The sequence below is a fragment of the Manis javanica genome, chromosome 3 (genome assembly GCF_040802235.1).
Source record: "Manis javanica isolate MJ-LG chromosome 3, MJ_LKY, whole genome shotgun sequence".
NCBI classification, from domain to species: domain Eukaryota; kingdom Metazoa; phylum Chordata; class Mammalia; order Pholidota; family Manidae; genus Manis; species Manis javanica.
In genome coordinates this window covers 99,871,564-100,015,742 of record NC_133158.1, presented here as the reverse complement: position 1 = coordinate 100,015,742, position 144,179 = coordinate 99,871,564, and the positions used below count along the sequence as shown (strand labels likewise).

General features: G+C 35.0%; 1 pseudogene; it reads left to right on the top strand.

Moving 5' to 3' along the window:
• The first annotated feature begins 64,350 nt into the window (after positions 1 to 64,350).
• LOC118971408 (U6 spliceosomal RNA) lies at positions 64,351 to 64,449 on the top strand (annotated as a pseudogene).
• Positions 64,450 to 144,179: the final 79,730 nt, after the last annotated feature.

Below are 144,179 nucleotides of genomic sequence, written 5' to 3'. Positions count from 1 at the left end.
AAGATCAGAGCAGAAATAAATGAAATTGAGAAGAATAAAATAATAGTAAGAATCAATGAAATCAGGATCTGCTTGTTTGTGAAAATAAAATTGATAACCCCCTAGCCAGACTTATCAAGAAAAAAAGAGAGTCTACACACATAAACAGAATCAGAAATGAGAATGGAAAAATCACTATGGACACCACCAAAATACAAAGAATTATTAGAGATTACTATGAAAAATTATATGCTAACAAACTGGATAACCTAGAAGAAATGGACAACTTTCTTAAAAAAAAAAACCTTCCAAGACTAACCCAGAAAGAAACAGGAACTCTGAATAGACCAATGCCAGCAATGAAATGTAATTGGTAATCAAAAAACTACCTAAGAACAAAACCCCTGGACCTCACCACTGAATTTTATCAAACATTTAGAGAAGACTTAATACCCATCCTCCTTAACGTTTTCCAAAATGTAGAAGAGGAGGGAATACTTCCAAACTCATTCTATGAGGCCAACATCACTCTAATAAGAAAACCAGGCAAAGACACCACAAAAAGAGGAAATTATAGACCAATATCCATGATAAACATAGATGCAGAAACACTCAGCAAATAATTAGCAAACTGAATTAAAAAATACATAAAAAAGTCATCCATCATGATCAAGTAGGATTTATTCCAGGAATGCAAGGATGGTACAATATTCAAAAATCCATCAACATCATCCACTTCATTAACAAAAAGGACAAAAATCATATGATCACCTCAATAGATGCTGAAATAATATTTGACAAAATTCAACATCCATTCATGATAAAAAGTCTCAACAAAATGGGTATAGAGGGCAAGTACCTCAACATAACAAAGGCCATATATGACAAAACACAGCCAAAATCATACTTAACAGTGAAAAAATGAAAGCTTTTCCTGTAAGATCAGAAACAAGACAAGGATATACACTCTTCCCACTTTTATTCAACATAGTTCTAGAGGTATTAACTACAGCAAACACACAACACAAAGAAATAAAAGGCATTCAGATTGGCAAGGAAAAAGTTAAACAGTCACTGTTTGCAGATGACCTGATGTTGTACATAAAAAACCCTAAAGAATCCACCTCAAAACTTCTAAAACTAATAACTGAATTCAGCAAAGTTGCAGGACACAAAATTAATACACAGAAATTTGTGGCATTCCTATATATTAATGATGAACTAGGAGAAAGAGAAATCAGAAAAACAACTACATTTATAATTGCAGCAAAGAATAAAGTACCTAGGAACAAATCTAACTAAGGAGGTGAAAAACCCATATTCTGAAAACTACAAGACACACATGAGATAAATTAAAGAAGACACCAATAAATACATCCCCTGCTCACGGATAGAAACAATTAATATTGTCAAAAATGGCCATCCTGCCTAAAGCAATCTACAGATTCAATGCAATCCCTACCAAAATACTGACAGCATTCTTTAAAAAACTAGAGCAAATAGTTTAAAATTTATATGGGACCAAAAAAGACCCTAAAGAGCCAAAATAGTCCTGAGAAGGAAAAATAAAGATGGGAGGATTACACTTCCCAACCTCAAGCTCTACAACAAAGCCACAGAAATCAAGACAATTTGGTACTGGCACAAGAACAGACCCATAGATCAATGGAACAGAATAGAGAGTCCAGATTTAAACCCAAACATATACAGCCAATGAATATCAGATAAAGGAGCCATGGATATACAATGGGGAAATGACAGACTCTTGAACAGCTGGTGTTGGCAAAACTGGAGAGCTGCATGCAATAGAATGAAACTGGATTATTGTCTAACTCCATACCCAAAAGTAAACTCGAAATGGATCAAAAACCTGAATGTGAGTCATGAAACCATAAAACTCATAGTAGAAAACATAGGCAAAAATATCTTCAATGTAAGCATCAGCAACTTTTTCCTGAATACATCTTAGGCAAGGGAAACAAAAGCAAAAATGAACAATTGGGACTATGAAACTAAAAAGCTTCTGTACAGCAAAGGACACCATCAGCAGAACAAAAACTCATCCTATAGTATGGGAGAATATATTCAAAAATGACATATCCAACAAGGGGTTAACATCCAAAATATATAAAGAACTCATATGCCTCAACACCCAAAAAGCAAATAGCCCAATTAAAAAACGGGTGGATGATCTGAACAGACACTTCTACAAAGAAGATATTCAGATGGCCAACAGGCACATGAAAAGATGTTCTACATCGCTAATTATCAGGGAATTGCAGATTAAAACCACAATGAGATATCATCTCACACCAGTTAGGATGGCCAATATCCAAAAGACAAGGAACAACAAATGCTGGCGAGGATGCAGAGAAAGGAGAACCCTCCTACACTGTTGGTGGGAATGTAAATTAGTTCAACTATTGTGGAAAGCAACATGGAGGTTCCTCAAAAAAGTAAAAATAGAAATACCATTTGACCCTGGTATTTCTGTGTCACCAGAAAGAAAGCAAAAAAACAAGATCCCAGATTCAAGAAGACATATGCACCCCATGTTTATCACAGCACTACTTACAATAGCCAAGATATGGAAGCAACTTTAGTGTCCATCAATCAGTAAAGAAGAGGTGGTACATATCCACAAAGGAATATTATTAGATGAAAGAAGAAAACAAATCCTACAATTTGCAATAATTTGGGTGGAGCTAGAGGATTTTATACTCAGTGAAATAAGCCAGGTACCAAATGATTTCACTCATCTGTGGAGTATAACAATGAAGCAAAACTGAGGAAACAAAACAACAGCAGAGTCACAGACTGCAGGAAGAGTGTATGGGTTACCAAAGGGAAGGAGGTGGGAAGGGTGCATGGGGAGGGAGAATGGGATTAAAGGTGCATTATGATTAGTACACATAATGTAAGGGAGTCAGGGGAAGGCAGTATAGCACAGAGAAAACAAGTAGTGACTCTAGAGCATCTTACTACGCTGATGGACAGTGACTACCATGTGGTGTGCAGGGGGGACTCGATAATATGGATGAACGTAATAACCACAATGTTGCTCATGTGAAACCTTTATAAGATTGTATATCGATCACACCTTAATAAAAAAAAAGAAAGAAACAGACCCATTTGTAGACATAAATCGTTCTTCCTTCTGCAGTTCTCCCCAAGCTTTGTTGGTCTTTTTCTCACCATCAGTAAATAAGAATTGTTTGTTACATATGAAAAAAAAAAACATTGATGTTCAGTCTGAACAAGAAGTGGTGATTTAACATGAGGATATTTGAATGTGTACTTAAGTCCAGGTATTGAATCTTACGGAAATTAATATTTTGGCAAAGAGAAGAAGAGGTTGAGGAGGACTAAGGGCATTCCCAAAAGAAGCAGAAGTACTCTTGGGGCAGGAAGAAGACGTCAGAAGAGATGAACACAGATGGTACCAACTTCCTCCATTACACAATAATAGCAACATCTACGATTTATGGGCCACTTACCATATGTCAGGCCATATTCTATATTAACTCTTCTCATCCTCAAGACAACCCTGGAAGACAAGGTGATATCATTCCCCCAAAATCTAGCTGCGGAGAGTTTAAATAATTGGTCAGGGCCTCAATTGGTCAGTGACGAAACCAAGATCTGAATCCGGGCTTTCTGGATCCAGAACTCACACCATTAACATTCCCTGCCCCTCAGTGTTATTACTATTTTTATTTTTGTTTGTAAAATTGGTTATAATTCTGTGTCTTTAGGGTTTGTGATAGTATCTGATGAACACCTGGGTCCACATAGCATATTTACAAGTCTAAAATAATAGGGGTTGGGAGAGACAGAAGACGTATTAGAATTTCCAGAAAATTGAAGGGGAATGTATCATCTGAAAGTTCTGCTCAGTGCATTCAAGGCTATCATTTAAACACCATACATTACTTACAGAAATTCATTACTTTAGAAAGTAAAAACTGACTTCATTTAGTTGCTGGAGTATGGGTGAAAAATTGAAATGTTTAATCCAGACTCTCTGGGCACACTTAAAGGATCAGAAGTCATTAAAAAATTTGATCATCTCACTCCTTTCCTTATAAAAAAATACTTCCCTTTATTTACAGTATGAAGTTTTAACTACCCATAACATAAAGTTTAAACTACTTAGCCTGTGTTTTGAAAAAATCTTATCGATTTTGCAGCAGCCACCTTTCCATCCTCACTTCCTATAACCTGTAACCACTCCCCGGAGTACATACATCCCACAACCCTATAACCTCTATAAACTGGGATGCCACCTTTATTTAAAATGTGGTTTTGAAATCTCATTTATTGTGGAATGCCCACTCAGCCCAAATGTCAACTACTTTCTAAATATTTTCATGAATCCTCCAAGCAAAGCTTTTTCCTACTCTTCTGCATAGCTATACATGTGTTATATATAAACACATGCATTTCTCTATATGTATTTATACTATTATACTCTAATTGCCTCATTCAGTATATTCATGCAGTCATTGAATAAATATTTGCTGAATAACTATTGCATACCTGATACACTCTAGGCCACCTAAACCAAAGACTCTTTGTCATTTTGCCATGTTTTTGGGCGAGGGGTGGTGGCCTTACTCACAGCCCAACACACAGTAGCCATTAATTAAATATTTGTTGAAATACCCGTGAGAATCTCAATGCACAACATAGTCAACAAATAATCAAGAAATAACCGATCTTATATTTTCTTAGGGATAAATAATTGGATGTAGAAGAATATATAAAATAGCAGACCTTTAAATTTGGCAGGGTCTCAGATACATAGTGTCTCTAATTACATAGTGTTAATTAGAAAGGGAGTTAAGAGGAAAGGCACCATTTTGCTGCTTTTAATTTCTTCCTTCAAAGTTTCAAATGGATTTTCATCTCCTCTGGACCACAGAGTTAGACTCAGAGATCTCTAAAACTTCAAAGGCAATTTGAAGTTACCCAGTCCAAACTGCCATGTTACAGATGAGGAGACTGTCCAGAGAGATCACCCAAGCTGGGACAAGAATCTAGGCCTCTTCTCCCACTGTCTTCCTCTCAGAATCCTGTCACCATATATATTTTTTTCAACCTGGAATGTTCAACGGAATACTGGTAGCAAGTGTTGGCCAGTTGGGAGAATTGAAAGATTTGATGGTGGAGAAAATATTTCCTTCTTTTTACATCTCAATATCTCTTTTAAAGTTGGAATCTCTTGTAAGAACATGAAACTGTGCTGAGAAATCTGTCTTTGCCTAACCAGAAGGAAGATAGTTCAGATTAAACCTTTATCTTCCTTTTGATTCCATTATTCTCCAAATTTATGGAAACTCAAGTCTGTTACATAGGATGTCATATATAAAGTATATGTGTATATATATATATATAACCAAGTGTATGTATGTGAACATATATAGTATATATACATGTATACAGACCCATTTTTTTTTCATTATGAGAAACACATATTTCCACTCCTCTTATCTGGAAAATTCCCTGAAACTTCCTTGTTTTATGGCTGGCTGTGATTAATAGAGCAAATTCGCTTTTGATGTAATGCGGAGTGATCATGACTAATGTGTTTATCTGCTAAATGTACAAAAGAAAGTTTAGGCAAGCAAATTACTGTGCCCTACTTATTAATAAATCATTTGTTCTACAAGTTTTTGCCTCCTGGGTTGTTTACATTCTGAAGTGAATTAGACATTCTTGTGTCTAGAAAAAAAATATTTTAGCTACTGCCAATTTATTTTTAGTCATTAAAAAAGAAGTTAATGAGAAGTTCTAACTCTGAAAGATCATTACAAGGGTAGAGCGTGGGGAAAGAAGATAACCTCACTTGACTGCTACTGAGTCTCTGAAGCCCACAGCAGAGACAGAAGGATTGCAGAGGCCTTGGTCTCAGGGAGCTCTGGTTCTAAGTAGCTGCATCTGAACTCAGAACTAAATACCAGCTGAACAAAGGGCAAGGGCATAGAAGAGCAGAAGCAGGATGCAAAACCCTATGTGTGCATTGCTGGCTGTATGTTTACCATCCAGTGGTAATGCCCCAACTCACTGCTTTCACTGTAGGAAACACTCTTGTTCTCATTACTGCGACCACTGCCCTTTTACAATCATCTTTCCTCTGTCATCTTACAATACTTTTTAGTACCAATATTTACAGCATTTTTAGTACTTGCTGAAAATAGACACAGTTTCCTCCTTGAAAGCAGCCCACTGCCTGGCCCTGTTTCTTGAAACAAATCGCTATGTCATTCCAGTCTAATAGGTAACTTGCAATTTTAAAAACAAATTTAGCTGCAACTGCTTTTAAAACATCTTACTCAGTTACTTTTCTATCTTACGTCACCCAGGTTTCCAAAAATCTACTCAAAATGCCTAATGAGGCAATAAATTTCTTTATTGACTGTTCAGAATGTGGAAACAAATTGGAGTGACTCACTCAGGCCTTTTCTTAGGCCTCTTATTCAGCAAAACAGTTCATTTTACTGAAAGAATGGAAAAAAAAAAGAGCTGACAATTTAGAAATAAACTAAGTAGGTCCACCCTCTTTTGTGCCTCTGGGCCATTCAGGACTCTCTTTTTGCATGAGTATATGTTACAGCTTAATTGAGATTGTAAAAGAACAAAATCTTGGCTTACATATATCATCCTTGTGAAAATAATTCTCATGTTTGCCTTTTCACTTATTATGAATTATTACTCCAACTTGTTTTTTATAATGAGTTGTCCTGTTTTATTTTATTGGTTTTATGGGTTTTTTGGTTTTGTTTTGTTTTAAGGTCAATTGTTCCTCTGTTAGCAATTAACCACAGGTAGAAAAGCGAGTCTTGCTTATAATGCTTTATAAAGGACAGAAAATGTCACGACAGAGAGGAAGTACCTAAAAGTTTACATTTCTTTCTGTAGTCACTTAAATAAATAATTGGATTATTTGCATTGAAATATTTGCTCTAAAAATATTCAAACTATTTGTATTCCCTGAGAATTTTCCAGATAATAATAGGTAAAGTTGTTGAAAGACTACTTTGGAAATTAAAAATTTACAAACAACATGCAGAAAAAAAATCTGTTTATATGTATATAGTGGATTTACAACGTGAAAGCAATGTTTGCAGTTACACATGAGCGTAGAAGTAAACTTAGCTCAGACTCTTTAATTTACAGATATTGAAAAAAAAGATAAGGAAATAAAGAGATTTCATGAACATCACTGGAAACTTGGGATACAGCACTGCATCTGGAACTCCCATCTCCTAAGCCCTGGGTGTTCATTCCAATAGTGCATTCTTGCCTTACTTTTCATTACTGAACCTGAAAATGCCATATAGAGTTACTTTCTTTTTCATGCATTCATTCATAGAAAACAGATCTTAAGGGCGGGAGTGGGGGAACAGTAGAAGATCATCTCTTCCCTAAAAATTTGGAGTCAGCTCTTTATTTTCTCTTTAAAAATAGTGGACTTCCCCATAGTTAAAAATAGCGTTTGATGTTCCCCTTTTTGTTCTTTGAAATTTCAAAACTTCTAAACTGCTTGCTTGAAAGTTAGAATATTAGCATGAATGTGAGTATGGGAAGGAAGTGAAAATAATATTTACCAAGCTGCTGTTACAGAATAATTTTTAGGATACTAAATATCAGTACTAATCTTGGGTTTGTGAAATCTTTTCTTGAGATCTTGGTATTCCACAAGAGGGAGGATCTTAAGGAGAGAATAGATATAGTTTACAATAGGAGGCAATGGAATACATAATTATTTATTTTGAATTTTCAGAAAAAAATGGAACTTTAGTTTTCACCTTTATCTAAAAAACTGGGATTTATGTTTATATATGCAATTAACATTTATCATAGAAACATAAACTGTTAGAGCTAGAAGAGACCTTTGATATATTTACCCACAACCTCTACATTTTATAGATAAATACATAAAATAAAGTAGCTTATTAAGTGGCACATAGAAATGTCATAGGAGAGAAAGAGAAAGATATTACCTAATCTTACATCATTTCTTCAACATGCAGCCTCTTACCTGTAGGTAGCTTAAATGTTCTCATGCAGATAATTTGAGTTGTTAAAAATAAATGTACAAATGAACTACTTTTGCCCAAGGCCTTTATTGACAAAATGACTTTTCTAAGCAGCACTGAAATCACAGGAAAAAGTTCACCGATCACCACAATGTGTTAATACCACCTATTATGTGCCAATGGGTTATTGGAAACCATCGCCACCATCACAGATTATGTATGCTCAAAATAAAGACCATGAACGGGAGAACAGTTTTTACTAATGAGCAAAAACATTGCAGTCTTCATTCTCTTTTAACTCCTATAGTGGAAGGCTTCAAAATCCAAGTTAAAGTCAACTACAAATAAGTAAATCATATCAAAAATATAATTACACCTGAAAAGAAATGGGCTCATCTTTTAATAATTCAACTGAAAAAGAAGTTTTAAGTATATTCCTTAGTACATCAGTTTTCCATAAAAAATAGTCATTGGGGTAAGCTTTATTCACAAAGCTACTTTGGGCACTCTGACCTCATTTCTGCTTACTCACTATTTTCTTAAGTAATATAGAGCTATGAATGAGTTGAAAATGTGGACTCCATGAGAAGCCTACCCAAAATTCTGATAGGTATGTACTAAATACACCTCCATATATATTTCTCAATTTCAGTACTTAGGAGTGATTTCTTGAGTCATTATCATAGATGACTGTTTAAATTTAATATGAGGATAAACATTGCACTGGTAATTCTTAGAGCTCCCAAGATTCTCTTCCCTCAAAGGTACATCTCATTGATGACAACATGACAGATTTCTTAATTTGTTTTCAATATATAGGGCAGGCAGCTAACCCAGGGCTGAGAATCAGAAGATGTGGCTCCTTGTTACAAGTTTCCACTAAGTGGTTTTTGTGGCTTTAAAAATAAAATACTTCACTCTTCTCAGTATCACTTTACTTATTTATCCATATTAAGGTGTTTAGACTTCATAATCTCTAACTTGTCTTTTAAATACTCATATTCTGAACATTTTACCTTAAAAAATGGCATTGATGTACTATATACAATACAGTTTACTTAATGCCATTTTTAAATTTCTTTATTGATATTGGAACTGCAATAAATGTTACCTCTTAATCAAAATCCAATATTGACTTTTCCACTTCTCTAACAGACCCTAAGCTTACATAAGAAAATAAATATATAAACAAACAAACGAATAGCAATTGATCAAGTTACAGAATCTCAGTGAAAGAATTTAAGGATTTTTTGACATAGTGAAGTAGTTAATATAGCACAACAATGTTTTTCAATGAACTAATACTATCTTAATTTATATTTTAAAACCTATCGTAGTCTTTCATATTTAATCTAATTGACATGGTCAAAAATATAAATTAAATTTAGACTTTTTACTTGTCTAACAGAATTGCAATGAACATTTTGTGGGACGTTCTATCAGTTCCTCTTCTCTTGAACTGTCTTTGCCGCCCACAGGGGCGGGTCCCTGGGAGCTCAGTGACAGTATCTTTCCTAATCATAGCTGACTTGTCATAGCCAGACTTTTGACCCCATCTGGCTCAACCAAACTCTTTCTCCCAAAGGATTTTAGAATTGGGGTTGAGAATTTTTTTTTTTTTTTAGTTTAGTCCAGGTCTTTGGAAGTAGGTGTAAACTTGGGACTCCAGAGTGGCCCTCTTCCAACTTCTCTGAGGATTAGAATCAGCAGTCAGGCACAGGAAAAAAAATGAGATAGGTACACAGGGAGAGGCAGATTTGGAAGGCAGAGAAAATATTTTAGCAGGCATTGAAGATCCAGTGCCAGTGTCCCCTAAAGAGCAAGCCATGTGCTGCTACTAAATTGCATGAGACAACCCAGCAGACATTTAATTAATATAGTTCTGGTTTAAGCTAGCTTATGCTGATTTTTGTTACTTGTGAACAAAGAGCCTTAATTAAGTTTGGGATATTTTACTGGTTTTGTTAAAATCAGTTATAGAGACTTCAAAAATAAAGAACTCTCAATATTACCAATGTGAAATGACTTGGCATTTAAAGCATTACCTCTACTGATTAGAAGACTGTGCTCGTGAAGATATAAAACCCGTCTCTGTTAAACAGAAATATTGGTAGTACCATAAGTAATGGTTAAAGTAAATTCTAAAACTATTTTATTGTATTTGTTTTTTATCTCTAGACAATATTTATAGTCTTACTTTAAACACCGTTCAATTTTAATATTTATTTTGTTAAAAAGGAGATTAATTTACATGTTACATTTTGCCTCAGAATGTCTTCGAGAATAAAGGACTCTACTCTCAGCCCTGTGGTAAATATAATCAGTGTTTCACTGCCGACTTTTTAAAGCAATGCTTAAATTAGCTTACCTACCCTTTACATCACATCTTGTGTTTTAAGAGCTCTGTGAAGCAATGAAAAGAGTATAATGGAGCCATAGATCAAGGCACCTCATTCATTAACTTTTAAAATATCACCTCATTTATTTAGTCTTCCTCTGGAGTTTCTCTTTTGATAAGTAGCAATTTTATTACACATTCACTTAAATGAAATGAGGAAGAATGACATACTTTGCTCCAATATATACAAAGGCCATATTCTTACATCTAAATTTACTACAGCCAAGAACATTACATGTAATCGCTACATCTGTTTTTTGTATATATAAGGAGTGGGAGGAATACCACTGGCTTCTAAATTTACAGCACACCAAATAGCTAATACAGATTTTGGCCATGTGGGAAAACTGATGAAATTACCCTGTCTACAGGAACAAAAAGGGTGAAATCATGAGATTAATGGCAGGCCAAAATATTTCAAAGGTGAAAGCATGCTTCAAGAAGTCTTCAAGAAGAGACCCAGTTACCAAATGTAACTCACTAAAAGTAACAGTACATGTTGTCCTGTAATTGGTATCAGTTTGAGGCTTCAGCCAAAAGTGTGAAACAGTACATCCTTTCAAAGAAAGAATAACCTTTCATAGCAGGAAATAACACTGCCTTGCAAATATAGGTTCTGTTATAATGAAAATTCAAACTAACTCTGAGAGAGTGTTTAAGGAAGTATTAGCTTAGGAAAAGTAGTTTACAAACCTTTAAACTTTTAGACATGAACTTTCTGGCAAAATATCCAATTCACAAAGATAGGAAAATCAACGGTCTGTAAGATTTATGAGAAGAATCTTAGGAAAAAAAATCTTTCTATTATAACATATATAAAACATCATAGACAGTAATCCAATGACTATTTCATATCTACTCACTTGGTAGCAGGAAAAGCATGGCAAAGTGAAATCTAGAATCAGAAATCTAGCCGTTTTTTTCTCCCAGATGTTCTTATATAATTATCTTTCCTTTCCCCTTAGCCTTTGGGTCATGTCTTTTCAAATTAAACTACTGCAAAGTTTCTAGTACACAACTTCTCAGAAGTATACATGTGAAAAATGATACCTAGGGACAAATTAGCCCCAAATTCTCAACATAATCACCTTTTCTCTTTGCTGGAAAGTCCCCATTTCTTCTTTCCAGGATAGAGGAGAGTTTTTGCTTATCAAAACACCTTTCACAGGTAGCAAAAACTTTTCCAAACTATTTACATTTTCTTTTTCAGTTCATGCAAGAATAATATTGAGCTCTTCAACTAGAAGGAAGAAAACCCGTGAGCTTTATTTACATTCTGAGATTGTATTTTGAATCACAACTAACTTGCCCACTTTTGCATGTGGCTAGTTGGCTTCATAAAAATGTGGCACAGAATTTTTATAGTTTGATATGTGTTTGAGTGGAGAATTTATGCACAACTTGGCCTTATGTGAGAAATATCTCAGAAAGTCATATTTTTCCTTTGCATGGGATAAAGGTCAGGTGCAAACCAATATTTAAACATGTCTCTTTCCATGGGCACTTCCTTCTCTACTCCAGAAGGACCACCCTGAGAACCTGAAGAAAGTTAATGAACTTCTTTCCTCAACATTTCAAGATCTAGAAAAAATTTGTATACAATATAATTTATTAAGAATTCACCTTTTCTGCAACAAAATAGATACCTTTTGTAAGCCATATTGAAATAAATTCTAATTGGGGAAAAAATTGATAAAAAAATCTATAATTATTTCTTCCCCTAGAGCAGTGATTCTCAAACTTCTCTGCACATTAAAATTACCTAGGGAGATTTAAAAAATACTATGACCTGGATCCTAACATCAAATGTTTATATTTGATTAGTCTGTGTCCTTGTTATTGGGGAGGAAAGGTGGCTTTTTACTTGTCTAACAAAATTGCAATGAACATTTTGTGGGACGTTCTATCAGTTCCTCTTCTCTTGAACTGTCTTTGCCGTCCACAGGGGCGGGTCCCTGGGAGCTCAGTGACAGTATCTTTCCTAATCATAGCTGATTAGCATCCCTCTTCCTCCAGTGACCAGAACATTCCCTCACTTTCCCCCCACCTCACCTGGATTCTGGGAGATGCCTCAGATTATAAGAGTATTAGAAGGTAAACTTCAGGAAACAGAAGTCAGAGGAAAACCTAGATCATTTCTCCACAGTGTACTATTCCTTTTGCAAAAATGAGGTTCAACCTGTACATTTTATCGCAAGAGCTAGTTAGAGACTCTGGGACTAACACAAATTGGCAGTTAAACACTCAGCACAGAATGCTGGTGATGCACGAAACAGTAGATACGAGTGGGACTGACCACTGTGCTTTACATTAACCAATGTCTTGTTCCATTTCTCATCTTGGCCAGCTTGGCCACCATAATTGCCCCAAGACAAGAGGAGACTTGTGAACCATGTTTGAATTAGGCTTTTGGAAAAGGATTTCATAGCAGCAGAGATACCAGTAGCCACATAAGCTGTGGTGATGAGGTGGGTGCATTAGGTTTTGGCTTTGAGTCCTCCCAGCCAAGAAAGGTTTCTCTCAGGCAATCACTTGACCGCCAGTCTCCACCCAAGGCTAACTCTGACTCGGGAGGTAGGAAAGTCAAATACATGAAGTCCTTACCAGGTTAATTTTTCTGGCCAAAGGCCAACTAGGGAGAGTGAGAGGCTAAATAATACTACAATGGACAATGACCTACAAGTTCCAAAAGTAGTCTATCTCAAGCTCTTTAATACATATCAGGCTTTCAGTAAAACTTTGTGATTACATCTCCTTGAAGACTAATCACTCCAAATGTTAAAAACCTTCAAATTTTTGTCTGCACTGAGAAGTCACAGATGAGACTCATATAGATATTCTGAACAATTGTTTAATGAGATTTGACTATAAAATAACAAACCTGAATTTCTGCTTGGTTACTGACTGGCTCTGAGACAAATTCTTTAAAATAAGTTGGAAAAGGAACAGCCTCACTCAGATGAGGTTATTGTGTCCCAGAGTAAATGAAGGGGAGTACTCATTTAGTGTATAAGGATTTGGTGTGTAAGGATTGGAAAAGTAGTTGGCCTCATTAATCATGGTTCTCTTGATGCACACCATATGACCTGAAGTTCTGACTAAAACACAATGACTGAGTCCCATCCCCAGATCTTCTGTTTCAGCAAATCTGAGGTGGGTCCCAAGAATTTGCTTTTCTATTATTTTCAAGATTATGCTGATCTGCTGTCCTGGGATCCACATTTTGAGAAACATTGCTTTAGAATGGTATTTCCAGTATTTCCTATAGTTTACGAAGTTACGTTCTTATAAAATTTCACATCTCTATAAGAATTATTTGCCATTTTCATTTTGATCATCTCCTAAAGCCATGTTATATTTGTGTTTTTTTATTCCAATGGCCATGTTACAATAAAATTTTTCTGTATATTTTCAGTTGCAAGAATTTTTATTGTGTTTGCAATCATTAATGAGCACTAAACTATCTGATAGTGTTAATTTTCAAAAAGTGTTTCTCAAACTGGGGCATTAGATGTATTCTATTTCCATTATAATTAGTGATGTGTAGCATCTTTTCATGTGCCTGTTGGCCATCTGTACGTCTTCCTTGCAAAAATGTCTGTTCTGGTCCTCCACCCATTTTTAATTGGGTTATTTGTTAATTTGGTACTGAGTCATATGAGTCCTTTATATATTTGGGATGATAATCCCTTACTGGATAAATCATTTATGAATATATTCTCCTATAATGTAGGTTGCCTTTTTGTTTTGTTGATGTTGTCCTTTGCTATATAGAAGCTTTATAGTTTGAGTAGTTTTGAGTAGTCCCAGTTGTTCATTTTTTGTCTTCCCTCGCCAGGGAGACAAATCCAGAAAAAAAATTAATTTTTAGAAAATCTGGTTTATATGCTAGAAAACTGTGCTATGGTATAGTGAGAGTGCAAACTAATCTAATAAGGAAACTTCACATGAATGTCCTTCTTCATATGTCTACATCTATAGCTTATGCTTTAGCAAGCAGAGTCAGTAGAAAGTAGCACTTAAAAGTATGCTTTCTATTTCATGTCCAGGAATATAGAGAATTTTTAATTCATTTAGGAATCCCCGGGGCAAGTAGAGGTAGCTGCATATGACCTGGCTGAAGGGCTTTCGTTGCCCTGACCTGCCTGGACTGATGATAGTGGGCAGAGGAAGTTGGTCAATGTCAGAGTACTAGGCCTTAACAGGTTGTGAAGCTCTTATTAAGGTAATATTTGTCCCAAAATTACCTAATAAGGATGCCATACCTAGCCATTTAAGGAGGGACAGGTATTGCAGAAATAACATATCACAACACCTGAGGGAGGATAATTCTTAAGAATCTCTTCAAATTTTACCGTTTCCTCAGATTCTGTCCTTAAAATGGGGGGATAACTTCCTGTCCTCAGAGCCCTACCCCTGGACCATTCAACATGGTGTAGAAAGCCTGAGTCATTGACAAAGGTGTCCCCTATTCCTAAAATATGCTAAGAAAGAAAATGAAAGTTGCAAAATATTAATCTAATCTCTAGTGTCCAGTAGTGATTGTTTCCAACATGGTTTGAGAATTGGAATGTGTAGGATAATATGTATTTTCACATATACACATCCCAAAATACATATATACATTGCTGTAAAATGTTGCAAAGCTTGCAAATAAAATTTACCAAATCCAAAGGAAAAACATAATTTTTCTTTAATGGTTTGAGAGAAACTCCAGGATTTTACAGGGCCTCAAACTAATACTTATCAAGTAGTAGCCATATACCAAAAACCAGTCCCGAAAGCTTTACCTGTGTTAACTAACTTACTCTGCTCCACATACTTGTAAGGCAGATACTCTTATTATCACCATTTTAGAAATGGAAAAAAAATACTTGAGATAAAACAGTAAGGATATATAACTTCCCAAGGTCCCACAGCCAGTAGATGGCAGAGCTGGGGTCCAGATCTAAGCACTAAGTAGGTTTCAGTCATTCTTAACAGACAGTCAAATAGGCAGAGGAAGTTAACGAAAGTGTGCTTATTAAAAGCATTCCTTATCAACTACATCCACAAAGAGTATTTAAGATGCCAGGGGCAGTTGCTTAAAATTATGGATTATAATGAAGTGTGATGCAGATGCAAAAGATTAAGTGATACATCTGTACTTATTGATGGCAAGATGTCAATGAACGGACAATGAAAAACAGGTTCAGAACCATTATATTAAATAATATTTCAGTTTAATAAAGGCTATGATAGTTATATTAATAGTGGACACATCTGGATAGTATTACACCAGATTCTTATTCTCTGTTCTAACTTTTGTAATTTTGGGTAACAGGTATATGAATTATTTCATAATTAGAATATAAATATATTGTTTTAAAAACCAAAAGGTACTCTAGTCATAGGTATACAATAATATCTAACATTTATTGAGCACTTATTATGTGCCAAACAATGATCTTAGAGTTATACATAGGGAATCTCAATCTATATTTTAGAAAATAAAAAAAGTATTGTTAGCATTCCCATTTTACAGAGGAGGAAACAGGCTTTAAGAGATTCCTAATCTCTCAATGGAGTTCAAATGTCAGCAGTCTGAATCCTGAGTAAATATTCCTAGGCACCACAATACAAGAATCTCCATGCCTCTTCAGATATAATCCAGAAAATCCCACTGTTTTGCAGCATTTCTTCCTAGGATCCTCAGTATTACCACTCAATGTATCAGGCAGAACCTTGAAAGAGTAAAATAATTCATTTAAACCACAAGACACCAAATACATTCATTTTGATGAAACTAAGCTACATATACATTTGAAGTCTTGATGACTGGTAAGAGTTAACCAAAAATAAAAAAATAATAGTGCAGACAAAAGTGCTCAAGTCTGGCCAAAAAACAGACAACTGTTTACAAGCACTTAGAAAACCTAATTTGGCTGTGTTATTAGCATTTGAACAAAGAATGTGTTCATTACAAATGCTTCGTATTAACTTTTTTAGCTCCTAGAAGTTCAGGAAATACACCCAATCCAATTTCTCTGATTTCCTTCCTTGGTTGTTTGCATTTTCTTATGTAATAGAAATAAATATAACTTGGTTTATATAAGGGATTCATTAATTCAGATTTGTCACTGACAGGCTGATACACAAAATCTCTCCCTCTTTCTCTCCCTCTGAATTTTCTCCCTTCCTTTGCCCATTAAGGCTCAGTGGGAGGCGTTACTATAAATTGTAGGATAACTGTAATACCTAAACACATTCTAGCACTAAGGTTCTGATAATAAGCAAATACTGAATCTCTTCTCACTATTCTCCTACAATAACAAAACCCTTCTAAAAGAAATGTATACTCCAAAGCCATCTTCTTAATTATTTTCTCTTCATTATGATTTGGCTGGCCTTGCTGAGGTTTATCCCTCTCTTTCTCATCACTCCTGGCGGCTTCACACCCGATGCTCTCTAGGAAACAGAGCACAGAGACAGTAGAATGACCCAGACTAGTCTCAGAAGGTATGTGAGGTCAGATGGGTCCACACTCATGAGCATCCCAGGTTTCCCCCAGACTTTACTGAATCTCTCATTTAGATGTAAATATGTGAAAATGATACCCTGTATCTTTAGTAGCACTTCAGGTAGCAGCACTTAAAAGTACAGATTTTGCATAATGTTTTCCAATGATTTTCTTTTCTTTAATGTATGTATGTACTGTAGATGCTGGGAAGGTGCTCATAAATCTGGGTTTGGTGGGATACAATTGTTTCAAATGCTTGCCTCTTACTTCATTCTTTAATGAACATCTCTGGAATAAGTAATTACTGTGGGAACACATCTTTAGAGCTATTCTCAAAGAGCAAAATTGGCAGAGGTTGGTTCTATAAAGTTCACAAAATGAATGGTGCCTTATTGCTATAAACAAAGAGATTTTTAACAACCAGCTTTAAAATACCCAGGGAATTACTGATAAGTGAATCAGTGAATAAAGATAAGTCTTTAATTGACAAGAAAATGAAGGATTAGGCTAATAGCGTATTATAGCAATATGCCATGAATTCAAACTTAGGCCTTCTTCCCCATTTGGACTAAGGAATTATAAAAGCTTTTTTTTTTTAAACAGAAAGACTATTCTGCAAGATTTCTGCTTATCATCTCCTAAAATGCATGCTACTGGTATTAAGTCCTAGCATGAATCCTCCAAGTGACTATCCTATCTTCTCAACTGTGTATGTAAAGTGACATATGGTGATTTTCTAGTTGCCTTTTGAAACCTGTGGTATCTTTACAAAATAGAGTTGTCTACTAAATAGATCTGAGTGAAAAAAATTGTACTATTAACAAAGAAAATATTTGGTATATGTGCTTCAAATTTTTGATGTCAAGATTAAAATATTTTAAAAGAACAATTCTATTTTAAGCCAAGATAAAGAAAACCCAGGTACCAATATTAAAATTATGAATAAATAATAAGAACATTAGAGAATCAGTGGAAGACCTACATTAAACTTCAGCAGGGAGTATATAAATATTCTTCCCTAGATAATAAACCAACCGAATTAATCCATAAACTCTGCTTAAGATTTAAGAATTGATAATTCATTCTTGTTTACAGAGTACTATTTCTTGTTATCACAGAAAAACACTCTTCCTTAGGTAGTGCTTTCTTGTTCTGGTAGTACTTTCTTGTACTAGCAGAAAAACAATATTCTTCAGAACCTTGAGTGTTCATACGCACCTTGTAATCCCTGGTCTGCCAAACGTTACCGAAATATTTTTCATCGGACTTCTCATTTTGAAATGCATTTCTCTGGTAAAGAGATCTCTAATATGGTCCCAGAAAGTAAATGGGATGATGCTTTTCTTAAGGAGGAAAGACCACAGAATATACACATCCAAAGTAAGGGCCAGCAAACAGACGTGTGTGGGGAACTAGGAGTGGCAGGAGGAGAATGACAGGAGCAAAGAGGCATTGGTAGAATCTCTTTGCTTCCTGAAAGGGAAAGGATGATAAAAAAACAAAACATCTCAGAGATTTTGCCTTTAGAACCTGTAGTAAAACTCACTATTTTGATTCTGCATTCCATATTTTAGCAATCTAGAAACATCACAATCAGGAATATTTTGTTTATGTTACACCACATCTCTTATTTTAATTTAATTTATAGTGTCTCTATCATCTCTGAATGGAAAAAAAGTAATTTATAAATCTAGGTAATTTTAATATTCAGGTTTTTTATTGAGTATTCTCTACTTTCTTTTTTCCATGTTGAATGAATTAGTTAAAGGCATTGGTATATTATTTAGTCTTTGCACACCAATTTCCAGGTTGGAGGTGGGGTAGTATTTCCCCATACCACCAAGCAATTTTCCAGACATCCGCTGGGTGTTCTAGAGTTCAATTCAATTCTGACATTATCTATCTAGAAATAGCATCAGATTCCATAGATAAAGGGCTCAGTCCCACAAGACCTCCCTCTATTTCAAATGCCTCTCCCAAGCCCAAGTTATTATCTGTGCTTCTGAACAACTGGCTACAAATTTGAGGTTCCCAAGACCCCTTCCTTGGGTTGAATTAATTTCTTGGAGTGGCCCACAGACCTAAGAAACCTGTTTACTCACTATATTACCACTTTATTATACTTTATTACAAATAATATTAAAGGATCAACAGCCAGATGAGGAGATACATAGAACAAGGGTGGTTTTTTCTTTGTTGGGGGTTTTTAATTGCTGATTCAATCTCCTTACTCATTATTGTTCTGTCCAGGATTTCTATATCTTCATGATTTAGTCTTGGTATTTTGCAGGTTTTTAGGAATTCATATATTTCTTCTAGAATGCCAAATTTATTGGCATATAATTATTCATAGAAGCCTCTTATGATCCTTTGAATTTCTGTGGTACCTGCTATAATGTCTCTTCTTTTATAGATAATTTTGAGTCACCTCTTTTATTTGTGGTCAGTCTAGTTAAAAATTTGCCAATATTAATTATCTTTTTAAAGAACTATCTCTTAGTTTTATTAATCTTTTATATTAATTTCCTGTTTTCTATTTAATTTATCTGCTCTAATCTTTATTTCCTCCCTTTGTTCTAATTTTAGACTTAGCTCATTCTTTTCCTAGTTCCTTGAGGTGTAATGTTAGGTCATTTATTTGAAATCTTTCTTTTTTCCTAATGTATACACTTGTAACTGTAAACTTTCCTATTAAAACTGTTTTTCTACATTCCATAAGAGAATTATACACCCCTGCCTGGATGGCCTATAATATATGTTCCCTTGCCAGCATGGCCTGTTGGTTGGGGATTTAAATCAGGAAAACTGCCAGCTGAGCTACCTGGCTACATGGAGTCACCAGTGGCACTGCAAATGGGTAGAGCTGCTGACTGGGATCTCTGCTTAGGCACCACTGCAAACAGGAACACCTTCTGCCAAGATCTGAGCACTGGTTGCTGTAAACTCTACCCACTTTCTCCATCTCTATTTGATCCCCACTGGTAATGCTCTGCAGGTTTCCCCAGTAATCCTATGACATGAGACCCAAATAAGTCTCCCAAGAAGAATTCTGCAATACTAGGAAATCCAGATGCTCACCTTGGGCTCTCTTTTTCCCCACTGAAAACCGTAAGTTCAAGGGAGCTTTATTGGGAACACACTGTGCTAGCTTAGGGTAGGGGTGATGCACTCAAAATGGAACTGCTCTTCTGACCCTTTTAGTGCTGTCTCTCCAGGTCTCTGATATCCAGGGAGTCCTTTAGCCTTAATTCCAAGTTCTAGGATTTTCACATGCTGTCTTGTCTATGGATGGTTGTTAGTTTGTGTTCTTGTGAGGGGGAATGAAGTTGGGAATGACCTATATCATCATCTCGACGACCTGAGTATTTCTTAAAAAGTATAACACAATATCTTTTTCTTAAAAGTTTTCCTTTCAAATATAAGATTTTCACTACCATTAATTTAAGAGATTTTAAGCTGTTATGAGTCCGTGTCCAAGCTAAGATAAATAATTTATTGAACAAGTACAATTGATGTACCAACTAGAAAGGGGGACATTCACAAGACATCTAAAAATAAAACATGTGTTCAATTTATGTGCAGGTATATTTAAGTTTTCTTTACCTATCCAGTGTCTTTAAAAAGAGGAAAAGAAAAAGGCAATAGTGAAGGAGAAGAAAGAAAAACAAAATAAATGCAACAGTGTAGGAGGGAGGAGTCAAGATGGAGGTGTGAGTAGGGCAGAGGAAATCTCCTCCCAAAACCATATATATTTTTGAAAATACAACTATTCCTAAAAGAGAGACCAGAGGATACAGTACAACAGCCAGGCTACATCTACATCTGCAAGAACTCAGCATCTCACAAAGGGGGTAAGAAACCTTCCGCGGCCCAGTGGGACCCGAGAGCTCCACTCACTCAAGCTCACCAGTGGGAGGAGAGGAGTCAGAGTGGGGGAGGTATGGGAGCCCAGGACTGCTAAACACCCAGCCCTAGTCATCCACACCAGGAGTGCAGACACACATTGCATAATGTGCTGGATATTTGGGAAACAGAAAAGTAAAATCTGTGAATGGGTCCCCGGACCTGGCTCCCCTGGGACAAAAAAAAAAAGTGAGTGCTTTTTGAAAATCTTAAAGAACAGGGGCCTCACAGCTGAATGGAATTGTCCCAGTACACTCAGCCCAGAAGGCTGGGAATCCTGAGGAACGTCAGGCATCCCAGACCTCTGGGTGGCAACATAGCCATGAAGCCCCTCACAGTGACAAGCAGCCTGCCATTCATTCCCCCTGGCTGGCACGGCCCCGCCACAGCGGCCAAGCAGCCGGAGAGCACCCCAGCCACAGCAACCACCCAGAGTCTCCTCAAGGCACGTAACCACCTGGGCGGGACCCAGAGGACACCACTGGTGCACAGCTGTCTGGTGCAGGCAGAAGAGGCTGGGGCAAGGTGCAAAGGGGTGCTGTTCTCACAGAAGAGCACACCCAGTGCACCTGCCACTCCCTGCAGGGATCTGGGCTGCCCCGATGGCTGCCCCACCTGGAGCGGCTCAGAGGATTAACCCGGACATTGCTCCCAGTGTGCAAGTAACCAACGTAGGCAGCAGAGAAGGGCAAGGAGACCAGTAAGCAGGAAGAGAATTTGTTCTCCCAGGTGATACACATGCCACCTGCCTGTGACTACCTCTCTTGCCATGAAAAGAAGAAGAACTTGGTCCAGTCCAGAATTACCCAGACAACACCCAAGAGAGGGCCTGGGGAGATAGATTTTAATGAATTTTCCTGAAAAAGAATTCAAAATAAAGGTCATAACTATGCTGATAGACCTGCAGAGAAGTATGCAAGAGCTAAGGGATCAAGTCAGGAGGGAGAATACAGAAAGAAAACAATCTCTGGAAGGACTTAATAGCAGACTGGATGAGGTGCAAGAGACCATTAATGGAATAGAAATCAGAGAACAGGAATACAGAGAAGCTGAGGCAGAGAGAGATAAAAGGATCTCCAGGAATGAAAGAATATTAAGAGAACTGTGTGACCAGTCCAAATGGTAGAATATTCACATTTTTGGGGTACCAGAAGAAGAAGAGAGAGAAAAAGGGATAGAAAGTGTGTTTGAGGAAATAATTGCTGAAAACTTCCCCAAACTGGCATAGGAGATAGTCGCTCAGACCATGGAAGCTCATGGAACTCCCAACAGAAAGGACCCAAGGAGGGCAACACCAAGACACATAACAATTAAAATGGCAAAGATCAAGAACAAGGACAGAGTATTAAAGGCAGCTGGAGAGAGAAAAAAGATCACCTACAAAGGAAAACCCATCAGGCTATCATCAGACTTCTCAACAGAAACCCTTACAGACCAGAAGAGAATGGCATGATGTATTTAATGCAATGAAACAGAAGGGCCTTGAACCAAGAATACTGTATCCAGCATGATTCTCATTTAAATATGAAGGAGGGATTAGACAATTCCCAGACAAGCAAAAGTTGAGGGAATTTGCCTCCCACAAACCAACTCCACAGGATGTTTTAAAGGGACTGCTCTTGATGGAGCACTCCTAAGGCTAAAAAGATGTCACCAGAGAAAATAAAATCACACCAAAGAACTCAGATCAACCAAATACTAACTCAAGGTAAAAAATAAAACAAACTGTTCACAAAAGCAGTAAAAGGAAACACAAAAGAGTACAGAATAAAACACCAAACATATAAAGAGTGGAGGAGGAGGAATACGAAAGGAGAGAAATAAAGAATCATTGGACTGTAATTATAATAGCTTAATAAGTGAGTTAAGTTAGATGGTTAGATAGTAAAGAACCTACCCTTGAACCATTGGTAACCACAAATCTAAAGCTTGCAATGGCAATAAGTACATATCTTTCAATAATCACCCTAAATGTAAATGAACTGAATGTACCAATCAAAAGACACAGAGTGATAGAATGGATAAAAAGCAAGACCAATCTACATGCTGCCTACAAGAGACTTACCTCAAACCCAAAGACATACACAGACTAAAAGTCAAGGGATGGAAAAAGATATTTCAAGCAAACAATAGGGAGAAAAAAGCAGGTGTTGCAGTACTACTATCAGACAAAATAGACTTCAAAACAAAGAAAATAACAAGAGATAAAGAAGGACATTGCATAATGATAAAGGGGTCAGTCCAACAAGAGGATATAACCATTCTAAATATATATGCACCCAACACAGGAGCACCAGCATATGTGAAACAAATACTAACAGAACTAAAGAGGGAAATAGACTGCAATGCATTCATTTTAGGAGACTTCAACACACCACTCATCCCAAAGGATAGATCTACCGGGCAGAAAATAAGTAAGGACACAGAGGCACTGAACAACACACCAGAACAGATGGACCTAATAGACATCTACAAAAGTCTACACCCAAAAGCAGCAGGATACACATTCTTCTCAAGTGCACATGAACATTTTCCAGAACAGAAAACATACTAGGCCATAAAAAGAGCCTCAGTAAATCCAAAAAGATTGAAATTCTACCAACCAACTTCTTAGATCACACAGGTATAAAACTAGAAATACATTGTACAAAGAAAACAAAAAGGCTCATAAACAAATGGAGACTTAACAACATGTTCCTAAATAATCAATGGATCAATGACCAAATTAAAATAGATATCAAGCAATATATGGAGACAAATGACAACAATAGCACAAAGCCCCAACTTCTGTGGGATGCAGCAAAAGCAGTCTTTAGAGGAAAGTATATAGCAATCCAGGCCTATTTAAAGAAGGAAGAACAATTTCAAATGAATAGTCTAAAGTCACAATTATTGAAACTGGAAAAAGAAGAACAAATGAGGCCCAAAGTCAGCAGAAGGAGAGACATAATAAAGATCAGAGAAGAAATAAATAAAATTGAGAAGAATAAAACAATAGAAAAAAATCAATGAAACCAAGAGCTGGTTCTTTGAGAAAATAAACAAAATAGATAAGCCCCAAGCCAGACTTATTAAGAAAAAAGAATCTACACAGATCAACAGAATTAGAAATGGGAAAGGAAAAGTTATGATGGAACCCACACACAGAAATACAAAGAATTATTAGAGAATACTATGAGAATCTGTATGCTAACAAGCTGGAAAACCTGGAAGAAATGGACAACTTCGTAGATAAATACAACCTTACAAGACTGAGCAAGGAAGAAACAGAAAATCTAAACAGACCAATTACCAGCAATGAAATTGAACTGGTAATCAAAAAACTATCCAAGAACAAAACCCCTGGGCCAGATGGATTCACCAGTGAATTTTATCAGACATATAGAGAAGACATAACACCCATTCTCCTTAAAGTTTTCCAAAAAATAAAAGAGGAGGGAATACTCTCAAACTCATTCTATGAAGCCATCATCACTCTAATACCCAAACCAGGAAAAGACCCCACCAAAAAAGAAAATTACAGACCAATATCCCTGATGAACATAGATGCAAAAATACTCAACAAAATATTTGCAAAATGAATTCAAAAATACATCAGGAGGATCATACACCATGATCGAGTGGGATTCATCTCAGGGATGCAAGGATGGTACAACATTTGAAAATCCATCAACATCATCCACCACATCACAAAAAGAATGACAAAAACCACATGATCATCACCATAGATGCTGAAAAAGCATTCAACAAAATTCAACATCTATTCATGATAAAAACTCTCAGCAAAATGGGTATAGAGGGCAAGTACCTCAACATAATAAAGGCCATATATGACAAACCCACAGCCATCATCATACTTAATAGCAAGAAGCTGAAAGCTTTTCCTCCAAGATCGGGAATAAGACAGGGATGGCCACTCTCCCCACTGTTATTCAACATAGAACTGGAGGTCCTAGACATGGCAATCAGACAAAACAAAGAAATACAAGGCATCCAGATTGGTAAAGAAGAAGTAAAACTATTACTATTTGTAGATGACATAATATTGTACATAAAAAGCCCTAATGACTTCACTCCAAAACTACTGGAACAAATATCTGAATTCAGCAAAGTTGCAGGATACAAAATTAATATACAGAAATCTGTTGCACTCCTTTACACTAACAATGAACTAGCAGAAAGAGAAATCAGGAAAACAATTCCTGCATCAAAAAGAATAAAATACCTAGGAATAAACCTAACCAAGGAAGTGAAAGACCTATATCCTGAAAACCACAAGACACTCTTAAGAGAAATTAAAGAGGAAACTAACAAATGGAAATTCATCCCATGCTCTTGGCTAGGAAGAATTAATATCATCAAAATGGCCATCCTGCCTAAAGCAATCTATAGATTCAATGCAATACCTATCAAAATAAGAACAGCATTCTTAAACAAACAGGAATAAATAGTATAAAAATTCATATGGAACCACGAAAGACCCTGAATAGCCAAAGCAAACCTGAAAAGGAAGAATAAAGCAGGGGGCATCTCACTTCCCCACTTCAACCTCTACTACAAAGCCACAGCAATTAAGACAGTTTGGTACTGGCACAAGAACAGATCCACAGACCAGTGGAACAGAATAGAGAGTCCAGATGTTAACCCTAATATATATGGTCAATTAATATACTACAAAGGATCCATGGACATACAATGGGGAAACGACAGCCTCTTCAATAGCTGGTGTTGGCAAAACTGGACAGCTACATGTAAGAGAATGAAACTGGATCATTGTCTAACTCCATACACAAAAGTAAATTTGAAATGGATCAAAGATCTGAATGTAAGTCATGAAATCATAAAATGCTTAGAAAAAAACATAGGCAAAAATCTCTTGGACCTAAACATGAGCAACTTCTTCATGAACATACCTCTCTGGGCAAGGGAAACAAAAGCAAAGATGAACAAGTGCGACTATATCAAGCTGAAAAGCTTCTGTACAGCAAAGGACATCAGCAATAGAGCAAAAAGGCATCCTGCAGTATGGGAGAATATATTCATAAATGAAAGATCCAATAAAGGATTGATATCCAAAATATATAAAAAGCTCATGCACCTCAACAAACAAAAAGCAAATAATCAATTAAAAAATGGGCAGAGAAGCTGAATAGACAGTTCTCCAAAGAAGAAATTCAGATGGCCAACAGACACACGAAAAGATGCTCCATATCACTGGCTATCAGAGAAATGCAAATTAAAACCACAATGAGATATCCCCTCACACCAATAAGGATGGCCACCATCCAAAAGACAAACAACAACAAATGTTGGCGAGGGTGTGGAGAAAGGGAACCCTCCTATACTGCTGGTGGGAATGTAAATTAGTTCAACCATTGTGGAAAGCAGTATGGAGGTTCCTCAAAACACTCAAAATAGAAATACCATTTGACACAGGAATTTCACTTCTAGGAATTTACCCTAAGAATGCAGCAGCCCAGTTTCAAAAAGATATATGTACCCCTATGTTTATCACAGCACTGTTTACAGTAGCCAAGAAATGGAAGCAACCTAAGTGTCCATCAGTAGATGAATGGACAAAGAAGATGTGGTACATATACACAATGGAATATTATTCAGCCATAGGAAAGAAACAAATCCTACCATTTGCAACAGCATGGATGGAGCTAAAGGATATTATGCTCAGTGAAATAAGTTAGGCAGAGAAAGACAAATACCAAATGATTTCTCTCATTTGTGGAATATAACAAGAAAACAAAACTGAAGGAACAAACAAACGAACAAAAATCCACCCACTCAAAAAAAAAAAAAAGCCTCAGACTCACAGACTCCAAGAAGGGACTAGCAGTTAGCAAAGGGGAGTGGGGTGGGGAGGGTGGGTGGGAAGGGAGGGAGAAGAGGATTGTGGGTTATCGTGATTGGTGTACATGATGTGTATGGGGTTATGGGGAAGACAGTGTAGCACAGAGAAGACAAGTAGGGACTCTGTGGCATCTTACTACACTTATGGACAGTGACTGCAATGGGGTATGGGGGGGAACTCAGTAATGGGGGGGACTCAAAAAAAAATAAGGGTGTATGTAATAACTACATTGTTCTTCTTGTGAAACCTTCATAAGAGTGTATATCAATGATACCTTAATTAAAAAAATGTATATAGCACACACACAAAAATAGAAAGAAAGAAGCAACAAAATATTCTAAAACCTAGCTAATATTCCTTACATATTTATACACTGCAGAGTGGTTTTACCTCAGCACTATCCAATACTAAAACAGTCAGTTGGCTTTATTCATTGACAATTCCAAATACTCTTCTAAATAAGAAACAATATGATAAAATACATTTCAATATAAATAACCTGTTTTAATTTTGCAGGCAATTAGCACAAATAAAGATACAAATATTTGAAGGGAAAGAACAAAATTTCATAATATCCTGACAACAGAGATATTCAAAATAAGCCAAAGGCACTAAGGAAATTATTTTAGGAGTTAGGTAAAATGGCTTATATAATACATCAGAATTATAGCTATTCTATAACAAAATAGGACCCAATTAGAAAATACAAAAATGCAACAAACTCACTCATAAACATAAATTACTAATAAAGATAGTATATATAGTGTTATTTTTTATTAACAATCTATCCTTTTCTGGTTTAAATTCAGCTTTATACTTTATCATGTCTTGAGTTGAAAATGTCTGAGTCACTGCAGAAGAAGATTAAATGTTGAAATATTTTGTTTCCTCCTTAATTATGACATTTGACATTAAAAAATAGCAATCCATATTTTTCTGGTGCCTGCTGTGTCCTAGACAGTATGGTAAATGCTTCATTTGCATTATATCATCTCATGTTCACAGCATCCATGAAAATAAACATTATTTTTGCTCCATTTTACAGACAGGGAAACTAATGCTTCTAGAGAGAGGTTAGGTCATTTGCCCAAGGTTACATAGCTAGAAGTGGCCAAGGTGGTGTTCTAACCCAGTTTTATGATGCCCAGATAATGGGCTCTTAATTAGTGTGCTGATATTCTTTCTGATCAAACCTAATGAAACCCTAGGAACCATAGAAAAGGGTTCTAAATTTAACCAATAGTATGAACAGACAAAAAGATTATAGCACATTCTGCAAAATAAATAACTGAGAAAGTACATATGAAAACATAATGTTGACTCTTTCTCTAATTCTAATAAGATCCTGTCTTCCTGAAGCTCACATTCTGATAGGAAAGGATCAATAAAATAAGCAGGGCAGCAACAGCTGGAGGTAAGCACCATGGAGGAAACCAGAGCAGTGAAAAAGTGAGGGACTTAGGGAGTCTTGGAGTAGGTGTGGCTACTGTGCAACCTCCTCCAAATGTCAGGGATGGCCTTACTGATGAGCTGGTATCTGAGCAGAGACCTGAATGAGATGTAGGTCCTGCATGAGGAAAAGCAAAGGATGACTGTACAGCTTCAAATGGTGTGTGAGATAAAGTCAGAAATGTTGTTAAGACAGAATATATGGGACATTTTTTAAAATTGAACTTTATCAAGGCCAACTTTATCAAAGTAAAAGCTGCTGGACCTTTGCAGCCTAGGCTTAGACTTTTCGTTTTAATTGAAGTATATGATCCTTACACCAACGATTTTAACCTTAGATGTTTTTCTTTCACTGAAGTATAGTTGACATACAATATATATATTGGCTTCATGTGTACAATATAGTGATTCAACAATTAAGTGCATTGTGAAATGCTAACTATGGTAAGTGTAGCTATTGCAAAGATACTAACAATGTTTTTCACTATATTCCCTTTGCTGTGCTTTTCATCCCTGTGATTTATTTGTTTATGATTGTTAGTTTGTATCACTTTGTTCCTTTTACACTTTTGCCTGTTCCCCCATCTGCCTTCCTCATGGCAACCACCAGTTTATTCTCTGTGTCTATTAATTCTTTTACTTTTATTCTGAAATGGGAATCTGTCAGAATACTTCAACAGAGGAATAAGAGGAGTGTATTTTATTTGTAAAGTATCATTCTGGCAACTATTTTGTAAATAGAATTTAAAAGATAAAGGAAGAAGAGGAGAGACCAACTAAGCTGTTGGGATATCCCAGGTAAGTGACAGTCACATGACAGTCAACATTACAGTGGTGAATTAATGTGGGATCTATTTTTGAAAGTGTGGTCCTGGAACAAGACTAGAGCTAAAGATCATTGAATTTAAATAGTTTGGCTCTAGGCATGCATAAGAATGCAATATTTAATAAAGATGGTATTACAAAGAAATAGAAAGGATTCTCTAACAAATTATGAGACAACTTAACAAAATGGTAATATTCTGTTGAGTCTCAATACTCACTGAAATAAATTCCAAGAGCATTTAAAAGTTAAATAGCTTAAAATTCAAAGACAGTTTTAAGAAAGCGAACCTAACCAAGAACTGAATCTTTACCAGATGTCTTAATGGAGATGATTTTCATATGTTTTAAGTGATATAACATAAATGAAAAAGCAGAGTGCACAATTATATGTTTACTATGAATATACTCAGTCTGCAACTGCACAAATATAGAATTTCTAATAATGGGATTTCTTTAGCTTTAGTGTCTGCTTGTCTCTAACTTTATGGTTCACAAATATATGAAATGTTTGAACCAGTGAAGATTTACTTTCCTCAAAGAGACTGTTATCCAGGAATGGCTACTTTCCCTCTGCTCTCTGTAAAAGAGGTGGGAGGGATTATGTGCATTATCTTTGGTTTGAGGTCTAGAAAGGAGAGGAGACGGAGAACAGAGTGAAGAAAAATTCACTCCCGGAAAATATCTTAACCATGAGACAGAAATCTATGCACCTCACTCCACCCCTACTCCTCCCAGACACATGAGGTTTTGTCATTAAAAGTATTATGCTTTTACATAGTCATCACTACTTAAAGGAAAAAGACAATAGGTGAATACATAAAACTGATCATATTTGTTTTGGAAAAGTGGTTTTTTTTGCTAAGGTTCCCATTTTTTACACTTGCCCTATCAATATTAAAAATTGAGAATAATTTAATTAGTACAAAACTCTCAAGATTGCACAAGCTAATGATTACAGCTGTGAATTAAATCTTATGCCCCCAGTGTGTGTATTTCTACTATACATCATTTACATTTTGATTGCCATTGGTTTTGATTTACCTGGAGTCAGATCAAGATGAAATCCTCATCCTATAGCACGTTAGTTGTGTGTACTCATCTGGCAAAATAGAAATAACTTGACCATGTATTCCAATAAACTTGGGAGGATGAAATGAGATAATGTAATGAAGGGGTTTTATGAAGTATGAAACACCATGAAATATGTCCTTTGGTTATTTTTATACTAAAATATTAGCCAAGAGAAACTTTAGTTTCCATTAATAGTTTGAGTTTATTAACCTTTTTTAGAGCAAGGCTCAATTTGGGGACCTTGTCCCAAAGGCAAATGTGAGAATGAGAAATGATAGAGTGGAAGTGAGCATTTTTTTAATTTAATTTTTCAATAAAATTTGTTATAGAATAATTAAAATTACTAAGACCCCAGAGCTTTCCAAAAGAAGGAGAAAGTTAGTGCCTTATTTATATAGGAATTATACATAGATAAAAAATAGATAGCAACTACTGTTTATAAATTACATAATCACTAGTCACTACTCAACAGAAGCCAAATATTTTATTGGCTGAAATTTTTAAATACTACCTTTAAAATAATTTCAAACTCTTGTGTATACATACTTCCATGCTAACTTTCAGTTATTGTCATCTAACATTTAAGTTCTTATTAGATTTTAATGTTTAATATTTAAAGTACAATACTTAACATTAGACAAAACTTCAAATATTGGGAAATAAGTAAATCACATGGTTGCACCAATGTAACATAAATATCACTTAGTATTATTACTAAGATTCTTTCCCTTTTGTATGGATGCACAAACATATATACATATGTTAATTTGGTAACCATAATGAACATATAATTTTGTGTGTTGTACTTTCACTTATTTCAATATAAACTTTTACATGTTGCTACATCTATTAGGTTTTTTACTTTAAGCACAGTATAAGGCATTTTTCTTCCCCAAAGATAACATTGGATACCTTTAGATAACAATGAACAGAATCTTTATCTAGAAAACCTATTGAAATAAATAAATTTCCTAAGGAAAAATCACAGAGTGATTTGGGAAACACAATATTAGCCTGCTATTCCTTGTGTTAAACAAACATGATTGATGGAATGGAAAGTGATGCCATTAAGATATTTCCATTCAATTTCACAATATCCACAGTGACTAGTGGATAGAATTTCTGCAAATATCAATTAATGCTTCTGAAAAACTGATCTTAATCAATTTCTATGAGGAAATTAAGGGAGAGATCCTTCAATGCCAGAAATGTTTACAAGGGACAAGTTCTGCAATTTCTTGCATGGATCTTAGAAGCAAAGTCATAATAAAACCTTCACTTTCCCTTGACAATATGCTTCATATTCTACCTGACTTCCCCAATGCAAAGGAAAATTTTCCAAGCTTATGAATGTTCTGGATTCTTGAACAGTCCTTTCAATCTACCCCTTTTAAAAAATATTTTCTTATTCCAAGAAGGTGACAGTAAGACAGTATTCTAATGTAGGCTTGCCATTTGATAGATTACCTAGCAGACTCCAGGTCAAAATTAGCAGTTCACATGGTTTATTAGGGGCAACAACTGTGAGAGAAATGGTGAGGAAGACAGAGAGGCAGGAGTCATCATCATATATGATGTAGGTCTGACTCTGGATTAAGCAAAGAGGGAAGGAAAGTAGCTTGGTTTAAAGCCTCTTGCATGCAACAGTGTGGTTCCAAGAGTCCAGCGAAGTTTGCTGAAGAGTGGCTGAGCCAAATGTACCTGCAGATGAGCCACAGATCTCCCAGAAAATGGCCTGCCTTAGTGCTTCCTCTGTCCTCAGGTTTTGATGAGAGGCAGCTTATGGAAAGCCTGATGCAAAAGCAGTGATGCATTTTCAGGCGTAACAGCTGAGCTGTTGATCATTTATGCTCCCTGTAGTCAGGGAATATTAACATGTGCATCACAACAATGTTTGCTAATCTGAAGATGCTGTTATTCAGAAGTACAAATCTGTCCTCAGTTTCATCAATTGAAATTCCACATACTGTGTATTGATGAAGGATAGAGGTTTATGCCTAGTAAGTATGGTATAGATCTGGTCAAAGCCAATATCTGGGTAGCAATTAAATTTATATTAACATGAAGATTCCAGTAAGAAGAGTAATTTAATACACAGCACACCAACCCCTGTCCATAGTACATGAACTGTACATTTATAATGGTAGAGTATCATGAAGAAGGAGCACAGACCTAGAGCAAAGAATCAGCATTAAAACGCTTTTCTGGAAAAAGCAGAATTGTAATATTACAAACTCAATAGAGATCATGATAGAATAGAAAAGTCTTCTTATAGTGAGAAGATTTGATTCTAAAAAGTTACACTTAATTCCATTTAAAAAGTCTAAATTAACACTGTAAAATATACTTCTGTAGCACACAGCTAGGAAATCTTGTTGTCAAAAAAATGAAAATAGGACCATGTGAGATCACTGAAGGGAAACAACATGCAGGACCAGAACAACAGAGATTGAAAATGTGTGATTTGGGAAGAAAAGGCATATTGCTTGATGGCATTGCATTTGCACATTAACCATCATTTAAGGCAGGGGTTAGACATAAGACTTGTGCTCCAAAGTCAGCCTAAAGTCTGTTTTTGTAAATAAAAAGTTTTTCTGGAATAAAGCCATGCCATATATTTACATGTTATATATAGTTACTTTTGCTATATAACTGCAGAGTTGAGTAGGCATCCCATAAAGCTTAAAATATTTACTGATTTTTTGCAGAAAAAGTTTGCAGACCCCTGAACTACAGCCAAAGCACCATGATATACACACAAATAATAGTCATCACCATTGTTTACAGTGTGAATACAAGAAGCTCTCTTCTGAGTCTCCACTGTAATCTGAAAGATAAAGCAGATTATTTCCCAATTTCTCCCCTGTGGAAACTGAATCTCTGGGGGGTAATTTGCCAAATGTAACACAGGCAGTAATGGTCCTGTAAGCTTCAAACTCAGCGGCACTGCTTTACAGTCTGTGCTCTTGATCCCTATCCTATATGCATACTATTCTCCTTTAACACAAAAGGAAAATTAGTTTCAGAGAAATTAAATATGTTGATCAGTATCATACAGGTACCAAGTAGTAAAGCCAGACTTCAAACACAAAGCCAACACGCCATCTACTTTTCCACATAATTATCCCACTATGTTATCCCTAAGGAGATAAAGAACTGGAAAGTTTTGGGAGGAAGTTATAATCATGTTAGGGTTGGAAAAATATACCTATAAGAAGAGATCATCTGGTCCCAGGAAACAAATGATGTGATTTATTTAAAAACAACAGGCAAGAGTGACATAGACTTGGTTACTAAGAATAACAATGCACAGAATATGGTTATTTAAAAAAAATAGCCTTTCGTTTTTAAAGTAAGGCAAAAATACAATCTAATGAGTATCTCTGAGACTATAGATGGGTTTATGCCTGGAATACAATGGTGGCAAGGGACATCTTAATCAGCATAACAAAAACAAAGCATAAATTAGATTTTATAGAAGTAAGCAGGAAGAAGGATTGGAATTAAGGTTTACCTATGAAAGAGAGAGAGACAGTTGTTGAGTTTTAATAAATTGTAAGAACATAAGTGACGTAAGTCTGAGCAAATAAGTCTACACAGTGACAGACTGCTTTCCTAATACAGAAAACCAAACATCCTGGGGGCAAGATACAGTAGTAATAGAAGTTTTCACACATTTGAAAGTCTACTGAAGTCCAAATTATGATAAAAGAGAATTCACTTTTATTTGCCTTTTCTTAGCATTTACACAACAAACCTCAACTGTGTCCTAGGCTGTGCCTTTAAGGTGCTTTTAGACATACATACCTTTGCCATGAGGAAAAACACTGCCAAAAGTTCAGAGAAAGACATGTGACCCCATGACAAAATTCTTGCACAGATTATTTAATAACCAAATCAGTAGTTCAACAAAAAATGCTGCTCAGTGGGAGTGGAAATGCCTTACTTACTGCATAGCCTTGGCTCAAATGATTCTTGCCTTATGGGAAACGAACAGTGGAACTTGTGGGATGCTGTACTCAAATCAGATGGTCCTGCTACTCTTACTCCTACTAACAGGGACAGTAATATGAAAAGACTGAACTTTCCAGACAGACATTGAAACCTTGGGTAAACCTCAACCCCCGTAAGCTGGTTTTCTCATTTTTAATTGGGGTAATGGTGGGTCTCAAGTAAAAATATACTATCACTTAATACACAACCATATTTCCTAGCACCCAAAATGGTTGAAAAGAAACTGGATACCATGTATTTGGGGCTCTGCAAAGAAGAAAATTAGATGTAAGTCAACGAGATCTTAACTCTCAGAGTCCTCGATTCATCATTATATTCATTTGTTAAACTTAAAAAGCACCTGTATGTTGCCAATTCTGTGCCAGGCTCTATTCTAAGCACTTTGCAGATTTTAGTCACTTAATCCTCATTAATATTTGTGTATGCATATTACACTTTACATTCTGATGCTTGACCATCATACCTTTAATCATGTCTGTTCTGGCTATCAATGAAAAGAAACTACCACTAGTTAGAAATCACAATTTCAAGTGGTATGAAAACAGTTTTGGAGTCTAATCTAAGGTTTCTGTAACATCTTTAAACTAAGAGGGAGGTGGGATTTTTTCACCAGTTGAAAATGGACACAGTATAAAATATATACTATCAGACACTATAGTCTGATAAGTAGTCCTTAGATTGAAAGTCAGGACCTTGAAAGCTATATCATCCACTATATCACAGAATTATAACATGTCTAAGTGAAAAAAAGCCTGTTAGACAGGAACAATTTGCATTTTATTAATGGCCAAATTGAATCGTCCCACAGATAATCTCATGGGTAGGGGAGAAATACAGCCAGGGACTATGAATCTACAGGGACTCAGGGAAGAATATTTTGTGGCATGACCCAGAACTTTCTTTGTGACTTCAGTCAGTTCTCTCCAAAGTTCTCTGTTCCTTCTCTTGCAAAATGAAGCCTTCCACCCCAAACGAATCTCAGGAATTCAATCTGGGATAGATTGAGTAGAAGTCTCCAGCTCCCTCCATTAGTCCTGATACCCAGAGGATACTAATCTGCATAGAATAAACTAAGCTATGCAGCAAGGAACTCCCAGTTTGGAGTGGCATGACACAACTGAAATTTACTTCTTGCTCACATCATCATGAATAAGTGGCTCTCCTCTGCATTTTACATCTCTGAGATCTCCTTGCTTCCATCTGGCAAGTTTGCCATTTGAAATCCTTTGCTTATTGCTTTTCAGAAGACTGAGATCATTGGAAACACCGTTTCACTTAGCTCCCTCAGATCGGAAGTGACACACATCCCCTTGATCACATGACACCAACCTCACCACAGGAGATGCTAGAAAATGTTGGTGACTACATGAGATATTTGATTAGCATTACTGATCTCTTCCAGAAGAGGTGAATGAGTATGACCAAGATTATACAAGGAGTTCCAGGTTCAAGACTAGAAATCAGGCCTTCTAGATCCTTGTTCAAGGCTCTCTTTGGGTAATATGTGGAGTTAACATAATGATGTCTCCAAAGACTCTGAAATTGGCAAAGGGACATTTATTTCTTATTACAATAGTTTGCATTTTATTATGATTTCTGAAAGGAAAAAATTAAATTTCTTCAACCAATACAAAAATATATACTTAATTAGCTTTCCAGTAAAGTAAAAAATACAAAAAACAAAAAACAGCACATATTTCTCTGTTCCATATTATTCTGGAAGCTCTTTTCCAAAAAGTTGGTGAACTATGGCTCTTCTTTGAAAAGATTTTTTCAAAGGCAAAATCCAAACTATACATATTTGATATTCTATCCTCTCCAAGTGAGAATCCTGAGTTAAGAATCTCCTTGTATGAACAGGATGGACTAATGTGTTGGGTGTGGGTAAAATTTCAGTATTTCCAGAATCTCTTGCCTGGCCTTAGAGCATCTCCATATCAATAGGTGTTTCCAAGGGGTGAAGAGAAGTAGTTCATCTCCATATCAGTAGGTAATTACAAAGGCAAGCGAGGTTGGGTGGGGTCCCTTCTTCTGCAACCATGTCAAGAGAGATAAGGGTGAGCAGAAGTGGATGACTGCTTGAAGCAATAAATGGGTTTCTCCCACTTTATTTTTCCCTTTGACTGATTTCGGTTTCAAAGGTATTTTGCCCAGGGATTTTCCCCCCAGAGTTACATTGGGCAAAAAGTATGACAATTCCTTGGAGGCATTTGAAAAAAGGTTTGTAAAGCTTTCTAGGCTAAGATGTTTGATATTTAAGATCCTTTCTTTAAAGTCAGGATGAAGGAATAAATCTCACTTTGTCCTGGGGGTTGCTTGCTTCAACTCAAGTGTTATTGGCTTTAGCAGTTGGTGTCAGAAGCCAGAAAAGCAATTCCATCTAATGGACATTTTATCCAAAATCTGGGTTCTAATGAAATCCTGAGTATATCCCATGATTTGGCTAATCATTTAATTTTTTTTTAAAGAGTAAACCTTTTTACATAACTACAACCAAGAATAAAAGAGCACAGAAATACTGTGTGCCATTGCTTTTCTTTTCATATAGTGAGCAGTATGTTGGGAGGATCTTTCTGCCTTTAGAAACACACATTCTGCATCCTATCAATCCAGCCAGGAAAACAAGCAGTCAGTTGCATACCTGTGGTGAATGGCAACACCATCTTACATTTCCTACACGTACTCACTAGTTTATTTTCTTTGTCTTGATGATCATTGCAACTCTTGGAGGCAGCATGCAAGTAGTTTATGAGATGCCTCTCTGACATTCTAGTAAAAATGTTGGCCACCATTTTCTTATTTCTTTCCTTTCAAAACAAGGAAATTCAATACAAAGGGAGCCTTTCATGTTCAAGTTTATGTTTCTCTATATGTGCAGAGAAAGTTATATCAATTTGTCTTCTGATAGATTTCTGAAATTTATCATACATGTTCATTTTCTAAATAAAATGATCTCATTTTTATTGAAAGAAGCACCATCACTTACTTTTACCAATCTGAGCTTAATTTCATAGCAATAACATTGGGATTTTCTGCTAATGAAAACTTGAACAGATTAACTTTTCATTGCACTGCATTTTGTGTGTTTGTTTACTTGCCTTTCTAGCTAACAAGACCGAGTATAAAGTCAAAGCCCATGTCCTATTCATCTGTATACCTTTTATCCCTAGGACTCTGGAGGCTTGACCAGTATCTGGAAAATAACACAAGAGGCCCTTAATACACTTTAATGGATTAATAATAAGCAGTTCTAGGTCTATGGAGAAAATAACTATCTATTCATTTAAAAGTGGCTGAAAAACATTGAATAAACATACCTACCAGTTTAATTAGTTTTACTTCCTTCAAGGTGAATTTAGAAGTTACAAGTTCAAAAATAATTACACAACTGACATATCGCACTAGAGATATAAGCCTGTATAATTCCATGCTAACTAAAACTAAACTTACAGAATGTTCAAAGTGGAAAGAATCTTTGATAGCTTTTAGTTCTTTCCATTTGAGGAAAGTAAAATCCAGAAAGTAAAAGCCCAAAACAAAGTATAAAGGCATGGCAGAATCTAATCCTAAATCTTGTAAGAAGGAATATAAAATCATGCTCCCCATTCTATTTATTTAAATATAATGAAATATGTAAGACTTTATTCACATGCATGCCAGATGTCATTAATTTTAATTTATGTCACCACATAAGGTATTAATAAACAACTCTCAACTAAAATATTTGAGGAGACTGTTGATATTTAAATCTTGGAATGCAGCATTTTATGAGTTCACTTGAAAAAACTTGTAAATATGAAATATTTGCTGTGTTAGACTCATATAGAAGTGGAAGGCACTTATTCAAGAGGAGATTTACTCTTGTTTTCAGGGAGGTAAATGTTAAATCCTCTTAAATTTTTGGACAAATTTATTTGCTAATTCCAAGTTCTACAGACATTGTTTATGAACAGAATATTTATATATTCATTAATTTCTTCATTTGATGCTAAAAATACAAAAGAATGTTATGACAATGTTCTTAACTACTTATGTCCAATTTTTATACTTGTGTCCTGTATTTATAGCTGCAATATTTTGAACATAACCTTAAACAGATGGTGGGGTATTTGGTGATGACTCTAGGGAAAAATCAATATTATCTGAACCCAGGGAATCATGAATTTAACAAAGAGAAATTTACATTTTTCTATTACCAATAGTTCTACTTCTGAGGTTTTTTTTTTGTATTTATCTTTATTGCCCAAATTAGAATTTTTTTAAGATAAAATTTTAGGAGACGACGGGATTTTGTTCAGGATAAAATGAATATTTGAAAAATGTCAATGAATTTACACCTTGGGTTTTCTCCAAGGACTAAGGACAACCTTTCTCTTTCTTAAGGCAAAAAACTATAACCTCAGGGTATGGCTGCTGAATGTGTGCCCCTTCTCCGATCTCAAATGAATAATGTGCATTATTTTTAATTAATATACAGAGATGTTACACTGACATTATTTTGTAGGTAATAAAATATTTACAACCTAAGTAAATGGTCTCATTTAGACACAATCTATCATCACATAATATTGAAATAAAGTCTTTTATAAAGTACAAGTTAAAATATTCCCTGAACTCACAGTCTAGCTGCTTATTTTTAAATCAAATTGCTTTCCACAATATGCAGTTCAACATAAAAGGTTGTTACAGTAATATAATTAAATATGTCTTCTTGCTTTGGAAGCATAGAGAGTGACTGTCATTTTGTTGACTATGAATGTAAGAGAATCAATATTCAAAAACATAGCATGAAACAGCTCAGTATACAAATGTCTCACTCTATGCATCCTGATTATGAAATCTTTAGAAATTGTCTTTGAGTTGATATTTTTGCTAGTGAAGAAAACATTACAGTCTTCTAACAAAAGACTTATTTCTAACTTGAGAAACCCACATTTTTCAAGAAAGTCACTGGCCTGTCTCAAGGTTTAATTGAAACCAAATGAAGTCTAGTAAAACTAATCAAAACCAAACAAACCCTTAGGCTATGTGAAGGACTTACTGCTAACAGGTTTCACCTCGAGTTACAGTTCTTAAAGATTTGTTAGAGAACTCTAAAATCAAATTTAAAATGTTGCTATGCCATGTGAACTAAACATAAAATATTCTCTCAAGAGTTCCATGAATGGTTAAATTATATGAATGGTTAAATGTAACCTTATTACCTAAAAAATTATGCTCTGACCATCAAGAAAGCAAGAAAATGCTGAATCAGCTTATAGAAATAACTGATTGTAAAGAATTAACCTAAGACACTAAAATTTATGTGCTGCATTTATATCACTCATTAAGCAGAAATTTCAGGAACTCTCCCCAAAATGTTAATGCATAATTTGCATAAATCACTGCACAAGAGCTGGAATCTCTAAAGTAATGCAGGGGATAATTAAGTAAAATTAAGGGGATAATCTCAGTAAAAATTAAGGGGATAAAACAATCTGGAGGCCCTAGGGGGAGCACTAGATCTGAAGCTGAACAGACATGTGACATTCAAGTTCTCCCACTGAAGTTTCCTTACCAACAAAAGGGAATAATAATTTCAACTATTAACATATACTTTTCTCTGAAGTAGTCATGTAAAGAGTCATGCAAATAGAAGTCATTGTGAAAGCATAAAGCAGATATCAGCAAATATCTGTAAGATAAGGAATAAAAAAGATTATTGCCTACAAATTACTGGTTCAGAAATTAATACTCTTCTTTGCATTTGAAGCTATTCAAATAACTGATAGAGAAAAAATGAGTTCAGCTTGGATATTTAAGAGTACATGTATTTTGTGTTTTACTTCATATTAAATAATGTTAAATTTATTATTCCTCTGAGGAATATGTGTCTTAAGTGAATACTATTCAATGTTTCAGTAGGCAGAATTGTAAGCAGTATGGTCATTTGCTGAATAGAAAATGAATGTCATATATAAAAATGATTTAAAACATTTAGTGTTACAATCCTGAAAAGGCCCAAGGACCATTTTTCATTCCATGGACCTCAGCTTCTGCCAGGTCACTTTTTAAATTATGGAGTGTTAAAAAAAAACAAACACATAAAGTAGAACAGGACTATCCTAAGGGAAAATCAAAAGTAAAATTTCCTTTCAAGCCGTTAGATAACCTACATTTTTGGCAAAGAAGGAGAAAAGAAATATGATTGAGACATATAATAAAGTTTATTACTAACAATTTGGTTCTGTGCTTAACCGAACTTCCTGGTCAACTGAGGACAGACTATGTAATTATTACTTTTGTTTCTAATTTTAAACTGCAGACAATGTAAATAATTTAGTAATAGATCTGATCACTTTTTTATATTAGTGAGTTAGTATTTAATAATTTAATTTTTTGTAATTTAGAGCATTACCTCTAGCCAATTAGCACAATGTGTACCTTATGGCCACATAGATTTTCACGAGTTACTTTTCAATCTCTAATGTCTTATATAAATTTAAAAATACTAAACAGTCTCTCCAATAACATATTTGACAAACCCAAGTGCATTTGATTATAAAATTCTTGCCTTTGTGGTAAACACTAAGAAAAATAAACAAGAAAAAATTCTCTAAATTTTTACTGGAAAACAATAACACAGACATAAAATTCACTCTTTTACATGTGTGCAGAATACCGACTTATTCAACAGCTCCATTCGATCTTAAGTGTATAGATTTCATAAGTTAATGTCTTTTCTGACTTCATTATCATCAGTGGGACTAGGCCTATCCCCTAATGTGTACAGGGACTAAGGAAATGGTAATGTGCTCTATTCTTTTAACTCCAATGTCCACATCTGTACATGTGAAATCACACTGAAACTAGAGAACATCAGAAACCTCTACTTCTGCTGAAGATGAGCTAGTTAATTGAGACCAGTAATTTAGTTGAGAATAATTAAAATAGCTAGATAAAATATTAAAAAGAAATCTTCAATGTATCAAATCACCTACAAATTCATAAGGAATTACTGGGCTAAGAGTTAGGGAAGGATAGGAACTCATGAAACCAAACCCAGCCATTCAAGTCTACTTTTGTATGGGAGCTAATTACTAAATGACATAAAAGAGCTGAGACACTAAGCTGCAGTTTAGCAGCCTTGCGGGGACCAAAACCTGCAAAACCAGGATTTCAAGGCCCTAAAAGGCTGGTCCATATTGGGCTTAGAAGGACTCTCTGCATCAGATTACACCCCCCAAAAGACTGGTTCTAGGAATACAGGTGAAACAGAAATAAACCAGCCATTGTACATGCAGCTCAGCTGTGCATTATCAACAGTCCGGGAAGTGTTAAGCCTTTATGAAAATAAAAATACATTAGGGAATCTAGGATTTCTAGCATGTCTGTACATGTAGCAAAAGCATGTGTAGGAAGATAATATTATCCTGGGCTTCGAAATTTTTCTACAATGTTTTTTCAAATTCATTGCCTAGTACATAATCAAAGTTGACTAATTACCTGCTGAAAAGACATTTTAAAAATCTAACAGAAATAGACCTATAAAGACTTTACATATTGGACTTAGCAGACTATAATTATAAAATTAACATGTTTAGAATTTTCAAGAATGTAAAATCCAAGCTGGAAAAATGTATCAGACTGTTTTCAAGTGATATAACATATTTTAAAAAGTGCCAAATAGAATGCATAGAACTGAAAAGTGTAATAACCAAAATAAGAAACTTAATGGATATAAGAGCAAATTAGACCCACCCAAAGAAACTGAACTGGAAGATAAGAAGAAACCATCAAGAATGAAGCACAGAGAGATAAAATGATTAAATTATTGGAGAAAAGATATTATACTTAAGGATATCATAAGAAAATCTAACATACATTTAATTGGAAACTCAAAAATAGAGGAAGAGAAGGGCATAAGCAATATTTGAAGGGAGTTGCTGAGAAATGTCCAAAGTTGAAAAAGATATCAGTTCACAGCTTTAAAAATGTAATGAAATCCAAGCAGGATAAAAAGCAGACACATCATAGTGAAAGTCTAAAAACCACAGCAAAGAAGTCTGAGAACAAGAGAGGATAAATTACTTTCTCAGGATTAATGGCTGACTTCTTAACTTGGAGCCAGAAAACATTAGAATGTTTTCTTCAATGTACTGAAATAGAAGAAGTTTCAACTGAGGATTTTAAATCTCATGAAAAAGTATTTTAAGAATGAATGCAAAAATTGGATTATTTGCTTTTTGTCTGTTGAGGTACATGAGTTGTTTATATATTTTAGATCTCAACCCTTTATCGGATCTGTAATTTATGAATATATTCTACCATACTGTAGGATGCCTTTTTGTTGTATTGATGGTGATGGGGGGAGTCCAGTAAACATAATGTTACTCATGTAATTGTAAATTAATGATACCAAAAAAAAATAAAAATAATGAAAAAAAGAATGAATGGGAAAAAAGTATACTTCAAATAAAAATAAGAGATTTATAATCAACAGACCTATACTAAAGGAAATTCTGAATGATATACTTCAATCATAAAGAAAATAATCTCAAATTGAAGCTCAGAGAGGCAAGAAGGAAGAAAGCATAAGGAAAACAATGGAAATCTAGATAAATCTAATTAAACATTGAGACTGTATATAAATTTAATTAAACACTGGTCATTTTATAAAACAATAAGGATGATTAATGTGGTTTATAAAAATATATGGAATTAGAATGTTCTTATCTCATGCCATTTGGATCAATCCCAGACTAGTTATGTGTATATATATATACGTACACACACACACACACACACACACACACATACATTTAAAATGTCAAAAAAGAAAAAGAAAAAAGAAAATTCTAAAAGATATAGGAGGAACATAGGAGGATATCAACAAGACCTCAGAGTAAGAAAAAACTTCTTAAATAGTACAGGAAAAGCACTAACCACTAATTAAAGACTGATCAACTTTAAATTTAAAAGTTATATTTTCCAGAAGACATCCTTAAGAAAGTGAAAAGTTAAGCCCGCAAGAGGGAGTTATATGAGCTTGTAATTCCTATAGCTAACAATGGCTCATATCTGGAATATGCAATGAACTGCTACAAATCCATAAAGATAAGTCAGGCAACCTAATTTTCTAAGAAGAGAAAACTTGAATAGGCATTTTACAAACAGGATATCCCAATAGCTACTAAACATACTAAAAGATAATTAACTTCACTAATAATGGAATTAATTCTAATTGAAATCACCATGAGATGCTGCACCCACCAACATGTTGGCCAGGACGTGAAGCAACAGGAAGTCTCAGACACAGAATTGGGCATTATCTAATGATCACTATGAACAGCATTTCTACTCCTACTCCTGAAGAAACACCCAAAAAAACTATATACATATGTGGAACAAAAGACTTCTGTAAGAATGCTATAACAACATTATTTTAAATAGATGTGAAATAAAGTATTCATGATTTGTACAATGGACATATACTGCAGCACCTCATTGCCATGAAAATTAACTACCACTACACTCAGGAACATAGATAAATCTCACAAACATAATATTGAATGAAATGAACCAAGCACAAAAGGAACTTGAAAAACTAGCGTTTTAACTTTTGGTGTTGGAAGTCAGGCTAGTGGTTACCTTTGGTATTACGGTGGAGGCAGAAGTAAGTAATGACTGATGGGGACCCAAGAAGATCTTCTGACGCATGCCAGCTTCTCGCTCTTTTTTTCTTTTTAATATAAGTGATGGTTACATGAATATGTTAATTTTATGATAATTCACTGATCTGTATATTAATGATGTGTTTCAGTATGTATTTTATTTAGTCAGTAAACATCATATGCACACATGCATACACACACACACACACACAGAAATTTTTATATAGAACTAATATATTAAAATGCATGGCATCAATAGCTCAAAGAACAGTCCAGAACTTTTTGTTTTCATCAGTGAGTCCTAATATTTAAGGACCATTTCCAATATTATATAAATTCTTCTGGAGTTTAGACAAAAAGAGTACATCCATGTTTCATTTTGTGAGCCTAGACTATCCTGATATAAATCCAAAAAAAGGAAAAAGAAAATGTGAAAATAAAATCTCTCTCATTCATGAATACAGATGCAAAAATTCAAAACGAAACTTCTGCAAACCAAAGCCAGCAAGATATAATGTGCAAAATATTCATGACCAAGTTAGATCTATCCCAGGTATACAATGCTGGTTTACACTGGAAAGTCAATCAATAAAATTTGCAACATTAACAATTTAAAGGAAATAATTACATTAGCTAATATAATAGAGAAAACATGTCTATTAAAATTCAACAACCCTTCATGATTTAAAATATCAACTTAGAAAAATTAGAAACAGAAGGTTACATCCTTCACTCTAACGAAAGATACTACAAAACAAAAATGTCCACAAACATCATACTTAATGCCAAATCTATAACACTAAGCACAAAACAAAGATAAGCATTATCATGATTCTAGTTCAATTGTCAACTGTCAACATTTATAGATGACATAATTTTCTAAATATAGAGAATGGAAATAATCTACAAATTGATGGAATTAATTTAGAAAGTCAATCTCTACAAAATCAGTACACCAAAATCTTTTGTTTTTTTAAATATCAGCAACTAAAAACATTTTCATAAGGTACAACATACCATGCATCAAAAATACTAGGCAATAAGGAATAAATCTAAGAGAAGATATGCAATCATTTTATGGAGCAAGTGATAAAATTTTACTGGGATAAAATAAAGATGACCTATATAAATAGTGAGATATATTATGTTCATGGATTGCAAGACTCATAAATATGTCAATTCTTCATAAATTGATCTATAGATTCAACATATTACCAACGAAATCTCCACAACAGAGTTTTCAAGTATATAACTGGTTCTAAAATGGAAATGGAAGTTTAAAAGGCCATGGATAGCTAAGCATTCTTATATGAAAATAAAACCTGGGAGGGCTTGCTTGAGTGATATTAAAACTTACCGTAAAATTTACTAATATTAAGACACTGTGATATAAGCACAGGGAACAACACAAAGTCGACAGAAAAGAATAAGGATCCTGGGAAGATACTGATACATAGATCCTTTATTTAGGTGCAAAAAGGACTAACCTCTCAAAGTACCTTGCCAGAACAATTTTTAATGCTCAAATTAACACTCTGGGGACTTTTTAAATTTGTTTCTTAATGAAAACTCTTTATAGAATCTCCTTAGCAAATGTCTGTATTTCAATTATGCTCAGTGTCCTAAAATAGTTCTTTCACTGTGCTATTAAAATTAGATAAATACTCCAACTTAAAGTAACATTGTCAACAAAAATCAATTGTGTTATTTACAAAGGATAGAAAGTTTGGAAAATCATGATGATGCTATGTTATAAAAGTATTGATTTCTATAAAGGTACTTTATAGATGTAGCCTAAAAACTGTTCAATGAATGCTAAACTATTTCAAAAGTGATTTTATCTTTCACCCACTGCTTAGATTATCAAAAGAAGAGCCGTATTTAAAAACTAGATTCTACATCCCCTTTTCCAAGACCTAATGGCTATTACAAGGTGATCTGAAATAATACATCAAAGTTATTCTCAGAAAAATTTTTAATGCATTGTTTATAAAACTTTGTAATGAGATTATTTTAAATTATTAATAGTATTACTAGTTTTCATTAAGGACAAAATATAGTGAACATTAAAATGGGCATGTAAATATTAGAAAAAATACAATTAAAATAATTATGTTTCCCTTGCATTAGTATTAAATTGTACATTTGGTGACTCAGAAACTAACAGTTTCAAATGGAACACATACATAAATTTTTCAGTACTATGTATAGGTGCCTCTCATTCATGATTATAGATGCAAAAATTCAAAACAAAATTTCTTCAAGCTAAATATATGTGACATATACCTATATATTATATACAGCATATATATTAATATATAAATTTTTATTTCAACATAGTCTGTTTCCCTAAATAAATGTATACCTATATATTATATACAGCATATATGTTAATAGATAGATTTTTATTTCATCATAGTCTGTTTCCCTAAATTAAGTCATATCAAAATGTGAAAAGTTTAGTGAACTTTGCAAAGTTCTTTCTCATTTGTATGAACTAGAAGAGAATGTGAATTTTTACTTTTTAACCTGCACATTTTTAGTTTTAATGCTTTAATTCTTGTAATAAACTCTACCTTTATATTTTCAAACACAAAATACCCATTAAGCTTAATTATAAGTTATATTTTTATATATTTTATTATTAATTAAAATCTATTGATAAACCATACAAGGTAAAAATTATACAGAAAAATATTGAAAATTTATAAGCCAGATACTATTTGAATTATAATAAAAATTTGCTAAGGAGTTGATATTAGACGTGGTCCCTAATGCCATACTTTTAGGAAAGAAATGCTGCTAGAACTCTTCACATTACAAAATTAGCACAGAAATCTGCTTCCAATTAAAAAAGCTGTGGGAGAGCCCAGCTGCATTTGGGATTCAGCAAATGTATTAAACTATGCTCCAAATGCTTTGGTTTCAGCAAAGCCTATGAAGTATTTTCTCATGTCTTTTCTCCTTAGCTTAAAACACATGTACAGAGCAAGGATCTGTTGTCTCTCTCTGAGTTTCAAGGATTAGAAAAGTGTTAGTATTCAATATCTTTTAATATTTTTCTCTCTCTAATACACAAAGGGTGAAAAAGAATATTCATGAGGTCACCTGTATAAACTACAGGATTTACATCCTGGTTGTCAGAGCGTTTAAAAAATTTTTCATTTTTGCATAGAACCAAGAAGCTAGATTCGCCAAAGCCTGATGGCACTCAGCCCTGGAGTGGTTTGGATTTAGTTTGAAATAAAAAAGTCAAGCTAGCCAGGAGGTTGTTTCAGGATAGCTTTAAAGTTCCCACAACTACTTCTCACGTCCTACGGCACCAATATTTAGAAAACCAGGGTTCTAAAGCAACTTTGTTATGGGTGAATGTCTTCTAGGAATATTAAATGAAATTTAGAGGATATGAAAAATTAGATTTTTGAAATAGGAATGAATAGAATGGATATAGAATGGAAAACTGCTGAAATTAATCTAGAGGATTTTTTAAAATATCATAGCATGATACTCATCTTCAGAAGATACATGATCTATTTCTCCCTTAAGAGTAAATAATCACCATGTGTTACTCTTTCTTTAGCTCGCTCAGTAACAATTCTTCTAAATTCAATCCTTAGTCATAGAAAGTTCTAAAAGACAACATGAAAAGTATAAGTCGGCATCAGACTTTCAATGTCATACTCCCTAGATTTAAAAGATCATCCATATGAGGAAATGATGTCTTTCCTTTCTTGAGATATACGGAGAAGTAAAATAATACAATTAGCTATGACTTGCTGTATGCCATGCACTATTCAAAACCATATACATACATTAATGTATTTAATCCTTTCAGCAACTCTGAGATTAGATCGTACTGTTATTAACATTTTACACACAGAGGCAGGGAGATAAAGAGAAATTAAGGAGCTTATATAACTATTGCATTGTATGTCTAGGATTCGAGCCTAAGCAGGAAGCCTTGATAAACAGTGCATTTAATCATTGCACTGTATAATATCAAGGACAAGACAAAATCAGACATAGCTTAAATGCTAAGCTTGTCACTTATTAAGCAGTAGGACCTCCAGGATGGGATCTATTGAAACTCCAGTTTTCTCATATGTATAAAACCCATTATGACATAGAATTATTCAGATTTTAAAAGGATATAAGTTCCTGGCACATATTTAAGATATAATACATGTCAGTTTCCACTGAGACAAATTTTTCATCTTCTTATTACTCACAGCTAAGTTATAAAGGAATGCAGTATTCCTGATTAAACCTGGAGTAATGAACAGCTTATTTTCCTCTTCTCCCTTTAAAAACTCCATTAAAAAGTCTTTGAAGAGTTAAAAAGAGGGGTGGGGAAGGATTGTTCAGGAGTAGGACAAAAAACTGGAGAGGAGAAAGTAGCAGATAAGAGATTTCAATTAAAAGAAAGTAATCTGGAAAGAAGTTCGTTAAGTGGTGACAGGCAACAGATGGGAGAAATCTGAAACCTACGTGAAAGCATGAGAGTAAAAGCAAATCCGTATGCACTATCAAGAAGGGGCTCAAAAACATGAGAGACTGAGGACTCTGAAGACAGAGTGGGTGAAATCAAAAAGATCGGTACTGGTTGAAAGAAAGTCTGTGTTAAGAAGCAGTTAGAGTCCTACATGTGTCTTCTGTCTCCACACAATCAAGTGATGAGCTCTTACTCATCCTCCGAAGAATGGAGGATTGCCCTACAGCAAGACTGAACCAAAAGGACATTAAACTGGAGACATCACACACAAGGGAAGGCCTAGGTGCCCCCTGAAAATAGAGAGATTAAATAAAATTTTACATGCTGAATGCTGAGATATATCTCCTACCCCAACACGACCAAACTTACTCCTTACTGGGCTTTGAGACAAGTGGTAGCCTTGCTTCTATCACCAGGAACAAAACGCAAAAATCTGAGAATTGGTATGTTGAAACACTGACATTCTAGAAATGATACATAGTTTTTTACCGTTAACTTGTAACAAAACTGGTACATCCTTGGCCATTATTCCAATTTCAAGCTCTTAATTTAGCAAACATCGCCAGATGAAAAGCTGGTGGCTCTTTTTATGTCATGGCAACCATTTGGTAAAAGTTAGAAGGCAAACTATGATTACTGAGTATAGCTTTTGAGTAGTGCTGGAAGAGTTTTAATATAGACAGAAAACAGTGGAAAATGTCTCCATCTGTCCTGTTCAGTGCCATAGCAATTAGTCATGTGTGATTATTGAGCACTTGAAATACGGCTACTGCAACTGAGGTACTGAATATTAAATTTTGTTTTATTCTCATTGATTTACAGTTAAGCAACCACATATAGTTTTGGCTATCTCCTTGGATCACGCAGCTCTGGAGAAAATCATTAGAAAAATCAAAAATGGTAGTGCTTGCTGGCCGCTGCTTGCCACTGTAAAAGTGACCTAAGAGAAATAAACTTAGCACGAATTACTCCATTTCAGAGAAGAGACTGAAAAGACTACAGCTTTACCAAAAGGGTGTCTCTTTCAGTCTGTTACCTTCAATTTTTATTGATTGAAGATAATTTGGGCCTCACTGAGTTTGAAAAAATTAACCAGCTCTTATATCTGAAACAACAGGAGATAAGAAAGAACTTCATCTCTTTTGGTCACATTCCGATGTGTTCTGGGAAGGAAAGAGCACCTGAAAAGATTGTTCTCCCTCTGCTGTTTCAGATGGCTTCAGATTGCTTTCATTAAGTTCACCATTTAAAGGTGTTACACACCTCTCTTACACACTTATTTCATTTTTGCATTCTTTTTACTCTCTATGCTTTTGTTTTGGTGTTTTCTACAGGTCTTCTAATGCATTACCCTTCCATTTTTTTCCAATTTGCTGTTAAAACCACTCATTGATGTTTTAATTTCAACTATTGATATTTTAACTACATTTTTCAACTCTAGGATGTCTGTTTAAATCTTTTCATAGATAGCAGTTCTGTACTGAAATTCTACATTCTTGCATTTTATTTCTACCTTTTCCTCAGTTTTCATTAACATTGTAAAATTATAATTAATTTAAAGTTACCACTAATATCTAAGTTACATGTGCATCTCCTTGGATTATCTACTTTTTCTCTTAATTAACAGTCGTGTTTTCCTGCCTCTTTACATGTCTAGAAATATTTAATATCTGTTAGAAATTGTATAAAAGAACCAAAGAGGTTCCAAATAATGTTATCTTGCACCAGAAAGGGTTTCTCCCATTCCTTTGTTAGACACATTTAATGAGGGACTAATGATCTCAACTAATTAAAGACTCAGCTGTTTCAAGGTTGGATTGACATTTTGGTAAGACTCAGTTTATCTCTAGGTTAGCTCCTGCTCCTCAGGCATGGAATCCCTGGGTTTTTGACAGAAAATATGGCAAAAATGCATCCTTCATTCATGAAAGACTTGGGAGATCAAGTTTCGATATTGCAGGTTCCAGGGTAATTTCTTCAGCTTTTGACCTTCAAATCCGGGTACTTCAATTCAGGGGTATGTTTACTACATGTTGGAGTAAACTACCTCTCTCTTTGGTGAACTTTTTTTCTTAATCTTCACAAGTCTGTAGGAAATTTTATTCTGCCTTTTGACCCAGCTCCTAAATCTTTTGAACAGTCCCAGAACTCAGCCATGTGTTACAATTCACTGAAGTTTATAGTTTGTTACTCCAGCTTTCCAAGATAACTTTGATGATTTCTTTTTCCATAATAGTAGCCTTCTGCTGGACTGAGCTGATTCTCTGCCCTCATTCAAAATTAGCCAGTGTCCTTGCGGCGTTAAAGAAGCTGGTAACCTTCAGATCATTTCAGAATAGCTTACTCTCTCTGATATCTATCTAGTCCTTGTTGTTCTAGTATGCCTTCATAAATATTATTTTTAATTCTTCTTGCTTCTTCTGGTAGCTGTAATGTCAGCTGTGGACTGGGGCCCACTCAAGACTAATAAATGAATGGGAGATTTCTGTGGATATTATGATATACTAATATCATAAAATAAGATAAAATCTGCTTATGCTTACTTGTACATGTAGTTGACTGAGACTATTACATTTTTATGTAAATGATCTTTTCAAAGGAACCACAGGGACATTTACAAAAAGCCTATGAGTTTTCAACTGTCAAACTGAACTCCAGGTCTCCAAGTCTATACCAGCAGGAAATGGATTATGAAATCTGTATTTTTCCAAAAAAGGATATATATTCCAATACTCACCTAAGATGTAGCCATGAGGAATGATGGCTCATGGGTACAGAGGTGATCAGGCTATTGGAGGATGGTGTTTGTCAACCAAAATCCATTCTTTTATTGTACTCTTTTTTACAGCATCTCCAAAGATTTAGTTGAATGTGTAATAGCTAGAAGCCATCTAAGTAAGAAACAGCCTCCTGGATATGAGCAGGAATGGTATGAAATGAGAGGAGAAAAGGACACAGACTTGAAAACAAGCTATTTGTCTTCAACTTCTCCTTCCTTCTCTCCCTTATGCCAAGGTGTAGAAGTAGCTGTAAGCCAATTTGGACCATGCACACAAGAGAAACACTCATGGGGATGGCAAAGTAAAAATATAAAAGAAATTTGGGACTCTGGATGACCTCAAGGGGCAGAACTTCTTTCTCCATTCCATCCTCCCTGAAGCCCCCTTCTGATTCCCCAACCCTCAATAAGCACAACAGATTCTTTTCATGGACTTTTACATGAGAGAGACATAAACCTTCTGTCTTGTTTTACTTCATTGTATTTTTGGTCTCTGTTAAAGCAGTAAAATCAATAGCCTACTTAATACATATGCATTGGAAAATTAAATGTCTTTTTAAAAGTATGTACAATTTATTATTTTGATAAGAGCTGAAATTATATTTTAAAAGAAAAAAAGAAATGCTGGCCTCAAATAATTTTGAATACATCAAGTACTTCTAAATTATATGTAATTACATTAATGTTATTTTACTAAGCTAAATAGCATTATTATGTTGTGTTTGCAGAGGTAATGCATTAAGTAGTTTCTCATATGCCTACTTCAATGTTCCTAGTATCATTTATTAAGAATTATATTTTACAGATTCTGGGAAAAAGATGACAGTGTAAGAAGGCAAGGCAAAAACCTCCTCCCAAAATCACATAGAACACAAAAATACAGCAAATACAATTAAATCTGAAAATGACCTGAAGACTTCAGAACTGACTATCTACATTGATAAAGAAGAGAAGATACTACATAAAAGGATAAAGGGACAAAGCCATAATCTGGCAGGACCCAAATCCTACCCCCACCCCAGTACACAGGTGGGAGGAAGAGGAATGGAATGCACAGGGAATATAAGCCCAGGACCACTGAACACCTGGCCCTGGAGATCTGCTCTGGGAACACAGACCCACATTACATGGTGAATTGGTGATTCATGGGGCCGGACAACAGAGACAAGTGGAACACTGAGGGAGGCTGAGATTCCAGATGACAGTGGAGAATAAGCATGCTCTATGAGCCCTGTGAAAAATAAGCAAAGTTTGAAGGACTTCCCAGCAGTGATAAGGACACCAGAGGGGCAAGGATTACACAGTTCTTTCTGTTTAGGAGAAGGTCAGGTGGACAATACCTTCCCAGCCTGCCCTAAGCCCAACAGGTTGGGAGCTCTCAGGAGCTTCAGATGCTCTATCCTTGTTGCTGGCAAGGCTCCCTCCTGTGGTGCACAGCCTGCTGACAGGCAATGGAATCAAACTTTGCTCCCAGATAGGCAGAGGGAGAACCTCTAGCTTTCTCAGTCCTATTTTGGGCCAGCTGGGGTGCTGCATGAGGGAGTCAGCCCCAAGATTTCTTTTTTCCTGGCAGGTAGAATGGAGAGCAACAGGCCAGATGGAGGGTGGCTGTGACCACAGCAGCTCCAGCAGTGCAACACCAAGACTCCTCCCTGAGCATGTGGCTCATTTGACCTGGCAGTGGAGTCAGATGTTGTAGCTGGGAAAACAGATGGAGACCCTTTCAGCTTTCTTGGTCTTATTTTGGCCCAGCTGAAGAAGTACTGCAGGAACCAGTCCCAGGAGCTCCTTCCTCATGGCAGACACCTGTTCTGCTCACCTGCAGGCCCTGCCATTACTGCAGGCCAGGTGGGGATGGATCTGTCCACAGCAACTTCAGCTGTGCAGCTCAAAGTATTTTTCTCTGCTAAAATGCCCAACTGAAGACCCACACAGCCCACCTGAAATCAGATCACCACAAGCCAGACAGAAAGGTGCCCTGCTCACTGCATGCCAACACCTGGGACTCCTGCCAAGGAAACTGAGCTTCTGGGTACTAGAGGGTACTTCCTTCATAAACCTGTTATTCCATAGGAAACATTGAAAATTGAAGAGGCAAAGGAATTTGGTACAAACAAAACACTACAAAGAGGGCTGGGTGAAACTGAAATCACCAATCTTCTTGATAAACACTTCAAAGTAAAAGTCATAAACATGCTTATGGATCTACAGAAAAATATTCAAAATCTCAGGAAGGACCTCAACAAACAGAGAAAAGACCTTCAAAAAAGTCACACAGAATTGAAGAATACAGTATCTGAAATGAAAAATAAAATGGAGGGAATTAATTTCAGGCTAACACAGGTTAAAGAAGTTGTAGGTGATTTGGAAATTAGGGAACAAAGAAACAATGAAAACAAAAAAACAAGGAGAGAAAAGGATCTCCAGGAATGAACAAATAATAAGAGAGCTGTGTGACCAATCCAAATGGAACAAAATTCACATTATAGGGGTACCAGAAGAAGAAGGGAGAGGGAAGGGATAGAAAGTCTATTTGAAGAAATAATTGTTTAAAACTTACCCAGTTTGTGAAAGGAAATAGACACTCAGGTCATGGAAGCACAGAGATATCCTAATAAAAGGAGCCCTAGGAAGACAATACCAGGACATACAATGATTAAAATGGCAAAGATCAAAGACAAGGAGAGAGTATTGAAAGAAGCCAGAGAGAGAAAAAAGATTACTTATGAAGGAAACTCTATCAGGCTATCAACAGGCTTCTCAGCAGAAACTTTATAAGCCAGAAGGGAATGAAATGACAATATTTAATGTAATGAAACAGGAGGGCCTCCAACCAAGAATACTCTAAATTATTATTTAAATTGAAGGAGGGATTAAACAATTTTCAGGTAAACAAAAGTTGAGAGAATTAACCACCATTAAACTAGCCCTACAGAATATGTTAAATGGATGGCTCTAGATGGAAATGTTACTAAGGCTAAATAGCTGTCACCAGAGAAAATAAACCCACAGTAAAGGTAGTATACCAATTAATTACCAAGCAAGTAAAAACTTAAATCAACCATTCACAAAATCAATCAAGGGACACACAAAAAGTGCAGAATACGACAACTAATACATAAAGTGGAGGAGGAAGAGAAAGAAGAAGGGGGAAAAAAAGGACCTTTAGACTGTGTTTGAAATAGAGTAATCAGTGATTTAAGATACACTGTCAGATAGTAAGGAAGCTATCCTTGAACCTTTGTTAACCTCAAATCTAAAGCCTACAATGTCAATAAATACATATCTATCAATATTCACCTTAAATGTAAATTGACTGAATGAACCAATTAAAAGACATAGAGTGACAGAATGGATTAAAAACAGAAGACCTATCTATATGCTGCCTACAAGAGACTCATTTCAAACCCAAAGAAATATACAGACTAAAAGTGAAAGGATGGAAAAAGATTCCATACAATTACATGCATATTTCATGCATATAATAGGGAGTAAAAACAGAAGTAGCAGTACTTATATCACATAAAATAGACTTCAAAACAAAGAAAGTAATAAGAGACATAGATGGACATTATATAATGATAAAGGGGTCAGTCCAACAAGAGGATATAACCATTATAAATATCTATGTATCCAATATGGGAGCACCTAAACATAACAAATATTAACAGAACTAAATAGGGAAATAGACTACATCACATTCATTTTAGGAGACTTTAACACAACACTCACTCCAAAGGACAGATCAACCAAACAGAAAATAAGTAGAGGAAACAAAGGCACTGAACAACAGATTAGAACAGATGGACCTAGTAGACATATATAGAACATTCCAACCAAAATAAGCAGGATATACATTCTTCTCGAGTGTACATGGAATATTTTCCAGAACAGATCACATACTAGGCCACAAGAAGAGCCTCAATAAATTAAAAAAGATTGAAATTGTATCAAGCAGCTTCTTAAACCACAATGGTATAAAACTAGAAATAAATTACACAAAGAAACAAAAATGCCTGCAAACACATGGAGGCTGAATAACATGCTCCTAAATAATCAATGGATCAATGACCAAATTAGGGAAATATATGGAGACAAATGAAAACACTAAATAGCCTAAAAACCTGTGGGATGAAGCAAAGGCAGTTCTAAGAGGAAAATACATAGCAATACAGGCCTACCTTAAGAAACAGGAACAACCCCAAATAAACATTCTAACCTCACAATTAAAGAAAGTAGAAAAAAAAGAACAAATGATGCTCAAAGTCAGTAGAAGCAAGGACCTAACAAAGATAAGATCAGAGATACAATTGAGAAGAATAAAACAATAGAAAGAATCAGTGAAACCAGGAGCTGGTTCTTTGAGAAAATAAATGAAATAGATAAACCCAAAGCTAGACTTATCAAGAAAAAAAGAGTGGTACACAGATAAACAGAATCAGAAACAAAAAGGGAATGATCACAATGGACACCTCAGAAATACAAAGAATTGTTAAAGAATACTATGAAAAATTATATGCCAATAAATTGGATAACCTTGAAGAAATGGACAACTCTCTAGAAAAATACAACCTTCCAAGACTGACCCAGTAAGAAATAGAAAGTTCAAACACACCAATTACCAGCAATGAAATCTAACAGGTAAACAAAAATCTACCCAAGATCAAAAGGTCTGGGACAGATGGCTTCATGGTTGAATTTTAACAAATATTTAAAGAAGAGCTAATACTCATCCTTCTTAAAGTATTCCAAAAAGTAGAAGAGGAGGGAATACTTCCAGACTCATTCTACAAGGCCAGCATCACACTAATACCAAAACCAGGCAAAGACACCACAAAAAAGAAAAGTATAGACTGATATCCCTAATAAACAGATATGCAAAAATTGTCAACAAAATATTAGCAAACTGAATTCAAAAATACATAAATAAACCATCCATCATGACCAAGTGGGATTTATTTCAGGGATCCAAGGATGGCCCAAAATTCAAAAATCAATCAATATCATATATTGCATTGATTACTGTGGCTTTGTACTACCCAGACCTTTTGATCTTGGGTAGTATTTTGGTTACCTGTTAGATTTCATTGCTCGTAATTGGTGTGTTCAAATTTTCTGTTTCTTCCTGGGTCAGTCTTGGAAGGTTGTATTTTTCTAGAGAGTTCTCCATTTTTTCATGGTTGTCCAATTTACTGGCATATAATTTTTCAAAGAAGGACAAAAATCACATGAACATATCAATAGATGCTAAAAAGGCATTTTATAAGATTCAACATCCATTCATAATAAAAACTCTTAACAAAATGGGTATAGAGGGTACATACCTCAACATAATGAAGGCCATATATGACAAACTCAGAGACAATGTCATACTTAACAGTGAGAAGCTGAAAGTTTCTCCTCTAAGATCGGGAACAAGAGAAGGGTGCCCACTCTGCCATTTTTATTCAACATAGTATTGGAGGTCCTGGCCATGGCCATCAGACAACACAAAGAGATGACAGGCATCCAGATTGGTAAGGAAGAAGATAAACTGTCACTGTTTGCAGATGACATGATATTATACATAGAAAAACCCAAAGAATCCATGAAAAAACTATTAGAACTAATAAATAAATTCAACGAGTTTGCAGGATGAAAAATTAATACACAGAAATCTGTTGCATTTCTGGATACTAACAATGTATCACCAAAAGAGAAGTCAGGAAAACAACTCCATTTACAATTGTATCAAAAAGAAGAAAATGCCTAACAATAACCCAAACCAAAGAGGTGAAAGACCTATACTCTGAAAACTACAAGACACACATAAGAGAAATTAAGGAGACCCCAATAAATGGAAAGGTATCTCATGCTCATGGATAGGAAGACTTAATATTGTCACAATGGCCATCCTGCATAAAAGAATCTACAGATTCAATGCAATCCCCATTAGAATACTAAAAGCATTTTTCAATGAACTGGAACAGATAGTACTAAAATTCAAACTGAATAGCCTTCTAGAAAGAAGAATAAAGCTGGGGGGTTTATATCCCCCAACCTTAAGCTCTAGTACAAAGTCACAGTAATCAAGAAAATTTGGTACTGGCACAAGAACAGATCCATAGATCAATGGAACAGAATAGAGAGCCAAGAGATAAACCCACACATATATGGTCAATTAATATATGATAAAGGAGCCATGGATATACAATGGGGAAAAGACATATCTTTAACAACTGGTGTTGGCAAAACTGGACAGCTACATGCAAGAGAATGAAACTGTATTGCTGTCTAACTCCATACACAAAAGTAAACTTGAAATGTACCAAAGATCTGAATACAAGTCATGAAACCATAAAACTCTAAGAATAAAACATAGGCAAAACTCTCTTCAATATAAACATGAGCAACTTTTTCCTGAACACATCTCCTTGGGCAAAGGAAACAAAAGCAAAAATGAACAAGTGGGACTACATCAAACTAAAAAGCATCTGTACAGCAAAGGACACCATCAGCAGAACAAAAAGGCATCCTAAAGTATGGGAGAATATATTTGTAAATGACATATCCAATAACGGGTTAACATCCAAAATATATAAAGAACTCATACACCTCAACACCCCAAAAACAAATGACCTGATCAAAAATGGGCAGAGGATCTGAACAGACACTTCTCCAAAGATGAAATACAAATGGCCAATAGGCACATGAAAAGTTGCTCCCCATTGCTAATTATCAGGGATAAGGAGATAGCACCTCACACCAGTTAGGAGAGCTACTTTCCAAAAGACAAGAAACCAAAAATGCTAGTGAGGATGTGCAGAAATAGGCACCCTCCTACACAATTGGTGGGAATGTAAATTGGTGCAACCACTGTGGAAAGCACTATGAAGGTTCTTCAAAGAACTAAAAATAGAAATACCATTTGACCCAGTATTTCCACTCCTAGGAATTTACCTGAAGAAAACAAAAATCTGATTCAAAAAGATTTATGTACCCCTATGTTTATCACTGGAGTCTTTGCAATAGCCAAGATATGGAAGCAACCTAAGTGTCCATGAACAGATGAATGGATAAAGAAGAGGTGGTATATATACACAATGAAATACTATTCAACCATAAAAAGAAAATAAATCCTGCCACTTGCAACAACAGGGATGGATCTAGAGGGTATTATACCCAGTGAAATAAGTCAGGTGGAGAAACAAATACCAATGATTTCACTCATTTGTGGAATATAAAGCAAAGAGAAACAGAAGAAACAAAGAAAGCAGTGGACTCACAGACACCAAGAAAGGTCTAGTGGTTACCAAAGAGGAAGGGTTGAGGAGGATGAACAGGAAGGGTGAAGGGAATTAAGAGGAGCTATAATTCGCAGTCACAATGTAGGTAGGTCACTGGGACAGTATTACAGAATGGAGAATACAATTAATGACTCTATAACATTTTACTACTTTGATCAACAGTGACTGCAATGGAGGGGGTGAGGTCTTGATAATATGGGTGAATGTTGAATCACTGTTTTGTGTATGTGAATCCAGCATAAGATTGTATGTCAATGATACCTTAATAAAAAGAAGAATTATAATATTTATGGCCATATTCAGGATTTATAATCTTGAGGGAATTCCTTATTACAGAATATCTAAGCTTCAATTACCTTCAAAGGTAATATGTTAGTGGAAAGAGTGAATGTCTTCAAAGTCCAAAGAACCTGGTGAGTCCTAACTTCATGCCTCCCACTCCCAACAGCAGTGTGCCCAAAGCCAAGTCATAGGTTCTCTTTGAGCCTCACTTTCCACCCCTAGGAATTTGAAGATCAAATTCCTATCTTTTTAAAGCAAGGTTTAAATGAAATATTATATATGAAAATAATTTGCAAAATGTAAATCAAACTTTATAAGCCTTAAAGAAAGAATGAGTAACAGCTGAATCTAACTTTAAGAACAAATTGCTTCTAGAGTAGAAATGGGAGATAATCTATGGTAGAAGAACAAGAACAAGCAGTCAATAAAGTTAACTCTTGGGGTGAAAACTGGACAATGTCTGAATTCAGATAAAAGACTAAAACTTGAAAAAATATATTTATTCTAATTAACATTTAGCTACATGGAATAAAGTAACTCTTGTTTAACATGGATAGATATTTAATTAATTTAATTGAATATCAAATTAATATTCCAAGGTTCGGAACTTCCTAGGAAAACATTTCCACTTTTCTGAAAATCCTTGATTGAAGATTTAAGATTCTTTCTTTCCCAGCAGTTCCTCCTCTGGATAAATCATGGACACTCTCTAACTGCTTCTGACTGCCAATAATCAGGGTTTCAATGCTGGTTCAAGTTTTGATTTCCCAGGACAGGTGTAACTGCAAATGTTTTCCCACTTCTTCTCCCATCCCACAGCTTATAAAAGCTGGTAACTCTATTGATAGCCTTCATCCCAATTTTACAAGTTCCGTTTGAATGGACAACAAGACATCCTTTCAACCGTTGTCCACATTCTAACTATTCTTCAACTTGGTGATAGGCTGTATCCCAAGGGCTCGCTGCTGAAAGGCGAGGTCCTAACTGGCTCTTAAAATTTTCTTCTTAAAGCATATTGCATAGTGATCTAAAGGGATATCCTAATTTCTTTTAGAAGGCAGGACCCAAATTAATTTATACTACCTTGCTTCTTTGGTTTCTTTCTTCAACATTGCTTGTTTTCAATTTTGACAACTAAGCTCTAATAGGAACTTGAAGGGTAACTGAGAAAGAATTGATTAGGAAACAGCCATTCTGCAGTTAAAAGTATTGTTCCACTTAATTAGCCAGGTAGCTCTGGAGTTAGAGACTGAGACTATCTCAATAGATTTTTTTCCTTCACCATGAAATAAATGAAATACAATGAAACAAATAAAAAAACATATGAACATGGAAACAAGCATACAGCTTTAGAATGTTGGTAATTTTTATGAAAAGCAGCTTATGTTATAGTCACATAATCCTCTTAATATAAAAAAGAGTCCATGATAATTGGAGGTAAGAGAACAAAAGCAAAGTCAAGACTATATTTAGTTCCTTGTTAAAGTGAAACATGTAGATTTAAAAACAAAAAGTGTGCATTCAATAAATAAATGAAAACATCTTTCTCCTGAAAATCACCCCAAATTCTAACAAAAATACTTTTTAAATACTTCAAAATGCAAATCCAAATAATGAAATTGAACACTTGAATGGCAGAACCAAAGTGGGCAGTAATTACTTTTGAAAGGACATTTTCTAAGTTATGTAATTATCACTTCTTTAGAGTTTAAAAACAATAAGCCTTAATCCATAATACAATGAAAGTCCCAGCATATTTATTTTGAATGTGTTTGTTCCCTAAGACAAATTTAATACCCAACAACCAATTTGCTTTCAAGTAGTCTTAGTCATGGATACCGTAAGTATACCAGTAAGTCTTAAAAATCATTCTGTATTCACTCACTCCTGAATTTAATTATGGTTTGGGCAATTAAGTTTGATTTCTTCTTAATAGAGAACATTGGAAGACAATATTAATAAAGAAATAGGAAATAATTTTATTCTTTTAAACATCTTTTAACTCTTCAAAATTGCTTTCCTGATCAAATTTTTAACCATGAGAATTCACATTTTGCATGATCACAAAACAGTGCTATTATATTTCCTAAATGACAACTTGCTTTTACTGATTCCACTGGAAATGTGTCACTGTTATAGGATCATCGCTTTTCCCTCACACTATGATATTTTTTTCTTTAAAATATTGTATGACATTTGAACTGTAAGAGTGAACAAAGTAGGGGAATATTTACACATAAATGCAAACTTGTCTTTCTTCAGCTATGTCCAATTCTCTTGTAATTTATTTCAGCTCTACCCCAATTCAATTTACCCAAGCAAAACAAAATCCCTGATTTGAAAAGACATATGCGCCCCTATGTTTATTACTGCATTATTTACAATAGCCAAGATTTGGAAGCAACCTTAATGACCATCAACAGATGAGTGTATAAAGAAGATGTGGTATATATACACAATGAAATATTGTTCAGCCATAAAAAATGAAACCCTGACTTTGCGACAACATGAATGGTTCTAGAAGGCATTATGCTCAGTGAAATAAGCCAGGCAGAGAAAGACAAATACCATATGATTTCACTTATTTGTGGAATATAAAAACAAAACAAAACAGAATAAACCAAACAGCAGTAGACTCAAAGACACTGAGAAGTGACTAATGGTTGTCACTGGGGGGGAATTGGGACAGGTGGGTGGGGAGGATGAGGGGGATAAAGGGGCACAAAAATTCTCAATCATAATATAAGTTAGTCATGGGGACAATATTACAGCATGGAAAATATAACCAAAAATTCTATAACATCTTCCTGTGTTGACAGATAGTAACCACACTAGTGGGAGTAAGGATTTAATAATATGGGTGACTGCTTGCTGATGTCATTGTAAAACAAGACAGTCTCATCAAGATTTGAGAACCTATTGCACCTAATCCTTTTCTTATATGACACTTAGGTATTTTAAAAATTTCTAAGCCTCCTGATCTGCCAAAGTTGCCTTGCCTTCAAGCCTAATATTTTTCACACTGCATCACCTTTTGAAAAGTTTGAGGCAGCCAGCATTAGCTGAAAAGGGTTTAACATTTCCTTGACCTTGGATAACTTGACTATAAATTTCTGGGTCTTTAGCCTTGGAAAAAATATATCCACTATGCCTTTTTTATTGCTGTCATCTCACAAATCCACAAATATCGTCACTTTTCCATCTTTTCCACAGCTTCATCATGCACTACAAATGTTACTTTTGCACTTTCCACAGCGATCTCATGTACAGATCAGTGAATGTCCTCTCCCTTTTTCTGGATGTATCATACAATCGTTATTTAAATTGTGCTCAACACCAACAGCACTGTAACTCAAACTGAATGAAGCTGTTCTAACATGTTTTCTCTTTAAGGCCCATCACAAGCTTCTTGCACTTAGGAACACCATGCAGCTCTTCAATACTATGAATGGGGCAATTTTAAACAATAAAGTCACTGTAAAAAGCAAAAAAATGCAAGATGTCACAAAGTACATCACAAAAGGGAAACTTGTTTACTACAGAAGAGCTAAAACAAAAGAGTAGAGTGTTCCCATGTTTGATCTTGATGGGAACATGCATATCACATACCAAATTTTTCAATAGTCTGACAAGGCACATATCTGTGGATGATTTGGGGGGTTACAAGTTAATTTTACAAAGTAGGCAAATTCACAGTTATGAAACCTGCAGATAATGAAGATCCACCATATATATATATTTTTTTCAAAGTTTTCCCTTGCCTCTGCCACTGTAGTCTGTATTCAATACTATACCCAGAGTGATTCCTCTAAAATATGTCAGACAATTTCATTCCTCAAAACCCTCAGAATAAAAACCAATGTGCTCACAGTGGCCTACAGGGTCCACCACGGCAGTACCCTGCCTTCTGCTTTGAGCCTATTTCCAGTGGCTCTTCTCTGTTACCATTCTGGCCTCCTGCTAATCCCTGTGCTTGCAAAGCTTTCCTCCTGGGAACTGCAAGACCCTCTCCCACCTCCACTAGGTCTCTATTCAATTCTTTCCAAACTACTTTTTTTTAAAATAACCCATCATTCCCTGCTACTTTCTACTGAGGATTTAATGGAAATAGCTGGACCTGCAGACACACATGGGACTCCACTGTAGAATGAGAATGATAAAAGAAGATGGAGGAAATGATGGCCCAAATTTTTACCTGTGACCTAATTTTGACCACGCTTTACCTGGTGAAATAAAGACATATGAATTTTGGTATAAAACTATTATATCATCTTAGTTTTTATTTTATTCAATTTATTTTATTCCCTTCTTTATTCAAGAAGGGAAATTCATTCATTTCATAAGGATTATTCACCAATATGTTGTAAGGTAAAGAAATTGAAGGCCATTTTAATTCTGACTATATGTCAGGCATTGTGTTCATGTCTTTAAAATAGAAAATTATTACTAACCTCATTTATTGGTATACAAATACAGGCTGAGAGAAGTTCAATGCCTTGTGCAGAGGAACAGAAATAGGATTTGAACATAGTTATGACCTCAGAGATAAGGTCTATCCCTAGATCATCCTGCATCCACTACTTCTGTGTATCAGCATCGTGCTTGATAGGAAGCACAGAAAGATGGCCACATTAGGGTCCTGATTTCAAAGCCTCATAGTTTGACAGGGAAATATTATAGTCTCTGTGGTCTAAATTTCAGGAAGATATTTGTTCATTATATTCTTGTGGACAAGACTGAAGAGTGTCAGCTTAAAAACAGTGTCAGGAAGGCAAAGATAGAATTAATCAGAAACTCTTAGAATATATATATAAATAACACACCAGGCATTTTGCTAACATTTAATTAATCCTTAAGAGCAGCATTTCAAACTTCATGATATGATTCTCCTTTAAGGCCCAAATCTAAAAACCAAAAGCTATAGATAATACACAGGGCAACCTTGTGGCAGTTCCTTAACTCAGTGGGCTCCTTGCTGCTTACAGCACTAATGTGTCAACGGCTGGAGGATCATTCCTGCAAGTGGACCAATGGGCAGGCAATGAGACATTTCTAGCAGCTTAGTGCCAGGCTTCAGCTTCTATTTTTGGTAAAATTCAATGCTTCATTGCACTCATGAAGTAGGAATGGAGGAAAATTTGAAAAGTGGGACTTGGGAGACACAGAAATTGCTTCTTTGATGAGAGTCAGGGCCTGCTTAGATTCAGTACTCAGAACAATTATTCAAATTTAATGAGATGAAATTGAACAGGAAAAATTGTATAATTTAGCAATTAGAATTTGGAAAAACAAAACTGCAAGGGTAGAAAAAGCACAGTACAGTGAACATGAACAGCAAATAGAGTTTTCAGTGGATTTCAATTTCTATATTGGTTAATAATGTGATGTGGGATGAAAGGGCAATAATACTAGTGAAAACTTAAGCTAAAAAAAAAAAGAAAGAGTAGCCAGAACAAGGCCTTCATAAATCACAAATGAAACATTTGTTCAGTTTAGGACATTTTGGCAAATGGGAATGAAACTTGCTGTTATAGAATAGATCCATGCATTTTGAAGATTGTTGAAATTTATGATTTATGAGGTTTCTTGAAACACATAATTGTGTGAAACCATTATTGAGTGGAAAGCTCTCTTCTTCTGTTGTTTATACTCAACAAATTTTAAATACCAAAATTTAAAGTGTTAGTTCTACAGCTTTAACCTAATGGCTTGTAAGTAATTCCTTGTTCAGGTTCAACTCACTTTTCAATCACTCTGAATCTAAATTAAAAATAAGAATGGGAAATTCTATCACCTGACAATCTATGCAGGTAAGTTTGGGGGAAAAGACTTGTAATTTGGAAGGGTGCATAGAAGATGAACATGGTCCTTGTGCAAGTATGGCAGGCAAATTCATGAAGCATTCCATATTTTGTAATTAACTTTTGATATTTCCTAATAAAGGTGTTGAAATCATAAAAAAAAGCCTTGTATTACAGCCTACATGTCAGTTATCATCTGAAGAAGATGACTGATGACACTTGACAAAGATGTTAACAAGATGGGATTTTTCTTTAAATGTTATGTAGGTGCATTGTAAGTAAAACACTAAAGAGAAATTTGTTTCATGTTTAAACTTGCAGAGTGAAGCCATATTTAAAAAAAATATAAACCTCCTTCAGATCTTTGATCAACTATCACCTACCCTGGTCACCCTATTAATGCTATAAACACTCCCCTCCAATTCTTTTCTCTTAGTTTCTACCACCTGCTAACACAGTATAAAGTGCACTTACCTTTTTTCTGTTCAGTGGCTGCCTCATTCATCTAGTCTGTAAATTCCACAAGAGCACAGTATTTGTCATTTGTTTACAAATGACACTCAATCACATATGAATAAAAACATTTATAATATCACCTAATACATTTTGAGTGCTCACAAAGCAATGAGCTTTACTTAATGTATTTGTTATGGTTCAGTTGCAGAATACAGAATTCACACTTTGCATTTTAATCCCCAAACAATTTATTGCAGGGTATTAAATGGCTTACAGAATCACTGTGGAGGCTGAAAAGAACACTCTCAGTTGAACTTTCAGAAAAACTCCTAAAGCCACAATTCAGGATTAGGCCATGTACAAACTACTGCTGCTTCTATAGTAAGAAGCTTGCCGGGACAAACTGGGAGGCTTCCAGTGTAATAGCAAGCCCCAGAACTACATCATCACTGACATAATGTGTTGGCTGCAAGATTAGTAAACTTACAAGACTGTAGAGTCATTATCAGCAGGAAACCACATCTACTCTTGCTAGATTCAAGACTGTGTTTTATTTGTTAGATTATCCATATCATAATCAGGAACTCATTGTCTCTTTTTGAACTTTTAATATTGCTCATTTATTTTCCTTTCTATTCTTCTGCTCTGTTCCTCTTTGCTGCAGACTGACTTTTTCTGTCTCCAGTCCCCCTGTAAGAAACTACAGTTTTGAAAGCTCCTGAATTTTGCATGTCCCAACCAGGCTCTCAGAAAAACTGAGCTGGCTCTCAATATCAATTTCAAAATTGAGGGAAGAATATCAATTGGGTAAGATGCTCACCGCTGATTAACAATCACTGCTGTACTAATAGAGGCCATGTGGTGAGCAGACCATATGTTTTCCTCTCCATTTTTTCTTTAATTATTAAAAGCACCAATAAATAACCCTATTTTTTTCTAAGTGTTTTTAGAAGAAACAATAACCACAGTTAATATTAAGAAACACAAATAATACATGATTTTAGGGAATAAATCTCTACACCTGACATATGTTGGTACCTCTGAAAATTAGAGTAATGCTCTTCTGAACAATTCAAGTCCTAGTGTAAAGCTGGACTGCGTAAGGGACACTAAATAGTTAATATGTGAAGCCATTTGGTTTTAGTGCTTGAGGCTAATATAAATTATATCCAACATTGAAAACTAAAAGGCTCAATAACCAGCTCGAATATCCTAGGAAGGAAGTTTATCTGTGCAATTCCACACCAATTACAAATACTAGATGGTTTTATCAACCACCATGATGAATCCACCTTAAAGCTGACTCTCCTATGTCCTCAAACGTAATGAATCCTACCTGTCCAGCTCAGATTCCCATTTCTTCAGATTTCCAAACATCCTCTATTAACACATAAAGCTTTTAGACACTCAGTTACTGTTTAATGGATTTTACAATGATAAATCATGTCTAATAATTGAAAATATATCTCAGCCTGGAGGCAGAAGAAATGTGATGTTCAACAAAGGAACACATAAATATTTTTTATATGTAGCTTGTTTCCTTATATCTTATAGTATACATTAAAATGTCTAATATCTGAATTTCTGTGGATTCTGGAGACAAGCTATCTAGGTTAATCTCTGATTAGTTGTGTGACTGTTGGGCAAGTTGCTTTATGTTTATAAACCTCACTTTCCTTATTTTTAAAAGGAAGATAAAAATAATTCTTCCATAATGGTTGTGAGAACTAAATGAGGTTCAATCATAAACATATAGTCTAGATTTAGTATACAGTAAACACTTAGTAAATGTTAATTATTACTCTCATATATCAGTACTTCTAATAAAATAGAATGCAATATTTGTCAAGAATATTCTGTTGGAAAGAAAGTTACAAAAATGTTTGCCTTTAAAAAAATATTCAGATAGGTTTAAAAGGTATCAGTTGTTCTGTGCTATGAGCAAAATAAGTAATGTCATTATTATAAATTATTTTTAAAGTAAAATTAACACCAAATCATAACCACAATAGCTGAATTTGTGGAAAGTTCAATACTGGTCCCCTTCTGGAGTTTTCTCCAAGTTTTCTGAGGCTGTACAAGATCATACAAGCATCTCAGGCCTGTGTGGTTCAGGAGATAAGGCCCCTCATTGTTCTCAGACTATAGCACTCTCTACTGCCATAACTGTTTATAAATATATATTTTTTATACATATGTATACATAAAACTTTTCCTGTTCCTATTATAATATAGACTGCAGTATGATTGACATAACATTAGTTTCAGGTATACATTATACAATTTAATATTTGTATTTATTGAAAATGATCACCACAATAAATCCAATTAACCTCTTTTATCATAGTTATAAAAGTATTTTTTCTCATAATGAAGAATCTCAAGATCCATTCTCCTTTCAAATGTACAATACAGTATTATTAACTATAGCCATTGTGTTATATATCACATCCCCATAATTACTCTCTGAGAGAAGTCTTGACCCAGATCCATTTGGAGGCAGGAATTGTCACTTACATGTGTTCAGTCATAAAGGCTATCAAAAACAGATACCCATGGTGTTAACCCTATGTTAGTTTCAGCCATCTCCGCAACACCTTATTTAGGTACACATTGCTTCCAAGAATTGAGAACTTTTTCTCCACCAGCCCAGAGAAATTTCTGTTCCTTATCTCAGCAGTAGGACTTCTATTTTTTTACTGCTGGAAAATTCACTTGTCTCAATTCTGTGGCAAGATAGCTTTTTTCCTTTAAGAGCTAAGAAATTCAAAACAAAACCTGCTTGCAGTTTTCTTCAGGTGGACCATTCTGTCCAGCAATTCATTTTTTTTATTATTTCCTGCTCTGAAACATAAAAATGCTTCAATTTTTTTCTGGGAGTTCTGAGAATTCTGAGGCAAAGCAAAATTGACCACCCACTTAAATGGGAAGAGGGAGAGGGAAATATTCTAATCTTCCTGAAAAGACAAAAATAATGACATTAAAATAGAATTTCATTTGGTGAGGTTGCAACGAAAGGGGAACCCTCCTACACTGCTGGTGGGAATGCAAATTAGTTCAACCATTGTGAAAAGCAGTATGGAGGTTCCTCAAAAAGCTCAAAATAGAAATACCATTTGATAAAGGAATTCCACTTCTAGGAATTTACCCTAAGAATGCAGCACTCCAGTTTGAAAAAGACAGATGCACCCCTATGTTTATCGCAGCATTATTTACAATAGCCAAGAAATGGAAGCAACCTAAGTGTCCATCAATAGATGAATGGATAAAGAAGATGTGGTACATATACACAATGGAATATTATTCATCCATAAGAAGAAAACAAATCTTACCATTTGCAACAACATGGATGGAGCTAGAGGGTATTATGCTCAGTGAAGTAAGCCAGGTGGAGAAAGACAAGTATCAAATGATTTCACTCATATGTGGAGTATAAGAACAAAGAAAAACTGAAGGAACAAAATAGCAGCAGAATCACAGAACCCAAGAATGGACTAACAGTTACCAAATGGAAAGGGACTGGACAGGAGGGTTGGGAAGGGAGAGATAAGGGCAGGGAAAAAGAAAGGGGGCCTTCCGATTAGCATGTATAATGTGGTAGGGGGCATAGGGAGGGATGTGCAACACAGAGAAGACAAGTAGTGAGTCTACAGCATCTTACTAGGCTGATGAACAGTGACTGTAATGGGGTTTGTGGGGAGGGACTTGGTGAAGGGGAGAGTCTAGTAACCATAATGTTCTTCATGTAATTGTAGATTAGTGATCATAAAATGAATAAAACAAAAATAGAATTTAATTTTTAGGAAATTATTTTCTGTAAATTTTCTGCTGAAGTTGCTATCTACAGTGCAAATATACTAATGGGAAGCCTGATTTTACAGCAACCATTTTTAATGCTTTGGGAAATGTTATCCTTGTATGTCAAATTATGTAGTTATGTAAAGTAAAATAGTGTGTGTAAAAGAATTTAAGCAATATTATGACATTAAATAAACACTTAAATATTTACATATGGCTATATTTTTTACTTCCTTGATAACAGAGCAAATGTAAGAGGCAAAGGAGAATTTTACTAAATTGTTTCCACCAAGTTGTCTGAAACCCATCAGAGAAATACTGATGTCCAAAGAGTAAACTGATATGAATAAAGTTATCATGCTAAATATATTTTAATATGGAAGAGTAGAGCCATATTTCAGAGACAAATGTTCCTATATTTTTAAAACAATTTTAAAATTTTATGTATGGTCTGGGGCAACCTAAAAGTAATTTATTTCAAAGTATATTATAATTATAAATTATAAATGTTTATGAACTGGTGTTTCCAAAATGTACATAGTTTACATTCTTTGATTAGTAGTGGTAGGAGTAATAATAATAACTAACATTTATTGAGTACCCTGAGCCACTCTTCTAAGTACTTAATGTGTATTAAGTCAATTGATTCTCACAAAAATCTTCTGAAGTAGGTTCTTTGATTTCTATTTTTATAGATGGAAATGTGCAAGTGCAAAGTCAGAGAGGAGCCGATAAGCATGCGGTCCCTGTTATGCTGGAGAATCAAATCCAGTGGGGAGTGGAGTATGAAATGAGGTCAACAAGTGATGAAGAGGCCAAGTCATGAAGTTATACAAAATTTGTAATGACTTTGGATGTCACTTTGAGGGAGCCATTGAAATGTTTTAAGCAGGGAAGAGGCCTGATCATATTTGTGCTTTAAAGAGAGCATTTTCATAGTTATATGGATACAGATGGGGGGAGAGAAACATATACCCTGCTTATGAGGGTGTATCAATTATAAGGCATAACTCACAAAATATAACATGGATTATAGTACACAAGTCTATAAAAACGTCTTAACAGGACTTTTGTTTTTGATCAAGATAACAGAACTGAATTTACCTTCCCAAATTAAACAACTAGAAAACCAGACAAAATAGAGATAATACGATTACAATTATTTTCATATATTGGACAACAGGTAATGCAGGTGTGTGATACATGAAAGGGAAACATTCATGTGGGCCCTAAAACTGCTGCAGCTTATTGCTCAGAGGTGGCTTCCATGTCGCAGAGCAGAGGGGGTAAATCCAAATGACGCTGACAGTCTCTCTAAGTTGAGGAATCAGGGACCAAAATTTGGAGCTGTCAGAGGCTAGAATGTGTACAAGGAGTTATATACAGAGATCTGGAGATGTGTAGAGGATCTTGAGAATCCGCTGCAGTCTTTGGCTAAGTACTGAACTCTGTATGCATGAAGAGAAACTACCAGAGCCTGGAGAAAGAACCACTACCAACGATCAGGCAGAACGATACCTAGAACTCACACAGGGCTGGGAATAAATTACGTTCCCACCAGCCAGAGTGAAAATTCCTTATAACACACATGAACTGGGTAGAATCCTCAGAGGAGTATCACCTTAGTGGTGATACCTATTTGTTCAGGAATAAAATATAAATACCTAACATCAGTCAAAAGCACTGAGATAGGGTCCAACTGAGTCTAAGTAACTTAATTCTATGCAAAACTTAAAATGTACATCATTTAAAGGACTAAAACAAAATCAAGCCACAAACAACATAAAAAGAACAATATTTAACGTCTGCTATGGACCTAATTGTGTTCCCCCCAAATTCACACATTGAAGTCCCTATACCCAGTGTAACTAACTCTATTTGGAGATGGGGCCTTTATGGAGATAATTAAGATAAAAGAAGTCATAAAAGCGGTGAATTGATCCAATAGGATTAGTGTATTTATAAAAACAGGAGGAGACATGAAAGTGTGCTCTCTCTTTGTCCCTACACACACAAGATTTCACGTGAATGCACAGCAAGAAGGCAGCTGTCTGTAAGGTGGGAAGAGAGCTCTCACCAAAACAGGCCCTTCTGGGCCTTGAACTGGGACTTTCAGCTTCCAGAAGTGTGAGAAAATAATTCCTGTTGGTTAAGCCACCCAGGCTATGATATTTTGTTATGGCAGCCTGAACAGACTAATAAAACATCCAATAAAAAATTACAAAGCATATAAAAAAGCAGAAAAGTATGACTATAAAAAGAATAATAAAAGAAGCCCATAACTGACAGGGATTTTGATGCTAAAAATATATTTTATCACAGTTCTAAATATTCTATATGTTCAAGAAGATAAAGGAAAGGAAAATATAAGCCTTATAGTAAGAGAAATGGAAAATACAAAAAAAGATGTGAATGGCACTTCTAGAGAGGGAAAATATAATATCTTACATAAAAATACACTGAATGTGGCTGCCCCCTCTCTCTGGGGGGAGCCATTTTCTCTTTCAGATAATAAAATCTCTTGCATGGGCCTTTGTCTCCTGAGTCGTTCTGGGGCAAGGAGGGTCGCGACAAGATACCCTTTCATTGGTGCCATGACTTAGGATGAGGCTCTCCCATTGACTTTGCTCTTCCTCCGGGAATCTGAGCCACTTTGGGAACCCTCACTGCCAATCCTCCTCCACCGGCTCACCGTCCATTACCCTGGTCGCCTGTCTTCTCACCCAACACTGGCCTTCAATTTGTTACTCCTCCAGGGCTATCAAGGCCTTCTCATGAAGAATAATGAAACCAGCTTGATGTCTTCATGAATCATCTCAAGATTATTTCCCCAACTCTACAGCAATGGCCTTGCTAACCCCAGAATCTGCACCCCCTTCCAGGGGGAAGTAGCTAGAGAATGAGATTCTACGTCCAGTTCCCCAGAGGCCCAATTAAGAAAAGGCAAATTCTGGCATGCTAAGACCCCCACCCCTTAAGATCCAATCACCAACGCAGAACACACCCTACCCCTACTCCTTAAAAACGTGCTTCCTCACCCACAAGCTGCTGCTCCCTCTCTCTGGGGGCATCCATTTTCTCTCAGATAATACTTCTGTGTGGGAAAAAAAAATACGCTGAATGTGATTAACAGTCAATTATATACACTGCAGGAAAAAAATCAGTGAAATGAAGCCACAACAAATGAAGCAGAGAGAAAACAAACTAAAAAAAATTAAATGAACAGAGATGTGACCTGTTAGAAAATATCAAAGAGTCTACCAGAAGAGATATAGAAAGAACTGAAAAGATTTTTGAAGAAAGGCCAAACTTTTCTGAATCTGATAAAATTTATCAAACCACAGATTCAAAAAGCTCAACAAATCCCAAGCAGAATAAAACTGTTACAAAATCAAATTCCTGAAGATCACTGATAACTGAAAATCTTAAAAGCAACCATAGAAAAAAAGACATTCCATATCAAGGAACAAAGATAAGAATTACAGCAGACGTCTTCTCAAAAATTACTAAAGCCAAACACAATGGAGATACATACTTAAAACACTGAATGAGAAGAAAACCGCTAACCTATAATATTTTATCCAGAGAAAATCTCTTCAAAACTGAGGTAAAATTAAGATTTTTTTTTTTCAGAGAAACAACCACTGAGGGCGTTAGTCACCAGCAAAACTTCACTATAAGAAATGTCAAGGGATGATCATTAGGCAGAAGGAAAATCATGACCCCCCCAAAAAAAATCTGTATCTGCACAAAGGAATGAAAAGCATTGGAAATGGTAATCAAGAAAAAAATAGAAAAACATACAGGAAATCAATAAACCCAAAATCTGGTTCATTGAACAGGAAAAAAAAAATTGGTAAAGCATTAATTACACTGATTAGGGAACAAAAGGAAACATATAAATAACCAATAGCAATAATGTAAAAAAAATGATCTAACTATGGGTCCTACTCATATTAAAGGATATTAAAATGATGAAAGGGGAATATTATGAATAAACTGTGTGCTTATTTGACATCTTGGATGAAATGGAATAACTCCTTCAAAAATACGAACAACCAAAGCTCTTTCAACAAGGAATGCATAACTGGATAGCCTTATAATTATATAAGAAATTGATGTCATAATTAAAATCCTTACAAGGAAAACTCCATACTTAGATGACCCCATTGGTGAATTCAACCAAAACATTTCAGGAAGAAATAATGCCAAACTTTGCACAAACTCTTCCAGAAAATAGAAGAGGAGAGAACACTTCCAATTCACTTTATGAAGCTAAAATTACTTGGTGGGGAAACCAGAGACAATTTTTAAGCAAATGAATACATACATTCACAGTATAGATCAACAAGCCTCCTGGACATAGATGCAAAAACCTCAAACAAAATATTAACAAGCATCTAACAATGCATAAAAAGAAATAGCACATTATCCCAGTACTGTTAACACTGGTTTAAAATTTGGTAATCAATAAATCCACTATATTATCATATGAAAGAGGAAAATCATAGGCTTATTTCAACATATATGGAATGGAGCATTTGAAAAATTCAAAATCCAGGAACAATAAAAATTGCCTGCAAACAATGAATGGAAGACACCCATTATCAACCTGATAAAAAATAACTGCCACCTAAATTAATTCCCTTCATTTTTCTTTCAATTACACATTTTTAAAAAAGTTTAGTTTTTTCTTTTTAAACACATCCGAGATATGATTTAATTGCATTCTGAAGTATGAAACAGAAAAGGAATAATTTTCCTTTCCTACAAATCCTGCAAAGTATATTAAAAGATTGTACAGAAATGATTTAAGCACAAAGAAAGTAAGATTCATTTATGAAGTACTGCTACTCCCTAGTCTCAATGGCCAATAAAAGGCATTTTTTTAGTCCTTCTAACATTTGCTCCATAAGTTCTATTTATTAGGATTACTTTTCTTGAAGTGAACCTGTCAACCTAAGGTATTCACTTCTTGTTTGAAGTGCAGGCTGCTCAATTCCCTAGAAACCTGAGTTACACTGTTATCTGCAGTGTCAGAGCAGAGAACTTCAAAGGAAGACAGCTGCAGAACACATCTTCACAGCTCCTTGATCTCTGGATTGGAGTGTGTACATATACTTCTAAATTATCTAAAGGGAAATTTAGAGTTTACTTTTGGAAGGTTTAAAGGTAATTTGTTCTGATAAAGGTGAAACGGGAAGACTGTTAGTCCAAGAGATATCATCCATTTAATGCGGCTAAATGCCGACATGTTAAACTTCAACCCAAAACTATTCTGACAAATATCTGTTAAACATATACTATTACATGAAAACCACATATGCTACATTTATCAAAAAGTACTTAACTTTTGGAGATAAATGCTGAAATGTGTGAAGATAAAAATGATATGAAGTCTGGATTTACTTCAAAATAATGGAGGAAAAAATTAAATAGGATTAAGGACAGGATCGAACTGGCCACTGGTTGATGTCTGTTTGGACTGGCATAATTATCTACATGGTCATTTAACATGCTATTACTTACTTTTCATATTCCTAAAATTTTCTATAATAAAAAATAAAATAATAGTTCTATTAATAATGAAAGCTGCATTGAAAACCACTATTTATGCCCACATGAAAAAATAGCTATGTTCGAAATCTTATTGGTGAGTTTGTTATTGGAAACTAAACCACATTTTCATTTGATGCAATGTTGTATGTACATGATGATTAGGAGCCTGAGCCAATCCACAAAAACTTAAATTTCTTATTTTACGTTTGCTAATCACTATGGTTTAGCACAGTTACGGATATAAAATTTTTTTGTGTGCTGGCCTGGGCATCTAACATTCCCCATACAATGTAATTTTCATGTATCTGTAAGTCCCACAGAACTGAGAAAGAAGGAAATTTATTTGTGCCAGATAACTTTTTCTAAACTATCACTGACCCGTCTGGCCTCATGGGCTTGTGATACTAGGTGTCATCCAATTCAGCACAATCTTTGAATGAAAGGAGATGCTATTGTGAATTATCAGACAACACACACAAGCTCTGACTGTCCCAAGCAAACCAGGATATAGTTGCTATTTCTACAAAATAAACACTTATTATATGTTCTTATGCTGAAAGAGCATATGTGTCACAGAAACTTAATTATCTCTCTAGTTCCACAACAGTGTTACTTTAGAAATACAAACTGAGAATTATAAAATTATAAATTTATCTTTCAAACTACAAACTACAAAATATTACAGATCTTTCCTTCTCTTCTTATAAGGATTCTTCTTAGAGGTTTTATTTTGTAGCTAGAATAATACCATAGGTTTGGATAGTTTTCTACATTTTAGTCAAATTAAAAATTATTTGAAGCACAATGGAGGTTCCACATAAAATTAAAAATAGAAATACCATTTGACTCAGAAATTCCACTTCTAGGAATTTACCCTAAGAAAACAGGATCACAGAGTCAAAAAAGACATATGAACCCCTATGTTTATCACAGCACTATTTATAATAGCCAAGAAATGGAAGCAACCTAAGTGTCCATGAGTAGATGAATGGATAAAGAAAATGTGGCATATATACCTAATGGAGTATTATTCAGTCATAAAAAGAAAACAAATCCTACCATTTGCACAACATGGATGGAGATAGATGGTATTATGCTCAGTGAAATAAGCCAGGAGGAGAAAGACAAGTACCAAATGATTTCACTCATCTGTGGAGTATAACAACAAAGCAAAAACTGAAGGAACAAAATAGTAGCAGACTCACAGAACCCAAGAATGGACTAGCGGTTACCAAAGGGAAAGGGACTGGGGAAGGTGGTGGAAAGGGAGGGATAGGAGAATAAGGGGCATTATGATTAGCACACATAATATAGGGGGAACACGGGGAAGGCAGTATAGCACAGAGAAGACAAGTAGTGACTCTATAGCATCTTACTACGCTGATGGACAGTGACTGTAATGGGGTATGTGGTGGGGACTTGGTAATGGGGGGAATATACTAACCACAGTGAGCTCATGTGAAACCTGAGCATAAGATCGTATATCAATGATACCGTAATAAAAAAATTATTTGTATGATAGCCTAATTTCATATATTTTGTACTCTGAAGTAATGACCTATTTCGAAAGAATCTCAGTTATGGAAAGTCCTAAACTAAGTCAAAGAAATAAAATTCAATTGCAAAACTAAACTTCATATGTTCCCTGTGTTAGTCAAGAAGGACCGGGTTACATGATGGTAGCAAATGAACCCTGCAATTTCAGTTTCATTAACTTACAACAAGAAAGTGTCTCTTCTTCACTTAGTACTCAAAATACTTTACGTCACTCTATTTCACTCCAGTATACAGGCATACCTCGTTATATTGGGCTTCACTTTACTGAGCTTCACAGAATAGCATTTTTTACAAACTGAAATTTTGTGGCAACCCACATCAAGCAATTCTCTGGGCACTGTTTTTCCAACAGCATCTGCTCACTTTGTGTCTCTGTGTCACATTTTCATGATTAGCACAATATTTCAAACTTTCTAATTATTATATTTTTATGGTCACCAGTGCTCTTTGATAGTACTGTGGTAATTGTTTTGGGGTGCCAGTATATGATGACTATAAAGATGTTCAACTTAATCAATAAATGTTGTGTGTGTTCTGACTTCTCCACCAACTGGCTGTCCCCATATCTCTTCTTCTCAGGCCTCCCTATATTCCCCAAGACATAACAATGCTGAAATTGGTCCAATTAATAACCCTACAATGGCTCTAAGTGTTCAAGTGAAAGGAAAAGTGGCATGTCTCTCACTTTAAATTGAAAGCTAGGAATGACTAACTTGGTGAGGAAGGCATGTCAAAAGCCAAGACAGGCAGAAAGCAAGGCAAGGCCTCTTGTGCCAAACTGTGAGTCAAGTTGTGAATGCAAAGGAGAAGTTCTTGCAGGAAATTAGAAGCACTCCTCCAGGGAACACACAATGGTAAGAACATGAAACAGCCTCATTGCTGATATAGAGAAGGTTTTAGTGGCCTGGAGAGAAGCCCAAACCAGCCACAACATTCCCTTAAGCAAAGCCTCATCCAGAGGCAGGCTCTAACTCTTCAATTCCATGAAGTCTGAGGGAATTGAGAAAGCTGCAGAAGAAAAGTTTGAAGCTGGAAGAGGTTAGTTCATGAGGTTTAAGTAAAGAAGTCATCTCCATAACATCAAAGTGCAAAGTGAAACAGCAAGTGCTGATGTAGAAGCTGCAGCACATTATCCAGAAGATAGATCCAGGTGAGACAATGAATGAAGGTGGATGCACTGAACAACGGACTTTCAATGTAGACAAAGCAGCCTATTGAAAGAGGATGCCATCTAGGACTTTCATAATTAAGAAGAGAAGTCAATGCCTGGCTTCAGAGCCTCAAAAGACAGGCTGACTCTCTTGGTTAAGGGCTGATACAGACAGTAACTTTAGGTCAAAGCCAATGCTTATTTACCATTTTGAAAATCCTATAGCCCTTAAGAATCATGCCAAATCTACTCTGCCTTTGCACTATAAATGGAATCACAAAGCCTAGATGACAGTATACCTGCTTATGACATTGTTTACTGAAAATTTTAAGCCTACTGTTGAGACCTTACTGCTCAGAAAAAGATTCCCTTCAAAATATTAGTGCTCATTGACAATGCACCTGGTCACCCAAGAGCTTTGATGAAGATGTATGTGGTTTTATTACTGTTAACACAACATCCATTCTACAGCTTGTTGATCAAGAAATAATTTTGACTTGTCTTATTAGTTAAAAAAAGCATTTTGAAAGGCTATAGCTGTCACAGATAGTGATTCCTCTGATGGATGTGGACAAAATAAATTGAAAACCATCTGGAAAGAATTAAGCATTTTTAATGCTATTAAGAACATTTGTGATTCATGGGAAGGGGTAAATATATCAACATGAATAGGATTTTGGATAAAGTTGATTCCAACCCTCATGGATGACTTTGAGGATTTAAGACTTCAGTGGAGAAATCACTGCAGATGTGGTGATAGCAAGAGAATCAGAAATAGAAGTGGAGCCTGAAGATGTGGCTGAATTACTGCAATCTCAGTATAAAACTTAAAGAGATACAGAGTGGGAGTTGTTTCTTATGGAAGAGGAAAGAAAGTGGTTTTCTGAGATGGAATCACTTCTGGTGAAGCTGCTGTAAACATTTTGAAAAGACAACAAAGGATTTAAAGTATTAGATAAACTTAGTTGATAAAGCAGTGAGAGGATTGACTCCAATTTTGAAAGGTTCTGTTGTGGATAAAATGTTATCACAAAGATACTGCATGCTCCAGAGAAACCATCCCTGAAAGGAAGAGTCAATCAAGGTGGCAAACTTTGATGTTGTCTTATTTTCAGAAATTGCCCACAGCCACGCCACCTTTCAGCAGCCATGACCCTGATCAACCAGCAGCCATCAACATTGAGGCAAGATCCTCCATGAACAAAAAGACTAAGACTTACTAAAAGCTCAGATGATAATCAGCATTTTGTAGCAATGCAGTTATTTAAATTAAGATATGGACATTGCTATTTTAGACATAACTTTATTGTACACTTAATAAATTACAGTATGCTGTAAACATAACTTTTATATATACTAGAAAAATAAAATATTCACTTGACTCACTTTTTTGCAATATTTGCTTTATTGCAGTGGTCTGGAACCACACCTACAATGTCTCTGAGGTATGCTTGTAGCCCCTTTGTAAGCAGAGTCTTGGGAATCCAGGCTGTTTCCATGTTGGGGCTCTGCCATCTCCTTGCATTGTCCCCATCACCAGTATAGCTGGAAGGAGGAGGAGGAGAGTGGGCACACTTCCTTTGAGGAAGTGGCTTTGATGACGTCTGATCACATTCATTGGCCAGAACTAGACATGTGACATCACTTGATTTCTAAGAGCTAAGAAATCTATTCTTAATTTGTTCTTAAGAGAAAAAAGTAAAATGGGATTTGATGAACTGGAATGTGTCTTTCAGAAAGATAGGTTTTCAGACAAACAAGTGGATATTTCTATACTTTATCTACTCAAAGTAATACAATAACATTTGTGAGGCTGTTATGTTCACTGCCCTCCAACTCAGTATGATGATGTCCAAAATACCCAAAGTAAAATAGATGATTTGCAGAGAAAAACTTTGCACAGATGTCTTTAGGAGCCCACTCTGACAGTAGGGAAACCAGAATTCATGAAAGTATTCTAAACAAAATGCCTCAAATTGTAATTTAATCTCTTTTTTAGCTGTTCTGTATGGAGATAACCAAAACGCTCATCGCAGTCCTCTCTGGAGAAAAAAAAAAAAGCCCTTTACATTTTGAGAAACAACACTACTCAGTATCTTTGGGTGAAACATTTCAGTCACTAAGTATTTGGTCATTATAAATAAACCTGTTCTAAGGGCAAAAAAAAGTTTTGCAATCTATGATTTGCTGTATTAACTGTATTTGATTAAAATGAAGAGGACTAATGTGGGAAAAAGAGTATTTAAATATCTAAAGATGATTATTTAAGAGAATCTTGGGTAATGATTAAGATGGAAAGATAAAGGCCTCCCATACACTTAGTAGTGAAGTGAATTATTACTGAATAATAATTAAGAGACTAAATCTACTTTTTATGCATCAGAGATTATGAATTAACCATCTTTGGAGCTCTAATTTTGGAATTTTCTCTGATATTCATAATAAGGGCAAGCCACTTAAGTTCTTTTCTAGCTTTACAATATCCTTATTAATGAAAATCATATGCTCTTTTCACCATGCATTAAAAAAAGACTAGTGGATAAAATTGAACTAATGAGGTAGAAACTTGAATTTAAAGTTAGCTTTCTTCTTTTAAATTCTTTTTTCTTTTATTCTGAGGATTACATAATTGGCAGTCCATATAAATGCCTGTGCCCCTCAGCTCCTGCCTAAGAAAGTAGCCTCAGGCAATTCTTTGAGAATTAGCTATGTCTTCTGCCTCATGACAGTGGCCCAAAGAGCAGGAATTAATACTCAAGGCAAAGATGACTATGTATTCAGGTAAATGCGTCATCATGACTGGGAAACTACTGAGAGTATAATGGGGAGCTATTATTAAGTCATCTGGAAAACAGGCAACAACTTTGATCTTTCATCTTGACCTCTCTATGTATGTATGTATAAGCTGTCTCCAAAGGAATCTAACCAGTTTTTTTTTATTAAGGTATTGCTGATATACACTCTAATGAAGATTTCACATGAAAAATATTGTGGTTATTACATTTACCCATATTATCAAGTTCCCCCCATACCCCACTGCAGTCACTGTCCATCAGTGTAGTAAAATGCCACAGAGTCACTACCTGTTTTCTCTGTGCTACACTGTCTTCCTTGTGACCCCCCAAACACACACCATGTGTGCCAATCATAATGCCCCTCAATCCCTTCTCTCTTCCTCTCTACCCACCCTCCCCCACCCCTCACCTTTGGTAACCGCTGGCCCCTTGGAGTCTGAGTCTGCTGCTGTTTAGTTCCTTCAATTTTTCTTCATTGTTATACTCCACAAATGAGGGAAGTCATTTGGTACTTGTCTTTCTCTGCCTGGCTTATTTCATTGAGCATAATACCCTCTAGCCCCCCCATTCAACCAGTTTTAAAGAAATTTAGTCCAAGACTTGTCCATAATTGGGGAGAGGGTCTGCAATCTATGTAAGATTACAACAAATTGGCTCAACCAGCTCTTCTTTCCTGGGGAGTATAAATAAGTGATGCCAAAGAAGAGAAGCAGGGAGCAGCTTGTGGGGAGTCAGTGTTGGCATGGGGGTAACAGAACTTGTTTACAAAGTCCTGGAAAATCTGCCCAATCCAGAAGGAAGGAGCCGTTCTGCCCCTCTGTGAGGCTGCTGGATCTTCAACACTGGAAGGAATAGGGCAGCTTCCTGAGCCACCTCACCTCCCTGGTGACCCCTACCGTGAACTCCCATCACCTAATATAACCGGAAAGCATCTCCTTGCCGCAACGCTAATAAACAGCACAATGCGGACCACCACTAGCATTGGAATTTCAATGCTGTGGAAGGCAACGGGTGGAATGGAACAGGAAAGATGAGAGACCAGGTCACCGTCATCTTTGGGTTAAAGATTATGCTTCCAGTAACGCTGGAAAATCAAGGGGGCATTATTAATAAATGTAGATGCTCATGTAGATGCATTTTTTAAACATATTATTCAATTTTTAAACCATTTCCATGACCAGACAAGTAATATTTTACCCAGCATCACAAAGACGGTTTGGACCAAACAATAATTCCACAATGTCTTGAAAACAGGACACCAAGTGATAATTGAGGGGTTGAAAAAGAATTTTAAAATGTAAAATATGAGAAAAAGGGATTCTTCTGAAGGTTTTGTATATAAATCCAAATAGGTACTTAAATATTGGACTGAAGATTGTTAAAACTATCAGAACAAAGATTTGATCTACTGCCATCTAGTGGAAACTAAATTTATATTTCTTTAATAGTTGACAAAACAAAAGCAAAAATAAAAACAAAATAACAGTCTAATTCAGATTCTAGGGAGCAGTGATTATCTGCTTCAGTGGCTTCAGTCTCATGGCGCTCTGAAGCTCTCACCTAGGACACCACCAGAAGAGGGGGGAGCGGGGGTGAAAGTTTAGGGCTTTGGGGTCCCATACATAATCCAGCCAGAGCAGTTTCAGTTTTATCCTTTCTGTATTTTGGGCTTCTGACTCCACTTCATTTTAGAAGGATTCCACTTCTAAAAAGAAAATAATGTTGAATGACCTTCTCTGGTGTCACATTCATTACTGTATAGCAGACATACCAATGAAGATGAGTTTTCTAATGCCACACAAATAGCTAGTGGCCCAACTAGGAGAACTGAGTGAGGTCTTTTGATTCCTATTCTCACTGTAACAAATTTGGGGTAACTTTAAGTCCAATGCTTCAGGTCCAGTGCTCTTTGTTCCATAGTACCAAGAGCTTATTTCATTTAAAAATAGATTATTTCCTTGATCATTATTTAACATAAATTGACTTTACTCTCTCCCTTGCACTATTAGAAATCTGAGTGGAAACAGAATCTCAAAATAAATCAATGGAAATGAGATCACGCCTGTAAACCGTAGATATATTATGTCAAATATATATTTATAGTCTAGAACTCCCTAATATTAATAGTGAAAAACTAGCTTCTGAGAAGCATTTTCTTTCTTCTCCCTTAAATTCATTTGAGAGGTAAAAAAAGGAGGGGGTACACAAATCATTCAATACAATGTTCTTTTTAAAAGTTTCATTTTTTATAAAGCATAAAACTACCGACTCTGCTGTGGTGCAGAGAAATTTCACTACTGATCCCAAGTTAGTTTAAGTGCTTCTCCAGCTCTTCTGACCTCCACCCAGCAATTGAATGATATAAATAGTAAAATATAAAATTGTATATAGATTAAACCTTCAATGTTATTCAAAGGATGTATACATTTTTAAATAGAGTTTGTGTAATCATGGTACATATACAGTAAGTTAACTAGCCATTTTAATTTTCTTTCATATTCTCTTGAATTTTTCAAATTTATAAGAGAAAATATTACTTACACAATCAGAATTATTATTATTTTTTAATCTTGCTTCTTCTTCTGAGCCTTCCATAAACTATTCTGTGGACTTGGACAAGTCAAATATCATTTCTTTTCCATACTTCCTGTGCCCATTTGGAAAGTCAAGGAAATAAACTTGGTCATTTTAAGTCCATTTCAAATGCTAAACTGTTCTGATTTTATGTTACTATTGTTCTCATTTTGAGTAAGTATGCTTTGCTATATAAATTGCTCATTATTTGTTTTATGCCCACAACATAAGTCAAAAATTTATTAAATATCCATGGGCTTTATGAAGAAACAAATAACTACAGAAGGTACTTTTTCCAAATCATTTGAAATAATTTGAAAAGCTTCAGGATGCATTTATAAAGATGAATTTTATGTGTTGACAGGAACAACAATAGCCTCTCCTTTTCAGTAAAGAAAAATAAAAGATTTCAAAGTCAAATGAAGTGATTAGTTTTTCATGTACATTTACATGTTGATTAGAACACATGAGATCTCAAGACTGCTAGGAATTTGATTTTTAAGTACCCTTCCTTATTACACTGGAACATAAAACTCATGAACAATCAGTACTATCAACTCCAGGAGGGTGTAAGATACCAACTAAGCTATTGATGAGAGAAGGAACACTCCATAGATATTCATAGAATAAAGTGAGCCTACATCATGGAGCAATCTTATTAAGAACAGGCTGGGTTTTAAATGAAGCCTTCCTTCAGTCAAAGCAATTTATATATGAGAGCAAATATCTCATCAGTATAACTTAATAAATGTATATTACCCTATAAGGATCTCTAGAACAAAACTTCATGAGAGCATGGGACTTCGTCTATTTGCTTTACTGTTGAGTCCTTCAGTGATTACAGTAGATTCACACATAGATAGTACTTCACCAACATTTGTCAAAAAAATTAAGACGCTGGACTCCTTCCTGTTATTAGTGTAGACCACAATATTAATGAAATCTGACGCTCAAATGAGAGTGTTTAAATCAGCAATTATTCATTGAGTGTCTAACATGTGTCAACAAAATTATCTGTCACTAGTACAACCATACTATAGAAAACCAAAACTCAGTTTACATGATTGGCAGAGTACAAACTCGTGAAGACAACAAATCAGAATATCTGTGGTTGAAAATATAATTTTAGCAAATATATTCAGGAGTTATAGAGTGGTCACATAATTTCTAGTCTAAAATGGGTCACTATGAAAATGAAAGAAAGCATCCTCAGTAATTACCCATATATCAGGCATTAACTAGATGTGTTCCTGGGGAAACATGTATGTATGTTCTGTTTAACAGCCTGTACTGATGCTTATACCTAGTGAAAGAATGTTCCTACAGTGGTAAAAATCTAGTCAGTCAATTCTAGAAAATCAGTTATTAAATAGCAAAGGTAAAAAGTGCTTAAGTTTAATGAAAATTTAAAGAATATGAGACCATATGGACTAACTAGGAAAGTAATGGAAAAGTTCAACTCTTTTCCAAAATGACTATTTTTTAGGAATTGAAAAGCTAAATAGATACTAACTCATGATGACCCTGACATCCTAGACTATTTCTGGTGATGTTTAAAAGGATGTTAACTAATTGCTGCTTAAAGGAAAAGGGAGAGCAGGGATTATTAAAAGGCAACATTTGTATAAAATACCCCAAACAGAATGTTTAATTTCTTTTCTTACACAAATAGTTTAACCGATAACTACATCTACCTGGTACCATGACAAAGTTCATTCTCAGTATTGACACTATTGAAAAACACAGATAGAGCTTGAAGGAAGTAGTAACAAATCTTAGTAAGAGATGAAATTGTAAAACATCATAATATTGGAACAAAGGAGCTCAAATATGATACTGTGTATAGCATATATTTCTTCACCCTAATGGAACTCCTGAAAATTAGCTGCATCTAAAATTTTGTATGCTTTTGAATATTCCTTCTCCTCCATCACTGGAAACCCTTTCCGATTCTCTTCTCTACTCAAATGTTAAGACCTCTGAGAGAGAAATGTTCTTGTACCTTTTTTTAAAATGCAGTTGTCTTTAGCCTCAGTCATTCCCAGGCAAAGATTAAAAAAAAATCTGAATTAAATTGTTTAACAATCCCCTCAATTCAGCCAAATTAATAGGGGTTTTGATTTGAAATGTAAATAAAAGCAGTCTTTTTCTCTATTCTATAGAACACATAATACTGAAGGTTGTCTGCTCAGGGACTGGCATTTTATTGAAATCATATTGCTCTTATTGACACTTAAACACACACTTGCAAAAGCTTTACAAAGCCTACCTAGTAGAGAGGAAACCTAACATTATTCCACAAGTCTTATTTCACCCACACCACACAATTATCATTTTGGTAGTCATTATAACTATTCTTATTTAATAACAAGAAGAGTCAGGCTTAGCAAATTTACATAGGGTTCTAACTCTGATCTTCTATTCAGAATCTATTATTTTTCCTCCTGAGCATAATGGAGATTGCTATGAGAAAGTCCATGTGTATCAATTACCTGACCGATGAGCATTAGATGCTTTGACTGTGAGTTAAGCCTCTGTACAGAATGCCACTGATTAGGGACTTATTCTCTGGCCAGTCTAGGGTATCATGGTCTGAAATATTTAGCACTGCTCCAGAGCTCTGAAAAAATCAAGCAGCTTCATGCATGTTTATATATTTCTTAGGACATTTGTGTTTTTTTTTATGCATCCAATAAGTAAAGAAGGGAAAAATAGAATCAATAAAATAAATATTAGTTACCTCTAATTGAAAAACTATGTCAGTGGCATTAAAATATTTTATAGTCTTTTAGAAAACTTTTAAAGTGAAACCAATATTTGGATAAAGTTTATAATTAGAACATTTGTTGATAACTTGTTCAAATAAAAGAAAAAAATGAATAGGTTGGAGTAAAATCAATAGGTAAACAAAAGTATTTACACAAGCCTGAATGTATCTCTGTTACAGCACTAAAATACACCATATTAATATTTTAATACAGACACACACACTCCCCAACTATGTTCTGTACTTTGAGGAATAGAGACCATGTATTTACCCATTTTCATACTATCACCCTTTGCAAAAATGCATAGAATCCTCATAATCTTACAAGGTCGGTACTATTATATAGATAAGAAAACTGAGGCACAGAGAAGTTATACAACCTGTCCAAGAGTTATTTATCTAGTAAGTAATGAAGTCTAGATTCAGATCCAGGCATTTGGCCAGAGATTCCTGTGCTCTTAACTACTTCTTTGTTGCCCCATATAGTTAAGAAATCTTAAGTAACAATGGATATAATTTTCCTTATTATTAGCTTGGATTTTCATTGTGTAAAAATAAACATTCTGAAAATAAACATCTTCAGTACTTTACTAGTGATGTACTCTCTGGGAAGGTTCAGAAAGCAATGAGATAAATTGCTATATTGACCTTCATTCTTACCCTAACAAATAGAAGACTGTTAGTAACATGAAAGTGAAGGAATGTTGGGAGGAAAAGAAAATTATCAAGTTCTAACCATAGAGGAGATTAATGTAGGGCAGAGGCAAAACCACAATGTGACCCTGAAAATTGTTAATGAGCTTTTCCACCACATCAGTGGGTCTAGTGTCTTCAGAGCATTCATTCCGTCGACATTCATTAGCCTGTCCAGGGAGCATTTTCTTGAGTTCTAGGTGTCAGAATCATACAAGAACCACAGATAAAGTGGGACAAATTCAAATGAGAATCACAGGGCTCAAAACTAGGTCTTCTCAAACCTACTTTTTTAGTTTTTTTGGAAGAGATAGGACCATAAATTATGCAATAAAACCCTTAAATTTACACAAATATAGATTGATATACACTATGTCCATAATAAGCATCAATAACAATGCTGACCTAGAGTCCAAGAGGTGGCTAGGTTTACTGTGGAAAGGGAAGAAATTGTCCACAATTGTGTTCTCCTTTCTTGTTTAATAAGAAATTAAACAAATTTTTTCAAATTTAACAGCAGTTGATTATGTCCCTTATTCCTCCTACTAAGTAAAACTGGAAAATCTAGCATTAGGCATAGGGTTTATTAGAAATAGCCACAGGATTCTTCTTTTTCAGCATCCTCTGGATTGCAGTGGGTAGTAGACACAAGGGGTGTCACCAGGGCTGAGAAAAATGAGCTGCTTTAAATATCCAGATCATCAGTATCTAGAGAGACTGTTAAGGGATGTTCTGCAATTGCCAAATCAATAAGTGCCAATTTTCTCATAAAGTAGATGACACATTTAATAGGTAATATATCTGAAGAAAGAGGAAATGGGAACATTTAGTCTAATAATCATTTTTAGTAATTCAGACTCACAAAGTCGTTGAAATAATATCATGATGTTAAATTCATCTAGTACTTTACTGTCTCAAAATTGATTATGTTAGCATTTCCTTAAATGATAAGAATTGTTGCATAAATACAAAAATATAAGGAAAGTATTAATCTAGGTATTATAGCTAGGTCAACAGATTTCAAGCTGATATATTAAATGCTATGGTAAAAACTTGTGTACATCTATGAATATGAACCAGATAAACTATTTATGGATGTAATATATGGAAAAACATTCTGTTCCTAGAGTCAAACAGAAAAATCACATGTAGTAATTATTGGGTACAATGATGAAAAATATGGGCTCTCAAGTCAGAATCTTTGGGTTGAATCTCAGTTTTGCTGCTTATAGTCATTTGACTTTGACTAGTTGTTTAACCTTTCTGTAGCTCAGTTTTCTCATCTGTAAAATGAAGATAATAATGCCAAAGGATGGATTTGAGAATTAAATGAAATAATGCCTGCATAGTGAAGAATGTAGCATATGGCATATAACTCATCCCCAGTGAATATTAACTATTAATCCCTATCATTTTGTTCCTTTTCTTGTGCCAGGAACCAGTTATAGAGCAGTGTCATTGCTCACTGACAGTAAGATGTCATCAATGTTATGAAAATACTCATCAAGCTCCTAAATGTATTTGATATTGCTCTTGATATTGTACAAGTTTTAAGGATTCAAGTAGGAAAAAGAGTGCTAGAATATGCAAATCTTTTAGATCAGTTTCACCTATTCCTTTGCCATCTTATAAATAAGTGATTCTTAATTCTAAACCTCATAGTTTTATTGCATGAGCTCAGGTCCCAGTATTACCCCACCTTTCCTAATTTGAAAGTTCATTTTGGAATAAGATTCATGTGATTATAATATAAAAATTGTCAACATGAAGAGGAATGTTTTACTTTATCTTATTTATCACTACTTTAATAAGTTTAAGAAAGACAATATTATTCAGGTACAAATGGATTTCAGTTATCATGTCACAAAACTATGATGTACATTTTTCTTTAATTAAGATGTTCCATATTTACTCAGTCACTCTCTAAACTCTTAAAAGGGGCCTGCTGTACAGAAGAAGCTGGACAGACTCCTACTATTTTTTCTGTCTTTGAGAAACATGTGTTCCCTAAGTGGGCACAATCCATCTCCCAGTATTTACAAGGTTCAGAATTCTATCTTTAAATATGGGGCTAGAAGGAAATACCATCACTGAGATAACAAGACTTTAGCAGCAGCAGCAAAAAAAAGAGTCACTAATAACAGCCACAAGTAACCAGTTCAAAAAAAGTTCAAACTAGTCCCATTCAAACCTATTTCACCAGTCCTATAATTTAAGATATAATATTCATATCGATTGAACTCAAAGCCACTGCAGAGCAAATACCAAGTAAAAAACCAGGTACCAGGTTTTGATTTCTTCTTCATCAAAACAAAAATTATCTTAAAGAATACTAATATAAATGATGATCCATTAGTAGCTGATGACATTCTTGTAAGGCAATGGAGTAAAAAACACACCTCAGTAAGATCCAGTCTCCTTGTTTTCAAACATGAAATAGGAATCCTACATACTGGATTATACAAGCGAATGTAATTTATATTAGTGCTATGAATCTGCATAATCCTATGTGGCTGATTTTATACATACAGTTTATTTGGTAGAGTGGACAGAATACTGAACCAGACTTCTCAGTTTTGGATATGAGTCTCAGCTTCCTAGGAACTTGATATAACCTATTCTTGGGCAAGATCCTTTCTCCCTCTGTGACTTTTACAAAATATGGACTTTAGGCTAGCTGATTTCCAGTGTTAAACTTTCTATTTTGCCAGATATAAAAAGCAAAGCTTTGTATATATGCTGCTTATTTTATTCCTTTCTCATAACATGTACAAAGCAAACAGTTTGAAATGGAATTTTAAAACTCTAAACTCAACTTGCAAACATATTAACAAGAATATCATAGTTTGCAAAGAAATTAACCTCCACTTAGTAGTACACCACCAAAAGTATAAATTTAAATAGATGAGAAGCATAAAATCAAACACATTTTGGCATCGTGTTATCAGATTTTATCAAAAGCATCTAAAAACACACTCCTATTAAAAGATTATTATATTAGTATACAGATTAAAAATACATCTCTATTAGAACTAAAACCAGGATTCTGTGTTTCCTGTTTATTATTCTTTATGGAACATTTCAACATTATGTGACTGAACATTGAACATTAATTGCTTACCTCTTCCAAGTAATTAATTCTTCTATGTCATTAGCAGTAGAGCTTGATACTGTAATTTGCTTATCATGGCTGCCTTGCAGTTACTCTACACCAACTGCACTTATCTTTTTGTTTTAAAACACCAAAGCAACTCAGCTTAATTCCGTATTTGAAAAATAAAAGAACTTACCACTCCCTACTTAAGAAAAATAATTCAGCAACCATCTATTCTGAGTATTATAAGACGGGTCAGTGAATGAAAGGCATAATATTGAAAAGGCAAAATTGACTTCACTGGTACCCGATGGTAATAGTTAACAACAGTAATAGTATCCCTGGAATTTGTAAATTTTACAATTAACATGTTAGTTTACAATTTATAAACTACTTTTAACTTATTAATTAGGTTATTGATTTCAAATTTAGGGGCATAATTCATTATTCAAAGAACGATGGTGGAGGATAAATTCAACATGGTGTCTGTCCCCAAGGGGCTTTTAGTCTAGTGGTGAAGACATGCTCACATGTGGCCCTGCAGCAACGTTGACTGACACGCACACAATAATGGCACAAAGAGGATGATGGAGAAATGAGACACTCTGGCTACGATGATTTGAAAAGATTTCTTAGAAAAGAGACCACGTAACCTGGTCCTGAAGCAAAGGGAGATTTCGAATGTTAAAAAGGGGGAGAGGTATCCCACACAGAAAGAGTATCTCTGTGTTGGCACTGTATTTAATTTTCAAAGATAAGGAAAAACAAATTACATGATCAGATCGAGGTCAGAGCAAGAGAAAGGATCAGAGCCATTTCTTGAACTTTTGACTCCTGGGTCAAATGGTTCCTGCTACATTACACTGCTTTCTTCCCAAGGTGATACAAGGTTTCTCTGCTTTCACAACCACCCTAGCCCTCCATTTATCCCTCTGTGTTGCCACACCTTTTTCAGGACCTTGGTAGAATGCCCAGAGAAAAACAGAGAGGCAGCCGTGTCTCCATAAAACACATCACATTTTAGCTTGTGTCTAAAAACCAAATGAACACATCTAGGTCTATTTTGGGCCCCTTTTCCTTGCCATCCTCCATCATTTCGAAGGAATGGGAGCTTGTGCTTTTGCCACATGGCATGCTCAATAAAAGTGTGATCCATTCCTCTAAACTTCCCATTTTTCGACTTCAGTTTTGTCAAGTGTTCCCAATTCCAAGAAATCATAATTCAGAATGTGGGGAGGTTGCAGATTTCTGGCTCAGGAGGTCGTGCAGATGTTATTCCTTAAGGAAGATGATCATGATTGCCCATGTGAGTAATGGCTGTGAGTCGGCTAGGCGCCAAAAGTTCTCTTAGAGCAGAATGTATAAACCATTCTCCTACTGAAAGAAGGCCCCCAGTAGGATAATATATTATTACACATGATTCAAATTACAGGATCTGCAGCAGGGGAGCTCATGACTGATTCAGGACAGTCGCTCCCTGAATACTGATGATCGGATGATGGAATGCCTCATGAATTAAAAGGACTGTGGTTTAGTGTCTAGATCCTTCACATGCTTTAAAAAAAGTATCTATGCCTATCACTGTACTCTTGACTTCATAAACGAATCATGCTGTTATGAAACCCTTGTTGATGATATTAAAATTCCATGTATTTGAATAATTACATTTAAAATATTCTTTTTCAAAAAAGACAACCAAACTTTACCTTCTCTGCTAAAAAACTGCTTCTCCTTTAATATCAATATGCAATAAAGATATAGCTTAAGAAAAATCGCATTTAAGAAAAAACTGTGACCCAGTTTCCGCTCTTTGGGATTGTCTAAAACAACCTGAAAATCTTCACATGCCACGTATTCTAATCATTTTAAGTTATCTGTAGCGCAAATGAGTTTATCTCTGACAAACTAAATACACATGTACAGTACAAGACAAAATTGTTTTCCCAAAGGTTTTCTGCTGATAAATGAGATCATTTGTGAATATTATTTCATCTGGTCTATTTTAGTTATATAACAAACCAATAAATTTGCTTAACATATTACACTGGGAATAGAGATCAGGCATTTTTATAGAAACACTAAGGCAGATGTTAAATATTATACATTCTGTAAAAATCTCTGTTGTAATATATTCTGAAATAATATGTAAGCTGGTCCCTTAACTTCTTTTCAAGCTGGTTCTTGTATTCAGTTTTTCTACTAAATGGATGCAAATCAGGTGCATTGTGCTGGGATGGGAAGAGAGAGATTTGTCCAGAAATGACCTCAGTTCTACTCATTAATAAAATGACATGTTGGCTCAGAGCAGCAAAGAATGAAATATAACAAGAGTGAACTTTCCTCCGTGTGACAGATGCACATAAACGCTTTTTTGGATAGAACACTTTCTGTAAAATGGCCACTGCAGCATAAAATCTGGAAACGTTAAAGGAAGCCCTAAGAAGCAGATTGCTTGGAATAATTGCAACTTCCATGGCAATGCACTCCCTTTTCCCCTATCACCTTGTACAAATCTGAATCCTGATTTGCAGAAAGCATGCTATTCATAAGGGGGGAGCAGGGTCAGATAAAATAAAAAGAAAGGTTAATTTTTTTCTACGAATTTTTTTTGAACAAAGAGAAGATAATTCTGCAAGGTCAAAACAAAATAGAATTGTACCTAGAATCACTTTCAGTGATAGCAGACACCAGCGGGAGAGGAGGGGAGGCAAAAGCTATCAGAGAGACTGTAGCTACATTTTTGCACAGAGGTTTAAATTATGCCAGTAGAATAATTAATGGAAGGACCTAATATGGGGAGGGGGGTAACAGAAGAAGGGGGAGGCTATGTTAAACAAAGTTCATTACTGCATGATGTAAATGAGTTTCTCACCAGTGATGTCACTGATTGGCTGAGCTGCAGAGCTGCTTCGAGCATGGCCGGATTGGCTGCTAGCTCTTCTGGTGCCTGCCTGCTTGGGCAGCGGTTGAACCAGATACTTTCTGTGTCTCTTGTTGTTGTTTGAAGCAAATCTTGTTCAGCCCAGCTGTGTCTCCATAGTAGTGGCACCCTAAGAGAGAGTCTCCCTCCTGCTTCCCACAGCTCATCTGTGAGGCGGTCGCTGCTGTGAAATAGCAGCACTTGGCACCAAGCCCAGACAGCGTCCTCAGATCCATCTATAACACACACATACAAAAAGAAAAATAAAAAAGCAGTTCTTTCATCTGAATTGCATCCTAAGGAGGATTAAGAAGGCTTCTCTTGCAACTGATTTGTGTCCTTTCAGTTTGATGGCTAAAACAGGTTTAGAAATACAGTATCCTCTTATCTGCAGTAGAACACCATTGGTTAAAATTGGTCAAAAAAGATAGGGGGAACCCCTCCCCGCTTTCCCATGTTTACCTTGAATATAGAAAAATAATTCTTCACTTCCCTCCTAAGCACCGTAACTGATGTTTTTGGTCGTCTACCAGAATTTTAAACTCTCACCATATTTCTAATTATATCCGAGTCATTATTTTCAGGTTAAGACAAGGGATCTTAATTAGCATTCTTTTTTAGCTATGCAAAATGAGACAGGGCATGAAACAGAAACGATCTATGAAGAGGCAGAGAGAGAGAGAAAGAAAAAAATCTGTGCAGCTTTTACAGTTGAGCTGACACCCCCTCCTTCCCCACTCTCCCTCCACCCCCCTTGCAAAAAAAAATGCAGTCATAGGAACTTTACCAGACAATGGAGTACCTACAGGCTCTCCCCTAGACAAGTCCTTTATAACCAGCCAGTGCTGTGTGCTGCAGACAGTGGCCAATCGGCAGGCTCCTTTCTGCAGCGGGGATACAATAGGTGCATTGGCCACACTGTCCTCCTAGTCCCCTGACAGCAGTTCAGGTTCATTTATTGTATACTGGAAGGCACATATGTCTTTAATATTCACTGTGAAATTATCAGTGAGGCTGCTTTTATTTCACCGTAATTACATCAACCTAATTACTGCGCAGGAGCTGCAATAGCACTGTTTGTACAGAGTGGCGCATAGGCATGCATGCCGTAAAAATATGCATGAACATGCTTGCTTATTTCAATAATGAAATCCCCTGATTATTGTCTTCCCAGAGCTTAATGCTTCCTCCAGAATACGTCAACAGATGTAGTTGTCATTTCTCCCCTTCAAAAGAAAAAAGTGTGTGTATAAGTATCTGTGGTGTTTGTATGTATATGCATGTATACATACAATTGAAAGATTGTTCTAGAAATTTATCGAGGTAGGGTATGGAAGTGGAACCTAGTCAGCAAATAAACGGTTATTGAGGACCTAAGTAAGGTATTTTTTTCCTTTATCACTAAGCGTCAGAGTGAATAAGTGAATCTGCACGCATCGTCATAGCCACACACAGATGCCGATTTATGAGGAGCCCAACTATCATGAGCATCTGCACGTCTCATTTATGTACTTCCATGTTACATAATTATAGTGTTCCCTGAAACACTGACTCAAAATGCCTGAAAAATGAAATCTTTGATTTTCATGTGTTAGTTAAACAGAGTCGGGTACAGTCTTCAGTGGGAAACGCCCACTAATTATTTTATTTTATGCATGTGCATTTACATATTCATGAACAGAATTGCTTACTAAAAAATATAATGAACTTAGAAAGTAAAACCAATTTGCATTGTTCATGGCCATTCAGCCACATTGTAAAGAAATAAGCATTTTGAAATGCAGATTTCTAGCTTGGGTTTTTCAGGTAAATAAAACTGTCTTTTGTTTTATGCCTACTTGAAATATCATCAAAATGTGATGTCCTCAGCACCTGTGTATTTTCTTATTATTTTATAATTTACATATTTCTTTTTCCACAACGATATGCTAAGCTTTAAGCATTACTATTTCCTAAGGTGGAATTTCACCAATGTTTACCTTCATTTATTGGTCTATTTTGATTTTGGGGTCATGATTTTCAAATCAGGAATGGGATTCACCATTACAGTAGGCACATTAGGAGAACACAGTAACACACCTATATCTATTTGGATACAAGTATATAATACATATTTCACCCATACTGGAGAGAAAGAATCCTAATGTGTTATTTTTTATCAATTTATTCTTCTTTTTCATTAATATTTGCAAGATTTGTATCATAAAATATATTTAAGTTGATTTTGCATTTTTGCAACCAAAAATGGTTATCTTTTTAAAAAGCATAGCTCTTCTATCTATACATTCCAAAAATCAAGTTTTAATAGGAGTAATGGGTGAGGAAAATTCCTAACTAGACAAGTAAGAGATCATCAGGCTTGATTTTTAAAAAAAAAGACAAATAATGTAAGAAAATACTAAACTTATTTTTCTGAACTGTTATACACACTAAAATCAAAACACTGCAAATCAAAGATGTAAATTAGTTACTTGATATATAATTCAAGATGCTTTTTCTCTAGGTGACTGTAGAAAAAATCTCAGAAGCTACTTGCCTCTCACCTAGTTCATGGGTTTTTTATGAAACACCAGTTTTTATCAATCTTCTAGAAAAATCACGAAATTTTACTGGTAATCAAATTAAGATAAGTAGACCTCATCTCGCTCTCTCTCTCTCACACACACACACACACACACACACACAAATATACAAATACACATACATACAATCATGACTGTTCTTTTTTTTGTAAGAATGTGCAACCCTTCTACCTGGTCATTCCTAATTATTTGATCTGACATTGCACAAAAATGCTGAAGAAAATCAAATAGGTAATACTTGATTGCTAGCTGCCCATTTGGCCAGGTAAAAATCAAAACATAGGGCAAATTTTCTTAAAAGCACATATATTTAGATTTCACTAACATAAAATGCACTTGGAAATTCACTGTTATTTAAGGGATTTTGAAGAATATTAGTTTTATAATAAGATTAGTGGATGGTCTATATCTAACCTCTTTAAATAAGGATTTATAAACAATGAACACTAAGAATAAAAGAAGCTATCCTGAAGTACATAATACATTAAAACAGTTAAGTTAGGCTTCCTACTTCCTACTATAACATTCTTTCATAATTTGACTTATTGGAGATATTTGAAAACAATATTGCAGTTTTTACATTAGTTTAGTGAGGCTTTATTATTCTTCTTACACTTCAAATATAAAATGCAATTGTGAGATTTTAATATACTACTCCAACCAAAATAGTTTTGCATAAAATCTTATTTGGAATCATTTAACTAGAGAACTGAGACCTAAACTATATGTTTGGAGTTGAAACCATTAATTTTGGACATGACATCCAAAGAAAATTAGTAACCAGTTAGTGTATTTCCACCCATCATGCTGCCATACTTTAAAAATACAGTTCTGATATGCTGTCAGGATATTCTTAATTGGTTGAGTTTTACTAAAGATAAGGAATGTATAGTCTCCTCCCATAAGATTAAAGACATGCATTTATAAAACAACTGTACAGAGAATATGAGTGCCATCTGTGTTCCCAGGATGGAAGTAAGCAAACTTCTTTATAAAGATCAAAAGCATAACCTTAGATTTATAATTACTATGATCTCACCAAAAGAGTCAAGTCAGCACAAATTGGCTGTAAAAATGTGAAATAGAAGCCAATCACATTAACTTTGTGAATAATACAATGCATTCCATATGTAGAATCAGTGTGGAAAGAGACTCAAAAATAATGAATTAAGAAGCAACTTGTCAGTTTCCTCAGGTGGCTCGTAACTGAAATAGAAACTTAAGCTATTTTAATAAATATGGAGTATATTCATGGCATAATCTGTGTCAAGAAACCACTGTTTACATTATGTCTCCTTCTACATAATGACAAGCATCCAGATGACAAAACAAGATGCATTTAATCATCAGAATAGCTCTAAATATTGTGCCCACAAACTCATTGCTTAAAATTTCAGTGTGTTATCTTTGGATTCCAAATGAACAATTCCTGAACTCTTTAATGATGGTTTCTGTATGAGATATGGATAGGATTTTTAAAGATGCCACTTACAGATCACCCAGTGAACAAATTTGTTTCCAAAGAAAACCTTTTAGAATATAGTTATGATTGATCTTGTTTAAATTGACCTTAAAAAAGATTAGTGGTATATCCACTGTGGAATTAAATAATTAATACTTCAGTTTTTAAAACTTGTTGTAAAGTTCCCAGTTTTTTTAATTAGGTCTGTTTATTAAAGATGTATTTTATAGGGAAAAAAACCATAATAAATCATGACATCTAAATATCCAATGGAAAAGAAAAACTTCAAGCATATCAATCACCTAAAGAGAAATATATTAGCACAATAGCCACAGGTTACAGCAACTCTTAACACGATGCTCTAACGAATTACTATTATTTGTTCTATATACAAGAAATAGCAAAAAACTTGGAAAGAAAAATGAAAACCTTTTATCTGAGAAGTTGTCACCAAGCATCTAGAATTATCTCATTGGCTTTGGGTAACGATTTTCATCTAAGTTAATATGACTTTTAACACCCAAGAGGAATAAGAGTGAAATGTTCTACTTAAGCCATGAGATAAATACAGAATTATATTAAACAATGGTTACTAGATCTTTGATTAATAATCAAGTTATCAGATTATATCTCAGAATCTGCAAAAAGTGAAGTAAAAAATGTGTTTGCACTACAGCAAAGAAAACATGGCTTCTCCATTTTGAAAGTGATCTTATTTTCTTCATATGTCCAACCTGTTGGTTAGTTGTAGATAGGGAGTTGAAATTACATTTGCCAATTCATTTATCTCATTCTTTTATGGTTTCAGTAGTTTCTTTAGAGTTAATCCCCCTAGGATAAACAAAATAAAGATGTCCATATCCTGGTCCCTAGAACGTGTGAATGTTACCTTATATGGCAAAGGGGAATTAAAGAGGCTGATGGGATAAAGGTTGCTAATTGGCAGACCTTAAAATAGGAATATTATCCTAGGTTATCTGCCTGGGCCCAAAGTAATCACAAGGGTCCTTAAAGGTGGAGGAGAAAAAGAGAAGAGAGTTAGGGATGTGACTATTAGAAAGATGATCAGAGAGGTGTAATATTGCTGACTTCTAAGATGGGAGGAAGGGCGCCACGAGCAGGGAAGGCAGGCAGCCTCTAGAAGCTGGAAAAGGAAAGGAGAGGGGTTCTCCCAAAGAATCTCCAGAAAGGAGCATGGCTCTGCCAACACCTTGATTTTAGCTATCCATTTTGGACTTCCCACCGCAAAAATTGTAAGATAATATATTTGTGTTGTTTTAAGCCACTAAAATTTATATTAATTTGTTACAGTAGCAATAGGAAACTAATCAGTGCTATCTGTTGAGTAAATGAAGGCTTTAAATTCAATCCCCTTCTACAAAATGATGGGTAAGAGCATTTGAGGGATGGAAACATGTTCTTGATGGTCTCTTCGAATGTGTAACTTGTGTAGTCTCTGAACTCCTTCCTGTGCAGGGCTCATTGAGTTCGAGCAGCTGATCACACGGGACCTGTTAGAGCTCTGTGCTGGCTCTCAAAGCTGAAGTCTGTTCATCTCATCACCTTTCCCTGGTGACGAAATCCTCATGCGGTGTGGTATCTTAATTTCAACTTTCCAGGCTTCTATTGGAAAACCAACCCTCTTAACCTCACTGCATTTACCATGAGGACACGGGAAAATGTCTGGATTCTCTATAAATTGGGTGGTCATAATGAATTGGTAGATTATTCCCTGCCCTTCATTTTTTGACACTTCCCTCAGGGATTGCCAAACTCCTCCATGTTGTTCTGATATGAAACTAAACATAACTCTGAGCATTCAAAGGAGATTACAATTTTCTCAGTTCATGTCCAGTCCGTTTCTGTCCCTACACCCCGTCCTCCCCAAATGGTATTACCAAATTTGTCCAGTATTATATTTAATAAAAAAACTCCCTTGGGACCTCAGCCAGGAAAGGAGAGCAAGAGCACACACATACATCCTGTCATTTGCTTCTTCTTCTATTTGTCTTCCTCTTGCACAGCTAAGTCAGAAGGGTGAGTATATTTGGTTTTTATGTCAGGGTGATTTCCTTTACATCATTTCCTCTTCCTTCACAATGTGGCACCATACATCCTTCTTTCACAAGTCCAGGTAGCAGAATGGCTATAGAGGAATATGGCAAATGCAACTTGCAGGATGAAATGTATTTGTTTACTATTTTCAAAATATTATACCCATAGACTTCTGGTTAAAATAATAGATTTGATTTCAGGATCTTACTAACACTTCAGAAAAGGCATTCTTTCTTTCTCTATGGGAGTAGCATAGAGAAGAAAGAAGACAAAGCAACAATTTGGAAGGTGGAAACAAAATTTTGAAAAGTAGGACAAAATTTGCAAAAATGGATCATTTGTGACCAAGAAAACTAGATCCTAAGTCAACAGTAGATAAAACCCAAAGCCTTCCCAAGAAAGTTTCAAGAATCAGAAACACCAGATAATTTGGAACATAGGGACAGTGAAGAGCACAGAATTAAGAAAATGGTTAGATTATGTTTTCAAAGAAGTTATATCTCTATATGTTTTCCCCTACTCCATGTTGGTGGGAAAATCCTCCCCATGCCCCACTTCCACTATAGCAAAGACTACTTACTATCTACTTACTTACTACTTACTATCACAAAGAAAACTTACTATCTAAAGAAGGCAAAACTGAGAACAGAATTCCCATACTTTGAAGAGGTGCTTTTAAGTGAATTTGTACTTTCTAGATACTGAGACTCTTCCCACACTGTTTTCTTCCCTAACTGGGTTGCCTGTCAAGATGAGAGCTTTCCCATCTTTTCTCAGCAATCTGATTTAAAATAACATAAAATAAACATACAATGTAGAAGTAATGGCTAACCATACAACAAAAATTACCATCCTTATCCTTAGCATAGATCTGTCCCTGGGAAGTGGATGTCCAGTCAGAGTCTGCATTTCCTATGATCCGAGAAATATATATGCAAAAGGATGGTATATGGGATCTGAGTGGAATTAATATGCATCTCTTCTAGGTCTGGCAGGTCCGTAAAACTTTTTCATATAACTTTCCACCATGCTGCTTTCCCTTTTGAACTTTTCGAAATGTACATGACCTTTGGGGTGACCACAAATGCCACATATTAAAGATGGCAAAGACTCTGCTGGTATAGCCCATTAAATGATTGTGTATAGATGGGATACCCACACATAATTATCTGCTCAGTACTATTACATGAGAAAGAATTCATTTTTATGTGTATTTCAGTCATTGAATAATTTGGGTCTACTGGGTATAACAGACAGTATAACATAAGTAATACATACAACAATTGCACCAGCCATATTACATAAAGTGATTAAGTCTCATTCATGCACTCAGAGCTTCAGTCAATTTTATAGTCTCTAACTCTAAATGTAAAGCAGAAAACCAAATAGAGAAGACACAGAAAATATAGCATGGAAGACAGACAATAAAACAAAGAACAAGAGGCAAAATGGAGGAAACAAGACTATTACAGAAGAATGAAACTTTTAAAAAGAATATCATTAATGCTATCAAAGAAATATGATCCGGGAGATAGTAAGGAAATGCAAAAAAGAACTCCTAGATAACCAGAAAAAAAAAAAAAACTACTGAAGGTTAAATTAAGTTCATGATAATAAAAATGAAACACTAAAGACCACTTGGAAGTTGAGTTTGAAAAGTTCTTTCACAAATAAAGAAAAAGACAAGTAAATGTACAACAGAAGAGACACTATAAGCAAGTTAGAACAGAGTTTCAGGAAGTGCAAAATTCAAACAATAAGAGTCTCTGGAAAAAGGCTTTGGAAAATTAAGAAAGAAAATAATCAATGATATGATTTAAAGAAACATTCTAAAACTAGAGAACATGAGGAGTCTCCAGAAAGAGTTCTCTAACTGCCCAGCAAAACAGATGCATATGGATTCACACCACATATATCAGTGCAGAATTTACAAACACCAGGACCAAAATTTCTGCTCCTGACAATAGATGGAGTAGCTGACGTTAAACAAATGATCCTTCTAAAAATAACGTTACAAAGTTGAACAGAATATAAAAATTAACTGTTTGAAAGCAGCCAACATATGTAGGAAATCAGGTGCTGTGATACTTGAGAAAAGGGAAGTATACACTAAGAGGCATCTAAATTCACCCCACCTTTTTCTCTAGGTGATTTCTTTATGTGTGGTACAGGAGATTAGAATCCAAATAGAAGACAGCAGTCTTGCTGGATAAGAGATAAAATTAAAGGTTAGAGCTAACTGAAACTTGAGGGTCATGATCACAGTCAGAAAAAAACAACAGATGAAAGAACTTCAAAATCCACATGCAATTGTCACTCAAATCACTGACTAACATTTAGGCTATGCGTGGCCATGTATAAAGTAAGAATTCAGAAAACAGCAGCTAGGAAATAAAATCTAAACAGATATTTCAGCTAATGAATGATGTTGGTAAGACAAAGATGGGAGTTCAAAGCCTGGTAAGATATAGGATTTTCTGAGCTTTCTCTTCAGCACTTTGAAGGTTCACACTCCAGGAATTATGCTCTCATCCTAGGGCTATAAACCATGACCTAGAACTTGGCTTTTTTTCTAGACTTAAGAGTAAAACTAAACTACAACAACCATAACAAACTCTAAAACTTGTTTTGGACTAGAATTTAGATCTGCTGTTCTGTTTTTCATTCAGAATGTTCTACAGCCAATAAAAAAAATTACATGGTATATTTTTTAAAATATAGGACAAATTTACTGAGAAATGAAAGAAACAGAAACAGACTCATAGCTGATTTGTCTGTGGAATCAATAAATAGTTGCTCTAAATTAACTATAATTGATATTTTCATGAATTTAGAGGAGGACATGGAGAACCAAAGACAAGGGATTAAAATAGAAATTCTATAACTGAAAAAACAAGAACCATAATAGAGAATAAATTTATGTTTAATAAAGTATGAAAAACAATCAGTGAGAAGATCAGTGAACCAGAGAACAGATGGCAAAGACAGAAATGATAAAGAAAATATCTAAGATAGTGTGATAGGAGTTACAGAAAGTAAAAAAAATGAGAATGGGCAGAAACATTATTAGAAGACACTCTGGCTAACTGTTTTCAAACTGATGAAAGAAATCAACTCATAAATTTTAGAAACTGTGTAAAAACTAAACAGGAAAAGTACACACAGGTACATTATAGCCTAACCATTAAAAACCAATAACAAAGAGCCTTTCAGTGTAGTGTCAATAAAAATTACAACTGACTTTTTATTGAAATAATGAAGACCAGAAGACAATGGGAGGCACATTTAAAATGCTAAAAGAAAGAGGAATAAAACTGCCAAACTAAAATTCTGTATCTGGTGACTATAGCCTTCAAAAAATTAAAGCAAATTAACAAATTATACATACAAAAGACTTTGACACTAGCATATATGTACTGGCAGAAATATCATAGGTTGTTATTCAGACTGATGACAGCACCAGCAAGATTAATATGTGAGTAATTATAAAAGATTACTGATGGTTAAACACTCCACCAATAATAATGCTTGCAGGATTTACAACATTTGTTAAGTAAAATATATGGCAACATATAGGTAAGAGGGCATAAACAGAACTGAATTGTGTTAAGATTCTTGCCCCAAACTAGGAATGGTAAAAGTACTAAATTCATGTTGACTCTAATAATTCAGAGATGATATTGTGATGTATGATAATCTTCAAAACATTAATGTCAGTGTATAATTTAAAAGCTTGTAAAAAGATAATTAAAATTAAAGACCTTGATTAATTGAAAGAAAGGCAAAAAAAAGAATTATAAACAAATGGAACAACTAGAAGATAACTGCAAGATTGTTGGTCTAAACCAACTGTATTGTTAAATATAAGTTCACTAAATACTCAACTGAAAGATTTCCAGGTTAAATACAAAAACATCATTGAACTATATGTTGTATATTAACCACAAACTTTAAATATAAGGACAGATGGAACTGAAAGTAAAAGGATGGAGAAAGACATCCCAAAATACATTTAAAACAAACAAACAAACTGATAAGACTTAAATGACAGCAAAGTAGAATTCAAGGAAGACAAATGAGACATTTCCACAATAATAGGTCAAAAGGAAGATATAATACTAAACTTACATCAATCTAAGATCACAGTTTTGTAATTTGTATAGAAAAGATGGACAGAATTTAAAGAAGAAATGGATGATGCAAAATCATCGCTGGCAATTTTAATACACCTTTCTCAGAAGGATTTGAGCTTTCATTCAAAGCTGGAAAACTAAAATGAATCCCAATCAAAGTAGAATAATCAATAAAATAAATTTGAATTTATATAAAGAACTCCTATAAATAAGTAAGAAAAAAACACAAGTAGTCCTATTAAAAATGGGAAATAGAATGGGATAGGCAATTCACAGAAGAAAATATTTAAGTGGCCAATAAAAATATGAAAATTGTTCAGCATCACTTAAGAATATGAAAATTAAAATCAAAATGAGATACTATTACACAGCCACCAGAATTGCTAAAATTAAAAAATTAATAATATCAAGAGTTTTCAAGAATGTGGACCAATGAAGACTATTGTACTTTATTGGTTGCAGTATAAATTGGTACACCCACTTTGTCAAAGATCTACTAAATCTAAATATGTATCTATTCAATGCACCAATAATTTCACCTGAAGGTATATACTTAAATGAAATAGAACTGTATGTCTACCAGAAGACATGTACAAGAATATTTGGGAAATAACCCAAATGTTCATAGATAGTAAAACAGACAGAATAATTATATTACATAGAAATAAAGCAGATGACCTACTTCCATGTTTAACAATGTAGATAAAATGTTGAGAAAAAAAAAATGGAACTATAAATCCCATGTGGTTCCATTCATATGAAGTTCAAGAACAAGCACAGTTAATCAATAGTGATAGGGGTCAGAATGGTGTTTATCTTTGGGGTAGGCAGATCATTAAAAAGGGGCACAAGAAAACTTGGGTTCAGGAAATGTTTTGCATATGAATCTGGGTGGTAGTTACACAGGTGTACACATGTATGAAAACTTATCAAGATGTACATTTGATATTTTGGCTGCATATGTGTTACATTCTAATAGAAATTTTAAAAATATAGAGTGGAAGATAAGCTTCATCACAATGAAAGAAAACAAAAAAAGAGGATAATATGAGATTCCAGAGTCAGGGAAGCCAAAGCGAAAGCAGTGAAGGGAATTTCCAATAGTCACTGGTGATCCCAGCCTGACAGTTGCACTCTACAGAAAGACAGCAAGCCAGATTCAGGCACTGTGACTCAACAGGTGGAGAAGTTGAGGGCTGTCAACCCAGAGATCCCTCCTGCCGTTGCCCTATTTCCTATGCTTAGGAAATAATGTAGGCTGAACCCTGCCTTGACATATGCTGATGAAGATTCTGCTTTGCCTTCTATGCTCTGTTGCCTTAAATTGAATATCCTCAGTTCATGCCACAGTAGTATCCTGCTTTGACCTTCTCCTGAAAAATGGAGTAGGCCTTTCTGAGCTTAGAAGGTGCTTCCTATTACCCACTCTTCTAATTCATAGTCCTGAAAGGTGTTTGGTAGCTGGGCCATGAGTAGCTTCTTGTAATACAAGAAAAACATCTCCACATTTTAAAGGCACAATTTATTACATTTAATAAATACAATCCTTACTAATATAATCTTATCGCTAGCCAACCAAAACTTGCCAAAGAAGAAACATTAAATGTAAGACCATCATTAGTAACACTGCAATTCATAAGTGAATCTGGACATGTAACATAAAATAAATTTTATATACTTCTTTATTTTTACTCATCTTAAGATTTTCTATGAACAGAAAAAGATTTTGAGCACTGATGATCTTCATTATAGTTACAAGATTATACCATCTTCAGCTCCAAATAACACATCACAAACAGCACCATTCAAACATTAAAAGGAAATGAGGTAGTTACCCATATAGAAAAATATCAACAAAATACAGTTAAGTAGAAACCAAAAGCAGACCACATAACTGTAAGTATAAATTCACTTGCGTGTTTGCCAGCTGTATTTATAAGCATATTTTTTTAAATACTTGGGAGGATACCCACCAACAAGGAGTGACTGCTCCTTGATTAATGGAATTGGGGAAGGGAATGGGTCCTTTTCTTTTTTACTTGATTTTTAGTAACAAATATAACTAAGTAAAACATTAAAAGATAAATGACACTAAGCATATGCACCATTTAGCTAAATGACACCAAATGCACAGGTATTTGGAAACAGTTGGCTTATTCACTTTATTTCTTCCACATTCTTCCAGATGGCTAAGATCATGCAGACATGTTCTCAGTTAATATTTAGGAGGTGTTAAAATTTGTATCATCAATCTTCAGTATGGAGTTGTAGAGATTAAAATATTGCCCCATACATATTTCTCACTAAAATAATTAGCAATGAGTATTTCTGAGGTGGAAATTAGATATAATAAGTAGTAAAGTAATATAATGGGAAAGAATAAGCATGGGAAAGAAACATAAATTTGAATCTTGGCTTCTGTGCTCTGACATAAAATTTATTCCTCTATAAAACAGAGAAAATCAAACCTGCTCTACAATGTTGCTGGGATGATTAAATGAAGTAATGTGTTAATATATCTTCCTTGGTGTCCAGCTCAAAATATGTACTTGATGTATGTTAGTTCCCTCAGTCTCCTAATAATCAATATCCTAATCAAAACAGATTTTAGAATAAATTCAGTTTTCCTTTTCTTAGGATTCAGAATTTTGAAGATTAATATACCATGGTAGTGAAGAAGTGTGAAAAAAGCTAAAAAATTTTTTTAAATTGTTTTTAGGATTAAAAAGTAGAGATGAATGGGTCCCCTCCATGAATTTCTCTTGGCAGAGGTAAATCAGGAAAGTGATGCAAGTCTGGCTCTTGAATTGAGAGCCTCCTGCCAATGTTAGGGAAAACATGATTCCCACCTGAATCAACAAAGTAGAATTTGGCCAAAAATAATCTTACATCTGAATTTTGAGAATGATGTTAACTCTTCAAGGACTTATTATTTTTGACTACTTATATTAGTAAGAGGTTGCTGATTTAATACCCATCTAAGTGAATAAATCAAGAGCCTCCACCAAGTAAGCAAACTTTCCTTTTCAGGTCCTCAGACCAAGGCCTACAGTAGATAAAGCCCACAGCATTTTATACAAAGTAGATATATTTACAGTGTTGTCTCATTTGCTGGGGCTTGTTGCTGAAAGTTTGGTTCTCATTCTTCGTACATGGGAAAGGACCCAGCAATAACTATGCAAGCTCCGTTGCCCAAAGTAATGAGGAATGGCACCCTGGAACTTTCCTCCTTGTTGGGAGTGGGGACCCTTACCTGTCTTCCTCCCTGGGATTTGCCAAGAGCAGGACATGGTCATGTTCATTAAGGCTGTCTCTGTCTAAAAGACTTCTTTTACAAAAGAGAAAGCAGATACTTTACTCTCCTTGCAACCAGAACATTGATTTTTCATCAGCTGAAATAACTTTTCAGGTTCTCTCTCCAGGAGGTATCTCCACATTAAGAAGGCGAGCAAAAAGCAAGGTCCCTAAATACATAGTTTTGTAGGCTCTCTGAGATGCCTTTATGAGTCACAACACACACTTTGCTCCCTTTGGACCCAAGGAGAAAACTGTGTTTATTCCCAAATCCTGGTTAAAAAAATGGTCTTCAGTGTTCTTCAATGTCTTCTAAGCTAGGTTACTCAATAAATCTCAGCTCTATTAGAGTCCAAAGAAAAATGTTATATCTTCGCATGTATTTGTCTGTTGTCATCAGAACATGAATACTCTGCAACCAAAATACCTTTGATGTCAGAAATAGTGAAGCAAAATTTGTTGTAATCTGTATTTACTCTGTTTCCTTCAGTGGGATCTCTGTGCCTGTAAATGTCTCCACTGCTCAGTACTTTAACCTTTAAACTCTTGAGTATTTTCTTAAATAGGTGGAAGATATCTCTGTTCCTTATGGCTGTTGTAACAAATTAACAAAAAGTAGTAGCTTAATTAAAATCACCTAGATTTATCATTTTATAGTTCTGGAGGTCAGAAGTTCAAAATAGGTCTCAGTATGCTAAAATCAAGGCATTTACAAGGCTATGTTACTCCTGGAAGCTCTAGGAGAGTGTTTCCCTGCTTTTTCCACTTTCTAGAAGCTGCCTGCATTCCCCACCTCAGGACCTGTTCTCTGTTCTTCCACCTTGGAAGCAGCAATTTAACATCTCTAGGACCATTCTGCTCTAATCCCATCTCCCTCAGACTCTGAAACCTTCTACCTCCAACTTCCATTTTTAAGGACCTTTGTGATTACACTGGCCCAATCAGATAATCCAGGATAATCTCAGCATCGGTTGATTAGCATCCATTCCATCAGCAATCATAGTTCCTCTTTGTCACGTCAGGTAACATACTTCCAGGTTCTGATTAATTGGGCCATGGACATCTTTGGAGGCTCGTTTTTCTCCCTACCACAGGGGACAAGTTTGAAATCAACAATGGAGAATTAATACTCACCAAATAAATAAAATCTGAGTTGAGGACTAGTTTAGGGTCAAGAATAACAACCAAAATCCCTGCAAAAAAGGAGAGTATAGCATTTGAGGTGAGATTAGAAGACAGAAACCATCAGCCTTCGGGTGGGGATGGGAATGGAGGGAGCACTTAGATGTCAGCAGGAGGAGCCTGGGGAGCAGAATATCAGCCACTGACAGAAAGAGCCAGCACGACAAACTCCAGCCTCTTCTCTGACCATCCTCCTCCACCAGACCCATGCTTTTTGTCCTTCTCCGGCCCCAGCTCTCTCACTGGCTTCCACTAGGTCTCATTGAGATTGGCCTGGGCTGGGATTAAGGAGTATGAAGGCCAACACTAAACAAATTGCCTGAGGGTGGCTTCCACCCCTGACCCTGGTGGCTACATAAGTGCTGTACTTAATTAATTATCAGGTGTTTAAACTGAATTTAAGTACTCAGGCTACCAGATGACACAGTACTGAATCCAAATATAAAAAGAATTCAGATAGAACAAAGGATATGTCACTGAAAATGCATGGCAGTCTTCTAATGAACCTAATATTCATTGCCTTCTCGTCCTTAGTGAGTGCAAGGGTCTCCTTTTGCTGCTGCAAAACTTTGCCACAAACTTGGTGGCTTAAAACAGAGTGTTGACAGAGCAGGTCCCTTCTGGAGGCTGTGAGGGAGACTCCATTTTCTTGCCTTTTCCAGTTTCTAGAGTCCACCTCACCTTTGAGTCCTCACCCTTCCTCCAACTTCATATACTTCATTCCAACTGCTGCTTCTGTCTCTGTCTCTGTCTCATTCTTTGAATGTGCTTCACCCTTCTGAGGACCCAAGTGATTAGATTGGGCTCACTGGGTGACCTAGGATGATCTCTGGAGAGTCTTAATCAGAGTAGCAAAGTTTCTTTTGTCATATAAAGTAGCAAGCATATTTGCATGTTTGGGGACTAGAACATGGATATCTTTGGGTGTGGGAGGCATTCTGTACACTGCCTGAAGGGATGAAGATTACATCCCACAGACTCCTTTGTACTTAGGTGTGAGTATATGACTATATTGGCTAATGATATATAAGCTGATGTGTTCTGTGAAAATTTCAGGAAGTGTGTCTAAAGGAAAGTGGTATTTCTTATTGCCTTCCTTCATCCTGATGGCTGGAATGCAAATGCAATGGCTGGATGTCAGCAGCCATCTTGGATAAAATAGTTAACCTTGACAATGGAAGCCATATATAGTAGAATGACAACATAGAAGGAATTGCAGTCTCTTTTGGAATACAAAGCAAGCTTGAACTGATTTTCAGACTTCTTGAAGGTGAGAAATACACCATTGTCTTGTTTAAGCTATTATTATTTGGGTTGTCTGTTACTCACAGGCAGATTTAATATTAACTAAAATGCAAACATATTTTTGCATTATATAGATTAGTATTAAATTTTCACCTTTTAAAAAATTTTTATCACCAGGTCTATATATATAAAATATTTTTTATATGAGAGTGATTTTATTATAATGACACCCAATGTGTTTCTAGGCAAAGAACCAAAAGGATGTCTCTAGATAAAACTGGACTCATGAACTTAAATACAAATTTATATCATTGGGTTATTTCCTTATCACTATACTAAGTAAAGCAAAATCCAAACCAACTTATAACATCAAAGGATTGTTTAAAGTCTAGTACCAAATATTTACCAAAGAACAATGCCAATTTAGAAAGACACCTTTATGGGTATTTACATAGGTCTTCTGTCTCCTTGGTAAGCATCAGCCTAATTCATCTTTTTAATCTATGTGCATAAAAACAAAACTATGACTTAAAAATATTTAAAGCACATTAGTAATAATATATATTTTTATCTTCCCTTTACCTAACAGGATAGTGAATATATACTGCCCCTAGACTTTTACACTCAATTTATTAGCTCATAAAAAGAAAAATTCTACATTTGACTATGTCAATTTAGTAAACATACATTCTCAGAATTTCTCAAGTCAATTATTTTTATATTCAGTTATATAAATATAAAATTAACATAGATCCTATATTCAGTGATATGTATGTATGTGTATATGTGTATACATACACACGTATCACTTCACTGAAATATGAAATGTCCCCACATTAAATACAAGTGCATAATGGAACCCTCCCTGTTATATATTTATCCCATTCTACTCATTGTAGAATCACTAGAGAGGGAGAACAACTGGTTACCATTTTCTTGAAAATGTTTAATTTGTATGGAATGGACATAATGTATTTCATACATGTGAATACCTACTTATAGTATTTGTGAAAGATGTACTTTAGCTTTTCTATAAATAAATTCTTCAAATAGTACATCTACATGCAAATACAATTTTAAAAGCAAATAATACAGAAAGTGCTGCTTAGGAGAAAATGAAATAAAACAATAATAACTGACAGAAGCAAACTTAGAGTAACAATGACAAGAGGAAAACCATTCAATGTCACAAATCAACTTCATAACCCATAATATTTGACTATTTTGCATCTACATAAATTAGAGAAAATAGAATTATAAAATTAATAATAATGGAGCATATGCTGTTAGCCTACCACTTAATAAAGAAATGATTCTCTAAAAGCTTATTTGTAAATTGATTGCCCAAAATTTACAGCAAATTTTTGTTTTTGCCCCAATAATTGTTTCTTAAAAAATTTCAAGTTTTCAACAAAGTTGAAAAGACTTTACAATAAATAAGTGTATTCCTCACCACCTAGATTCTCTCAGTAACATTTACTATGTTTTTTATATCATATATCCCAAAATAATTAAATAATTACATTTCCTTCTGATGGCAGGCTGCTGTTTTAGATCACATAAAATGAATTAGGCTTTCAGCATGGCACTTATTTACATTAAGTTGTTTAACCTTCTCCAAGAAAGAGTCTAAGTGGTGGTATTGCATTTGTGTAATAGAAAACTGGGAAATGAAAGAAAGTAGAAGAAACAGACTATCCATAATTATGTCACCAAACATAATTACAGTAATTTAAAAAAATTTTTAAACACTTTTATTTTTATTTTTGTTTTGTATAACAGTGATTATGAATGTCAATTTTCATTAAATTTACATAACTTTTGTTGTCATTTTAAATGCATAATAAATAGCATATTAAACATACTTCCCCAAATTTACTTAACCATTACCTAATCATTTGCTTGTAAGATACTGTTTGGTGATTTTTATTTCTTGCTATCATAAAAATGCTAGAACAAATTATTTAGTGCTGCAGTTTTTCTCCCTTGTCTGTTTTTTTCTTAGATTCAGAAGAAAAATTACAGTTTCAGTAAGAGGAAAACATTTTTATTAACCCAATTCATACTATGTATGAATAAACACTCACTTTTTATGTATTAATAAACACCCACTTCAAAGCCTGAGAGTAGGAAAGAACAATAACATCTTCCCTTCCGTTATTTAAGATATGTCTCTTTCCCATTTCCACAAAATTTTCTGTTTCATACTTCTTTATAGTGGGAGGTATAATAATCCAAAAATATAATATGTTTTTGAGGTATACAGAGAGAAAAAGGTGGAGGGAATATCTGTTGCTATAGATGGAGGTTGAAAGAAGATTACGACCACTCTCTATACTGGAGACCCACCCACATGCCACAAGAGATAAATTAAGCTACCCTGACCTGGACACTAATGCTGTAAGTTTCATTTGACTTCAAGTTCATGCTCAAGAGCCATTAAAGTTATGGAAAATAAAAATATAAACAAACTGACAGTAATTTACAGCAGCTTTTAAGCTGATGCTGCAGTGTGAGAGTTGTGTGTAAGTACAAAGAGAATAGGAAATAAATTATGAGTGAGAAATAAAAGTGAAAATAAGAATCTGGTAGACTAATGCTAGAGAAAACAGAAGATTAACAACTAAAAGCAGAGAAACACCAAAACCTGTCTGAGGCTACCCATTCTAAGATTGGTATGCTATTATGATCTTTGATTCTGTAACCATCTTGTACCTGTGATTAAAAACTATGTTGTTTACACAATGGAGGATGATTTCTTCAAGCTGTTGTTAATAAAAAGCATTCTGGGTCCTGAATACGTTCATCCAGTTCCAAGGTCCTCAGGTAATTTTTGAAAATCCTTTCAGTGGTTACCATCAGAGAAATGGAAAAGCTTATTTTATATCTGGCTTACAGGAAAAGGTATCCACTCACTCCAGCAGCACAAATACAGTCTCAATATAGAATATTACATTGTGAAATTATACATTAATGACTGGACACTGCCAGTATCCATCCATCCCCAGTCCCTAGACATATCATTAGAACTCAACCATCACTGCCTAAAATCTCGATTTATTTGAAAAATATTTTATGACTTTGTCACATTGACAGGCTGTTAATCCCATTCTCTATGTGCTACATTCCCCATTCTTAATGGAAATTTTCATCGATTACTTAATCTTGTTATGCTTTTGCTAAGTGAATTAATATGCTTAGGATGTTAAGTTGAAGGATCTCTGCTCATCTGCTCAAACTTTATATTTTCACCAGGTTGACAGATTAATTTCCAAGAAAAATCCATTAGCAACAGTCTCCTCCCTGCTATTAAACATGACATATGAAATGAAAATAATTTGAAACAGCTGGAGCAAGACTTGCCCGGGTAATTCTTAAGGACTACTCTGAGTGAAACATGAATCCATATTATTATGTTGGAATAAGGTTTGCTATACAGTTTAAAGTGTGATGCAACGTTGAGAGAATTGTCACAAATCACTAGAATGGAATGTATAGCAATGGAAAGGAGTTGCGGCTCTCCAATGATCTTAGCCAAATTCAGAAAAAAGGGCTTAGAAATGTAGGAGAAGTTGAAAAAGGATAGTAAGATATTTGGTACACTTCAATTATAATTGCCTTTTGCTGTTAATCATTGCCATTTTCCTATAATCAATCAAATTTTAGGTTTTATATTCGGAAATCACTAATACCAATGTAAGTGAAAGAAGTATTAGAAGTGCATTTCCTAATATAAATTATTACAAACCAATTTGACCATTTACAAAGAAACCCTAAACCCCTAAATTCTAGAATTGCTACTGAAATATTTACAAATTGATGTGCTAAGATTTGCTTATTTTAATAATCCAGTAGGGTGGGATAGATTGAGAGGAGGAGTCAAATGAGCCACATGCTGATGGTTGTGGAAACCAGGAAATGAGTTCATGAGGATTTTTGTTTTTCTCTGTATCTTATGTACTTATCACACAGAAAAGAAGTGAGTTTTTCTTTAAAGGAAGCACCTCTCTAGCATTTATTTAAACCACTTCCAGTGATAACATATGTAAACATCTGTGAGAGAAAAACAAAAAAACATCCAAAATGTTGAAAATACTTTGTTTCCTAATAGACAAGAAAGCACTCCTCAAGAAAATACTGAAGACAGGAAAGGAATACTAAACAACCGTGCAAGTCAGCCAAAGAAACCAAGAGGCTGTGAAGATCAGCTAAGGGAAGCCCCACTGACATGGCTGCAGAGTCCAGCGGTGGAAGCGCTGCTGTCCTAACTCTCCTCCTCAATTGCAGGCCCCATGGAAGAAGCCTACTTTACTACCCAGCGGGAGAAAGGAAGGTTTCTACCTTCCCCACCCCCAGCAATAGCCCAGAGTGCCACAATTCAGCCAGTGAGATACCACAATATGTGGAACTACCAGTTACCTCCAGCGGACTTTTTGCTTAGAACAGCACTCCCAACTCAGCCCCTTCCTCAAGATATGAGTGGTCCTCTCCTTTGTTCTCCCGACATGCCTCTTGTTTGCCATACCCTGCTTGTCCCAGGCTGTAATTCTTCACCATTCCCAAATAAACTCATTTTTGCTAGTAAGTTAACTGTTTTATTTTTAAACTTAACAAAATCAATGGCAAAGTCCTAGAAGTAGTTGAAACTTCAGGAATCCTATATTCTATTTCCTTCTGAGCAAATTGCATCCAAGAATCATAATGTGTCTTGTACTCCACATAGTTGGTGGTTCGTTTACTGATTAACAAAAGTTGTTGAGAAAGTATTATGTGCCCACCATAATACTAGGTGCTGAAGTTATGAAGAAGAGAAAAACAAAATCCTCCCTTTTGTGAGGGAGACAGATGGTCAAATAAGTAATTGCAGTATATATACATACATAAAGTAAAGTAGCAGAGTTATGAATAATACTATGGGAGGAGAGAGAAGAAAGAGCTGATTCTTCATGCTAAGACCACAGCAGATTTAAGACAGAATGGAGACTAAACACATGATTTCCTATCCCTAGTTTAAGGCTGTCTTTGTCAGAAACCATCTTTTGCGGGAAAAAAGATCCTACTCAAATTAGATTTTTAAAAAGATGTATCATAAGAATACAGAGAACAGAAGTGCACACAATATATGAACAATGCAAAACTATAGGAACACGGTTGTAGAAAATATGAAAAAACACAAAAATATAGGAATTAATCACAGCTGTGGAGCCACATAGTTGTTCATCTCCACATGTTTTTCTGCATTAGTTTCCATTTCTTTCTACAAGCCGGCTTCTCTCTACATGTATAAGCTTTTATATGAACCACAGTATGGCTGCATTGAAATGAAGGGAGATCTGCATCATTCCAGTTCCGTCTCCTACAATTAATGCACTTAGTCTCTAGGCTCTTATTTCAAATTCCCTGGGGAGGGAATTTTATGAGTCATATTGGTAACAAGGGCTCACACTTAGGTGATCTGCTGTACTTCATTTACTCTGCCAGAAGCAGTTCGGCTGACACTTCTCTAATACTTCAGACTACAAAACACGTATTCTAAAATAGTTCATAGCAATAATGAGATTACAGGAAGGATTATGTGTTTAATAATATCAGGCTAGCAGGGGAATTAGTAAGAATCTCATGCTGGGAAGGAGATAACTCTGGAGTATCATCTTGTCCACAGAGAATGGGAACTAAATGATATTGCACATATTTTTTTCTCATTTGTTTCTCATTTCTCATTCTCATTCATTTTGACAATTAGTAGCAACTGCAAAATTAGCAATTAATGCAGAACAAACTGGTTAAAAAGGCCACTAAAAAGGTAACGATTCACCAATGAATATTTGAGATAAGTCATCATTTAGATGTGTCAAGATACAAAAGTTTCAGAAAGTTGTCTAGGCAACTTATGAAAGGGAAATCTGGGAATAATAGAAATTTAAGAACTGGCTTGCAAATAACACTGTGCCAAAACCTAACAGAAAAATAAATAAATAAAAGCCAGAAGACAAAGGGAAACCCCTTTAGTACTGGACGTAGGAAAGCGTTAAAACCACATGCAACAAACTTAAGGAAATTTTATGAGATACAGCACAAATTGGATCAAACTTAAAAAAAATAGCGTAAGCTGTAACACAATTCCTTTTCTCAAGGAAGTCTTTTAATTTTATAGTAAATAAATGTAGAAAGTTCCAATGAAGCTCACTAATACTCCCAATTTGGGGAAAAAAAAAAGTGAGGGATGTGGGTATGTTCACAGGACATGGGAGAGGCAGGACCTCCTTTTCCCACCGCTGACAAACAGCCTTCCAAGGCTTGGCATGCAAGGAGAGGGTGTCCTCCATACTGGAATCCCAGCAGGAGAGGAAAGATTTGTCCCGTGACTGTAAAAGAGCCATCCTTACTTGGAGAGATGAGATCTTGGGCAAACTGAAGTCTGAAGTCACTAGAAGTAAATAATTTGGAGTAATTTTATACTTGCAGACAAATTGCAGCAAAAGACATCAGGACAAATATGTTGGGCTTAAACTAACAAACAAAAAGATAGTCCTTAGGCTTCTGAGTTTTTCTCTCTAGAGGGATCAGTGAAAATATTAGAATCTTGAAAATCACCCACCAATGCATAGCTACCCCTCCTCCAAACTGAGATGCATTTAAGTGCAATAATTTGTATGGATACAGAGGAACAGTTTTCAAGACCAGTTTCTTTGACTGACTGCTCATGTCTGTACTTGCTCCCCATGTCTCATAGGCTGCAGAATGATTCAAGAGAATCCTCCAGTGACTGTGGAAGAATAAATAAACAGGGACAGCCATCAAGAAAGTTGACTAACATTATATTGGGGACACACAGAACCAAATAATCCTGGATAAACCAGTTCCCACTCTGATATGTGCACATAGGAAAAATAGTAGGACTATACAAAAATTGTGCAAAAGTAGTAGTAAAGGAGTAAATAGCATGCCCTGCTATGCAGTACCCTAGAATTATATAGCATTTTTCTCCTCTGCATGTCAATCCAGTTGCCTAAAAAACTGCATATTCCCTCAAGGCAGCCACTATTCTGGGAGTTAGCACCCTGAATCCCCAAGGGTGGCCAAGCATAGACATGTGTGTCTGACAAAAGGGGGCTTAACATTACCTTGTATCCCTGAGAGTAACTGAAGAGAGCTATTCATCTAAGGAACAGTTGCAGGACAAATAGTTGACAGTTCAGAGATATAAGAAGTCCCTTTATGTTTTGAGATTTCAGAGGAAAAGTTACCTAACTGTGAGGTGGACAAAAAGGGATGTAGGAAAGGAGGACTATGGTACTGAGTTCCCAAAGGAAGAAGCCTGTACTGTAAAAATAATCTCTTACAAAAATTTTTCATTCATTTTGCCTGTAAAGCCTTATACTTCCAACAGTCAGTTGTAGGGTGCTGATCAGTTGGGGCTGCTCTCACAGAATATCAGACCCTGGGGGGCTGATAAACAACAGAAACTTGTTTCTCACAGTTCTGCTGGCTGGGAAGTCCAAAATCAAGGTGCCAGCACATTCAATGTCGGGTATGGAAGGCCTGCTTCCTGGTTCATTGATGACACCTTCTAGTATAACATGGTGGAAAGGCAAGGGATCTTTCTGGAGCCTCTTATAGGACAGGAATCACAGTTATGAGGTTTCCACCCTTTTGACCTAATCACCTGCCAAAGGCCTCACTTTCAAACATCATCACATAGGTGTTAGGAGTCCATGAATCTCGAGTGGGGGACACAAGCATTCAGTCCATTGCATGTTATGGTGGGATATGCACTGTTTATATGTACAAATATGAAGATTTTACTTATAATGATGTATGCCCAAAAGTTGAAGAAATTTTAAATAACGACTGGTTTGGTTTCTCAATGTGGTTAAATGTTTTAAGTGTCCATATAAATACAATATCAAAAATGAGATAATAAAGTAATTCAAGAAAAGGGAGAGCTAGGAAAAAGAATTTAAGGATAAAGAGCTCATTCAAATCAATAAAAAAAAAGACAGACATCCCAATTAAAAAGGGGGCAAAAGGCTTGAACAGGCATTGAACAAAAGAATATATCCAAATGCTGAGTAAATTTATGAAATATGCTAAACATCATCTTTCATTGGGGAAAAAATAAGACTACATTTTTTACACACCAATAGAATGCCTACCACTAAAAGACCACTGTCCAGACTGTAGAGCAAACAGAACTCTTATATGCTGCTGATGGGGATATAGAGTGATATGATCAAAATATTGGCAGTATTTCAAACAAAAATATCACTGAGAATGAACAAACTATAACTATATTTTAAAAAATCTCACAAATGTAATATTGAGCAAAATAAGTTAGGTACAAAAGAGCACATATCATATTATTCCTTTATATGAAGTTCAGAATAAAATAGTAATCTCTGATGATAGAGATCAAAGTATTGGTTGTATTTGGGTGGTGGTTCTATAGGTTTATACATTCATAAAAATTTAGCTTATACACAAGATTTGTGAACTTTAGTGCGATTATATTACACTTAACTAGAAATTAAGAAAATAATTTAAGGAAGTAAAAACACTGTATCAGACCTAAAAATAATCATAGAATTAGAAAGATGCAAAATCAATGTTGCAGAAAATCAAATCCATTGAACTAAATCATCCACAATAAAAAGGGGGATAAAAATGAAAAAAACTAAAATAATCTATGAGAATCTAGGACTATGGAAGGCAAATAATGGTAAAGCAGTCTACCATTACTGTTTTTGAAGAACATAACAAATGAAAAAAACAGTCAAATATATAATAGATGAAATCTTGACTGAAGAAATGTGAGTCTTCAGATCAAACGTATTCATTTTGTGGTTGGCTAAACTAACAAAATACATGAAACTTAGAGAATCTGACAAAGTATTAAATTTTAAGGATAAATCAAAGATTCTACAAGGATTCTGCTCATCAGAATGACTCATTCTACATCTACATTCACCCATGCTCTCCCCTGAAAACTTGGCAGAATAAAAAACACTCACTCAAAAAATAAGCATGTGCCAAACTTCGCCATGTAGAACATTAGATACCAGAAGAAGATAGAATAAAAACTAGAGATAGTTGAAGGAGAGAGTGTGATTTGAGAACTCTATTCTCATTTCAGTTGATATTGGCTTAGTAAAGCATCAGAGGGTTGAAATTTATAGGATATTAAAAATTATATATCTCATTTCCTTTCCACTTAAAAAAAAGAAAAACATGAGGAAATCTAAGAATGAATCAAAATATGGAACTAGTGATTTTAGATTAGAGGTTGACATAAAAATATCTATAATAGTTTGGTCTATGGATTTCAAGGTACAAGTCGAGATGTATTAAATCAGTTTAAATTACAGAGATGGTTCCCAACTTACAATGGTTCAACTTACGACTTTTCAACTTCACAATGGTGTAAACCTATATATATATTTAGCAGAAACTGCACTTTAGATTTTGAATTTTGATATTTTCCTGGGCTAGTGATATGCAGTATGATGCTGTCTTGGGATGCTGGTCAGCAGCAGTGAGCCGCAGCTCAGTCAGCCACGCAATCATAAGGTAAAGAACCCAAACACTTATAACCATTCTGCTTTCACTTTCAGGACAGTATTCAATAAATTACATGAGATAACCAACACTTTATTATGTAGTAAGCTTTGCGTTAGATGGTTTTGCCCAGTTGTAGGCTAAGGTAAATACCTGAACACATTTAAGGTAGGCTAAGCTATTAAGTTTGGTAGGTTAGGTGCCTTAAACGCATTTTCAACTTTGAACATTTTCAATTTATGTTGGGTTTATTGTGGCATAAACCCATCATAAGTTGAGGAAGATCTTCATGTTGTTTGATGTATAATTGAGAGAAACTTACCAAGGCAGTAGTCAGTATCAAATGGCAGAGGTGGGCAGAATGAGGACAGGTGGGAAAGCGCATGGCTGTGTTGCAGTTGGATCTCCAGGATGCAGCTCCAGCTTACTTCCAGGGAATTTGATCTTCATATTTTGAAAGTAAAAAAATCATGTAAAATGGTTAGACTATAAAATTCCAATGTTAAAATGATATATCAATTATTGAGATTATTTATTGAGTAACAACTAACAATACTGAGGTTGTGCTGCACAGAGAATGAACACCAACCATATACATCTTCAAGGAATAAAAGCAGAAAGAACCTACATATGGTTTCCCTGGATTGAAGTGGTTCATACTTGCCTTATCTCATCTCTTGTGACCACATTCATTTCAACAATAAAGTGTAGATATCAGAAGACATACGTAGGAATCCCAAGATCTCTGATTTTTTTGTTGCCATTCATGCACTGTGGTCTACCACATATCTTGTCTTAAAGCAAAGTAAACTTAGTACTGGATGAAACTTATTTTGACTTGTGAATTTGAGAATCAGTCAGAGCCTAATAGCTGTGCTTCTCTGTTCTGCACACTACATGAATGTTCTGTGAATCACAGGGAAGTCACATTTTCACAAATGTGAAAATTCTACAGAAATCCCAGGAAAGCAAATTCAACAGTGTAAAAATGTTTTTAATAGTGAGAAACCATCTCAAGTGGGCTTAAACATAAAGAGAAATTTATTAGCCCACATAAATCCAAAGTCTAGTGGTATGAACTCTGGGTAGAATTCCACCTGGGTTCTATCTGACCTGAATTTCTCCTTTATGTGCTGGCTGGCTTTGGCATGAGAACCAAATAGGTGCTGTTGTTCCCAGTATGACATTTATAAAACCAACCAAAGAAAGAATAAACATCTCTTGACTACAAATATCAAGTGAAATTCATGGTCTTCACTCTATAGAAAATGCTGTGCAGCCCTGAACAGCCACCATAACCAGAGGAGTGGCATGCACGAAGGCTCCGGCCCAGCCCCCACAGGCATTGGTGGACCAAACAGCCCTGCCTGGAGGATAGGATTAAGCTTGTTGGGCTGGTTTTGCTTGTTTCAGGGGTGGGCGGTAATAGTAGATATAATATATAGTTGCCCTTTCTTTCCTTTCTTATTTCAGAAACTAATGAAAAATAAAACACAGGGATAGACAATATGGAAAGTAATGTATCAGCCCTTTTACTTATACACTGAATAAAAAATATGGATTATACTGGGGCCCAATGGGTTTGCTCACATTTCAACAGCAGATCTTCAGACACCTTCACTAAGTCAAAGCCTGTACTACTAAGTTTATCCATGCTGCCTTACCAAGGAGGAAAAAAATCTAACAGGGGAGGAAAGAGTTCAGGTGAGAGCACTTGGTTTCTACTTCCAACCCACAAAATTAGGTATCATTCTTCTTGCATTGGTAGACTGAGTGAGGAATGGGGATTGTTATGCCACCTGAAAGCTCTCCATATGTAAAAACAAAGCTAAGAAGTGGAAGATTCTTCACCATCCTACCAATGGTGATGATTAGCTTGAGGCAGTAAGGGCCTTAAACTTTCAAAACAACATAGCTGGTAAATCTGAAGTCTTGGTAGCAAAGGGCAATTCCCTGATGCCAGGGAGATAGCTGGGTCTGCCCTCCACAGATAGTATAAGAATATATCATGACAGAGACTTCCTGAAAAACATGGCAGGAACATACATTTGTCGTTGCTCTCTCCCTGAACCTGCCTTAAAATGGCACTTCCATTGTTAAAAAAATAAATAAAATCACTAACACAAAAGGACAAAGGAAATGATAAAGGGAATAAAGCACTCTAGCAAAGCCAATAAAATTCTAGAGGCATGTGGATAGAATAAGAGCAACAGTGCTAAGTGACTTCTTGGCGAGAAGCCAGGATAAATAAGCCAATTCATGTCATAAAACTCTAGAAAGGCTCAGGAATTGAAGGTAGCCACTATCTCCAGAGGAAGGGGAGCAGAGGTGTGGGGGCAACGCATAAAACAGGACGATTAGGAGAAAGTGTGAAATAAAAGAATCAGAACCGTAGATGCCCCTTTTGAGGTTGTGCAGAAATATGATTAACTATCCCTCAGCACAGATGAAGCATTGATTTCTAGAGAAGCCGCCCCATAGAACAAAGAAACATCTCACAACGAGGATGAGATGCTGTACTGTCAAAGAAGGAAGCGGTAAGTGACAGTCTGCATATTGAATTATAAGTACCCCCCTCCAAACCCCATCAACACAATGACAACTACCTCAGGCACCCCTACTAACCCCATCAACACAGTGACAACTACCTCAAGCAATAGCGTGTTGAAAAAAATGACCAGCCCATAGGGAATATTGAGCATCCCTTTCTAGTCACCCTTCAGTAAATGCAAGAGTTCAGCAAACCTTACCAGAGCAGATAAAATTCCCCATATACATTTTGGAAAACTCTTAGATATAAATAGTTTACCTAAGCCATTAAATATTTGAGTAAATCCTCTAAATTTTATTGTAGCTATTTTTCCTTCTGCTTCTTTTAAGATTAAACAAAAACAAACAAATCAGTATATGGGATTGAATAGAATGGTAAAACAATTTATCATGATCAAGAAAATCTTGCTCAGAAATTCCACATTTGTTCTATAAAAGGATATCACAATATACAATTTAAGAAGTATGTGCAAAAATACACTTTAAAAATATCTTTAAAAAAACATTTGCTCAATTCAACATTTATTTACAAATAAAAAACTATGAAATGGAAATAAAATTCTGATTACTTGTCATAATAAATAATGTCTGTCCTAAAGCACCTATCACTATATATGGAAAGGAAACATGCAGAACTGCATAAAGGAAGAGACACATCATTATCAAGAAATCAAACTACTACATGTAATCAAGTACAAGATAACAATACTCAAGAGCACTCTTCAATAGTCAAGTGGGATACTAAAAAATTAAAATGTGTCTCACACAATATTTACTACAATTATAGTCATAATTTAAAAATCTGAATGAGAAATACATATGACATACTATAAAAACTAGAAAGCTCCATTGGAAGAAAAAACTGACTAAATGAAAAGACATAACATATTTCCGCCTGAGAAAAGACAGTCATATATAATATTGGTACTTGCTAGAAGAATATGAATGTTTAACGAAAACTCAATCAAAACCAAACTCTTCTTTGACCCATGGCATTCAGATGACATTTTATTTGGAGTATTAATTAGTAAGGAATATCTCAGGATAGTATTAAAAGAAAAATAATGGGGGAACTATATTTGTCAGATATTAAAATATATGCTACATAGCAATAAATGAAACTGTGCTATAAAAATCAACACATTACACTTTACTGAAAAGTTAGGAAAACTAAAAACTAACCCATACATGACAATTAAAGAAAATATCTTTCATTAAAACATACTCAGATAATAATTTTGCAAGATTGGAAAAAAATATTTTCAGCCTATCACCAAAAATAGTAGTCTATTTCTAAATACACTCTATATATCATTACACAAAACATTAACAATACACAGAATAACTCAAATAAAACTGGACATTTAGCCTACTGTGGAGCAAAGTGAAAAAGGAGTCAGTAATTTCTGAACTAAGAAAAAAGATATTGCCCCCTGAAAAAACAAATGAAACTGTATAAAAATTTGAAATTCCTGAACTACAGCCATAAATAAAAATCCAAAAAGGCTGAAAGAAAATCTAGAGCAAATATAACAGGAAAATACGAAAATTTAGTCATAATTATTACTTAAAAATTAAACTCAGCATACAAATGGGCAAAGTCACAAGCAAACAATGCACAAAATACATACTATTTTAGGAAAGAAGCATTAAAAATTTTAGCCTCAATTGTATCTCAAATGCAAACTGCAAACTTGGTAATATAATTGCTTACCCTATTAGTAAAATTAAATTAAATGATACATGCTTTGGCAGAAAATACCCTAAAATTGGCACAATCAGGAAAAAGAAAACATGTTCTCTTGCAAGCATTTCACAGAAAAGCATTTCATTTAGGAAAAACACACTAAGAATAGGGAACATAAATCTCAATTTCAAGAATGCTAAAATCATGATGAAATAATTCACCAAAACATGAATTTGGCATTTACTGTAACTGTGAAATCGATTTCCATTACTAGTTCAAATCAATGTAGAAAATGTTTGCCATTTATTTGGTATGAGTTGGGCATTTTTCTAGTTTTACAGAAAATTAAAAGTTGAGAACTAAATACACAGCTATATTTTCCCAGGAGCTTAATGATATTCTGTGAGTCTGGAAATGGGACAGTAAAGAATAAATAAAATTTAATTAAATGTAATACAGAATACTGGAGAATAATGAAACTAACAGTTTTATGAGATAAAAATTATTTAAAACCGTTCTTTTGAAGAAAATTTTGGCATTTCATATATTGAACCCTAAACATCTCAGAAGCTCTTGTTCAGTAATTCTATTTCTGGAAATTTAGTTTAAGGAAATATATTCAAAAGGAGAAAAAATCAGAGCGAATTAAATTGTTTATTTAGGCAGTATGAAACTGGAAAGTGCTCCCTGGAAAATTGGTTACATTTAATAATAATTATGAAAATTATAACAACCAAGGGGGAAACTTTACAACATATAGAGAGAAAATGATAATACATTATTTTATTATTCTGTTAAATATGTTTTAAAAGTGTAAATATGGAAAAAGTCTGGAAGGAACTAACAGTAGAAATACATATGCTCACATTAGGAGTGACTTTCATTTATATTCAACATTTTATAGCTTGCCAAAAAATATAGACTTCCCTGAGCAAACATTCTCTAGAGCTATTTAGTCACATTGGGTTCTTTAATAATTAAGACAGTGTAAACAAAGGAGTTTTAGACTCTTTGCTGATTCAAATTTTAGAACCACAGATTCCTAGTTCCATTCATTTCCACAGGAGGTCTTGTAGATTAGCATCTTAACTATAACCAGTTAGCAGGATAGCAGAGAAGCTGGGGAACAGGCGGAAGACCTCTAAGGCTTTGGCCAGCCCCATGATGAGTCCCTTAAAACCTGACTCTTGTCTTTCAGTGCCTTCAAATGTGTGTTTGAACTGGAAAGCTGTACTTCACTCAGGATTAAAGAGTCAGAGGCAATATGGTCTTGTCCAGGTATGAGGGAAAAAAGAGTAGAACACCCTATTCAGTGATGTGTGCATAGAAGGAGGGAAAAAATAAAAGCCTTACATGTATCTAAGAAGGCATTCATCCAAAATTTACTGTGAATCATCTCAGTATCAAACAATAGCACTGACTGCACGATGCCCCACCCCTCTGCTGACTCATTCAAGAGTGGGCCCAGGCTTTGCTTCCTCACCCTTCATAGCACAGCCAAGTGAAACTCCAAAGAACCCTCAATAGCTCACAGTACATATCTCAAAGTTCTAGGCATCCCACCTTCAATACCCTGGGTTAGTCACATTAAGTGCAATCTTAGTTTCCCTCTAGGAAACCCTAAAAGAAGTTAAAACTCAACTCAATTTACATTAATTAACCAAAGTCTATAAGTAGCTTATCATTGCTTTTGAGCACGGAAAAAATGTTAGGTTTTCTGTCAATAAAAGTTGAAAGGGCTAAACAAATATATTTCATCAAAATGTTAATCACATTGCATTGAAAGCTCATGGTTCAAATGAGAATTTACAACCATCACAGGAGGGGAAATCAATTAGTCATCAGTCCACTTTTAAATAGTATCACATTATTCAGTATCACTTAATGAAATACTTGAAATAATGTAAGCAACTAAAAGGCTTTTTTTCAAAGAATATCAATAAAGTAAATTTTTAAAAATTTAGAAAGTCACATTTGAACTTTATTTTATATTAGAAATATTAAAGCACTTCTAGATAGAAAACACTAATAGCATTTTACAAAAATAATAATATGCACATATTATTATAATCTATATTTGTGGCTCCACTTGTGGGAAGACATATAATTACTTTTGGAAACATGTTTGCAACTATGTCACTTTTTTTTAAAAAAATCTGCATAAGACAGTAGACTTTCAATTATCATTGATGAAGCTTCAATCGTTTCAGATAAAAGTAATTGATAATTTAAAATGAGACATTCAAGACTAAATATAATTTTATGGTTTTCATTGATTATGAAACTAGAAGGAATATTATCTGAAATGACATATCAATCTTTATTGTTGGCTATCAGGAAAAATAACCTAAATGAGAAATACCTAAAAATATTTTATTTTCTCATAGTTGTGCAATATAATATGGAGGGGAAAGTATGGAATTTAAGACAAATTTTTATAAGAATTCCTGGATGTTTTAAATTGGCATTTCATTTACACATTCAATTATTTCTGGATAAGGCAATAGAATATGTAAATAATGCAAGTCATTAAATTCCTCTCTTGACAAAAATTTATTATCATCATATATTAGATAATTATTAGAGAGAAAACTGACTTCCATGCTTGCTAGGTACTGACATGATGAAAATTGTAAGAGCATTTTTACTTTTAGCAACCTTTGCCACTAGAACAGCAAACGTGGCTTAGAAATTTTTAAGTAGCACTGAATCATCACTATATTAGAAACTGAAATAGGAATGATTAAGAACTTGGATTAATGAGTTTGCTGTGGTTTGATTTTATTGATGGTCTCACTGCTTCATCACTCTCCTTATCATGTGTTTTTGCCATGTAACTTTGCAGTGCCATTCACCAAGCGACTTGCTTGGACAAATGCAATATTAGTAAGTATGATGCAAACAGACTTGAAAGCACGAGGTGACTGTCTTGCTCCTGTGTCTGTGCCATGTGAACATCCTTGGGCTGACCCTGTCAGGTGTGACACATGTGGAACAGAGCTGAGTCACTCTACTTTTTCAAGCCAAGCCATCCTTAAGAGATGTGAGCAAGGCCAGGCAAGATCAGGACACCTAGCTGATACATGGCTGACAGCAGCCAGCTGAGATCAGTAGAGCTCAGATGAGATCTAAACCCTGCAAAATCATAAGCTAAAGACATTTTATTTCTGTATGCCACTAAAAATCTGTGGCCATGGAGGGCAGGTACAAGTTTTATGTTAATTTCTTTTCATTAATTAATTTGACTACTTATTGCCATTACCATTATTCTTTTTAGCAATCAATGAAAAAAGTACTTCAAGTTTAAAAAAACTAATATAACTATTTTGGTATGAACTGGCTACACATCAACCCAACCAATGAGTTTCAGCATTTAGTGTTGCTTGAGTGGGTTTCTGTTACTTACTGCCAAAAACAACATAAATGATGCAATTTGTATTTCGTTCTGGAAACAATGAGAAAGCACTGAGTGACGGTAACACTTTAAAGTCTTACAAATATAATGGCCAATACTCTGTCTACACTTTCTGCACATCTGCTTGACCCAGAAGCAATTTTCTGATTTGAATATAAGTATCTTACCTTCATGCTCTCCATTCTGAACCAAGAATAATCCCATGATTTTTAACACTTTAGATCACTCATAATTGCTGAGATCTACATAAGTGCAGTAATAAGAGGCCAGTGGAAACTTCAATATAACCAACTTAACTTTTATAAATTTGATAGTCACTGAATTAAAGCTTTTGTGTGAGAGAGTTACATATTAAAAGACTTTTAAAAGTTATTATCTAGCAATTCAAATCAGTATCTGTGTTGCATTCTTGTACCTTTTGAGAGGAAACAGACCTGACAAAATATTATCTCAATTCTAGGAAAATAATTTGGGAAAAATTTCACTCTTTGATGTGACTTGTTCAATGAAATGACATCTATAATAGAGACTGTGTCATCACAATGAGGAAACAGTAACTTTTAAAGTGCTGTACTTGAAAATTTTAAAACATCAATTATCTCTTCTCAAACTGGAAAATATTTACAATAATGACAACCTTGGCTAAATAGGGTAGCAAATTGTTCGAAGGCTTTTGGAGAAGAACTTATCGATATGAATTACAAAGCTTAAAAATGTTCATTATTTTTGGCCAAATAGATTTGTATACATTAGTTTTGCTGTAAAATATCATCCCAAAACTTAGTTGTGCAAAATGACAGTCATTTATTTTAACTGGGTACTTCTGGTCACACTGGGGTCGCTTGTGCATCTGCCTCAATTGCTGTTCAGTGAGGGAGCCCTTCTTCTAGGTGACAATGATCTATAGCAACAGGGGCAAATGGGCTATGTGCCCCTGGTTGATCAGCAGCTGCTTTAAAGGCAGCTAGGATTCCAAGAATCAGAACAGAAGCTATAAGCCCTCTTGAGACCTAGGCTAAGACTTGGCACAGTTGTCATTTCTGATGCATTTTATTGGCCAAAGAAAGTCGCAAGTTCTGACTCAAGCACTCAAGGAACGTATTTCAGTTCTTGATGGAAGAAGCTGCAAAATGGCACAGCAAAGGGGTATGGGTGCAGGAGGCATGGAGAGGTGTGGCCAGTTTTGCAAACTACCACATAGATTCTGACAATATCTTCTAAGAATTATCCTAAGTGTAGGGGCTGGGGATACTCAATACACAAATATGGTTATAGAAGCAAAATTAGGAAAACACTATTTCCAACTCTTAGAGAAAATGGTCATACATGTTATGAAAAGTTTACTCTGTAGGATAATATGAAAATTATATTAAAAATAATCATGTTATAAAGTTTAAAAACAGAATATACATGCAAAAAACTAGTATTACAGTTAAATCAAACACTGTGAAAGGAAATACATCAAAATATGCAGAGTAAAATATGTTTGGGGAGCAAGACTGTGGATTTTTGAAAATCAGTTTATTTTTCTGAATTTTATATTTTACTATGTAGAGTGTGTATGGCCCCCAGGATATTGGACATAAAATGACTAACACCTCTCAGCTTATTCTTTTAGAAGGTATTTTAAAGATGATACATGGAAAGCAACATCATACTTCAAAGTGGAAAGAGGAATATTTTTTCTTTTCCAAGTAGGAAGTAACCGGTACCACCTGGAACACCAAACCTATCATGATACTAAAGTAACCAGAGAATGCGGGTCACACAGAGTGCATTATGGGTAGACAGGCAAAGCTGCAGCAGTGAAGTCCACAGAACTCACTGAACACATACCCAAACCTCACAGCTGCTAGCCAGTAAACACTTAGTATTTTAAGCTCTACTTTGAGGGAGTGTGTAAACAAAAATTAAGACATTCTGTCATCAGTAACAAGAGTCTTGAAGCCAAAGCTCTCTTTCAGCCTGGATCACATTACACAAATGAGCAGTGGGCTGAAAATAAAGCCTTTACCTTATTATAAATTATAAATCTATGCAATGAGAATGATATAAAAGTTAAATATGCATAATAGCTTCCTGAATACAATTATGTATGAACAGTATATAGAGCCTATAATCAGTCATATCAACAGGTTAGGAATGCTTGTGGGTGTCAGCAGTGGGAAACAGCAGATCTGTGGCTTTGCTATTGTGTGCCTGCTACAATGTACAGTGGGATCCTAATCAAGTTTTTTTTTTCCCTAGTCTATATTTTCTGCACGTGTAGGATAATGGAGAAACTGTTCTTCCAAGATCCTTTCTAGTATCAAACTTCTATGATTTGATGACTGATTGTTCAATGGTGGCTCCCTAAACCCTGGATCATATTTGAACAGCTCCTTGTCCTTGCTTTATCACTCCTTGGCTTGCTCTATCATTAGTCTAAGATATGAAGAAGCAAACACCTCTTCCCAGGGACCTTTGTCTCATGCTGAGGGAGCTGTCGAATGCTTTTAGATAGTCTAGAAACAGTTAACCACAAACAGGCTCTCGGCCAGGATGAAATTCATCATTACATTATGTTACCCGTGTAGCTAGCCATCCCTCACTGGTTTCCCCTTAGTCTCCAGACTAGAAACTGACAGCACCTAGCTCTCAACTGGACAGGTTTGGGTTTTTTAATACATGACATTGATGCTCTGCAATTCCAAACAACTGCAGTCACTATGACAAACAAATCCACACCCTTTCCAGCAGTGTGACACAGTCATTAAAAGCATTAGAATCAGACAGGGGTTTGTGGTAATTACAGCAGCAATAAGAAATTAATATACATAGTACAAAACCATAATATAGTTGAGGGTTACTGCAGTGCATATATACCCTCTATAATTTCTACCTATGTTTTTTGTTCAGGCCTTTGGTATGGACTAAAGCAAATTTTGGAATCACATAGAGTAATATTTTCTCCTAAGGCACCATATTGTAAAGACTTGTTTGTATTTTATTATCTGGAATGTAATTTATAGGAAAGCCCACTTAAGGAAGAGTGACAGAAAAATAATAAAACTCTTCAGAATTCAGAGATACACAAAACAAACTAAAAACATTCCTGGGAAATAAAAATATCTAAGAGCAACCAGACTTAAAAATATACATCATGATGGACAAAGGAGATAATGTAAAATGAAAAAAAATAAGCAAGCAAACAAGAGAAAGGAGAACACTTTTTCCATTTCTGCTTTATGTTTTGATTATATCCAGTCTTGCAATGATTCAGTTTTTACCAGATAGGCCTTTATAGACAAACATATTTTATCAGATAGATGGAGCATCTTTAGTTGTATAACTTTTAAAAGGCTTTTCTATAGCTAACTTGATAAATAATATTATTTCTAAATGAGAATATGGCCAATTTATTTTAATGCCAGCTTGACTGAAATAAACAAGATTGAAATATTGACCTTTTCTCACTACAATAATTTTAGTAATTTTTTATAAGCTCCAAGGAAGAATTTTGTTGTTTGCTATGAAATATTTACTTTAGAAAAACACAAATCATCTAAAATTTATCAATAATGTAAAGAATATAATATTGAATAGGAAACAAAATCTTGAAATTTAGTAAATATTAATAATCACTCTATCCAGCTAGTTCTATAGGATTTATACAATATAAAAGTCATATTTTGATGATACAGTAGAAATAGAACAAAGGCATTTGAAATTCAATTTCTGACCTTTCCCACAAAATGTCTAATCCAAAACCCTACACAACTATTTTTCTCATCAACCCCATATTTTCTAGAGATTCTTCCTATAGGACATGTCATAAGTCAATATATTAGGTTCCCAAATAGCCTCTGAAATGTTTATTCCATTTAGTTTTTTTTAAACATATGCTTTCTTTTAGTAAACTATCTGTCAAAATGTCAATTCTTAGTTAATATGACTACATGTAAATTATTAAGATATCATAAGATTCAAGTTACCCAGTTTACACTTATCTATTTCATAGATCACAGCATAAGTACATTTTCTTTGTCATTTAATCAATTCAAAACTAAAAGTATATGTTTCCCCTTCTATTGGTAAGCCAGAGATTATAGCATTCTCTAATAAAAATACTCCTATGTGTTTTATTAGAAGTCAAAACTTCAATATAGAATACAGGTGTTAATATAAACTTTTTTAAAGTAGAAATTTTAATTTTCAGTCTTTATCAGAATATTGAAAGGCTGTATTTCATTTACTCCTCTGTACAAACAGATATTCTTACTTTATGTGTTTATATCAGGCACAGATGCAGGAAGGATTATGTGAGAGAGAAGGATAAGAACAAAAGTGAGATCAGGTGTCTGATCACTGAAAATCTTTGATGCCATATGAAATGAATGAGTTTGATTCTATAGACATTGGGAAGTCATTGACATATTTTAAGTAAAGGAGTAGCATAACATATTTATGTTCTGTCAAACTCCCTGGAAGTAATAAGGATGGCAGAACAGAGAGGACTTATCCTCAAATCAGGGAAAAGAATTATATGATATACGAGGAAGTTCTAAACTATGATAATAGTGAGTAGACTTGACAAAATGATTGGTACTGACTCAGTCTGGGAGCTGAGTAAGAAAAGCAGAAAATTATTCACTCTTTATGACTTGGGCCGTGAGTTGGAAAAGCTCACTGACTGACATAAGAAATACAAAAGTCAGAAATACTGTCAGAGTGAGAGGTGGAAACAGAATTCAATTTGGCAAGACAGGATTGCATATTCCCAGTAAGTGGCCCACTGGAAATGTCCTGCATATGGGAACTTAGAAGAGAAGTTGAGGATGGAAACATAGATTTCATGATTACAGCTGATTGACGATCCCATAGGACAGAATAATGCTAGTTAGGATGGCTGTATAATTGAGAACATATGCAAGAACAAAAGCTTAGATGGCATAAAGAGAATCCAACAGAGGAGTCTGAGAAGAAATAGAGAGGTAAGAAGAGATACAAGTTAGAGTGATATTTTGAAGCTAAGGAAGAAGAAAGGTCAAGAAGAGAAAACTGGTAACACTGTCCATTTCAGAGAAGTCGAGAAGTCAGATACAAGAAGGGCTAAGCAGAACTCATTAAATCAGTTCTCCATATTTTGAAAATAAAAAAGCCTTCTGATATATGAAATGTCTTGCCAATTATTCAGAAATTATTTTTATTTCTGCTTCAGAGAATAGTACCTGGCATTTTAGTGCTGACATTAAAGTCCACTTTGACTAATCCTGATATTCTTTTATGCTCTCTGACAATCCTTACTAGAAACAGAGATCCTGGACACTCTTCTGAATATGTGCACACAATATAAAAACAAATATAAATGAACCTATTTGTTTATATATAAACAAAATATTTACTTTTTGCTAGTTAGATATTCACAGAATAACCAAATATGTATTATGATCATGCTTCTTTAATTAGAGATGCTTACCCATGTGTCAGCAATGAGTTAAATCTACAGAACAACTATGGTGAAGTAATCCATAGGATTGCCACAGACCCTGGGAGGGAACTGACATGGAAAGCAAACTGATTAGCCTCTTATTGGGAATTAGAAGCAAGAAAGTCAGTAGTAGGGAGAGAAAGTGAAGATGGACAGAAGTTCAGCAGCAGGTCACCAAAGCCACAGCAGTAAGGGGAGAGAGGAACCAAAATTCCAAGTAGAGAAAAGAATGAGCCTTTGGCAAGCTGGAGAAGGAGCCGGCATGCCTGCTCTATCTCTGCAAAACTCTATTTGCAGACTGTAAACATCCTTATAAGAACCTCCCTTTTACTTTAAGGTAACTTCAATGATTCTGTTCTTTGCAATCAAAAATAAAAAGATTAAAAACTGTCATGCAAGTTGACAGGGAAGAGAATTTTCAGTTCAGGAAAGAAAATCAAAAAATGAATAAAGAAACAAAAAGAACAGAGGAAAGCTGTTTGGAGAAAGTGAGATTCGAAGCTTCAAATATGCTGGTCTATTCAATTTGGTACTGGCACAAGAACAGACCCATAGACCAATGGAACAGACTAGAGAGCCCTGATATAGACCCAACCATTTATGGTCAATTAATATATGATAAAGGAGCCATGGATATACATTGGGGAAATGACAGCCTCTTCAACAGCTGGTGTTGGCAAAACAGGACAGCTACATGCAAGAGAATGAAACTGGATTATTGTTTAACCTCATACACAAAAGTAAACTTGAAATGGATTAAAGACTTGAATGTAAGTTATAAAACCATAAAACTCTTAGAAGACAACATAGGCAAACATCTCCTGAATATAAGCATGAGCAACTTCTTCCTGAATGCATCTCCTCGAGAAAGGAAAACAAAAGCAAAAATGAACTAATGGGACTACATCAAACTAATAAGTTTTTGTATGGCAAAGGGCATCATCAACAGAAAAAAAAGGCATCCTACAGTATGGGAGAATATATTTGTAAATGACATATCTGACAAGGGGTTAACATCCAAAAGAACTTACATGCCTCACTATCCAAAAAAGCAAATAACCCGATTAACAAATGGGCAGAGGATATGAAGCGACAGTTCCCCAAAGAAGAAATTCAGATGGCCAACAGACACATGAAAAGATGCTCCACATCACTAATCATCAGGGAAATGCAAATTAAAACCACAATGAGATACCACCTCACACCAGTAAGGACGGCCAGCATAGAAAGGACTAAGAACAACAAATGCTGGTGAGGATGCAGAGAAAAAGGAACCCTCCTACCCTGCTGATTGGAATGTAACCATTGTGGAAAGCAATATGGAGGTTCCTCAAAAAACTAAGAATAGAAATACCGTCCCACTTCTTGGAATTTACCCAAAAAATACAACTTCTCAGATTCAAAAAGACATATGCACCCCTATGTTTATCACAGCACTTTTTACAATAGCCAAGATATGGAAGCAATTGAAGTATCCCATAAGTAGATGAACAGATTGAGAAGTGGTACATATACACAATGGAATACTATTCAGCCATAAGAAAGAAACAAATCCTACCATTTGCAACAACATGGATGGAGCTGGAGGACATTACGCTCAGTAAAATAAGCCAGGCCGAGAAAGACAAATGCCAAATGATTTCCCTCATTTGTGGAGTATAACAATGAAGCAAAACTGAAAGAACAAAATGGCAGCGGACTCAGAGACTCCAAGAATGAACTAGTGGTTACCAAAGGGGAGGGGTATGGGAGAGTGAGTGGGGAGGTAGGGATTAGGGGATTGAGGGGTGTTATGTTTAGTATACATCATGTGGGGGATCACAGGGAGAACAGTGTAGCACAAAGAAGGCACATAGTGAATCTGTGGCATCTTGCTGCACTGATGTACAGTGACTGCATTGGGGTGTGGGTGGGGACTTGATAATATGGGTAAATGTAGTAACCACATTGTTTTTTAATGTGAAACCTTCATAAGAGTGTATATCAATCATACCTTAATAAAAAATTTAAAAATAATAATCATAATAAATAAACAAATAAATATGCTGGTCTATTGAGCAAGTTGGTTTGCTGATATGTCTGCATTCAGATCAGAGTTTGAGTGTCTTGAGATCAAGCCTATGATCTCCAAGGAACAGCATATTGCACTTATGAGCTCAATAAATATTTCCATATTCCATAAAGAATATGGAAACATGAGAAATTGTCACAAAAAGTTCTCCTCAGTACAGCTCAATATAAAAATAAGTGGTTTGGTTATAAAAGCAATTTAAAAACCACTAACAAAGATGTCTCTCCATATTCCCTTAGTTCTGGAATTAATAAACCATTTGCACATAAGAAATGCCCCAAAAATCTGTCTGAATTTTGTTGTAACCAATATTTTATTCCACTGAAGACAAAAGAAAAATGCCCCCAAACCTTTTTAAACATGTATTTTATTATGTTGTATCCTCTATCCCCAATCTGAAAACCAACCAATCATGTAAAAAATACTTAGTCTCACTAAACCAATTTTAACTTTTTTTTAACTTCATGTTGCTTATAAAGTCATTGCAACTACTAGAAAAATTTCAAAAGCTAAGTAATATAACTCCAGAAACAGGAGGACTTACAATGGAAATATCTAAAGTTCCTGATTGGTAATAGTGCTACTACTGAGAACAATCCGAATATCTCACAAGGAATTCTATTGTGTCATATTCAACGAGCAAAAGTATTTTATTCTTCCTCATGATTTCTTAGCAAACAAACCCATTCCCAAATATCATGGCATGGAGAGACGTGGTGTTGGTTTAATTTAGATTTGATTTATGTGCTGTATCATCAGGAACAGATAAACCTGCATAATAAACAGCATATGCTGGCCTTAACCAAGCATGCAGATTCTGTTATATGAAAAGCAAATGTTCAAGTAACAAAATTAATATTAATGTGTTTTGCAAAATCAAAGTCAGGAGCTGCTTTTGGAGGAGCTGAATAATCACAAACCCTACTGTAGGCTAAATTCCACTTATTTCAAATAATAAAAGAGACATGATGGTCTCCAGTGTTGAATCCCATTGGTCTAATAACCAAAACTAGATTTTAATTCTTTATGTAGAAAGTTATTCTGTGAGAAAAAGTTTTATAAAAACTGTAATTATAGACTTTACTGAGAAAAATGGAATTATGTAAAAGATAACTACCATTCTTGTAAAATTCATCCAAGCTCTACTCACAGTTACTCTGTGTTCTAGTTGCCTCACTTCATTTTGGAATGCTCAACTTCAAAGATCATAATGAGCAACAATAAGCCAAGAAAGAAATTCCCTCTGAGGACAGGGGAGAGGGCAACCGTGTTCAATTTTACCCAAACCTTTGCTACTGGAGACACATTTGCAATCATTTAAAACTACTACAAATTAAAAATGAATGTTTAAAAATTATTCTACAGCTACCCTAAGAGGCTAGTTTTCCTGAAATCCTGTATTCTGACCTCACTCTTGATCTCTTGAATCACATTTACTGAAACACTCATAAATCATATGCACACTTGTCCATATTGACTGCCCTCCTCGGGTCTGTCTTTCCGTATCTCATTCAGTCCATATGACAAACAACAGTTGTCAAGACTACACTCAACCCACAGATGGAATATGGAAGATTTTTATTTTTTACTTTTTATAAAATAACTCCTTCCTCCAGTAGGCTGACAGCCAACCTTAGAACCAAGTGCTCCATTGTTGATATTTCTCTGAAATAGAAACAAATCTACCCATTTAATCTTGTTGTGTACACATATCTTTTTTAAAATGTCAGAATGAAGCACTTTAGGATTCTGTCATTTCTCTAACAGAGAAGTTTTCAAACATATCCCGTGGTTTTCCCCATCATTAAACTACACAATCAAGTCCCCTATCTCAGTGATTATAAGTTCTCTATCGCTGATTTCATGTAAGCACAAAGAGTAGAATAGAGGCAAACTGAGAAATTACTAAAAGGCTCCTATGTTAGTCATTTACAAAAAGAGGCCACTAGCCTAGAAAGAATTATTTTTAATAATTCCACAATATTGAATGACTCTTTTAGGAAGTGATTTGTTCAAGATTTTAAAAACCTGAAACACTGTCCTATGTCAAAAGGCCAGTTTGATGCCATTCATTTCTTAAACTAATTTTATTTTCTCAAATATAAAAAATAAGCTTTCTACAAAATAATTCATAGGAATAAGGAAAAATACAGAGAAATAAAGATGACCTGTGTTCCTTTGCCATATATAATCATTGTTAATTTTATTTATATTCTATAATATGTATGTGTTCATATGTACATGTGTATGTCTACTACTATAGACACACAGCCAACTTTTTATACTTGTCAACAAATATATTATGGGGTTCTTTTACCATTAATAGGTGCATCTACACATCATTTTTAATGACTACATACAATTACATTGTATGCCTGTTGCACAATTTTTGAATTGACAATTAGGATGTTCTAGTTTTTTCCTATTAAAAACAATGTTGTGATAGTTAAAAATATATCTTGGTACTGAAACCTATTATTTCATTTGGATACAGTTTTAGAAATGAAATTTCTGAGTCAAAGATTAAGCACATTTCACATTTGAGCCTTGTTGTCCAACTGTCTTCCAACCAACAGTAGATGGTTGTGCTCCCCTGCTCCACTCTCCACTCATTTTTCATTCAGGCAACGTTCATTGCAAGCTTCCTATGTACTGGAGTCTGTATGATGTACAAGATAAGGAGACATGGGAAGATGAAAACATGGTTCCAGCCAACTCTTTCCAGAGCTCATAATTTAGTAATAGGATATACACGTAATTTAAATGCAATGCTATAAATGACAGTTTTAGTGATATTTGCATACTTTATTAAGGAGGATAAATAACATTCATTAAATGTGTTAGGTGCTTTCACATGTGTTACCTCATTTTTCTACTCAAACAGCATAAGAGATGGGTTTTATTTCTTCATTTTACTTAGGAAACATCTTAGACACAGAGAAATTAACTTACTGGCGTGGCTGCTCTGGTCCCAGCTTTGTAACTGTCTTAACTCTCTAGCGTTGTAATCCTGGACAAGTGAACTTCTGTAAGACTCAGTTTTCTCATCTGTAACATGAGGATGAAATAGACTTATGGATTGTTTCAGGGACTGAACTAAATGTGAATTCTTATAAAGCATTCAGCACAGTGCTTAGTATATAGTAAACACTTGGTAGACATTATTACCCTAATACTACCACTGCCTCTACTAATATCCTTATCACAAAAGAGAGAAAGACCACTGTTTGCTCATAACCCATTTCATAATCAGGAAGATTTCTTCAGTGTTCAACTTGAATATCCTCTACATCTTTCAGTGACATCTGGCAACATAAGTTTCTCTTCATTAAGCTAAGTAATTGAAATGTCTCTAATTTTTCTTCCCATTATTTACTGATTCTTTAGTTATTTTTATGAAAACTCTGTTCTCTTAAAGATGTACAGCAGTCCTGCACTTGGTTTTGAGCATCTGAAGAAGTTATTTTAAACTGAGTCCTAAACCAATCTAAAACATTTCTTAAAAGTGTCCCTGCAGCATGAGCAATTAGCTCACATCATTTTAAGGGCAGGAAGCAGAGACTGCAGGGGAGTCCAGTATGTTACAGGTGTAAAGTTTTGAGGTAAGAAAACATATTTTGGTTACTTTAATTTTGGCATTTCTCATTTATGTAAGTACATAAAAATTATTAAGTGACATATTCTGAGCCTCTCAAGTAATCTATTAAATCAGATTTTTTCCATTAAGTATTTCAGAAATATCTTATTGTCAAAGGCACAGCAGGTATTTGCTTCTTTTGTTTAAATTTTAATAATTTCTAAATAAAAATGAGCATGTTGCTTTTGCTTGTTTTTATTAAGTAGAAATATTTAGTCAAGACATACAAAGAGAATTTTTAATCTGTATTCATGTTTGCGATATTCAGGTTAATCAGCTAACAGGTCCCATTTGGGTTTTGGAGCATGGATGAAGTAGCCCTAAAAGTGAAACTATCTGAAGCATCCAAAAAATATAGAAATGTTCCCCCATCAAATGAATAAAAATTCGAAGAAATTAACTGCCTAAAAATGCTCAAATAAGCATCAGTGATGAATTTAAGAAAAGGTTAATACTGGAATCTTGAAAATTTACTACTTCCTTAACCCTTAGCTCTCTGCCACTTACCTAAAGTTAGCTCTATGGGATTTTTTTTTAATAGGCTCACTAATTATCCTTATTATTTTTAAAATGTTTTAATTTCAAGATTTAGGATAAAAACTTTGGGACAAATAAAAAACTTGTCCCAAATACCAATATATTTTTGCTTTTGTTTTCAATGACTTAACAACTATGGATCACTAAGCCTCATTTATTACGATAGCAAATAAATTTATTTCATGTTACTGTTATTTGTTACTGAGTTATACTATATCATACTATACTATATTATTATTTATTACTATAGCAAAAAAATCTAAGTCACTTCAGCAAACAGCCAATGCAATATTATTACACTGAGAATTTGCTATGAAAAAGAAAAAAATATTCTGCCTTACTAGGAAATATATACAAATGACTTGCAATTAATATAATTCATGGAATAAAAAATACTGTTTTGATTTGTTTCTGTAATCATTATTAGTGTAGGTATTACATTTTTAAGGCTATTTATAAATTCAGATTGCAAAACAGCAATATAAACCTACTTCTAAAAAGGATACTCACTTTTCTTTTTCCCACATGAAGTATAGTTTAGCAAGCCTCCGACCAGAAGAGAACCATATTACCCAATTGTAGTAAACATTCTTTTCCTAGAAATGAAACATCAACCCTGCAATTGCAGTATCAAGACATTCCCTATTGCTTGGAGCTTGAAGGCCAGAAAGCTTCAACTCAATGGAAAAAAAAATTTTTTCTCTAAGTGTCATATAGACCTTCACCGATTTCAAAGTCAGACCCATTTCCAGTTCTCTAAGACATGAAATGCAGTACTCGTGTCAAGTGGATTTCTAGCAGGTTATTTATTTCCATCTGCCTTATATTTGTGGGCAGGTAGAATACAAGATCTGAGTGAGAGAGAAATGAATGATGGTCAACTTTGAAGAAAGAGCTGAGTTTAAACAAGATAATAAGACTCAACATCAAACTAAACTGAAAAGCTTGGGGAACATCTGTGATTCAGGCAATTATTTGTAATTCAGTGCAGACTCCTTTGCAAATATGAAAATTTGACAATCTCCACATTGTTATATACAGCATAGCTAGAAATGATAGTTTATGCAAACAAAAATGATATGTGTTTTGACTAAGCATATTAAAAGTTCAGTTTCATTTGTTGATTTGGTTTTCTTTGTTTCTATAAAATTAAGTTTCAGTTTTTCCAAGTTCTCCTTCAGTGAACACTATCCATTTTTAGCAGTTCATTTACCTTTCTTAGGAAACTCCATTCTTTGTTAAAGTTTGAACCAATAATTAAGTAGAAAAATAAATATTCTGGTGTAGTCATATGTTGTACAGAGGTTCTTAACTCATCATTACACATTAAACCTGCATATAATTTATGTTGGTGTTACCTGCAGATTTATGTCCTTTGAACCTTTTTTAATATGTGAATGTTTTATTTCCACAATGTAAACACTGTTATTCAGATTCTTATAAAATATTTAACAAGTTACTCCAATGTCCTAAGGTAAAAATAAATTGACTTGGAAAAATGAGATTAGCCTAATTAAATCAAGCATTTTGTAGCTTTCTACCTGTCCATAATTATGAATGAAAACTAGTATCTCGTACTAAAAAGAAAATATATATGGCATTAATTAGTCTTTTTGGGTGGTTAAAATGTTAAAAATGGAATATGTTTAGAATCAGATAATTTACCTCTCATAATTTAGGAACAATTGTTTGGGACATGAAATACAGTTTTAGGGAATCAGAATTTGCTGAACAGGAGCATTCAGGTTTCTCCTGACTTGAATCGGTATTAAACAGTCTTTATTCTGATCAAGTTTTACTTTTGTACTTATGGTTCACACTAATGTTTACTGGAAAAATATGGTGAGTTTTCCAAATAGAAAACCATTTGTAAAACTGATTTTTTAAGAACTGTTAACTCCAAATCTCAGTGGCTTAGTGCATCCAAAGTTCTCTTCTTGCACATAATATATATCTTGGGTTAACAAGGGTTTCACCTCTGCAGAGGGTTTAGGGATATGGGCTGATGGAGACTTCACTGAATTGTGCTGCCAGCTTCCCTGTGGCGTCAGCATTTGTCACAGCCAAGGGAAGAGAGAGCTTAGAGAACTCAGAACTGCTCATAAGGGAAGCACTTCATTTCTCTTCACAGTTCATTGGCAAGCTGTCCCTGACATAAACTTGAAGGGATGTTAAGAAAGTTTCAAGCAAAGGGAAAAGAATTGATTATGGTGAACAGTTGTAATCTTTATCATCTTCTGTTCACTAAATATTCAGTTCTCGTTTCCCCCACATAATACATAATCAGCACCTGCACATGTAGGCAGGCTTAAGCCTGTCCAGTCAGTGCTTGAATCTCAGTCCAGCATATCAAGGCACAGTCCAAGCCCTACCAAGGGCCTGCCAGACCTAGATGTGGTTTCTTCTGGTCTGGAGATCTACGCACTTAAAAGCCAAGTTACCTGCAGCCACACAGTCACTCTTTCTCTGAATATACAAAGGTATGACCAGGCCAGTATAGTTACAATACACTCATTGTTAGAAAGAAGAAAAATGGGATATGGTCAACAGCCCATATAAACCTGGGAGTCCTGCTGAGCACACAGAGAGAAGGTTCCTTACCTGTGTATGGCTTCCTTCTTCCCCTCATGATACATTCTCTTTTTTTTCATTCCCTTCTTTGACTACACTGAAATAATACAGTCCCCAGGGCTGCACCAACCTCTTGGCTTCCTTCCTCCTTACAAAGGCTGTGTGCACAAAGGCCATTTTCAGGTTCATACAGTCAAAGGCCCCTTTGGTCCAGGCTTGTGGTTTCTTTGGCAGTACATTTTTCTCAAAACTTAAGAGGCTTCTCTATTTGTTTCCACTTAGTTCCACGTGCCAGGCAACACACCAACACTTTTAAATCCCTATTTCCCAAATCTCCACTAGCTCTTTGCTCAAACCCCTGTATTTTTCTCTCAGTTTGATGGTGGCTATCTGAAGCTTACCTGCAACAACAGGTGGAAAGCCCTCACTTTCAAAATTTTCTTTGCCTAAAGGACTGTGATCAGCTGAAAGGTTTTGCTGAATGTTATTTAAAGCCTCTGTAAGGTTTCTTTGTGTACAGCTTGGGTCTAGAAACAGTTAGCTCTTCCAATACTGTAAGAATCCATATTTTTAGATCCTCTTTACTTCAGATTTCTGCTTAGAAACCAGCAAACTCTTTCCTGAATTCATCTTTATTTCTGCAATACCTTGACACACATGACCAGTAGCAGTTTTCATACACTATTGTGGTTCTGTTTTCTACATCTTTCCCAGGAGCAAACTTATGTAGGCATATGATCTGCCATCCAAGTTCTGATGTGCAGCAGTCTCACCGGATGTTTCACTACTGTACAACATACATTTCCCTTTTTGTCTCCTCCAGGATCTTACCTCACTGCCTGTCCATTACCTTTCAAGTATATATGAAGTATTTTATTAAGAGTCTCCATTTTTAAATCTAACCTCTGTGTTAGTGAGACTAGATGAGGTTATACTGTGATAAAAAATTAATCAGAGAATCTAAGTGGTTTATCATAACACAGGTTAATTTCTTGTTCACATTATGTGGGAACTGTCTTCCATAGGGTCAAAGAACCAGGCTACTGATGGCCCCAGTGTCTTTAAAACTCCCATCACAGCCCATGTCTCCCAAGGTTGACAGATCAGGAGGAAATTACAGTCACATTGTAATGTCTCAGACTTGAAATGACACGTTACTTCCTTGCACAGCCATAGCTGTGGCCCTGCTCTGATGGCAAGGGAGACTGGAAAATCTTTATGTATGCCTAGGAAGGGGAAAACTGAATACTGTGGGGACTAATCATTTCTATATCCCTGTATTTTTAATGTTCAGATAAACATGGAAACACAGATAAGCCATAGTAACATTATTTGATAATAATGATGGAGAAACATTTGTCCAAGTATTGGATCATATTATAAGCATGTTTGGGAAGCAGTTTAATTCACTTCAATTATGAAAATACCTAATGACTAATAGGGTATAAAATAAAGCTGTGTTATGACAATCCAAGTGGCTCTTAATTTATAAAAAACTCCCTTTTTATGGTAACAGGTGGTATGGGGATCATTTTATAATGTATGAAAACTGGATCATTATGATGAAACTAATAGGATATTGTATATCAATTACACTTCAATGAAAAAAAATTTTAACACTTTTCAAAAATGACTCCCTTGTAATTAACAATCTCATTTATAAAACAGATTATTTATTGAACAAAAGCAAAGTCATTAGCAGGAAATAGTAATAAGTGGGGCAGGAAAAATTGAAATAAAGAAATGAGTAAAGAGGGGAAAGAAAAGAATAAAACCATTTGGTATAAATGTGAAGTATGAAAACATGCAGGAAATATTTGAAGTGTCATGAAACATAGGTACTGTTTTTAATAAAAGTAAGTTAGGAGTCCACATAAGACACTGCGTTACAGCTTCAAAGCGTTATCATAGCTCATATACAAATAGAAGTCCCCAAATAACTCTCAAAAATGGGTATTCCTTAACATCTAGATGAGGAAGGAGGGTAGTAAGCATATCTGGGAGAAAGTGATGACCCAGATACTAAATTGCCAAACGTGGTAAAAGGATGGTGGCAGCCCTTCTAAGTCATCGGACACGACATGCATTATTTCAGTACCCCACGCTCAGGACATTTGAGAGAAAGAGGGAACAGGAATCCCTTAGAGATGAAAACCAACAGGGTCTGATCAGGCAAACGAAACACTTCAAATAAAATATTTGCAGTATTTTGAACAGGAGTTAAAATGCTTACTATGTAAATACCTCATTCAAATTGATAAAAACATTTTAAAAGCTAGCCCCCTAAAGCATGAAGAGGAGCTTTTGAATTCTTTCTGTAGAGAATCAGAGAGTAAATATTTTAGGCTTTAATGACCATACAGTATCTGTCATAACTACTCGCTCCTGCTGTTGCAGCAAGAAAAAACAGTAGGATACATAAATGAATGGCCTTGGTTGTCTCAATGAAACTTTATTTACAAATACCGGTAGCCGGTTAAATTGTCCTACAGCCCATAGCCTGCCAATCCCTATTCTAGTAAATAAACTTATAAAGAGTCTCATACTAATAAATCTTATTTTTTTCTTTTTGAAATTATCTTTCTTTCTTCCCTGGTCACAAAAGTAACCATGTATCACTGTCAAATGTTAAAAAGAAAATATTAAAAAGAAACAGTCCTGCATGATGCCAGTACCAACTACAGTTGGTATTGTGAAACATTTTCCCAGATTTTTATATTTGTATGTAAATGTTTACCAAACTAGTATCTGTTAAATGAACTATTTTTTTAATTTGTTCCATTTCACTTAAAACAATATACAAATAATGGACATAAATAAAAATGAGCTCCTTCACTTTTAACCACAATGCATTCCACTAGAAATGTGTACCACAAATTATTTATGTACTCTTTTACTGATGGACATTTAGACTGAAAAATTATTTTTACTATTATAGACTCCAACATGAACATTTCAGTACACATATTTAAGTAAATTTGCCCTATTTCCCTTAGGGTAAATTCATAGAAATGCAATTTTCTATGTTGAAGAGTATCTAAATTTAATATTTTGTATTACATGAATAAATTACCCTCTAGAAGCAAAGTAACAATTTACCATTTCCAAAAGTTTCCAATATGAATGTTTAAATAAATTATGACATTTCTACAGACTAAAATACTATATTGTAAAAATTACTGGTATGGCAAACTACGCAGAGAACTATATCAAGTAAAACAATATACAAGATATATGAAAATATATCATTGATGTGAGATGTTACTATATAAGTTAAAATATATATGTGGAGAGAAATATATATATATATATATTTAATAATATGTAATGTGGCAAAAAAGTACCACAATATGAGGAAAAAGATTAGGATCCAATTTTTAAAGTAGCCTTTATATTGTTCAATATTTGTTAAATTTCCTAGAATTTGTGCATATTTTAGTTGTAATCTAAAAAAACAATGTTAAGAAAATATTGGAAATCACAAAGCTAAAGAAATAAGTCTTCACATATTTTGTAATTCACTTGATATTAGACATACAATCACAAAACAGAAAACTCCTAATGTGCTCCAGTCTGGAATATTTCATCACACTAGACTGAAATAATTTTTCCCAAAAGAACTTGTTTTAACTCATGAAATGTCTTCATGCCTTATAGCAAGCAGGATAAAAGTTTTCACTTCTCCAGTGAGAAAACAGGAGCAAAATGGTGCATCCTGAAAACACAAAGGAGACTAGCTCTTAGAACGAGTTCTAAGCCCCTGGCTGCAGGCATTTTGGAAAGCGTTTTTGAGGGGAACAAACCATTAATAAAGATTCAATACTTACAGTGACCTCTGAGCAATTCCAGATGTAGACAAGGAGATTTTTCCACAAATAATAAAGAAAGGCCTGCTACAAGAAGTGACAGTCCAGGACAGGCTTACAGAAAGTTAGAATTACACGGGACACAGAAAAGGGACTCCACAGAAACAAAACAACACAAAAAGAGTCCAGATCTTTGACAAAGCAACCAGAAATTTAGTCTCTTATGTAAGTTTCTACGAGCAACTCAATAAGAAGGAAAGATTCTATTTTATATTTTCTGGATATGATTATGGTTTTATCAGTCTTTATAATGTATTTATTATCTATCCTATCACCATGCTAAGTTTTAATGCAGAGTTAACTCATTTAATCCTCACATGAACCCAACTTGGTAGAGACTATTATTCACATTTTAAAATGAGAAGAGTGAGGCACAGAACCTTAGGTAGGTCAGTCCAGGTCACAGTCAAGGGTCAGCAAACTTTGTCTTAAAGGGCCAGAGAATAAATGCCGGATTTTCTGATCACAGTCTCAGGCACAACTAGTCAACTTTCCTGCATAGTGCAAAAGCCTGCAGAGACAATGCTTAGACTAGTAAATGAGTCTGTGTTACCCAAACAGATGGTGGGTCCTCTGGCTGTGGTTTGTCAATTCCTAATCTAAAAAATGTGGTAAAGCAAGATTTAAACTTAAATCTATGCCTTTAATAACCAAACTGCCATACAATAAGAAAATAAAACAAATATGGTTCTCCTTCCATGGATTGAGCTCACTCGTTGTCAGATATTCTTTGCCTTTCTGTACAGTCCTGTTCTAAGGAAACCGACCAGGTAACATGAATCATCAATTATTGTGATTTGTTGGGCAAAAGGATTTGAATATGCAGAAGGCATAAACAAAGTAGGTAGCTCCTCTAACATGTGGATTTAGCAACATTTTGTCAAGAGAGATGTGCAGACCTGAAATAGACTTCTAAAATGGAGGTGGCTAGAAGATAACGACTTTGGCCCTTTCTAAATATAGAAATATTTATTTTAATAACTCCTAGGGCCTTTATATTTTTCTTAATTTCAAAAGTATATTCATTTAGTAAATTTGTCTCAAAATATACTGTTGGGCAATATAGCTGGACCCATTTTAAGTTGTTTAAAATTCAACATTATGAGGAAAAGATATTTTAATAACAATAGTTTTCTTAAGTTTATAAAGTAGCATTGAAAATTAATCA